Source organism: Grampus griseus (assembly GCF_964374135.1).
Source record: "Grampus griseus genome assembly, chromosome: 4".
Taxonomy (NCBI): domain Eukaryota; kingdom Metazoa; phylum Chordata; class Mammalia; order Artiodactyla; family Delphinidae; genus Grampus; species Grampus griseus.
The window spans coordinates 57,321,857-57,466,035 of NC_138997.1; positions in this window are offsets into that span (position 1 = coordinate 57,321,857).

A 144,179-nucleotide genomic window follows, 5' to 3' on the forward strand; every position below is an offset into this window, starting at 1 on the left:
TCAGTTTTCGTCCCCTGGTACTCGGGTCCAACATTCCAGACGCTTTACTAACACTCTCCCCACTTGGAGAGTCAGTGCCTTTAACCTCCTGTTTGGCCCAGTTTGCAATTTCTGCGGAAGATGAACAGGAATAGGGAGAACCAATGAGAGACTAGCTGGAGGTGTCTGGACGGGCAAATTTAACTCTCATTTCCCACCAGGATGAGGAATTAACCAAAGGCTCAGCGTGCTGTGCCGGAACGACACTAGGGCCTGAAGCAAGGCTGCGGTGTTGCGGCCAGCTCACAAGAAAGCGAGTTGAAGAAAGCAGCTCAGGGACACTGTCATTCACAGACCTGCAGAGTTATAAATGACAGCTATCGTCCAAAAATATATTGAAGTAAGGCTGCCAAGAGGACTTGAAAGCGGGGCAGAATTGCAGGCAACCGATTTCAGGAGGTAGACTGGAATTGCATGTAAAGAATAGGAAAAGAGGCAGAACGTCCACAATGATGCACTTGGCCAAAAAGGGCGTATGCGTTTTTTCCTGAATATATTCAGGAAAAAACGCATACGCCCTTTTTGGCCAACCAAGTAAGCTTGCAAAGGAAATCTGCACTACAATGTAGTCACACTGCCCCCCGGTCAAAAGGGCCATCTGAAAAAAGTGTAAAATCCAGAAAGGCAGGACAGGCCATGGAGAACTGGGAGCCTTGTTATGCTGATGGGCGGGATGTAAATTGCCAACAGCCACTCTGGAGAAGTGTATGGTGTTTCATGAAACATCTAAAAAACAAAGCAACAGAGCCTAGGGCACTTCCACTTATGGTCCTATAGCTTAGGGAAATTAAAATCAAAAAGACACAGCCACCCCAAAGTTTGGGATGGCTCTGTTTACAAGAACCTCGTTTACGGTACAAATTCAATATCACAGAAAGTGAAAAATGGATAAAGAAGTTGTGGTACTTACATACAATGCAATATCACTCAGCAATGAAATCTATGTCATCAGGCCCGTAGCAGCATAATGAGTGGATTCAGGTACGATGATTCTAAGTGAAATAAGTCACACAGAAAAAGAAACATCATAAGATATCACTACTACACGGAACGTAAACTTGGCTACACAGGAACTGAATTACAAAACAGAACAGGGTCTCAAATGTAGAAAACCAACTTATGCTTGCTTAAGGGGAAAGGTGAGTTGGGGTGCTGCATAAAACCAGAGATTGAAATTAGCACAGATACCGTTCCATAAGCCAAATATGTTATAGACATGAGCTACTCCTTGCTCAACGAAGTGGACTCAACGCCCCATATTAAACGCCTAGGAATATACCTGACAAGTAAGAATCTAAAAACCTATGGATTTATATGTCTCTGAAAGAGAATCAAGCGTGTGTACAGCGGCATGAACGTAGCAGTGATAGGATTGGTGAGGTTCGGTGAGCAAATGCAGACCCTTTGAAGTCATATTGCATGGTACCCATTCCATGGGTCTCAACTCTCCAGGTTTAAGGGATTCTTCCTTCAGCTAAAACATGCATGTGGAACCCAGAGTATGATCCACCGTGTGATCGGGAAACGTGTTCAAATGTGTCTCAATTTCGTCCCCCGGTACTCGGGTGCAACATTCCAGACGCTTTACTAACACTCTCCCCACTTGGAGAGTCAGTGCCTTTAACCTCCTGTTTGGCCCAGTTTGCAAATTCTGCGGAAGATGAACAGGAATAGGGAGAACCAATGAGAGACTAGCTGGAGGTGTCTGGACGGACAAATTTAACTCTCATTTCCCACCAGGAAGAGGAATTAACCGAAGGCTCAGCGTGCCATGCCGGAACCACACTAGGGCCTGAAGCAATCCTGCGGTGTTGCGGCCAGCTCACAAGAAAGTGAGTTGAAGAAAGGAGCTCAGGGGCACTGTCATTCACAGACCTGCAGAGTTATAAATGACAGCTATCGTCCAAAAATATATTGAAGTAAGGCTGCCAAGAGGACTTGAAAGCGGGGCAGAATTGCAGGAAACCGATTTCAGGAGGTAGACTGGAATTGCATGTAAAGCATAGGAAAAGAGGCAGAACGTCCACAATGATGCACTTGGCCAAAAAGGGCGTATGCGTTTTTTCCTGAATATATTCAGGAAAAAACGCATATGCCCTTTTGGCCAACCAAGCAAGCTTGCAAAGGAAATCTGCACTACAATGAAGTCTCACTGCCCCCCGGTCAAAAGGGCCATCTGAAAAAACTGTAAAATCCAGAAAGGCAGGACAGGCCATGGAGAACTGGGAGCCTTGTTATGCTGATGGGCGGGATGTAAATTGCCAACAGCCACTCTGGAGAAGTGTATGGTGTTTCCTGAAACATCTAAAAAACAAAGCAACAGAGCCTAGGGCACTTCCACTTATGATCCTATAGCTTAGGGAAATTAAAATCAAAAGACACAGCCACGCCAATGTTTGGGACGGCTCTGTTTACAAGAACCTCGTTTATGGTACAAATTCAATATCACAGAAAGTGAAAAATGGATAAAGAAATTTTGGTACTTACATACAATGCAATATCACTCAGCAATGAAATCTATGTCATCAGGCCCGTAACAGCATAATGAGTGGATTCAGGTACGATGATTCTAAGTGAAATAAGTCACACAGAAAAAGAAACATCATAAGATATCACTACTACACGGAATGTAAACTTGGCTACACAGGAACTGAATTACAAAACAGAACAGGGTCTCAAATGTAGAAAACCAACTTATGCTTGCTTAAGGGGAAAGGTGAGTTGGGGTGTTGCATAAAACCAGAGATTGAAATTAGCACAGATACCGTTCCATAAGCCAAATATGTAATAGACAAGAGCTACTCCTTGCTCAACGAAGTGGACTCAACGCCCCATATTAAACGCCTAAGAATATACCTGACAAGTAAGAATCTTAAAACCTATGGATTTATATGTCTCCGAAAGAGAATCAAGCGTGTGTACAGCGGCATAAACGCAGCAGTCATAGGATTGGTGAGGTTCGGTGAGCAAATGCAGACCCTTTGAAGTCATATTGCATGGTACCCATTCCATGGGTCTCAACTCTCCAGGTTTAAGGGATTCTTCCTTCAGCTAAAACATGCATGTGAAACCCAGAGTATGATCCACCGTGTGATCGGGAAACGTGTTCAAATGTGTCAGTTTTCGGCCCCTGGTACTCGGGTGCAACATTCCAGACGCTTTACTAACACTCTCCCCACTTGGAGAGTCAGTGCCTTTAACCTCCTGTTTGGCCCAGTTTGCAATTTCTGCGGAAAATGAACAGGAATAGGGAGAACCAATGAGAGACTAGCTGGAGGTGTCTGGACGGGCCAATTTAACTCTCATTTCCCACCAGGAAGAGGAATTAACCAAAGGCTCAGCGTGCCGTGCCGGAACGATACTTGGGCCTGAAGCAATCCTGCGGTGTTGCGGCCAGCTCACAAGAAAGCGAGTTGAAGAAAGGAGCTCAGGGGCACTGTCATTCACAGACCTGCAGAGTTATAAATGACAGCTATCGTCCAAAAATATATTGAAGTAAGGCTGCCAAGAGGACTTGAAAGCGGGGCAGAATTGCAGGAAACTGATTTCAGGAGGTAGACTGGAATTGCATGTAAAGCATAGGAAAAGAGGCAGAACGTCCACAATGATGCACTTGGCTAAAAAGGGCGTATGCGTTTTTTCTTGAATATATTCAGGAAAAAACGCATACGCACTTTTTGGCCAACCAAGCAAGCTTGCAAAGGAAATCTGCACTACAATGAAGTCTCACTGACCCCCGGTCAAAAGGGCCATCTGAAAAAAGTGTAAAATCCAGAAAGGCAGGACAGGCCATGGAGAACTGGGAGCCTTGTTATGCTGATGGGCGGGATGTAAATTGCCAACAGCCACTCTGGAGAAGTGTATGATGTTTCCTGAAACATCTAAAAAACAAAGCAACAGAGCCTAGGGCACTTCCACTTATGGTCCTATAGCTTAGGGAAATTAAAATCAAAAAGACACAGCCACCCCAAAGTTTGGGACGGCTCTGTTTACAAGAACCTCGTTTACAGTACAAATTCAATATCACAGAAAGTGAAAAATGGATAAAGAAGTTGTGGTACTTACGTACAATGCAATATCACTCAGCAATGAAATCTATGTCATCAGGCCCATAGCAGCATAATGAGTGGATTCAGGTACGATGATTCTAAGTGAAATAAGTCACACAGAAAAAGAAACATCATAAGATATCACTACTACACGGAATGTAAACTTGGCTACACAGGAACTGAATTACAAAACAGAACAGGGTCTCAAATGTAGAAAACCAACTTATGCTTGCTTAAGGGGAAAGGTGAGTTGGGGTGCTGCATAAAACCAGAGATTGAAATTAGCACAGATACCATTCCATAAGCCAAATATATTATAGACATGAGCTACTCCTTGCTCAACGAGGTGGACTCAACGCCCCATATTAAACGCCTAAGAATATACCTGACAAGTAAGAATCTTAAAACCTATGGATTTATATGTCTCTGAAAGAGAATCAAGCGTGTGTACAGCGGCATAAACACAGCAGTGATAGGATTGGTGAGGTTCGGTGAGCAAATGCAGACCCTTTGAAGTCATATTGCATGGTACCCATTCCATGGGTCTCAACTCTCCAGGTTTAAGGGATTCTTCCTTCAGCTAAAACATGCATGTGGAACCCAGAGTATGATCCACTGTGTGATCGGGAAACGTGTTCAAATGTGTCTCAATTTTGTCCCCCGGTACTCGGGTGCAACATTCCAGACGCTTTACTAACACTCTCCCCACTTGGAGAGTCAGTGCCTTTAACCTCCTGTTTGGCCCAGTTTGCAATTTCTGCGGAAGATGAACAGGAATAGGGAGAACCAATGAGAGACTAGCTGGAGGTGTCTGGACGGGCAAATTTAACTCTCATTTCCCACCAGGAAGAGGAATTAACCAAAGGTTCAGCGTGCCATGCCAGAACCACACTAGGGCCTGAAGCAATCCTGCGATGTTGCGGCCAGCTCACAAGAAAGTGAGTTGAAGAAAGGAGCTCAGGGGCACTGTCATTCACAGACCTGCAGAGTTATAAATGACAGCTATCGTCCAAAAATATATTGAAGTAAGGCTGCCAAGAGGACTTGAAATCGGGGCAGAATTGCAGGCAACCGATTTCAGGAGGTAGACTGGAATTGCATGTAAAGCATAGGAAAAGAGGCAGAACGTCCACAATGATGCACTTGGCCAAAAAGGGCGTATGCGTTTTTTCCTGAATATATTCAGGAAAAAACGCATACGCCCTTCTTGGCCAACCAAGCAAGCTTGCAAAGGAAATCTGCACTACAATGAAGTCTCACTGCCCCCCGGTCAACAGGGCCATCTAAAATAACTGTAAAATTCAGAAAGGCAGGACAGGCCATGGAGAACTGGGAGCCTTGTTATGCTGATGGGCGGGATGTAAATTGCCAACAGCCACTCTGGAGAAGTGTATGGTGTTTCCTGAAACATCTAAAAAACAAAGCAACAGAGCCTAGGGCACTTCCACTTATGGTCCTATAGCTTAGGGAAATTAAAATCAAAAAGACACAGCCACCCCAAAGTTTGGGACGGCTCTGTTTACAAGAACCTCGTTTACAGTACAAATTCAATATCACAGAAAGTGAAAAATGGATAAAGAAGTTGTGGTACTTACATACAATGCAATATCACTCAGCAATGAAATCTATGTCATCAGGCCCGTAGCAGCATAATGAGTGGATTCAGGTACGATGATTCTAAGTGAAATAAGTCACACAGAAAAAGAAACATCATAAGATATCACTACTACACGGAACGTAAACTTGGCTACACAGGAACTGAATTACAAAACAGAACAGGGTCTCAAATGTAGAAAACCAACTTATGCTTGCTTAAGGGGAAAGTTGAGTTGAGGTGCTGCATAAAACCAGAGATTGAAATTAGCACAGATACCGTTCCATAAGCCAAATATGTTATAGACATGAGCTACTCCTTGCTCAACGAAGTGGACTCAACGCCCCATATTAAACGCCTAGGAATATACCTGACAAGTAAGAATCTTAAAACCTATGGATTTATATGTCTCTGAAAGAGAATCAAGCGTGTGTACAGCGGCATAAACGCAGCAGTGATAGGATTGGTGAGGTTCGGTGAGCAAATGCAGACCCTTTGAAGTCATATTGCATTGTACCCATTCCATGGGTCTCAACTCTCCAGGTTTAAGGGATTCTTCCTTCAGCTAAAACATGCATGTGGAACCCAGAGTATGATCCACCGTGTGATCGGGAAACGTGTTCAAATGTGTCTCAATTTCGTCCCCCGGTACTCGGGTGCAACATTCCAGACGCTTTACTAACACTCTCCCCACTTGGAGAGTCAGTGCCTTTAACCTCCTGTTTGGCCCAGTTTGCAATTTCTGCGGAAGATGAACAGGAATAGGGAGAACCAATGAGAGACTAGCTGGAGGTGTCTGGACGGGCAAATTTAACTCTCATTTCCCACCAGGAAGAGGAATTAACCGAAGGCTCAGCGTGCCATGCCGGAACCACACTAGGGCCTGAAGCAATCCTGCGGTGTTGCGGCCAGCTCACAAGAAAGCGAGTTGAAGAAAGAAGCTCAGGGGCACTGTCATTCACAGACCTGCAGAGTTATAAATGACAGCTATCGTCCAAAAATATATTGAAGTAAGGCTGCCAAGAGGACTTGAAAGTGGGGCAGAATTGCAGGAAACCGATTTCAGGAGGTAGACTGGAATTGCATGTAAAGCATAGGAAAAGAGGCAGAACGTCCACAATGATGCACTTGGCCAAAAAGGGCATATGCGTTTTTTCCTGAATATATTCAGGAAAAAACGCATATGCCCTTTTGGCCAACCAAGCAAGCTTGAAAAGGAAATCTGCACTACAATGAAGTCTCACTGCCCCCCGGTCAAAAGGGCCATCTGAAAAATGTGTAAAATCCAGAAAGGCAGGACAGGCCATGGAGAACTGGGAGCCTTGTTATGCTGATGGGTGGGATGTAAATTGCCAACAGCCACTCTGGAGAAGTGTATGGTGTTTCCTGAAACATCTAAAAAACAAAGCAACAGAGCCTAGGGCACTTCCACTTATGGTCCTATAGCTTAGGGAAATAAAAATCAAAAAGACACAGCCACGCCAATGTTTGGGATGGCTCTGTTTACGAGAACCTCGTTTACGGTACAAATTCAATATCACAGAAAGTGAAAAATGGATAAAGAAGTTTTGGTACTTACATACAATGCAATATCACTCAGCAATGAAATCTATGTCATCAGGCCCGTAACAGCATAATGAGTGCATTCAGGTACGATGATTCTAAGTGAAATAAGTCACACAGAAAAAGAAACATCATAAGATATCACTACTACACGGAATGTAAACTTGGCTACACAGGAACTGAATTACAAAACAGAACAGGGTCTCAAATGTAGAAAACCAACTTATGCTTGCGTAAGGGGAAAGTTGAGTTGGGGTGCTGCATAAAACCAGAGATTGAAATTAGCACAGATACCGTTCCATAAGCCAAATATGTTATAGACATGAGCTACTCCTTGCTCAACGAAGTGGACTCAACGCCCCATATTAAACGCCTAGGAATATACCTGACAAGTAAGAATCTTAAAACCTATGGATTTATATGTCTCTGAAAGAGAATCAAGTGTGTGTACAGAGGCATAAACGCAGCAGTGATAGGCTTGGTGAGGTTCGGTGATCAAATGCAGACCCTTTGAAGTCATATTGCATGGTACCCATTCCATGGGTCTCAACTCTCCAGGTTTAAGGGATTCTTCCTTCAGCTAAAACATGCATGTGGAACCCAGAGTATGATCCACCGTGTGATCGGGAAACGTGTTCAAATGTGTCTCAATTTCGTCCCCCGGTACTCGGGTGCAACATTCCAGACGCTTTACTAACACTCTCCCCACTTGGAGAGTCAGTGCCTTTAACCTCCTGTTTGGCCCAGTTTGCAATTTCTGCGGAAGATGAACAGGAATAGGGAGAACCAATGAGAGACTAGCTGGAGGTGTCTGGATGGGCAAATTTAACTCTCATTTTCCACCAGGAAGAGGAATTAACCGAAGGCTCAGCGTGCCATGCCGGAACCACACTAGGGCCTGAAGCAATCCTGAGGTGTTGCGGCCAGCTCACAAGAAAGTGAGTTGAAGAAAGGAGCTCAGGGGCACTGTCATTCACAGACCTGCAGAGTTATAAATGACAGCTATCGTCAAAAAATATGTTGAAGTAAGGCTGCCAAGAGGACTTGAAAGTGGGGCAGAATTGCAGGAAACCGATTTCAGGAGGTAGACTGGAATTGCATGTAAAGCATAGGAAAAGAGGCAGAACGTCCACAATGATGCACTTGGCCAAAAAGGGCTTATGCGTTTTTTCCTGAATATATTCAGGAAAAAACGCATATGCCCTTTTGGCCAACCAAGCAAGCTTGAAAAGGAAATCTGCACTACAATGAAGTCTCACTGCCCCCCGGTCAAAAGGGCCATCTGAAAAATGTGTAAAATCCAGAAAGGCAGGACAGGCCATGGAGAACTGGGAGCCTTGTTATGCTGATGGGCGGGATGTAAATTGCCAACAGCCACTCTGGAGAAGTGTATGGTGTTTCCTGAAACATCTAAAAAACAAAGCAACAGAGCCTAGGGCACTTCCACTTATGGTCCTATAGCTTAGGGAAATAAAAATCAAAAAGACACAGCCACGCCAATGTTTGGGATGGCTCTGTTTACAAGAACCTCGTTTACGGTACAAATTCAATATCACAGAAAGTGAAAAATGGATAAAGAAGTTTTGGTACTTACATACAATGCAATATCACTCAGCAATGAAATCTATGTCATCAGGCCCGTAACAGCATAATGAGTGGATTCAGGTACGATGATTCTAAGTGAAATAAGTCACACAGAAAAAGAAACATCATAAGATATCACTACTACACGGAATGTAAACTTGGCTACACAGGAACTGAATTACAAAACAGAACAGGGTCTCAAATGTAGAAAACCAACTTATGCTTGCTTAAGGGGAAAGGTGAGTTGGGGTGTTGCATAAAACCAGAGATTGAAATTAGCACAGATACCGTTCCATAAGCCAAATATGTAATAGACAAGAGCTACTCCTTGCTCAACGAAGTGGACTCAACGCCCCATATTAAACGCCTAAGAATATACCTGACAAGTAAGAATCTTAAAACCTATGGATTTATATGTCTCCGAAAGAGAATCAAGTGTGTGTACAGCAGCATAAACGCAGCAGTCATAGGATTGGTGAGGTTCGGTGAGCAAATGCAGACCCTTTGAAGTCATATTGCATGGTACCCATTCCATGGGTCTCAACTCTCCAGGTTTAAGGGATTCTTCCTTCAGCTAAAACATGCATGTGGAATCCAGAGTATGATCCACTGTGTGATCGGGAAACGTGTTCAAATGTGTCAGTTTTCGTCCCCTGGTACTCGGGTCCAACATTCCAGACGCTTTACTAACACTCTCCCCACTTGGAGAGTCAGTGCCTTTAACCTCCTGTTTGGCCCAGTTTGCAATTTCTGCGGAAAATGAACAGGAATAGGGAGAACCAATGAGAGACTAGCTGGACGTGTCTGGACGGGCAAATTTAACTCTCATTTCCCACCAGGATGAGGAATTAACCAAAGGCTCAGCGTGCTGTGCCGGAACCACACTAGGGCCTGAAGCAAGGCTGCGGTGTTGCGGCCAGCTCACAAGAAAGCGAGTTGAAGAAAGCAGCTCAGGGACACTGTCATTCACAGACCTGCAGAGTTATAAATGACAGCTATCGTCCAAAAATATATTGAAGTAAGGCTGCCAAGAGGACTTGAAAGCGGGGCAGAATTGCAGGAAACCGATTTCAGAAGGTAGACTGGAATTGCATGTAAAGCATAGGAAAAGAGGCAGAACGTCCACAATGATGCACTTGGCCAAAAAGGGCGTATGAGTTTTTTCCTGAATATATTCAGGAAAAAACGCATACGCCCTTTTGGCCAACAAAGCAAGCTTGCAAAGGAAATCTGCACTACAATGAAGTCTCACTGCCCCCCGGTCAAAAGGGCCATCTGAAAAAACTGTAAAATCCAGAAAGGCAGGACAGGCCATGGAGAACTGGGAGCCTTGTTATGCTGATGGGCGGGATGTAAATTGCCAACAGCCACTCTGGAGAAGTGTACGGTGTTTCCTGAAACATCTAAAAAACAAAGCAACAGAGCCTAGGGCACTTCCACTTATGGTCCTATAGCTTAGGGAAATTAAAATCAAAAGACACAGCCACGCCAATGTTTGGGACGGCTCTGTTTACAAGAACCTCGTTTATGGTACAAATTCAATATCACAGAAAGTGAAAAATGGATAAAGAAGTTTTGGTACTTACATACAATGCAATATCACTCAGCAATGAAATCTATGTCATCAGGCCCGTAACAGCATAATGAGTGGATTCAGGTACGATGATTCTAAGTGAAATAAGTCACACAGAAAAAGAAACATCATAAGATATCACTACTACACGGAATGTAAACTTGGCTACACAGGAACTGAATTACAAAACAGAACAGGGTCTCAAATGTAGAAAACCAACTTATGCTTGCTTAAGGGGAAAGGTGAGTTGGGGTGTTGCATAAAACCAGAGATTGAAATTAGCACAGATACCGTTCCATAAGCCAAATATGTAATAGACAAGAGCTACTCCTTGCTCAACGAAGTGGACTCAACGCCCCATATTAAACGCCTAAGAATATACTTGACAAGTAAGAATCTTAAAACCTATGGATTTATATGTCTCCGAAAGAGAATCAAGCGTGTGTACAGCGGCATAAACGCAGCAGTCATAGGATTGGTGAGGTTCAGTGAGCAAATGCAGACCCTTTGAAGTCATATTGCATGGTACCCATTCCACGGGTCTCAACTCTCCAGGTTTAAGGGATTCTTCCTTCAGCTAAAACATGCATGTGGAACCCAGAGTATGATCCACCGTGTGATCGGGAAACGTGTTCAAATGTGTCTCAATTTCGTCCCCCGGTACTCGGGTGCAACATTCCAGACGCTTTACTAACACTCTCCCCACTTGGAGAGTCAGTGCCTTTAACCTCCTGTTTGGCCCAGTTTGCAATTTCTGCGGAAGATGAACAGGAATAGGGAGAACCAATGAGAGACTAGCTGGAGGTGTCTGGACGGGCAAATTTAACTCTCATTTCCCACCAGGAAGAGGAATTAACCGAAGGCTCAGCGTGCCATGCCGGAACCACACTAGGGCCTGAAGCAATCCTGCGGTGTTGCGGCCAGCTCACAAGAAAGCGAGTTGAAGAAAGAAGCTCAGGGGCACTGTCATTCACAGACCTGCAGAGTTATAAATGACAGCTATCGTCCAAAAATATATTGAAGTAAGGCTGCCAAGAGGACTTGAAAGTGGGGCAGAATTGCAGGAAACCGATTTCAGGAGGTAGACTGGAATTGCATGTAAAGCATAGGAAAAGAGGCACAACGTCCACAATGATGCACTTGACCAAAAAGGGCATATGCGTTTTTTCCTGAATATATTCAGGAAAAAACGCATATGCCCTTTTGGCCAACCAAGCAAGCTTGAAAAGGAAATCTGCACTACAATGAAGTCTCACTGCCCCCCGGTCAAAAGGGCCATCTGAAAAATGTGTAAAATCCAGAAAGGCAGGACAGGCCATGGAGAACTGGGAGCCTTGTTATGCTGATGGGCGGGATGTAAATTGCCAACAGCCACTCTGGAGAAGTGTATGGTGTTTCCTGAAACATCTAAAAAACAAAGCAACAGAGCCTAGGGCACTTCCACTTATGGTCCTATAGCTTAGGGAAATAAAAATCAAAAAGACACAGCCACGCCAATGTTTGGGATGGCTCTGTTTACAAGAACCTCGTTTACGGTACAAATTCAATATCACAGAAAGTGAAAAATGGATAAAGAAGTTTTGGTACTTACATACAATGCAATATCACTCAGCAATGAAATCTATGTCATCAGGCCCATAACAGCATAATGAGTGCATTCAGGTACGATGATTCTAAGTGAAATAAGTCACACAGAAAAAGAAACATCATAAGATATCACTACTACACGGAATGTAAACTTGGCTACACAGGAACTGAATTACAAAACAGAACAGGGTCTCAAATGTAGAAAACCAACTTATGCTTGCGTAAGGGGAAAGTTGAGTTGGGGTGCTGCATAAAACCAGAGATTGAAATTAGCACAGATACCGTTCCATAAGCCAAATATCTTATAGACATGAGCTACTCCTTGCTCAACGAAGTGGACTCAACGCCCCATATTAAACGCCTAGGAATATACCTGACAAGTAAGAATCTTAAAACCTATGGATTTATATGTCTCTGAAAGAGAATCAAGCGTGTGTATAGCGGCATAAACGCAGCAGTGATAGGATTGGTGAGGTTCGGTGAGCAAATGCAGACCCTTTGAAGTCATATTGCATGGTACCCATTCCATGGGTCTCAACTCTCCAGGTTTAAGGGATTCTTCCTTCAGCTAAAACATGCATGTGGAACCCAGAGTATGATCCACCGTGTGATCGGGAAACGTGTTCAAATGTGTCTCAATTTCGTCCCCCGGTACTCGGGTGCAACATTCCAGACGCTTTACTAACACTCTCCCCACTTGGAGAGTCAGTGCCTTTAACCTCCTGTTTGGCCCAGTTTGCAATTTCTGCGGAAGATGAACAGGAATAGGGAGAACCAATGAGAGACTAGCTGGAGGTGTCTGGACGGGCAAATTTAACTCTCATTTCCCACCAGGAAGAGGAATTAACCGAAGGCTCAGCGTGCCATGCCGGAACCACACTAGGGCCTGAAGCAATCCTGCGGTGTTGCGGCTAGCTCACAAGAAAGTGAGTTGAAGAAAGGAGCTCAGGGGCACTGTCATTCACAGACCTGCAGAGTTATAAATGACAGCTATCGTCCAAAAATATATTGAAGTAAGGCTGCCAAGAGGACTTGAAAGTGGGGCAGAATTGCAGGAAACCGATTTCAGGAGGTAGACTGGAATTGCATGTAAAGCATAGGAAAAGAGGCAGAACGTCCACAATGATGCACTTGGCCAAAAAGGGCGTATGAGTTTTTTCCTGAATATATTCAGGAAAAAACGCATACGCCCTTTTGGCCAACAAAGCAAGCTTGCAAAGGAAATCTGCACTACAATGAAGTCTCACTGCCCCCCGGTCAAAAGGGCCATCTGAAAAAACTGTAAAATCCAGAAAGGCAGGACAGGCCATGGAGAACTGGGAGCCTTCTTATGCTGATGGGCGGGATGTAAATTGCCAACAGCCACTCTGGAGAAGTGTATGGTGTTTCCTGAAACATCTAAAAAACAAAGCAACAGAGCCTAGGGCACTTCCACTTATGGTCCTATAGCTTAGGGAAATAAAAATCAAAAAGACACAGCCACGCCAATGTTTGGGATGGCTCTGTTTACAAGAACCTCGTTTACGGTACAAATTCAATATCACAGAAAGTGAAAAATGGATAAAGAAGTTTTGGTACTTACATACAATGCAATATCACTCAGCAATGAAATCTATGTCATCAGGCCCGTAACAGCATAATGAGTGGATTCAGGTACGATGATTCTAAGTGAAATAAGTCACACAGAAAAAGAAACATCATAAGATATCACTACTACACGGAATGTAAACTTGGCTACACAGGAACTGAATTACAAAACAGAACAGGGTCTCAAATGTAGAAAACCAACTTATGCTTGCTTAAGGGGAAAGGTGAGTTGGGGTGTTGCATAAAACCAGAGATTGAAATTAGCACAGATACCGTTCCATAAGCCAAATATGTAATAGACAAGAGCTACTCCTTGCTCAACGAAGTGGACTCAACGCCCCATATTAAACGCCTAAGAATATACCTGACAAGTAAGAATCTTAAAACCTATGGATTTATATGTCTCCGAAAGAGAATCAAGCGTGTGTACAGCAGCATAAACGCAGCAGTCATAGGATTGGTGAGGTTCGGTGAGCAAATGCAGACCCTTTGAAGTCATATTGCATGGTACCCATTCCATGGGTCTCAACTCTCCAGGTTTAAGGGATTCTTCCTTCAGCTAAAACATGCATGTGGAATCCAGAGTATGATCCACTGTGTGATCGGGAAACGTGTTCAAATGTGTCAGTTTTCGTCCCCTGGTACTCGGGTCCAACATTCCAGACGCTTTACTAACACTCTCCCCACTTGGAGAGTCAGTGCCTTTAACCTCCTGTTTGGCCCAGTTTGCAATTTCTGCGGAAAATGAACAGGAATAGGGAGAACCAATGAGAGACTAGCTGGAGGTGTCTGGACGGGCAAATTTAACTCTCATTTCCCACCAGGATGAGGAATTAACCAAAGGCTCAGCGTGCTGTGCCGGAACGACACTAGGGCCTGAAGCAAGGCTGCGGTGTTGCGGCCAGCTCACAAGAAAGCGAGTTGAAGAAAGCAGCTCAGGGACACTGTCATTCACAGACCTGCAGAGTTATAAATGACAGCTATCGTCCAAAAATATATTGAAGTAAGGCTGCCAAGAGGACTTGAAAGCGGGGCAGAATTGCAGGCAACCGATTTCAGGAGGTAGACTGGAATTGCATGTAAAGAATAGGAAAAGAGGCAGAACGTCCACAATGATGCACTTGGCCAAAAAGGGCGTATGCGTTTTTTCCTGAATATATTCAGGAAAAAACGCATACGCCCTTTTTGGCCAACCAAGTAAGCTTGCAAAGGAAATCTGCACTACAATGTAGTCACACTGCCCCCCGGTCAAAAGGGCCATCTGAAAAAAGTGTAAAATCCAGAAAGGCAGGACAGGCCATGGAGAACTGGGAGCCTTGTTATGCTGATGGGCGGGATGTAAATTGCCAACAGCCACTCTGGAGAAGTGTATGGTGTTTCCTGAAACATCTAAAAAACAAAGCAACAGAGCCTAGGGCACTTCCACTTATGGTCCTATAGCTTAGGGAAATTAAAATCAAAAAGACACAGCCACCCCAAAGTTTGGGATGGCTCTGTTTACAAGAACCTCGTTTACGGTACAAATTCAATATCACAGAAAGTGAAAAATGGATAAAGAAGTTGTGGTACTTACATACAATGCAATATCACTCAGCAATGAAATCTATGTCATCAGGCCCGTAGCAGCATAATGAGTGTATTCAGGTACGATGATTCTAAGTGAAATAAGTCACACAGAAAAAGAAACATCATAAGATATCACTACTACACGGAACATAAACTTGGCTACACAGGAACTGAATTACAAAACAGAACAGGGTCTCAAATGTAGAAAACCAACTTATGCTTGCTTAAGGGGAAAGGTGAGTTGGGGTGCTGCATAAAACCAGAGATTGAAATTAGCACAGATACCGTTCCATAAGCCAAATATGTTATAGACATGAGCTACTCCTTGCTCAACGAAGTGGACTCAACGCCCCATATTAAACGCCTAGGAATATACCTGACAAGTAAGAATCTAAAAACCTATGGATTTATATGTCTCTGAAAGAGAATCAAGCGTGTGTACAGCGGCATGAACGTAGCAGTGATAGGATTGGTGAGGTTCGGTGAGCAAATGCAGACCCTTTGAAGTCATATTGCATGGTACCCATTCCATGGGTCTCAACTCTCCAGGTTTAAGGGATTCTTCCTTCAGCTAAAACATGCATGTGGAACCCAGAGTATGATCCACCGTGTGATCGGGAAACGTGTTCAAATGTGTCAGTTTTCGGCCCCCGGTACTCGGGTGCAACATTCCAGACGCTTTACTAACACTCTCCCCACTTGGAGAGTCAGTGCCTTTAACCTCCTGTTTGGCCCAGTTTGCAATTTCTGCGGAAAATGAACAGGAATAGGGAGAACCAATGAGAGACTAGCTGGAGGTGTCTGGACGGGCCAATTTAACTCTCATTTCCCACCAGGAAGAGGAATTAACCAAAGGCTCAGCGTGCCGTGCCGGAACGATACTTGGGCCTGAAGCAATCCTGCGGTGTTGCGGCCAGCTCACAAGAAAGCGAGTTGAAGAAAGGAGCTCAGGGGCACTGTCATTCACAGACCTGCAGAGTTATAAATGACAGCTATCGTCCAAAAATATATTGAAGTAAGGCTGCCAAGAGGACTTGAAAGCGGGGCAGAATTGCAGGAAACTGATTTCAGGAGGTAGACTGGAATTGCATGTAAAGCATAGGAAAAGAGGCAGAACGTCCACAATGATGCACTTGGCTAAAAAGGGCGTATGCGTTTTTTCTTGAATATATTCAGGAAAAAACGCATACGCACTTTTTGGCCAACCAAGCAAGCTTGCAAAGGAAATCTGCACTACAATGAAGTCTCACTGACCCCCGGTCAAAAGGGCCATCTGAAAAAAGTGTAAAATCCAGAAAGGCAGGACAGGCCATGGAGAACTGGGAGCCTTGTTATGCTGATGGGCGGGATGTAAATTGCCAACAGCCACTCTGGAGAAGTGTATGATGTTTCCTGAAACATCTAAAAAACAAAGCAACAGAGCCTAGGGCACTTCCACTTATGGTCCTATAGCTTAGGGAAATTAAAATCAAAAAGACACAGCCACCCCAAAGTTTGGGACGGCTCTGTTTACAAGAACCTCGTTTACAGTACAAATTCAATATCACAGAAAGTGAAAAATGGATAAAGAAGTTGTGGTACTTACGTACAATGCAATATCACTCAGCAATGAAATCTATGTCATCAGGCCCATAGCAGCATAATGAGTGGATTCAGGTACGATGATTCTAAGTGAAATAAGTCACACAGAAAAAGAAACATCATAAGATATCACTACTACACGGAATGTAAACTTGGCTACACAGGAACTGAATTACAAAACAGAACAGGGTCTCAAATGTAGAAAACCAACTTATGCTTGCTTAAGGGGAAAGGTGAGTTGGGGTGCTGCATAAAACCAGAGATTGAAATTAGCACAGATACCATTCCATAAGCCAAATATATTATAGACATGAGCTACTCCTTGCTCAACGAGGTGGACTCAACGCCCCATATTAAACGCCTAAGAATATACCTGACAAGTAAGAATCTTAAAACCTATGGATTTATATGTCTCCGAAAGAGAATCAAGCGTGTGTACAGCGGCATAAACACAGCAGTGATAGGATTGGTGAGGTTCGGTGAGCAAATGCAGACCCTTTGAAGTCATATTGCATGGTACCCATTCCATGGGTCTCAACTCTCCAGGTTTAAGGGATTCTTCCTTCAGCTAAAACATGCATGTGGAACCCAGAGTATGATCCACTGTGTGATCGGGAAACGTGTTCAAATGTGTCTCAATTTTGTCCCCCGGTACTCGGGTGCAACATTCCAGACGCTTTACTAACACTCTCCCCACTTGGAGAGTCAGTGCCTTTAACCTCCTGTTTGGCCCAGTTTGCAATTTCTGCGGAAGATGAACAGGAATAGGGAGAACCAATGAGAGACTAGCTGGAGGTGTCTGGACGGGCAAATTTAACTCTCATTTCCCACCAGGAAGAGGAATTAACCAAAGGTTCAGCGTGCCATGCCAGAACCACACTAGGGCCTGAAGCAATCCTGCGATGTTGCGGCCAGCTCACAAGAAAGTGAGTTGAAGAAAGGAGCTCAGGGGCACTGTCATTCACAGACCTGCAGAGTTATAAATGACAGCTATCGTCCAAAAATATATTGAAGTAAGGCTGCCAAGAGGACTTGAAATCGGGGCAGAATTGCAGGCAACCGATTTCAGGAGGTAGACTGGAATTGCATGTAAAGCATAGGAAAAGAGGCAGAACGTCCACAATGATGCACTTGGCCAAAAAGGGCGTATGCGTTTTTTCCTGAATATATTCAGGAAAAAACGCATACGCCCTTCTTGGCCAACCAAGCAAGCTTGCAAAGGAAATCTGCACTACAATGAAGTCTCACTGCCCCCCGGTCAACAGGGCCATCTAAAATAACTGTAAAATTCAGAAAGGCAGGACAGGCCATGGAGAACTGGGAGCCTTGTTATGCTGATGGGCGGGATGTAAATTGCCAACAGCCACTCTGGAGAAGTGTATGGTGTTTCCTGAAACATCTAAAAAACAAAGCAACAGAGCCTAGGGCACTTCCACTTATGGTCCTATAGCTTAGGGAAATTAAAATCAAAAAGACACAGCCACCCCAAAGTTTGGGACGGCTCTGTTTACAAGAACCTCGTTTACAGTACAAATTCAATATCACAGAAAGTGAAAAATGGATAAAGAAGTTGTGGTACTTACATACAATGCAATATCACTCAGCAATGAAATCTATGTCATCAGGCCCGTAGCAGCATAATGAGTGGATTCAGGTACGATGATTCTAAGTGAAATAAGTCACACAGAAAAAGAAACATCATAAGATATCACTACTACACGGAACGTAAACTTGGCTACACAGGAACTGAATTACAAAACAGAACAGGGTCTCAAATGTAGAAAACCAACTTATGCTTGCTTAAGGGGAAAGGTGAGTTGGGGTGCTGCATAAAACCAGAGATTGAAATTAGCACAGATACCGTTCCATAAGCCAAATATGTTATAGACATGAGCTACTCCTTGCTCAACGAAGTGGACTCAACGCCCCATATTAAACGCCTAGGAATATACCTGACAAGTAAGAATCTAAAAACCTATGGATTTATATGTCTCTGAAAGAGAATCAAGCGTGTGTACAGAGGCATGAACGTAGCAGTCATAGGATTGGTGAGGTTCGGTGAGCAAATGCAGACCCTTTGAAGTCATATTGCATGGTACCCATTCCATGGGTCTCAACTCTCCAGGTTTAAGGGATTCTTCCTTCAGCTAAAACATGCATGTGGAACCCAGAGTATGATGCACCGTGTGATCGGGAAACGTGTTCAAATGTGTCTCAATTTTGTCCCCCGGTACTCGGGTGCAACATTCCAGACGCTTTACTAACACTCTGCCCACTTGGAGAGTCAGTGCCTTTAACCTCCTGTTTGGCCCAGTTTGCAATTTCTGCGGAAGATGAACAGGAATAGGGAGAACCAATGAGAGACTAGCTGGAGGTGTCTGGACGGGCAAATTTAACTCTCATTTCCCACCAGGAAGAGGAATTAACCGAAGGTTCAGCGTGCCATGCCGGAACCACACTAGGGCCTGAAGCAATCCTGCGGTGTTGCGGCCAGCTCACAAGAAAGTGAGTTGAAGAAAGGAGCTCAGGGGCACTGTCATTCACAGACCTGCAGAGTTATAAATGACAGCTATCGTCCAAAAATATATTGAAGTAAGGCTGCCAAGAGGACTTGAAATCGGGGCAGAATTGCAGGCAACCGATTTCAGGAGGTAGACAGGAATTGCATGTAAAGCATAGGAAAAGAGGCAGAACGTCCACAATGATGCACTTGGCCAAAAAGGGCGTATGCGTTTTTTCCTGAATATATTCAGGAAAAAACGCATACGCCCTTCTTGGCCAACCAAGCAAGCTTGCAAAGGAAATCTGCACTACAATGAAGTCTCACTGCCCCCCGGTCAACAGGGCCATCTAAAAAAACTGTAAAATTCAGAAAGGCAGGACAGGCCATGGAGAACTGGGAGCCTTGTTATGCTGATGGGCGGGATGTAAATTGCCAACAGCCACTCTGGAGAAGTGTATGGTGTTTCCTGAAACATCTAAAAAACAAAGCAACAGAGCCTAGGGCACTTCCACTTATGGTCCTATAGCTTAGGGAAATAAAAATCAAAAAGACACAGCCACGCCAATGTTTGGGATGGCTCTGTTTACAACAACCTCGTTTACGGTACAAATTCAATATCACAGAAAGTGAAAAATGGATAAAGAAGTTTTGGTACTTACATACAATGCAATATCACTCAGCAATGAAATCTATGTCATCAGGCCCGTAACAGCATAATGAGTGCATTCAGGTACGATGATTCTAAGTGAAATAAGTCACACAGAAAAAGAAACATCATAAGATATCACTACTACACGGAATGTAAACTTGGCTACACAGGAACTGAATTACAAAACAGAACAGGGTCTCAAATGTAGAAAACCAACTTATGCTTGCGTAAGGGGAAAGTTGAGTTGGGGTGCTGCATAAAACCAGAGATTGAAATTAGCACAGATACCGTTCCATAAGCCAAATATGTTATAGACATGAGCTACTCCTTGCTCAACGAAGTGGACTCAACGCCCCATATTAAACGCCTAGGAATATACCTGACAAGTAAGAATCTTAAAACCTATGGATTTATATGTCTCTGAAAGAGAATCAAGCGTGTGTACAGCGGCATAAACGCAGCAGTGATAGGATTGGTGAGGTTCGGTGAGCAAATGCAGACCCTTTGAAGTCATATTGCATGGTACCCATTCCATGGGTCTCAACTCTCCAGGTTTAAGGGATTCTTCCTTCAGCTAAAACATGCATGTGGAACCCAGAGTATGATCCACCGTGTGATCGGGAAACGTGTTCAAATGTGTCTCAATTTCGTCCCCCGGTACTCGGGTGCAACATTCCAGACGCTTTACTAACACTCTCCCCACTTGGAGAGTCAGTGCCTTTAACCTCCTGTTTGGCCCAGTTTGCAATTTCTGCGGAAGATGAACAGGAATAGGGAGAACCAATGAGAGACTAGCTGGAGGTGTCTGGACGGGCAAATTTAACTCTCATTTCCCACCAGGAAGAGGAATTAACCGAAGGCTCAGCGTGCCATGCCGGAACCACACTAGGGCCTGAAGCAATCCTGAGGTGTTGCGGCCAGCTCACAAGAAAGTGAGTTGAAGAAAGGAGCTCAGGTGCACTGTCATTCACAGACCTGCAGAGTTATAAATGACAGCTATTGTCCAAAAATATGTTGAAGTAAGGCTGCCAAGAGGACTTGAAAGTGGGGCAGAATTGCAGGAAACCGATTTCAGGAGGTAGACTGGAATTGCATGTAAAGCATAGGAAAAGAGGCAGAACGTCCACAATGATGCACTTGGCCAAAAAGGGCATATGCGTTTTTTCCTGAATATATTCAGGAAAAAACGCATACGCCCTTCTTGGCCAACCAAGCAAGCTTGCAAAGGAAATCTGCACTACAATGAAGTCTCACTGCCCCCCGGTCAACAGGGCCATCTGAAAAAACTGTAAAATTCAGAAAGCCAGGACAGGCCATGGAGAACTGGGAGCCTTGTTATGCTGATGGGCGGGATGTAAATTGCCAACAGCCACTCTGGAGAAGTGTATGGTGTTTCCTGAAACATCTAAAAAACAAAGCAACAGAGCCTAGGGCACTTCCACTTATGGTCCTATAGCTTAGGGAAATTAAAATCAAAAAGACACAGCCACCCCAAAGTTTGGGACGGCTCTGTTTACAAGAACCACGTTTACAGTACAAATTCAATATCACAGAAAGTGAAAAATGGATGAAGAAGTTGTGGTACTTACATACAATGCAATATCACTCAGCAATGAAATCTATGTCATCAGGCCCGTAGCACCATAATGAGTGGATTCAGGTACGATGATTCTAAGTGAAATAAGTCACACAGAAAAAGAAACATCATAAGATATCACTACTACACGGAACGTAAACTTGGCTACACAGGAACTGAATTACAAAACAGAACAGGGTCTCAAATGTAGAAAACCAACTTATGCTTGCTTAAGGGGAAAGTTGAGTTGGGGTGCTGCATAAAACCAGAGATTGAAATTAGCACAGATACCGTTCCATAAGCCAAATATGTTATAGACATGAGCTACTCCTTGCTCAACGAAGTGGACTCAACGCCCCATATTAAACGCCTAGGAATATACCTGACAAGTAAGAATCTTAAAACCTATGGATTTATATGTCTCCGAAAGAGAATCAAGCGTGTGTACAGCAGCATAAACGCAGCAGTGATAGGATTGGTGAGGTTCGGTGAGCAAATGCAGACCCTTTGAAGTCATATTGCATGGTACCCATTCCATGGGTCTCAACTCTCCAGGTTTAAGGGATTCTTCCTTCAGCTAAAACATGCATGTGGAACCCAGAGTATGATCCACCGTGTGATCGGGAAACGTGTTCAAATGTGTCTCAATTTCGTCCCCCGGTACTCGGGTGCAACATTCCAGACGCTTTACTAACACTCTCCCCACTTGGAGAGTCAGTGCCTTTAACCTCCTGTTTGGCCCAGTTTGCAATTTCTGCGGAAGATGAACAGGAATAGGGAGAACCAATGAGAGACTAGCTGGAGGTGTCTGGACGGGCAAATTTAACTCTCATTTCCCACCAGGAAGAGGAATTAACCTAAGGTTCTGCGTGCCATGCCAGAACCACACTAGGGCCTGAAGCAATCCTGCGGTGTTGCGGCCAGCTCACAAGAAAGCGAGTTGAAGAAAGGAACTCAGGGGCACTGTCATTCACAGACCTGCAGAGTTGTAAATGACAGCTATCGTAAAAAAATATATTGAAGTAAGGCTGCCAAGAGGACTTGAAAGTGGGGCAGAATTGCAGGAAACCGATTTCAGGAGGTAGACTGGAATTGCATGTAAAGCATAGTAAAAGAGGCAGAACGTCAACAATGATGCACTTGGCCAAAAAGTGCGTATGCGTTTTTTCCTGAATATATTCAGGAAAGAACACATACGCACTTTTTAGCCAACCAAGCAAGCTTGCAAAGGAAATCTGCACTACAATGAAATCTCACTGCCCCCCGGTCAAAAGAGCCATCTGAAAAGAGTGTAAAATCCAGAAAGGCAGGACAGGCCATGGAGAACTGGGAGCCTTGTTATGCTGATGGGCGGGATGTAAATTGCCAACAGCCACTCTGGAGAAGTGTATGGTGTTTCCTGAAACATCTAAAAAACAAAGCAACAGAGCCTAGGGCACTTCCACTTATGGTCCTATAGCTTAGGGAAATTAAAATCAAAAAGACACAGCCACCCCAAAGTTTGGGACGGCTCTGTTTACAAGAACCTCTTTTACGGTACAAATTCAATATCACAGAAAGTGAAAAATGGATAAAGAAGTTGTGGTACTTACGTACAATGCAATATCACTCAGCAATGAAATCTATGTCATCAGGCCCGTAGCAGCATAATGAGTGGATTCAGGTACGATGATTCTAAGTGAAATAAGTCACACAGAAAAAGAAACATCATAAGATATCACTACTACACGGAATGTAAACTTGGCTACACAGGAACTGAATTACAAAACAGAACAGGGTCTCAAATGTAGAAAACCAACTTATGCTTGCTTAAGGGGAAAGGTGAGTTGGGGTGCTGCATATAACCAGAGATTGAAATTAGCACAGATACCGTTCCATAAGCCAAATATGTTATAGACATGAGCTACTCCTTGCTCAACGAAGTGGACTCAACACCCCATATTAAACGCCTAAGAATATACCTGACAAGTAAGAATCATAAAACCTATGGATGTATATGTCTCCAAAAGTGAATCAAGCGTGTGTACAGTGGCATAAACGCAGCAGTGATAGGATTGGTGAGGTTCGGTGAGCAAATGCAGACCCTTTGAAGTCATATTGCATGGTACCCATTCCATGGGTCTCAACTCTCCAGGTTTAAGGGATTCTTCCTTCAGCTAAAACATGCATGTGGAACCCAGAGTATGATCCACCGTGTGATCAGGAAACGTGTTCAAATGTGTCAGTTTTCGTCCCCTGGTACTCGGGTGCAACATTCCAGACGCTTTACTAACACTCTCCCCACTTGGAGAGTCAGTGCCTTTAACCTCCTGTTTGGCCCAGTTTGCAATTTCTGCGGAAGATGAACAGGAATAGGGAGAACCAATGAGAGACTAGCTGGAGGTGTCTGGACGGGCAAATTTAACTCTCATTTCCCACCAGGATGAGGAATTAACCAAAGGCTCAGCATGCCGTGCCGGAACGACACTAGGGCCTGAAGCAATCCTGCGGTGTTGCGGCCAGCTCACAAGAAAGCGAGTTGAAGAAAGGAGCTCAGGGGCACTGTCATTCACAGACCTGCAGAGTTATAAATGACAGCTATCGTCCAAAAATATATTGAAGTAAGGCTGCCAAGAGGACTTGAAAGCGGGGCAGAATTGCAGGAAACCGATTTCAGGAGGTAGACTGGAATTGCATGTAAAGCATAGGAAAAGAGGCAGAACGTCCACAATGATGCACTTGGCCAAAAAGGGCGTATGCGTTTTTTCCTGAATATATTCAGGAAAAAACGCATACGACCTTTTTGGCCAACCAAGCAAGCTTGCAAAGGAAATCTGCACTACAATGAAGTCTCACTGCCCCCCGGTCAAAAGGGCCATCTGAAAAAAGTGTAAAATCCAGAAAGGCAGGACAGGCCATGGAGAACTGGGAGCCTTGTTTTGCTGATGGGCGGGATGTAAATTGCCAACAGCCATTCTGGAGAAGTGTATGGTGTTTCCTGAAACATCTAAAAAACAAAGCAACAGAGCCTAGGGCACTTCCACTTATGGTCCTATAGGTTAGGGAAATTAAAATCAAAAAGACACAGCCACCCCAAAGTTTGGGACAGCTCTGTTTACAAGAACCTCGTTTACGGTACAAGTTCAATATCACAGAAAGCGAAAAATGGATAAAGAAGTTGTGGTACTTACATACAATGCAATATCACTCAGCAATGAAATCTATGTCATCAGGCCCGTAGCAGCATAATGAGTGGATTCAGGTACGATGATTCTAAGTGAAATAAGTCAGACAGAAAAAGAAACATCATACGATATCACTACTACACGGAATGTAAACTTGGCTACACAGGAACTGAATTACAAAACAGAACAGGGTCTCAAATGTAGAAAACCAACTTATGCTTGCTTAAGGGGAAAGGTGAGTTGGGGTGCTGCATAAAACCAGAGATTGAAATTAGCACACATACCGTTCCATAAGCCAAATATGTAATAGACAAGAGCTACTCCTTGCTCAACCAAGTGGACTCTACACCCCATATTAAACGCCTAAGAATATAGCTGACTAGTAAGTATCTTAAAACCTATGGATTTATATGTCTCCGAAAGAGAACCAAGCGTGTGTACAGCGGCATAAACGCAGCAGTGATAGGATTGGTGAGGTTCGGTGAGCAAATGCAGACCCTTTGAAGTCATATTGCATGGTACCCATTCCATGGGTCTCAACTCTCCAGGTTTAAGGGATTCTTCCTTCAGCTAAACATGCATGTGGAACCCAGAGTATGATACACCGTGTGATCGGGAAACGAGTTCAAATGTGTCAGTTTTCGTCCCCTGGTACTCGGGTGCAACATTCCAGACGCTTTACTAACACTCTCCCCACTTGGAGAGTCAGTGCCTTTAACCTCCTGTTTGGCCCAGTTTGCAATTTCTGCGGAAAATGAACAGGAATAGGGAGAACCAATGAGAGACTAGCTGGAGCTGTCTGGACGGGCAAATTTAACTCTCATTTCCCACCAGGATGAGGAATTAACCAAAGGCTCAGCGTGCCATGCCGGAACCACACTAGGGCCTGAAGCAATCCTGCGGTGTTGCGGCCAGCTCACAAGAAAGCGAGTTGAAGAAAGGAGCTCAGGGGCACTGTCATTCACAGACCTGCAGAGTTATAAATGACAGCTACCGTCCAAAAATATATTGAAGTTAAGCTGCCAAGAGGACTTGAAAGCGGGGCAGAATTGCAGGAAACCGATTTCAGGAGGTAGACTGGAATTGCATGTAAAGCATAGGAAAAGAGGCAGAACGTCCACAATGATGCACTTGGCCAAAACGGGCATATGCGTTTTTTCCTCAGGAAAAAAAGCATACGCCCTTTTTGGCCAACCAAGCAAGCTTGCAAAGGAAATCTGCACTACAATGAAGTCTCACTGCCCCCCGGTCAAAAGGGCCATCTGAAAAAAGTGTAAAATCCAGAAAGGCAGGACAGGCCATGGAGAACTGGGAGCCTTGTTATGCTCATGGGCGGGATGTAAATTGCCAACAGCCACTCTGGAGAAGTGTATGGTGTTTCCTGAAACATCTAAAAAACAAAGCAACAGAGCCTAGGGCACTTCCACTTATGGTCCTATAGCTTAGGGAAATTAAAATCAAAAAGACACAGCCACCCCAAAGTTTGGGACAGCTCTGTTTACAAGAACCTCGTTTACGGTACAAATTCAATATCACAGAAAGTGAAAAATGGATAAAGAAGTTGTGGTACTTACATACAATGCAATATCACTCAGCAATGAAATCTATGTCATCAGGCCCGTAGCAGCATAATGAGTAGATTCAGGTATGATGATTCTAAGTGAAATAAGTCACACAGAAAAAGAAACATCATAAGATATCACTACTACACGGAATGTAAACTTGGCTACACAGGAACTGAATTACAAAACAGAACAGGGTCTCAGATGTAGAAAACCAATTTATGCTTGCTTAAGGGGAAAGTTGAGTTGCGGTGCTGCATAAAACCAGAGATTGAAATTAGCACAGATACCGTTCCATAAGCCAAATATGTAATAGACAAGAGCTACTCCTTGCTCAACCAAGTGGACTCTACACCCCATATTAAAGGCTTAAGAATAAAGCGGACTAGTAAGTATCTTAAAACCTATGGATTTATATGTCTCCGAAAGAGAATCAAGCGTGTGTACAGCGGCATAAACGCAGCAGTGATAGGATTGGTGAGGTTCGGTGAGCAAATGCAGACCCTTTGAAGTCATATTGCATGGTACCCATTCCATGGGTCTCAACTCTCCAGGTTTAAGGGATTCTTCCTTCAGCTAAAACATGCATGTGAAACCCAGAGTATGATCCACCGTGTGATCGGGAAACGTGTTCAAATGTGTCTCAGGTTTCGTCCCCTGGTACTCGGGTGCAACATTCCAGACGCTTTACTAACAGTCTCCCCACTTGGAGAGTCAGTGCCTTTAACCTCCTGTTTGACCCAGCTTGCAATTTCTGCGGAAGATGAACAGGAATGGGGAGAACCAATGAGAGACTAGCTGGAGGTGTCTGGACGGGCAAATTTAACTCTCATTTCCCACCAGAAAGAGGAATTAACCAAAGGCTCAGCGTGCCGTGCTGGAACCACACTAGGGCCTGAAGCAATCCTGCGGTGTTGCGGCCAGCTCACAAGAAAGCGAGTTGAAGAAAGGAACTCAGGGGCACTGTCATTCACAGACCTGCAGAGTTATAAATGACAGCTATCGTAAAAAAATATATTGAAGTAAGGCTGCCAAGAGGACTTGAAAGTGGGGCAGAATTGCAGGAAACCGATTTCAGGAGGTAGACTGGAATTGCATGTAAAGCATAGTAAAAGAGGCAGAACGTCAACAATGATGCACTTGGCCAGAAAGTGCGTATGCGTTTTTTCCTGAATATATTGAGGAAAGAACACATACGCACTTTTTAGCCTACCAAGCAAGCTTGCAAAGGAAATCTGCACTACAATGAAATCTCACTGCCCCCCGGTCAAAAGAGCCATCTGAAAAGAGTGTAAAATCCAGAAAGGCAGGACAGGCCATGGAGAACTGGGAGCCTTGTTATGCTGATGGGCGGGATGTAAATTGCCAACAGCCACTCTGGAGAAGTGTATGGTGTTTCCTGAAACATCTAAAAAACAAAGCAACAGAGCCTAGGGCACTTCCACTTATGGTCCTATAGCTTAGGGAAATTAAAATCAAAAAGACACAGCCACCCCAAAGTTTGGGACGGCTCTGTTTACAAGAACCTCTTTTACGGTACAAATTCAATATCACAGAAAGTGAAAAATGGATAAAGATGTTTTGGTACTTACGTACAATGCAATATCACTCAGCAATGAAATCTATGTCATCAGGCCCGTAGCAGCATAATGAGTGGATTCAGGTACGATGATTCTAAGTGAAATAAGTCACACAGAAAAAGAAACATAATAAGATATCACTACTACATGGAATGTAAACTTGGCTACACAGGAACTGAATTACAAAACAGAACAGGGTCTCAAATGTAGAAAACCAACTTATGCTTGCTTAAGGGGAAAGGTGAGTTGGGGTGCTGCATAAATCCAGAGATTGAAATTAGCACAGATACCGTTCCATAAGCCAAATATGTAATAGACAAGAGCTACTCCTTGCTCAACGAAGTGGACTCAACACCCCATATTAAACGCCTACGAATATACCTGACTAGTAAAAATCTTAAAACCTATGGATTTATATGTCTCCGAAAGAGAATCAAGCGTGTGTACAGCGGCATAAACGCAGCAGTGATAGGATTGGTGAGGATCGGTGAGCAAATGCAGACCCTTTGAAGTCATATTGCATGGTACCCATTCCATGGGTCTCAACTCTCCAGGTTTAAGGGATTCTTCCTTCAGCTAAAACATGCATGTGGAACCCACAGTATGATACACCGTGTGATTGGGAAACGTGTTCAAAGGTGTCTCAGTTTTCATCCCCTGGTACCCGGGTGCAACATTCCAGACGCTTTACTAACACTCTCCCCACTTGGAGAGTCAGTGCCTTTAACCTCCTGTTTGGCCCAGTTTGCAATTTCTGCGGAAAATGAACAGGAATAGAGAGAACCAATGAGAGACTAGCTGGAGGTGTCTGGACGGGCAAATTTAACTCTCATTTCCCACCAGGAAGAGGAATTAACCAAAGGCTCAGCATGCCGTGCCGGAACCACACTAGGGCCTGAAGCAATCCTGCGGTGTTGCGGCCAGCTCACAAGAAAGCGAGTTGAAGAAAGGAGCTCAGGGACACTGTCATTCACAGACCTGCAGAGTTATAAATGACAGCTATCGTCCAAAAACATATTGAAGTAAGGCTGCCAAGAGGACTTGAAAGGGGGGCAGAATTGCAGGAAACCGATTTCAGGAGGTAGACTGGAATTGCATGTAAAGCATAGGAAAAGAGGCAGAACGTCCACAATGATGCACTTGGCCAAAAAGGGCGTATGCGTTTTTTCCTGAATATATTCAGGAAAAAACGCATACGCCCTTTTTGGCCAACCAAGCAAGCTTGCAAAGGAAATCTGCACTACAATGAAGTCTCACTGCCCCCCGGTCAAAAGGGCCATCTGAAAAAAGTGTAAAATCCAGAAAGGCAGGACAGGCCATGGAGAACTGGGAGCCTTGTTACGCTGACGGGCGGGATGTAAATTGCCAACAGCCACTCTGGAGAAGTGTATGGTGTTTCCTGAAACATCTAAAAAACAAAGCAACAGAGCCTAGGGCACTTCCACTTATGGTCCTATAGCTTAGGGAAATTAAAATCAAAAAGACACAGCCACCCCAAAGTTTGGGACAGCTCTGTTTACAAGAACCTCGTTTACGGTACAAGTTCAATATCGCAGAAAGCGAAAAATGGATAACGAAGTTGTGGTACTTACGTACAATGCAATATCACTCAGCAATGAAATCTATGTCATCAGGCCCGTAGCAGCATAATGAGTGGATTCAGGTACGATGATTCTAAGTGAAATAAGTCACACAGAAAAAGAAACATCATAAGATATCACTACTACACGGAATGTAAACTTGGCTACACAGGAACTGAATTACAAAACAGAACAGGGTCTCAAATGTAGAAAACCAACTTATGCTTCCTTAAGGGGAAAGGTGAGTTGGGGTGCTGCATAAAACCAGAGATTGATATTAGCACAGATACCATTCCATAATCCAAATATGTAATAGACATGAGCTACTCCTTGCTCAACGAGGTGGACTCAACAGCCCATATTAAACGGCTAAGAATATAGCTGTCTAGTAAGAATCTTAAAACCTATGGATTTATATGTCTCCGAAAGAGAATCAAGCGTGTGTACAGCGGCATAAACGCAGCAGTGATAGGATTGGTGAGGATCGGTGAGCAAATGCAGACCCTTTGAAGTCATATTGCATGGTACCCATTCCATGGGTCTCAACTCTCCAGGTTTAAGGGATTCTTCCTTCAGCTAAAACATGCATGTGGAACCCAGAGTATGATCCACCGTGTGATCGGGAAACGTGTTCAAATGTGTCAGATTTCGTCCCCTGGTACTCGGGTGCAACATTCCAGACGCTTTACTAACACTCTCCCCACTTGGAGAGTCAGTGCCTTTAACCTCCTGTTTGGCCCAGTTTGCAATTTCTGCGGAAAATGAACAGGAATAGGGAGAACCAATGAGAGACTAGCTGGAGGTGTCTGGACGGGCAAATTTAACTCTCATTTCCCACCAGGAAGAGGAATTAACCGAAGGCTCAGCGTGCCATGCCGGAACCACACTAGGGCCTGAAGCAATCCTGCGGTGTTGCGGCCAGCTCACAAGAAAGTGAGTTGAAGAAAGGAGCTCAGGGGCACTGTCATTCACAGACCTGCAGAGTTATAAATGACAGCTATCGTCCAAAAATATATTGAAGTAAGTCTGCCAAGAGGACTTGAAAGTGGGGCAGAATTGCAGGAAACCGATTTCAGGAGGTAGACTGGAATTGCATGTAAAGCATAGGAAAAGAGGCAGAACGTCCACAATGATGCACTTGGCCAAAAAGGGCATATGCGTTTTTTCCTGAATATATTCAGGAAAAAACGCATATGACCTTTTGGCCAACCAAGCAAGCTTGCAAAGGAAATCTGCACTACAATGAAGTCTCACTGCCCCCCGGTCAAAAGGGCCATCTGAAAAAACTGTAAAATCCAGAAAGGCAGGACAGGCCATGGAGAACTGGGAGCCTTGTTATGCTGATGGGCGGGATGTAAATTGCCAACAGCCACTCTGGAGAAGTGTATGGTGTTTCCTGAAACATCTAAAAAACAAAGCAACAGAGCCTAGGGCACTTCCACTTATGGTCCTATAGCTTAGGGAAATTAAAATCAAAAGACACAGCCACGCCAATGTTTGGGACGTCTCTGTTTACAAGAACCTCGTTTATGGTACAAATTCAATATCACAGAAAGTGAAAAATGGATAAAGAAGTTTTGGTACTTACATACAATGCAATATCACTCAGCAATGAAATCTATGTCATCAGACCCGTAACAGCATAATGAGTGGATTCAGGTACGATGATTCTAAGTGAAATAAGTCACACAGAAAAAGAAACATCATAAGATATCACTACTACACGGAATGTAAACTTGGCTACACAGGAACTGAATTACAAAACAGAACAGGGTCTCAAATGTAGAAAACCAACTTATGCTTGCTTAAGGGGAAAGGTGAGTTGGGGTGTTGCATAAAACCAGAGATTGAAATTAGCACAGATACCGTTCCATAAGCCAAATATGTAATAGACAAGAGCTACTCCTTGGTCAACGAAGTGGACTCAACGCCACATATTAAACGCCTAAGAATATACCTGACAAGTAAGAATCTTAAAACCTATGGATTTATATGTCTCCGAAAGAGAATCAAGCGTGTGTACAGCGGCATAAACGCAGCAGTGATAGGATTGGTGAGGTTCGGTGAGCAAATGCAGACCCTTTGAAGTCATATTGCATGGTACCCATTCCATGGGTCTCAACTCTCCAGGTTTAAGGGATTCTTCCTTCAGCTAAAACATGCATGTGGAACCCAGAGTATGATCCACAGTGTGATCGGGAAACGTGTTCAAATGTGTCTCAATTTTGTCCCCCGGTACTCGGGTGCAACATTCCAGACGCTTTACTAACAATCTCCCCACTTGGAGAGTCAGTGCCTTTAACCTCCTGTTTGGCCCAGTTTGCAATTTCTGCGGAAGATGAACAGGAATAGGGAGAACCAATGAGAGACTAGCTGGAGGTGTCTGGACGGGCAAATTTAACTCTCATTTCCCACCAGGAAGAGGAATTAACCAAAGGTTCAGCGTGCCATGCCGGAACCACACTAGGGCCTGAAGCAATCCTGCGGTGTTGCGGCCAGCTCACAAGAAAGTGAGTTGAAGTAAGGAGCTCAGGGGCACTGTCATTCACAGACCTGCAGAGTTATAAATGACAGCTATCGTCCAAAAATATATTGAAGTAAGGCTGCCAAGAGGACTTGAAAGTGGGGCAGAATTGCAGGAAACCGATTTCAGGAGGTAGACTGGAATTGCATGTAAAGCATAGGAAAAGAGGCAGAACGTCCACAATGATGCACTTGGCAAAAAGGGCGTATGCGTTTTTTCCTGAATATATTCAGGAAAAAACGCATATGCCCTTTTGGCCAACCAAGCAAGCTTGCAAAGGAAATCTGCACTACAATGAAGTCTCACTGCCCCCCGGTCAAAAGGGCCATCTGAAAAAACTGTAAAATCCAGAAAGGCAGGACAGGCCATGGAGAACTGGGAGCCTTGTTATGCTGATGGGCGGGATGTAAATTGCAAACAGCCACTCTGGAGAAGTGTATGGTGTTTCCTGAAACATCTAAAAAACAAAGCAACAGAGCCTAGGGCACTTCCACTTATGGTCCTATAGCTTAGGGAAATTAAAATCAAAAAGACACAGCCACCCCAAAGTTTGGGACGGCTCTGTTTACAAGAACCTCGTTTACGGTACAGATTCAATATCACAGAAAGTGAAAAATGGATAAAGAAGTTTTGGTACTTACGTACAATGCAATATCACTCAGCAATGAAATCTACGTCATCAGGACCGTAACAGCATAATGAGTGGATTCAGGTACGATGATTCTAAGTGAAATAAGTCACACAGAAAAAGAAACATCATAAGATATCACTACTACACGGAATGTAAACTTGGCTACACAGGAACTGAATTACAAAACAGAACAGGGTCTCAAATGTAGAAAACCAACTTATGCTTGCTTAAGGGGAAAGGTGAGTTGGGGTGCTGCATAAAAACAGAGATTGAAATTAGCACAGATACCGTTCCATAAGCCAAATATGTAATAGACAAGAGCTACTCCTTGCTCAACCAAGTGGACTCTACACCCCATATTAAACGCCTAAGAATATAGCTGACTAGGAAGTATCTTAAAACCTATGGATTTATATGTGTCCGAAAGAGAATCAAGCATGTGTACAGCGGCATAAACGCAGCAGTGATAGGATTGGTGAGGTTCGGTGAGCAAACGCAGACCCTTTGAAGTCATATTGCATCGTACCCATTCCATGGGTCTCAACTCTCCAGGTTTAAGGGATTCTTCCTTCAGCTAAAACATGCATGTGGAACCCAGAGTATGATCCACCGTGTGATCGGGAAACGTGTTCAAATGTGTCAGTTTTCGTCCCCTGGTACTCGGGTGCAACATTCCAGACGCTTTACTAACACTCTCCCCACTTGGAGAGTCAGTGCCTTTAACCTCCTGTTTGGCCCAGTTTGCAATTTCTGCGGAAAATGAACAGGAATAGGGAGAACCAATGAGAGACTAGCTGGAGCTGTCTGGACGGGCAAATTTAACTCTCATTTCCCACCAGGATGAGGAATTAACCAAAGGCTCAGCGTGCCGTGCCGGAACCACACTAGGGCCTGAAGCAATCCTGCGGTGTTGCGGCCAGCTCACAAGAAAGCGAGTTGAAGAAAGGAGCTCAGGGGCACCGTCATTCACAGACCTGCAGAGTTATAAATGACAGCTATCGTCGAAAAATATATTGAAGTAAGGCTGCCAAGAGGACTTGGAAGTGGGGCAGAATTGCAGGAAACTGATTTCAGGAGGTAGACTGGAATTGCATGTAAAGCATAGGAAAAGAGGCAGAACGTCCACAATGATGCACTTGGCCAAAACGGGCATATGCGTTTTTTCCTCAGGAAAAAAAGCATACGCCCTTTTTGGCCAACCAAGCAAGCTTGCAAAGGAAATCTGCACTACAATGAAGTCTCACTGCCCCCCGGTCAAAAGGGCCATCTGAAAAAACTGTAAAATCCAGAAAGGCAGGACAGGCCATGGAGAACTGGGAGCCTTGTTATGCTGATGGGCGGGATGTAAATTGCCAACAGCCACTCTGGAGAAGTGTATGGTGTTTCCTGAAACATCTAAAAAACAAAGCAACAGAGCCTAGGGCACTTCCACTTATAGTCCTATAGCTTAGGGAAATTAAAATAAAAAAGACACAGCCACCCCAAAGTTTGGGACGGCTCTGTTTACAAGAACCTCGTTTACTGTACAAATTCAATATCACAGAAAATGAAAAATGGATAAAGAAGTTTTGGTACTTACATACAATGCAATATCACTCAGCAATGAAATCTATGTCATCAGGCCCGTAACAGCATAATGAGTGGATTCAGGTACGATGATTCTAAGTGAAATAAGTCACACAGAAAAAGAAACATCATAAGATATCACTACTACACGGAATGTAAACTTGGCTACACAGGAACTGAATTACAAAACAGAACAGGGTCTCAAATGTAGAAAACCAACTTATGCTTGCTTAAGGGGAAAGGTGAGTTGGGGTGTTGCATAAAACCAGAGATTGAAATTAGCACAGATACCGTTCCATAAGCCAAATATGTAATAGACAAGAGCTACTCCTTGCTCAACGAAGTGGACTCAACGCCCCATATTAAACGCCTAGGAATATACCTGACAAGTAAGAATCTTAAAACCAATGGATTTATATGTCTCCGAAAGAGAATCAAGCGTGTGTACAGTGGCATAAACGCAGCAGTGATAGGATTGGTGAGGTTCGGTGAGCAAATGCAGACCCTTTGAAGTCATATTGCATGGTACCCATTCCATGGGTCTCAACTCTCCAGGTTTAAGGGATTCTTCCTTCAGCTAAAACATGCATGTGGAACCCAGAGTATGATCCACCGTGTGATCGGGAAACGTGTTCAAATGTGTCTCAATTTTGTCCCCCGGTACTCGGGTGCAACATTCCAGACGCTTTACTAACATTCTCCCCACTTGGAGAGTCAGTGCCTTTAACCTCCTGTTTGGCCCAGTTTGCAATTTCTGCGGAAAATGAACAGGAATAGGGAGAACCAATGAGAGACTAGCTGGAGGTGTCTGGACGGGCAAATTTAACTCTCATTTCCCACCAGGAAGAGGAATTAACCAAAGGTTCAGCGTGCCATGCCGGAACCACACTAGGGCCTGAAGCAATCCTGCGGTGTTGTGGCCAGCTCACAAGAAAGTGAGTTGAAGAAAGGAGCTCAGGGGCACTGTCATTCACAGACCTGCAGAGTTATAAATGACAGCTATCGTCCAAAAATATATTGAAGTAAGGCTGCCAAGAGGACTTGAAAGCGGGGCAGAATTGCAGGAAACCGATTTCAGGAGGTAGACTGGAATTGCATGTAAAGCATAGGAAAAGAGGCAGAACGTCCACAATGATGCACTTGGCCAAAAAGGGCGTATGCGTTTTTTCCTGAATATATTCAGGAAAAAACGCATATGCCCTTTTGGCCAACCAAGCAACCTTGCAAAGGAAATCTGCACTACAATGAAGTCTCACTGCCCCCCGGTCAAAAGGGCCATCTGAAAAAACTGTAAAATCCAGAAAGGCAGGACAGGCCATGGAGAACTGGGAGCCTTGTTATGCTGATGGGCGGGATGTAAATTGCCAACAGCCACTCTGGAGAAGTGTATGGTGTTTCCTGAAACATCTAAAAAACAAAGCAACAGAGCCTAGGGCACTTCCACTTACGGTCCTATAACTTAGGGAAATTAAAATCAAAAAGACACAGCCACCCCAAAGTTTGGGACGGCTCTGTTTACAAGAACCTCGTTTATAGTACAAATTCAATATCACAGAAAGTGAAAAATGGATAAAGAAGTTGTGGTACTTACATACAATGCAATATCACTCAGCAATGAAATCTATGTCATCAGGCCCGTAGCAGCATAATGAGTGGATTCAGGTACGATGATTCTAAGTGAAATAAGTCACACAGAAAAAGAAACATCATAAGATATCACTACTACACGGAACGTAAACTTGTCTACACAGGAACTGAATTACAAAACAGAACAGGGTCTCAAATGGAGAAAACCAACTTATGCTTGCTTAAGGGGAAAGGTGAGTTGGGGTGCTGCATAAAACAAGAGATTGAAATTAGCACAGATATCTTTCAATAAGCCAAATATGTAATAGACAAGAGCTACACCTTGCTCAACCAAGTGGACTCTACACACCATATTAAACGCCTAAGAATATAGGTGACTAGTAAGTATCTTAAAACCTATGGATTTATATGTCTCCGAAAGAGAATCAAGCGTGTGTACAGCGGCATAAACGCAACAGTGATAGGATTGGTGAGGTTCGGTGAGCAAATGCAGACCCTTTGAAGTCATATTGCATGGTACCCATTCCATGGGTCTCAACTCTCCAGGTTTAAGGGATTCTTCCTTCAGCTAAAACATGCATGTGGAACCCAGAGTATGATCCACCGTGTGATCGGGAAACGTTTTCAAATGTGTCAGTTTTCGTCCCCTGGTACTCGGGTGCAACATTCCAGACGCTTTACTAACACTCTCCCCACTTGGAGAGTCAGTTCCTTTAACCTCCTGTTTGGCCCAGTTTGCAATTTCTGCGGAAAATGAACAGGAATAGGGAGAACCAATGAGAGACTAGCTGGAGGTGTCTGGACGGGCAAATTTAACTCTCATTTCCCACCAGGAAGAGGAATTAACCAAAGGCTCAGTGTGCCGTGCCGGAATCACACTAGGTCCTGAAGCAATCCTGCGGTGTTGCGGCCAGCTCACAAGAAAGCGAGTTGAAGAAAGGAGCTCAGGGGCACTGTCATTCACAAACCTGCAGAGTTATAAATGACAGCTATCGTCCAAAAATATATTGAAGTAAGGCTGCCAAGAGGACTTGAAAGTGGGGCAGAATTGCAGGAAACCGATTTCAGGAGGTAGATTGGAATTGCATGTAAAGCATAGGAACAGAGGCAGAACGTCCACAATGATTCACTTGGCCAAAATGGGCATATGCGTTTTTTCCTCAGGAAAAAAAGCATACGCCCTTTTTGGCCAACCAAGCAAGCTTGCAAAGGAAATCTGCACTACAATGAAGTCTCACTGCCCCCCGGTCAAAAGGGCCATCTGAAAATAGTGTAAAATCCAGAAAGGCAGGACAGGCCATGGAGAACTGGGAGCCTTGTTATGCTGATGGGCGGGATGTAAATTGCCAACAGTCACTCTGGAGAAGTGTAAGGTGTTTCCTGAAACATCTAAAAAACAAAGCAACAGAGCCTAGGGCACTTCCACTTATGGTCCTATAGCTTTGGGAAATAAAAATCAAAAAGACACAGCAACCCCAAAGTTTGGGATGGCTCTGTTTACAAGAACCTCGTTTACGGTACAAATTCAATATCACAGAAAGTGAAAAATGGATAAAGAAGTTATGGTACTTACATACAATGCAATATCAGTCAGCAATGAAATCTATGTCATCAGGCCCGTAGCAGCATAATGAGTGGATTCAGGTACGATGATTCTAAGTGAAATAAGTCACACAGAAAAAGAAACTTCATTAGATATCACTACTACACGGAATGTAAACTTGGCTACCCAGGAACTGAATTACAAAACAGAACAGGATCTCAAATGTAGAAAACCAACTTATGCTTGCTTAAGGGTAAAGGTGAGTTGGGGTGCTGCATAAAACCAGAGATTGAAATTAGCACAGATACCGCTCCATAAGCCAAATATGTAATAGACAAGAGCTACTCCTTGCTCAACCAAGTGGACTCTACACCCCATATTAAACGCCTAAGAATATTATTGACTAGTAAGTATCTTAAAACCTATGCATTTATATGTCTCCGAAAGAGAATCAAGCGTGTGTACAGCGGCATAAACGCAGCAGTGATAGGATTGGTGAGGTTCGGTGAGCAAATGCAGACCCTTTGAATTCATATTGCATGGTACCCATTCCATGGGTCTCAACTCTCCAGGTTTAAGGGATTCTTCCTTCAGCTAAAACATGCATGTGGAACCCAGAGTATGATCCACCGTGTGAACGGGAAACGTGTTCAAATGTGTCTCAATTTCGTCACCCGGTACTCGGGTGCAACATTCCAGACGCTTTACTAACACTCTCCCCACTTGGAGAGTCAGTGCCTTTAACCTCCTGTTTGGCCCAGTTTGCAATTTCTGCGGAAAATGAACAGGAATAGGGAGAACCAATGAGAGACTAGCTGGAGGTGTCTGGACGGGCAAATTTAACTCTCATTTCCCACCAGGAAGAGGAATTAACCAAAGGCTCAGCGTGCCGTGCCGGAACGAAACTAGGGCCTGAAGCAATCCTGCGGTGTTGCGACCAGCTCACAAGAAAGCGAGTTGAAGAAAGGAGCTCAGGGGCACTGTCATTCACAGACCTGCAGAGTTATAAATGACAGCTATCATCCAAAAATATATTGAAGTAAGGCTGCCAAGAGGACTTGAAAGTGGGGCAGAATTGCAGGAAACCGATTTCAAGAGGTAGACTGGAATTGCATGTAAAGCATAGGAAAAGAGGCAGAACGTCCACAATGATGCACTTGGCCAAAAAGGGCGTATGCGTTTTTTCCTGAATATAGTCAGGAAAAAACGCATACGCCCTTTTTGTCCAAACAAGCAAGCTTGCAAAGGAAATCTGCACTACAATGAAGTCTCACTGCCCCACGGTCAAAAGGGCCATCTGAAAAAAGTGTAAAATCCAGAAAGGCAGGACAGGCCATGGAGAACTGGGAGCCTTGTTATGCTGATGGGCGGGATGTAAATTGCCAACAGCCACTCTGGAGAAGTGTATGGTGTTTCCTGAAACATCTAAAAAACAAAGCAACAGAGCCTAGGGCACTTCCACTTATGGTCCTATAGCTTAGGGAAATTTAAATCAAAAAGACACAGCCACCCCAAAGTTTTGGACGGCTCTGTTTACAAGAACTTCGTTTACGGTACATGTTCAATATCACAGAAAGTGAAAAATGGATAAAGAAGTTGTGGTACTTACGTACAATGCAATATCACTCAACAATGAAATCTATGTCATCAGGCCCATAGCAGCATAATGAGTGGATTCAGGTATGATGATTCTAAGTGAAATAAGTCACACAGAAAATGAAACATCATAAGATATCACTACTACACGGAATGTAAACTTGGCTACACAGGAACTGAATTACAAAACAGAACAGGGTCTCAAATGTAGAAAACCAAATTATGCTTGCTTAAGGGGAAAGGTGAGTTGGGGTGCGGCATAAAACCAGAGATTGAAATTAGCACAGATACCGTTCCATAAGCCAAATATGTAATAGACATGAGCTACTCCTTGCTCAAGGAAGTGGCCTCAATGCCCCATATTAAACGCCAAAGATTATACCTGACAAGTAAGAATCTTAAAACCTATGGAATTATATGTCTCCGAAAGAGAATCAAGCATGTGTACAGCGGCAAAAACGCAGCAGTGATAGGATTGGTGAGGTTCGGTGAGCAAATGCAGACCCTTTGAAGTCATATTGCATGGTACCCATTCCATGGGTCTCAACTCTCCAGGTTTAAGGGATTCTTCCTTCAGCTAAAACATGCATGTGGAACCCAGAGTATGATCCACCGTGTGATCGGGAAACGTGTTCAAATGTGTCTCAATTTCATCCCCCGGTACTCGGGTGCAACATTCCAGACGCTTTACTAACACTCTCCCCACTTGGAGAGTCAGTGCCTTTAACCTCCTGTTTGGCCCAGTTTGCAATTTCTGCGGAAAATGAACAGGAATAGGGAGAACCAATGAGAGACTAGCTGGAGGTGTCTGGACGGGCAAATTTAACTCTCATTTCCCACCAGGAAGAGGAATTAACCAAAGGCTCAGCGTGCCATACCGGAACGACACTAGGGCCTGAAGCAATGCTGTGGTGTTGCGGCCAGCTCACAAGAAAGCGAGTTGAAGAAAGGAGCTCAGGGGCACTGTAATTCACAAACCTGCAGAGTTATAAATGACAGCTATCGTCCAAAAATATATCGAAGTAAGGCTGCCAAGAGGACTTGAATGCGGGGCAGAATTGCAGGAAACCGATTTCAGGAGGTAGACTGGAATTGCATGTAAAGCATAGGAAAAGAGGCAGAACGTCCACAATGATGCATTTGGCCAAAAAGGGCGTATGCGTCTTTTCCTGAATATATTCAGGAAAAAACGCATACGCCCTTTTTGGCCAACCAAGCAAGCTTGCAAAGGAAATCTGCACTACAATGAAGTCTCACTGCCCCCCGGTCAAAAGGGCCATCTGAAAAAAGTGTAAAATCCAGAAAGGCAGGACAGGCCATGGAGAACTGGGAGCCTTGTTATGCTGATGGGCGGGATGTAAATTGCCAACAGCCACTCTGGAGAAGTGTATGGTGTTTCCTGAAACATCTAAAAAACAAAGCAACAGAGCCTAGGGCACTTCCACTTATGGTCTTATAGCTTAGGGAAATTTAAATCAAAAAGACACAGCCACCCCAAAGTTTGGGACGGCTCTGTTTACAAGAACTTCGTTTACGGTACAAGTTCAATATCACAGAAAGTGAAAAATGGATAAAGAAGTTGTGGTACTTACGTACAATGCAATATCACTCAGCAATGAAATCTATGTCATCAGGCCCATAGCAGCATAATGAGACGATTCAGGTATGATGATTCTAAGTGAAATAAGTCACACAGAAAAAGAAACATCATAATTTATCATTACTACACGGAATGTAAACTTGGCTACCCAGGAACTGAATTACAAAACAGAACAGGGTCTCAAATGTAGAAAACCAACTTATGCTTGCTTAAGGGGAAAGGTGAGTTGGGGTGCTGCATAAAACCAGAGATTGAAATTAGCACAGATACCGCTCCATAAGCCAAATATGTAATAGACATGAGCTACTCCTTGCTCAACGAAGTGGACTCAACGCCCCATATTAAACGCCTAAGAATATACCTGACAAGTAAGAATCTTAAAACCTATGGATTTATATGTCTCCGAAAGAGAATCAAGCGTGTGTACAGCGGCATAAACGCAGCAGTGATAGGATTGTTGAGGTTCGGTGAGCAAATGCAGACCCTTTGAAGTCATATTGCATGGTACCCATTCCATGGGTCTCAACTCTCCAGGTTTAAGGGATTCTTCCTTCAGCTAAAACATGCATGTGGAACCCAGAGTATGATCCACCGTGTGATCGGGAAACGTGTTCAAATGTGTCTCAATTTCGTCCCCCGGTACTTGGGTGCAACATTCCAGACGCTTTACTAACACTCTCCCCAGTTGGAGAGTCAGTGCCTTTAACCTCCTGTTTGGCCCAGTTTGCAATTTCTGCGGAAGATGAACAGGAATAGGGAGAACCAATGAGAGACTAGCTGGAGGTGTCTGGACGGGCAAATTTAACTCTCATTTCCCACCAGGAAGAGGAATTAACCAAAGGCTCAGCGTGCCATGCCGGAACCACACTAGGGCATGAAGCAATCCTGCGGTGTTGCGGCCAGCTCACAAGAAAGCGAGTTGAAGAAAGGAGCCCAGGGGCACTGTCGTTCACAGACCTGCAGAGTTATAAATGACAGCTATCGTCCAAAAATATATTGAAGTAAGGCTGCCAAGAGGACTTGAAAGGGGGGCAGAATTGCAGGAAACCGATTTCAGGAGGTAGACTGGAATTGCATGTAAAGCATAGGAAAAGAGGCAGAACGTCCACAATGATGCACTTGGCCAAAAAGGGCGTATGCGTTTTTTCCTGAATATATTCAGGAAAAAATGCATACGCCCTTTTTGGCCAACCAAGCAAGCTTGGAAAGGAAATCTGCACTACAATGAAGTCTCACTGCCCCCCGGTCAAAAGGGCCATCTGAAAAAAGTGTAAAATCCAGAAAGGCAGGACAGGCCATGGAGAACTGGGAGCCTTGTTATGCTGATGGGCGGGATGTAAATTGCCAACAGCCACTCTGGAGAAGTGTATGGTGTTTCCTGAAACATCTAAAAAACAAAGCAACAGAGCCTAGGGCACTTCCACTTATGGTCCTATAGCTTAGGGAAATTAAAATCAAAAAGACACAGCCACCCCAATGTTTGGGACGGCTCTGTTTACAAGAACCTCGTTTACAGTACAAATTCAATATCACAGAAAGTGAAAAATGGATAAAGAAGTTGTGGTACTTACATACAATGCAATATCACTCAGCAATGAAATCTATGTCATCAGGCCCGTAGCAGCATAATGAGTGGATTCAGGTACGATGATTCTAAGTGAAATAAGTCACACAGAAAAAGAAACATCATAAGATATTACTACTACACGGAACGTAAACTTGGCTACACAGGAACTGAATTACAAAACAGAACAGGGTCTCAAATGTAGAAAACCAACTTATGCTTGCTTAAGGGGAAAGGTGAGTTGGGGTGCTGCATAAAACCAGAGATTGAAATTAGCACAGATACCGTTCCATAAGCCAAATATGTTATATACATGAGCTACTCCTTGCTCAACGAAGTGGACTCAACGCCCCATATTAAACGCCTAGGAATATACCTGACAAGTAAGAATCTTAAAACCAATGGATTTATATGTCTCCGAAAGAGAATCAAGCGTGTGTACAGCGGCATAAACGCAGCAGTGATAGGATTGGTGAGGTTCGGTGAGCAAATGCAGACCCTTTGAATTCATATTGCATGGTACCCATTCCATGGGTCTAAACTCTCCAGGTTTAAGGGATTCTTCCTTCAGCTAAAACATGCATGTGGAACCCAGAGTATGATCCACCGTGTGAACGGGAAACGTGTTCAAATGTGTCTCATTTTCGTCACCCGGTACTCGGGTGCAACATTCCAGACGCTTTACTAACACTCTCCCCACTTGGAGAGTCAGTGCCTTTAACCTCCTGTTTGGCCCAGTTTGCAATTTCTGCGGAAAATGAACAGGAATAGGGAGAACCAATGAGAGACTAGCTGGAGGTGTCTGGACGGGCAAATTTAACTCTCATTTCCCACCAGGAAGAGGAATTAACCAAAGGCTCAGCGTGCCGTGCCGGAACGACACTAGGGCCTGAAGCAATCCTGCGGTGTTGCGGCCAGCTCACAAGAAAGCGAGTTGAAGAAAGGAGCTCAGGGGCACTGTCATTCACAGACTTGCAGAGTTATAAATGACAGCTATCGTCCAAAAATATATTGAAGTAAGGCTGCCAAGAGGACTTGAAAGCGGGGCAGAATTGCAGGAAACCGATTGCAGGAGGTAGACTGGAATTGCATGTAAAGCATAGGAAAAGAGGCAGAACGTCCACAATGATGCACTTGGCCAAAAAGGGCGTATGCGTTTTTTCCTCAGGAAAAAAAGCATACGCCCTTTTTGGCCATCCAAGCAAGCTTGCAAAGGAAATCTGCACTACAATGAAGTCTCACTGCCCCCCGGTCAAAAGGGCCATCTGAAAAAAGTGTAAAATCCAGAAAGGCAGGACAGGCCATGGAGAACTGGGAGCCTTGTTATGCTGATGGGCGGGATGTAAATTGCCAACAGCCACTCTGGAGAAATGTATGGTGTTTCCTGAAACATCTAAAAAACAAAGCAACAGAGCCTAGGGCACTTCCACTTATGGTCTTATAGCTTAGGGAAATTAAAATCAAAAAGACACAGCCACCCCAAAGTTTGGGATGGCTCTGTTTACAAGAAATTCGTTTATGGTACAAGTTCAGTATCACAGAAAGTGAAAAATGGATAAAGAAGTTGTGGTACTTACGTACAATGCAATATCACTCAGGAATGAAATCTATGTTATCAGGCCCATAGCAGCATAATGAATGGATTCAGGTATGATGATTCTAAGTGAAATAAGTCACACAGAAAAAGAAACATCATAAGATATCACTACTACACGGAATGTAAACTTGGCTACACAGGAACTGAATTACAAAACAGAACAGGGTCTCAAATGTAGAAAACCAACTTATGCTTGCTTAAGGGGAAAGGTGAGTTGGGGTGCTGCATAAAACCAGAGATTGAAATTAGCACAGATACCGTTCCATAAGCCAAATATGTAATAGACATGAGCTACGCCTTGCTCAAGGAAGTGGACTCAATGCCCCATATTAAAGGCCTAAGAATATACCTGAAAAGTAAGAATCTTAAAACCTATGGATTTATATGTCTCCGAAAGAAAATCAAGCATGTGTACAGCGGCAAAAACGCAGCAGTGATAGATTTGTTGAGGTTCGGTGAGCAAATGCAGACACTTTGAAGTCATATTGCATGGTACCCATTCCATGGGTCTCAACTCTCCAGGTTTAAGGGATTCTTCCTTCAGCTAAAACATGCATGTGGAACCCAGAGTATGATCCACCGTGTGATCAGGAAACGTGTTCAAATGTGTCAGTTTTCGTCCCATGGTACTCGGGTGCAACATTCCAGACGCTTTACTAACACTCTCCCCACTTGGAGAGTCAGTGCCTTTAACCTCCTGTTTGGCCCAGTTTGCAATTTCTGCGGAAAATGAACAGGAATAGGGAGAACCAATGAGAGACTAGCTGGAGGTGTCTGGACGGGCAAATTTAACTCTCATTTCCCACCAGGAAGAGGAATTAACCAAAGGCTCAGCGTGCCGTGCCGGAACCACACTAGGGCCTGAAGCTATCCTGCGGTGTTGCGGCCAGCTCAGAAGAAAGCGAGTTGAAGAAAGGAGCTCAGGGTCACTGTAGTTCACAGACCTGCAGAGTTATAAATGACAGCTATCGTCCAAAAATATATTGAAGTAAGGCTGCCAAGAGGAATTGAAAGGGGGGCAGAATTGCCGGAAACCGATTTCAGGAGGTAGACTGGAATTGCATGTAAAGCATAGGAAAAGAGGCAGAACGTCCACAATGATGCACTTGGCCAAAAAGGGCGTATGCGTTTTTTCCTGAATATATTCAGGAAAAAACGCATACGCCCTTTTTGGCCAACCAAGCAAGCTTGCAAAGGAAATCTGCACTACAATGAAGTCTCACTGCCCCCCGGTCAAAAGGGCCATCTGAAAAAAGTGTAAAATCCAGAAAGGCAGGACAGGCCATGGAGAACTGGGAGCCTTGTTATGCTGATGGGCGGGATGTAAATTGCCAACAGCCACTCTGGAGAAGTGTATGGTGTTTCCTGAAACATCTAAAAAACAAAGCAACAGAGCCTAGGGCACTTCCACTTATGGTCCTATAGCTTAGGGAAATTAAAATCAAAAAGACACAGCCACCCCAAAGTTTGGGACGGCTCTGTTTACAAGAACCTCGTTTACAGTACAAATTCAATATCACAGAAAGTGAAAAATGGATAAAGAAGTTGTGGTACTAACATACAATGCAATATCACTCAGCAATGAAATCTATGTCATCAGGCCCGTAGCAGCATAATAAGTGGATTCAGGTACGATGATTCTAAGTGAAATAAGTCACACAGAAAAAGAAACATCATAAGATATCACTACTACACAGAACGTAAACTTGGCTACACAGGAACTGAATTACAAAACAGAACAGGGTCTCAAATGTAGAAAACCAACTTATGCTTCCTTAAGGGGAAAGGTGAGTTGGGGTGCTGCATAAAACCAGAGATTGAAATTAGCACAGATACCGTTCCATAAGCCAAATATGTTATATACATGAGCTACTCCTTGCTCAACGAAGTGGACTCAACGCCCCATATTAAACGCCTAGGAATATACCTGACAAGTAAGAATCTTAAAACCAATGGATTTATATGTCTCCGAAAGAGAATCAAGCGTGTGTACAGCGGCAAAAACGCAGCAGTAATAGGATTGGTGAGGTTCGGTGAGCAAATGCAGACCCTTTGAAGTCATATTGCATGGTACCCATTCCATGGGTCTCAACTCTCCAGGTTTAAGGGATTCTTCCTTCAGCTAAAACATGCATGTGGAACCCAGAGTATGATCCACCGTGTGATCGGGAAACGTGTTCAAATGTGTCTCAGTTTTCGTCCCTGGTACTCGGGTGCAACATTACAGACGCTTTACTAACACTCTCCCCACTTGGAGAGTCAGTGCCTTTAAACTCCTGTTTGGCCCAGTTTGCAATTTCTGCGGAAGATGAACAGGAATAGGGAGAACCAATGAGAGACTAGCTGGAGGAGTCTGGACGGGCAAATTTAACTCTCATTTCCCACCAGGATGAGGAATTAACCAAAGGCTCAGCGTGCCGTGCCGGAACCACACTAGGGCCTGAAGCAAGGCTGCGGTGTTGCGACCAGCTCACAAGAAAGCGAGTTGAAGAAAGGAGCTCAGGGGCACTGTCATTCACAAACCTGCAGAGTTATAAATGACAGCTATCGTCTAAAAATATATTGAAGTAAGGCTGCCAAGAGGACTTGAAAACGGGGCAAAATTGCAGGAAACCGATTTCAGGAGGTAGACTGGAATTGCATGTAAAGCATAGGAAAAGAGGCAGAACGTCCACAATGATGCACTTGGCCAAAACGGGCATATGCGTTTTTTCCTCAGGAAAAAAAGCATACGCCCTTTTTGGCCAACCAAGCAAGCTTGCAAAGGAAATCTGCACTACAATGAAGTCTCACTGCCCCCCGGTCAAAAGGGCCATCTGAAAAAAGTGTAAAATCCAGAAAGGCAGGACAGGCCATGGAGAACTGGGAGCCTTGTTATGCTGATGGGCGGGATGTAAATTGCCAACAGCCACTCTGGAGAAATGTATGGTGTTTCCTGAAACATCTAAAAAACAAAGCAACAGAGCCTAGGGCACTTCCACTTATGGTCTTATAGCTTAGGGAAATTAAAATCAAAAAGACACAGCCACCCCAAAGTTTGGGATGGCTCTGTTTACAAGAAATTCGTTTATGGTACAAGTTCAGTATCACAGAAAGTGAAAAATGGATAAAGAAGTTGTGGTACTTACGTACAATGCAATATCACTCAGGAATGAAATCTATGTTATCAGGCCCATAGCAGCATAATGAATGGATTCAGGTATGATGATTCTAAGTGAAATAAGTCACACAGAAAAAGAAACATCATAAGATATCACTACTACACGGAATGTAAACTTGGCTACACAGGAACTGAATTACAAAACAGAACAGGGTCTCAAATGTAGAAAACCAACTTATGCTTGCTTAAGGGGAAAGGTGAGTTGGGGTGCTGCATAAAACCAGAGATTGAAATTAGCACAGATACCGTTCCATAAGCCAAATATGTAATAGACATGAGCTACGCCTTGCTCAAGGAAGTGGACTCAATGCCCCATATTAAAGGCCTAAGAATATACCTGAAAAGTAAGAATCTTAAAACCTATGGATTTATATGTCTCCGAAAGAAAATCAAGCATGTGTACAGCGGCAAAAACGCAGCAGTGATAGATTTGTTGAGGTTCGGTGAGCAAATGCAGACACTTTGAAGTCATATTGCATGGTACCCATTCCATGGGTCTCAACTCTCCAGGTTTAAGGGATTCTTCCTTCAGCTAAAACATGCATGTGGAACCCAGAGTATGATCCACCGTGTGATCAGGAAACGTGTTCAAATGTGTCAGTTTTCGTCCCATGGTACTCGGGTGCAACATTCCAGACGCTTTACTAACACTCTCCCCACTTGGAGAGTCAGTGCCTTTAACCTCCTGTTTGGCCCAGTTTGCAATTTCTGCGGAAAATGAACAGGAATAGGGAGAACCAATGAGAGACTAGCTGGAGGTGTCTGGACGGGCAAATTTAACTCTCATTTCCCACCAGGAAGAGGAATTAACCAAAGGCTCAGCGTGCCGTGCCGGAACCACACTAGGGCCTGAAGCTATCCTGCGGTGTTGCGGCCAGCTCAGAAGAAAGCGAGTTGAAGAAAGGAGCTCAGGGTCACTGTCGTTCACAGACCTGCAGAGTTATAAATGACAGCTATCGTCCAAAAATATATTGAAGTAAGGCTGCCAAGAGGAATTGAAAGGGGGGCAGAATTGCCGGAAACCGATTTCAGGAGGTAGACTGGAATTGCATGTAAAGCATAGGAAAAGAGGCAGAACGTCCACAATGATGCACTTGGCCAAAAAGGGCGTATGCGTTTTTTCCTGAATATATTCAGGAAAAAACGCATACGCCCTTTTTGGCCAACCAAGCAAGCTTGCAAAGGAAATCTGCACTACAATGAAGTCTCACTGCCCCCCGGTCAAAAGGGCCATCTGAAAAAAGTGTAAAATCCAGAAAGGCAGGACAGGCCATGGAGAACTGGGAGCCTTGTTATGCTGATGGGCGGGATGTAAATTGCCAACAGCCACTCTGGAGAAGTGTATGGTGTTTCCTGAAACATCTAAAAAACAAAGCAACAGAGCCTAGGGCACTTCCACTTATGGTCCTATAGCTTAGGGAAATTAAAATCAAAAAGACACAGCCACCCCAAAGTTTGGGACGGCTCTGTTTACAAGAACCTCGTTTACAGTACAAATTCAATATCACAGAAAGTGAAAAATGGATAAAGAAGTTGTGGTACTAACATACAATGCAATATCACTCAGCAATGAAATCTATGTCATCAGGCCCGTAGCAGCATAATAAGTGGATTCAGGTACGATGATTCTAAGTGAAATAAGTCACACAGAAAAAGAAACATCATAAGATATCACTACTACACAGAACGTAAACTTGGCTACACAGGAACTGAATTACAAAACAGAACAGGGTCTCAAATGTAGAAAACCAACTTATGCTTCCTTAAGGGGAAAGGTGAGTTGGGGTGCTGCATAAAACCAGAGATTGAAATTAGCACAGATACCGTTCCATAAGCCAAATATGTTATATACATGAGCTACTCCTTGCTCAACGAAGTGGACTCAACGCCCCATATTAAACGCCTAGGAATATACCTGACAAGTAAGAATCTTAAAACCAATGGATTTATATGTCTCCGAAAGAGAATCAAGCGTGTGTACAGCGGCAAAAACGCAGCAGTAATAGGATTGGTGAGGTTCGGTGAGCAAATGCAGACCCTTTGAAGTCATATTGCATGGTACCCATTCCATGGGTCTCAACTCTCCAGGTTTAAGGGATTCTTCCTTCAGCTAAAACATGCATGTGGAACCCAGAGTATGATCCACCGTGTGATCGGGAAACGTGTTCAAATGTGTCTCAGTTTTCGTCCCTGGTACTCGGGTGCAACATTACAGACGCTTTACTAACACTCTCCCCACTTGGAGAGTCAGTGCCTTTAAACTCCTGTTTGGCCCAGTTTGCAATTTCTGCGGAAGATGAACAGGAATAGGGAGAACCAATGAGAGACTAGCTGGAGGAGTCTGGACGGGCAAATTTAACTCTCATTTCCCACCAGGATGAGGAATTAACCAAAGGCTCAGCGTGCCGTGCCGGAACCACACTAGGGCCTGAAGCAAGGCTGCGGTGTTGCGACCAGCTCACAAGAAAGCGAGTTGAAGAAAGGAGCTCAGGGGCACTGTCATTCACAAACCTGCAGAGTTATAAATGACAGCTATCGTCTAAAAATATATTGAAGTAAGGCTGCCAAGAGGACTTGAAAACGGGGCAAAATTGCAGGAAACCGATTTCAGGAGGTAGACTGGAATTGCATGTAAAGCATAGGAAAAGAGGCAGAACGTCCACAATGATGCACTTGGCCAAAACGGGCATATGCGTTTTTTCCTCAGGAAAAAAAGCATACGCCCTTTTTGGCCAACCAAGCAAGCTTGCAAAGGAAATCTGCACTACAATGAAGTCTCACTGCCCCCCGGTCAAAAGGGCCATCTGAAAAAAGTGTAAAATCCAGAAAGGCAGGACAGGCCATGGAGAACTGGGAGCCTTGTTATGCTCATGGGCGGGATGTAAATTGACAACAGCCACTCTGGAGAAGTGTATGGTGTTTCCTGAAACATCTAAAAAACAAAGCAACAGAGCCTAGGGCACTTCCACTTATGGTCCTATAGCTTAGGGAAATTAAAATCAAAAAGACACAGCCACCCCAAAGTTTGGGACAGCTCTGTTTACAAGAACCTCGTTTACGGTACAAATTCAATATCACAGAAAGTGAAAAATGGATAAAGAAGTTGGGGTACTTACATACAATGCAATATCACTCAGCAATGAAATCTATGTCATCAGGCCCGTAGCAGCATAATGAGTAGATTCAGGTATGATGATTCTAAGTGAAATAAGTCACACAGAAAAAGAAACATCATAAGATATCACTACTACACGGAATGTAAACTTGGCTACACAGGAACTGAATTACAAAACAGAACAGGGTCTCAGATGTAGAAAACCAATTTATGCTTGCTTAAGGGGAAAGTTGAGTTGCGGTGCTGCATAAAACCAGAGATTGAAATTAGCACAGATACCGTTCCATAAGCCAAATATGTAATAGACAAGAGCTACTCCTTGCTCAACCAAGTGGACTCTACACCCCATATTAAACGCTTAAGAATAAAGCGGACTAGTAAGTATCTTAAAACCTATGGATTTATATGTCTCCAAAAGAGAATCAAGCGTGTGTACAGCGGCATAAACGCAGCAGTGATAGGATTGGTGAGGTTCGGTGAGCAAATGCAGACCCTTTGAAGTCATATTGCATGGTACCCATTCCATGGGTCTCAACTCTCCAGGTTTAAGGGATTCTTCCTTCAGCTAAAACATGCATGTGAAACCCAGAGTATGATCCACCGTGTGATCGGGAAACGTGTTCAAATGTGTCTCAGGTTTCGTCCCCTGGTACTCGGGTGCAACATTCCAGACGCTTTACTAACAGTCTCCCCACTTGGAGAGTCAGTGCCTTTAACCTCCTGTTTGGCCCAGTTTGCAATTTCTGCGGAAGATGAACAGGAATAGGGAGAACCAATGAGAGACTAGCTGGAGGTGTCTGGACGGGCAAATTTAACTCTCATTTCCCACCAGGAAGAGGAATTAACCAAAGGCTCAGCGTGCCGTGCCGGAACCACACTAGGGCCTGAAGCAATCCTGCGGTGTTGCGGCCAGCTCACAAGAAAGCGAGTTGAAGAAAGGAACTCAGGGGCACTGTCATTCACAGACCTGCAGAGTTATAAATGACAGCTATCGTAAAAAAATATATTGAAGTAAGGCTGCCAAGAGGACTTGAAAGTGGGGCAGAATTGCAGGAAACCGATTTCAGGAGGTAGACTGGAATTGCATGTAAAGCATAGTAAAAGAGGCAGAACGTCAACAATGATGCACTTGGCCAAAAAGTGCGTATGCGTTTTTTCCTGAATATATTCAGGAAAGAACACATACGCACTTTTTAGCCAACCAAGCAAGCTTGCAAAGGAAATTTGCACTACAATGAAATCTCACTGCCCCCCGGTCAAAAGAGCCATCTGAAAAGAGTGTAAAATCCAGAAAGGCAGGACAGGCCATGGAGAACTGGGAGCCTTGTTATGCTGATGGGCGGGATGTAAATTGCCAACAGCCACTCTGGAGAAGTGTATGGTGTTTCCTGAAACATCTAAAAAACAAAGCAACAGAGCCTAGGGCACTTCCACTTATGGTCCTATAGCTTAGGGAAATTAAAATCAAAAAGACACAGCCACCCCAAAGTTTGGGACGGCTCTGTTTACAAGAACCTCTTTTACGGTACAAATTCAATATCACAGAAAGTGAAAAATGGATAAAGAAGTTGTGGTACTTACGTACAATGCAATATCACTCAGCAATGAAATCTATGTCATCAGGCCCGTAGCAGCATAATGAGTGGATTCAGGTACGATGATTCTAAGTGAAATAAGTCACACAGAAAAAGAAACATCATAAGATATCACTACTACACGGAATGTAAACTTGGCTACACAGGAACTGAATTACAAAACAGAACAGGGTCTCAAATGTAGAAAACCAACTTATGCTTGCTTAAGGGGAAAGGTGAGTTGGGGTGCTGCATATAACCAGAGATTGAAATTAGCACAGATACCGTTCCATAAGCCAAATATGTTACAGACATGAGCTACTCCTTGCTCAACGAAGTGGACTCAACACCCCATATTAAACGCCTAAGAATATACCTGACAAGTAAGAATCTTAAAACCTATGGATATATATGTCTCCAAAAGTGAATCAAGCGTGTGTACAGTGGCATAAACGCAGCAGTGATAGGATTGGTGAGGTTCGGTGAGCAAATGCAGACCCTTTGAAGTCATATTGCATGGTACCCATTCCATGGGTCTCAACTCTCCAGGTTTAAGGGATTCTTCCTTCAGCTAAAACATGCATGTGGAACCCAGAGTATGATCCACCGTGTGATCGGGAAACGTGTTCAAATGTGTCAGTTTTCGTCCCCTGGTACTCGGGTGCAACATTCCAGACGCTTTACTAACACTCTCCCCACTTGGAGAGTCAGTGCCTTTAACCTCCTGTTTGGCCCAGTTTGCAATTTCTGCGGAAGATGAACAGGAATAGGGAGAACCAATGAGAGACTAGCTGGAGGTGTCTGGACGGGCAAATTTAACTCTCATTTCCCACCAGGATGAGGAATTAACCAAAGGCTCAGCATGCCGTGCCGGAACGACACTAGGGCCTGAAGCAATCCTGCGGTGTTGCGGCCAGCTCACAAGAAAGCGAGTTGAAGAAAGGAGCTCAGGGGCACTGTCATTCACAGACCTGCAGAGTTATAAATGACAGCTATCGTCCAAAAATATATTGAAGTAAGGCTGCCAAGAGGACTTGAAAGCGGGGCAGAATTGCAGGAAACCGATTTCAGGAGGTAGACTGGAATTGCATGTAAAGCATAGGAAAAGAGGCAGAACGTCCACAATGATGCACTTGGCCAAAAAGGGCGTATGCGTTTTTTCCTGAATATATTCAGGAAAAAACGCATACGCCCTTTTTGGCCAACCAAGCAAGCTTGCAAAGGAAATCTGCACTAAAATAAAGTCTTACTGCCCCCCGGTCAAAAGGGCCATCTGAAAAAAGTGTAAAATCCAGAAAGGCAGGACAGGCCATGGAGAACTGGGAGCCTTGTTTTGCTGATGGGCGGGATGTAAATTGCCAACAGCCATTCTGGAGAAGTGTATGGTGTTTCCTGAAACATCTAAAAAACAAAGCAACAGAGCCTAGGGCACTTCCACTTATGGTCCTATAGGTTAGGGAAATTAAAATCAAAAAGACACAGCCACCCCAAAGTTTGGGACAGCTCTGTTTACAAGAACCTCGTTTACGGTACAAGTTCAATATCACAGAAAGCGAAAAATGGATAAAGAAGTTGTGGTACTTACGTACAATGCAATATCACTCAGCAATGAATTCTATGTCATCAGGCCCGTAGCAGCATAATGAGTGGATTCAGGTACGATGATTCTAAGTGAAATAAGTCAGACAGAAAAAGAAACATCATACGATATCACTACTACACGGAATGTAAACTTGGCTACACAGGAACTGAATTACAAAACAGAACAGGGTCTCAAATGTAGAAAACCAACTTATGCTTGCTTAAGGGGAAAGGTGAGTTGGGGTGCTGCATAAAACCAGAGATTGAAATTAGCACAGATACCGTTCCATAAGCCAAATATGTAATAGACAAGAGCTACTCCTTGCTCAACCAAGTGGACTCTACACCCCATATTAAACGCCTAAGAATATAGCTGACTAGTAAGTATCTTAAAACCTATGGATTTATATGTCTCCGAAAGAGAACCAAGCGTGTGTACAGCGGCATAAACGCAGCAGTGATAGGATTGGTGAGGTTCGGTGAGCAAATGCAGACCCTTTGAAGTCATATTGCATGGTACCCATTCCATGGGTCTCAACTCTCCAGGTTTAAGGGATTCTTCCTTCAGCTAAACATACATGTGGAACCCAGAGTATGATACACCGTGTGATCGGGAAACGAGTTCAAATGTGTCAGTTTTCGTCCCCTGGTACTCGGGTGCAACATTCCAGACGCTTTACTAACACTCTCCCCACTTGGAGAGTCAGTGCCTTTAACCTCCTGTTTGGCCCAGTTTGCAATTTCTGCGGAAAATGAACAGGAATAGGGAGAACCAATGAGAGACTAGCTGGAGCTGTCTGGACGGGCAAATTTAACTCTCATTTCCCACCAGGATGAGGAATTAACCAAAGGCTCAGCGTGCCGTGCCGGAACCACACTAGGGCCTGAAGCAATCCTGCGGTGTTGCGGCCAGCTCACAAGAAAGCGAGTTGAAGAAAGGAGCTCAGGGGCACTGTCATTCACAGACCTGCAGAGTTATAAATGACAGCTACCGCCCAAAAATATATTGAAGTTAAGCTGCCAAGAGGACTTGAAAGCGGGGCAGAATTGCAGGAAACCGATTTCAGGAAGTAGACTGGAATTGCATGTAAAGCATAGGAAAAGAGGCAGAACGTCCACAATGATGCACTTGGCCAAAACGGGCATATGCGTTTTTTCCTCAGGAAAAAAAGCATACGCCCTTTTTGGCCAACCAAGCAAGCTTGCAAAGGAAATCTGCACTACAATGAAGTCTCACTGCCCCCCGGTCAAAAGGGCCACCTGAAAAAAGTGTAAAATCCAGAAAGGCAGGACAGGCCATGGAGAACTGGGGGCCTTGTTATGCTGATGGGCGGGATGTAAATTGCCAACAGCCACTCTGGAGAAGTGTATGGTGTTTCCTGAAACATCTAAAAAACAAAGCAACAGAGCCTAGGGCACTTCCACTTATGGTCCTATAGCTTAGGGAAATTAAAATCAAAAAGACACAGCCACCCCAAAGTTTGGGACAGCTCTGTTTACAAGAACCTCGTTTACGGTACAAATTCAATATCACAGAAAGTGAAAAATGGATAAAGAAGTTGTGGTACTTACATACAATGCAATATCACTCAGCAATGAAATCTATGTCATCAGGCCCGTAGCAGCATAATGAGTAGATTCAGGTATGATGATTCTAAGTGAAATAAGTCACACAGAAAAAGAAACATCATAAGATATCACTACTACACGGAATGTAAACTTGGCTACACAGGAACTGAATTACAAAACAGAACAGGGTCTCAGATGTAGAAAACCAATTTATGCTTGCTTAAGGGGAAAGTTGAGTTGCGGTGCTGCATAAAACCAGAGATTGAAATTAGCACAGATACCGTTCCATAAGCCAAATATGTAATAGACAAGAGCTACTCCTTGCTCAACCAAGTGGACTCTACACCCCATATTAAACGCTTAAGAATAAAGCGGACTAGTAAGTATCTTAAAACCTATGGATTTATATGTCTCCGAAAGAGAATCAAGCGTGTGTACAGCGGCATAAACGCAGCAGTGATAGGATTGGTGAGGTTCGGTGAGCAAATGCAGACCCTTTGAAGTCATATTGCATGGTACCCATTCCATGGGTCTCAACTCTCCAGGTTTAAGGGATTCTTCCTTCAGCTAAAACATGCATGTGAAACCCAGAGTATGATCCACCGTGTGATCGGGAAACGTGTTCAAATGTGTCTCATGTTTCGTCCCCTGGTACTCGGGTGCAACATTCCAGACGCTTTACTAACAGTCTCCCCACTTGGAGAGTCAGTGCCTTTAACCTCCTGTTTGACCCAGCTTGCAATTTCTGCGGAAGATGAACAGGAATAGGGAGAACCAATGAGAGACTAGCTGGAGGTGTCTGGACGGGCAAATTTAACTCTCATTTCCCACTAGGAAGAGGAATTAACCAAAGGCTCAGCGTGCCGTGCCGGAACCACACTAGGGCCTGAAGCAATCCTGCGGTGTTGCGGCCAGCTCACAAGAAAGCGAGTTGAAGAAAGGAACTCAGGGACACTGTCATTCACAGACCTGCAGAGTTATAAATGACAGCTATCGTAAAAAAATATATTGAAGTAAGGCTGCCAAGAGGAGTTGAAAGTGGGGCAGAATTGCAGGAAACCGATTTCAGGAGGTAGACTGGAATTGCATGTAAAGCATAGTAAAAGAGGCAGAACGTCAACAATGATGCACTTGGCCAAAAAGTGCGTATGCGTTTTTTCCTGAATATATTCAGGAAAGAACACATACGCACTTTTTAGGCAACCAAGCAAGCTTGCAAAGGAAATCTGCACTACAATGAAATCTCACTGCCCCCCGGTCAAAAGAGCCATCTGAAAAGAGTGTAAAATCCAGAAAGGCAGGACAGGCCATGGAGAACTGGGAGCCTTGTTATGCTGATGGGCGGGATGTAAATTGCCAACAGCCACTCTGGAGAAGTGTATGGTGTTTCCTGAAACATCTAAAAAACAAAGCAACAGAGCCTAGGGCACTTCCACTTATGGTCCTATAGCTTAGGGAAATTAAAATCAAAAAGACACAGCCACCCCAAAGTTTGGGACGGCTCTGTTTACAAGAACCTCTTTTACGGTACAAATTCAATATCACAGAAAGTGAAAAATGGATAAAGAAGTTTTGGTACTTACGTACAATGCAATATCACTCAGCAATGAAATCTATGTCATCAGGCCCGTAGCAGCATAATGAGTGGATTCAGGTACGATGATTCTAAGTGAAATAAGTCACACAGAAAAAGAAACATCATAAGATATCACTACTACATGGAATGTAAACTTGGCTACACAGGAACTGAATTACAAAACAGAACAGGGTCTCAAATGTAGAAAAACAACTTATGCTTGCTTAAGGGGAAAGGTGAGTTGGGGTGCTGCATAAAACCAGAGATTGAAATTAGCACAGATACCGTTCCATAAGCCAAATACGTAACAGAAAAGAGCTACTCCTTGCTCAACGAAGTGGACTCAACACCCCATATTAAACGCCTACGAATATACCTGACTAGTAAAAATCTTAAAACCTATGGATTTATATGTCTCCGAAAGAGAATCAAGCGTGTGTACAGCGGCATAAACGCAGCAGTGATAGGATTGGTGAGGATCGGTGAGCAAATGCAGACCCTTTGAAGTCATATTGCATGGTACCCATTCCATGGGTCTCAACTCTCCAGGTTTAAGGGATTCTTCCTTCAGCTAAAACATGCATGTGGAACCCACAGTATGATACACCGTGTGATTGGGAAACGTGTTCAAAGGTATCTCAGTTTTCATCCCCTGGTACCCGTGTGCAACATTCCAGACGCTGTACTAACACTCTCCCCACTTGGAGAGTCAGTGCCTTTAACCTCCTGTTTGGCCCAGTTTGCAATTTCTGCGGAAAATGAACAGGAATAGGGAGAACCAATGAGAGACTAGCTGGAGGTGTCTGGACGGGCAAATTTAACTCTCATTTCCCACCAGGAAGAGGAATTAACCAAAGGCTCAGCGTGCCATGCCGGAACAACACTAGGGCCTGAAGCAATCCTGCGGTGTTGCGGCCAGCTCACAAGAAAGCGAGTTGAAGAAAGGAGCTCAGGGGCACTGTCATTCACAGACCTGCAGAGTTATAAATGACAGCTATCGTCCAAAAATATATTGAAGTAAGGCTGCCAAGAGGACTTGAAAGCGGGGCAGAATTGCAGGCAACCGATTTCAGAAGGTAGACTTGAATTGCATGTAAAGCATAGGAAAAGAGGCAGAACGTCCACAATGATGCACTTGGCCAAAAAGGGCGTATGCGTTTTTTCCTGAATATATTCAGGAAAAAACGCATACGCCCTTTTTGGCCAACCAAGCAAGCTTGCAAAGGAAATCTGCACTACAATGAAGTCTCACTGCCCCCCGGTCAAAAGGGCCATCTGAAAAAAGTGTAAAATCCAGAAAGGCAGGACAGGCCATGGAGAACTGGGAGCCTTGTTACGCTGACGGGCGGGATGTAAATTGCCAACAGCCACTCTGGAGAAGTGTATGGTGTTTCCTGAAACATCTACAAAACAAAGCAACAGAGCCTAGGGCACTTCCACTTATGGTCCTATAGCTTAGGGAAATTAAAATCAAAAAGACACAGCCACCCCAAAGTTTGGGACAGCTCTGTTTACAAGAACCTCGTTTACGGTACAAGTTCAATATCGCAGAAAGCGAAAAATGGATAAAGAAGTTGTGGTACTTACGTACAATGCAATATCACTCAGCAATGAAATCTATGTCATCAGGCCCGTAGCAGCATAATGAGTGGATTCAGGTACGATGATTCTAAGTGAAATAAGTCACACAGAAAAAGAAACATCATAAGATATCACTACTACACGGAATGTAAACTTGGCTACACAGGAACTGAATTACAAAACAGAACAGGGTCTCAAATGTAGAAAACCAACTTATGCTTCCTTAAGGGGAAAGGTGAGTTGGGGTGCTGCATAAAACCAGAGATTGATATTAGCACAGATACCATTCCATAATCCAAATATGTAATAGACATGAGCTACTCCTAGCTCAACGAGGTGGACTGAACAGCCCATATTAAACGCCTAAGAATATAGCTGTCTAGTAAGAATCTTAAAACCTATGGATTTATATGTCTCTGAAAGAGAATCAAGCGTGTGTACAGCGGCATAAACGCAGCAGTGATAGGATTGGTGAGGATCGGTGAGCAAATGCAGACCCTTTGAAGTCATATTGCATTGTACCCATTCCATGGGTCTCAACTCTCCAGGTTTAAGGGATTCTTCCTTCAGCTAAAACATGCATGTGGAACCCACAGTATGATACACCGTGTGATTGGGAAACGTGTTCAAAGGTGTCTCAGTTTTCATCCCCTGGTACTCGGGTGCAACATTCCAGACGCTTTACTAACACTCTCCCCACTTGGAGAGTCAGTGCCTTTAACCTCCTGTTTGGCCCAGTTTGCAATTTCTGCGGAAAATGAACAGGAATAGGGAGAACCAATGAGAGACTAGCTGGAGGTGTCTGGACGGGCAAATTTAACTCTCATTTCCCACCAGGAAGAGGAATTGATCAAAGGCTTAGCGTGCCATGCCGGAACCACACTAGGGCCTGAAGCAATCCTGAGGTGTTGCGGCCAGCTCACAAGAAAGCGAGTTGAAGAAAGGAGCTCAGCGGCACTGTCATTCACAAACCTGCAGAGTTATAAATGACAGTTATCGTCCAAAAATATATTGAAGTAAGGCTGCCAAGAGGACTTGAAAGCGGGGCAGAATTGCAGGAAACTGATTTCAGAAGGTAGACTGGAATTGCATGTAAAGCATAGGAAAAGAGGCAGAACGTCCACAATGATGCACTTGGCCAAAAAGTGCGTATGCGTTTTTTCCTGAATATATTCAGGAAAAAACGCATACGCCCTTTTTGGCCAACCAAGCAAGCTTGCAAAGGAAATCTGCACTACAATGAAGTCTCACTGCCCCCCGGTCAAAAGGGCCATCTGAAAAAAGTGTAAAATCCAGAAAGGCAGGACAGGCCATGGAGAACTGGGAGCCTTGTTACGCTGACGGGCGGGATGTAAATTGCCAACAGCCACTCTGGAGAAGTGTATGGTGTTTCCTGAAACATCTACAAAACAAAGCAACAGAGCCTAGGGCACTTCCACTTATGGTCCTATAGCTTAGGGAAATTAAAATCAAAAAGACACAGCCACCCCAAAGTTTGGGACAGCTCTGTTTACAAGAACCTCGTTTACGGTACAAGTTCAATATCGCAGAAAGCGAAAAATGGATAAAGAAGTTGTGGTACTTACGTACAATGCAATATCACTCAGCAATGAAATCTATGTCATCAGGCCCGTAGCAGCATAATGAGTAGATTCAGGTACGATGATTCTAAGTGAAATAAGTCACACAGAAAAAGAAACATCATAAGATATCACTACTACACAGAATGTAAACTTGGCTACACAGGAACTGAATTACAAAACAGAACAGGGTCTCAAATGTAGAAAACCAACTTATGCTTGCGTAAGGGGAAAGTTGAGTTGGGGTGCTGCATAAAACCAGAGATTGAAATTTACACAGATACCATTCCATAAGCCAAATATGTAATAGAAAAGAGCTACTCCTTGCTCAACGAAGTGGACTCAACACCCCATATTAAACGCCTAAGAATATACCTGACTAGTAAGAATCTTAAAACCTATGGATGTATATGTCTCCGAAAGAGAATCAAGCGTGTGTACAGCGGCATAAACGCAGCAGTGCTAGGATTGGTGAGGATCGGTGAGCAAATGCAGACCCTTTGAAGTCATATTGCATGGTACCCATTCCATGGGTCTCAACTCTCCAGGTTTAAGGGATTCTTCCTTCAGCTAAAACATGCATGTGGAACCCACAGTATGATACACCGTGTGATTGGGAAACGTGTTCAAAGGTGTCTCAGTTTTCATCCCCTGGTACCCGGGTGCAACATTCCAGACGCTTTACTAACACTCTCCCCACTTGGAGAGTCAGTGCCTTTAACCTCCTGTTTGGCCCAGTTTGCAATTTCTGCGGAAAATGAACAGGAATAGGGAGAACCAATGAGAGACTAGCTGGAGGTGTCTGGACGGGCAAATTTAACTCTCATTTCCCACCAGGAAGAGGAATTAACCAAAGGCTCAGCATGCCGTGCCGGAACCACACTAGGGCCTGAAGCAATCCTGCGGTGTTGCGGCCAGCTCACAAGAAAGCGAGTTGAAGAAAGGAGCTCAGGGACACTGTCATTCACAGACCTGCAGAGTTATAAATGACAGCTATCGTCCAAAAATATATTGAAGTAAGGCTGCCAAGAGGACTTGAAAGGGGGGCAGAATTGCAGGAAACCGATTTCAGGAGGTAGACTGGAATTGCATGTAAAGCATAGGAAAAGAGGCAGAACGTCCACAATGATGCACTTGGCCAAAAAGGGCGTATGCGTTTTTTCCTGAATATATTCAGGAAAAAACGCATACGCCCTTTTTGGCCAACCAAGCAAGCTTGCAAAGGAAATCTGCACTACAATGAAGTCTCACTGCCCCCCGGTCAAAAGGGCCATCTGAAAAAAGTGTAAAATCCAGAAAGGCAGGACAGGCCATGGAGAACTGGGAGCCTTGTTACGCTGACGGGCGGGATGTAAATTGCCAACAGCCACTCTGGAGAAGTGTATGGTGTTTCCTGAAACATCTACAAAACAAAGCAACAGAGCCTAGGGCACTTCCACTTATGGTCCTATAGCTTAGGGAAATTAAAATCAAAAAGACACAGCCACCCCAAAGTTTGGGACAGCTCTGTTTACAAGAACCTCGTTTACGGTACAAGTTCAATATCGCAGAAAGCGAAAAATGGATAAAGAAGTTGTGGTACTTACGTACAATGCAATATCACTCAGCAATGAAATCTATGTCATCAGGCCCGTAGCAGCATAATGAGTGGATTCAGGTACGATGATTCTAAGTGAAATAAGTCACACAGAAAAAGAAACATCATAAGATATCACTACTACACGGAATGTAAACTTGGCTACACAGGAACTGAATTACAAAACAGAACAGGGTCTCAAATGTAGAAAACCAACTTATGCTTGCTTAAGGGGAAAGGTGAGTTGGGGTGCTGCATAAAACCAGAGATTGATATTAGCACAGATACCATTCCATAATCCAAATATGTAATAGACATGAGCTACTCCTTGCTCAACGAGGTGGACTCAACAGCCCATATTAAACGCCTAAGAATATAGCTGTCTAGTAAGAATCTTAAAACCTATGGATTTATATGTCTCCGAAAGAGAATCAAGCGTGTGTACAGCGGCATAAACGCAGCAGTGCTAGGATTGGTGAGGATCGGTGAGCAAATGCAGACCCTTTGAAGTCATATTGCATGGTACCCATTCCATGGGTCTCAACTCTCCAGGTTTAAGGGATTCTTCCTTCAGCTAAATCATGCATGTGGAACCCACAGTATGATACACCGTGTGATTGGGAAACGTGTTCAAAGGTGTCTCAGTTTTCATCCCCTGGTACCCGGGTGCAACATTCCAGACGCTTTACTAACACTCTCCCCACTTGTCGAGTCAGTGCCTTTAACCTCCTGTTTGGCCCAGTTTGCAATTTCTGCGGAAAATGAACAGGAATAGGGAGAACCAATGAGATACTAGCTGGAGGTGTCTGGACGGGCAAATTTAACTCTCATTTCCCACCAGGAAGAGGAATTAACCAAAGGCTCAGCATGCCGTGCCGGAACCACACTAGGGCCTGAAGCAATCCTGCGGTGTTGCGGCCAGCTCACAAGAAAGCGAGTTGAAGAAAGGAGCTCAGGGGCACTGTCATTCACAGACCTGCAGAGTTATAAATGACAGCTATCGTCCAAAAACATATTGAAGTAAGGCTGCCAAGAGGACTTGAAAGGGGGGCAGAATTGCAGGAAACCGATTTCAGGAGGTAGACTGGAATTGCATGTAAAGCATAGGAAAAGAGGCAGAACGTCCACAATGATGCACTTGGCCAAAAAGGGCGTATGCGTTTTTTCCTGAATATATTCAGGAAAAAACGCATACGCCCTTTTGGCCAACCAAGCAAGCTTGCAAAGGAAATCTGCACTACAATGAAGTCTCACTGCCCCCCGGTCAAAAGGGCCATCTGAAAAAACTGTAAAATCCAGAAAGGCAGGACAGGCCATGTAGAACTGGGAGCCTTGTTATGCTGATGGGCGGGATGTAAATTGCCAACAGCCACTCTGGAGAAGTGTATGGTGTTTCCTGAAACATCTAAAAAACAAAGCAACAGAGCCTAGGGCACTTCCACTTATGGTCCTATAGCTTAGGGAAATTAAAATCAAAAGACACAGCCACGCCAATGTTTGGGACGGCTCTGTTTACAAGAACCTCGTTTATGGTACAAATTCAATATCACAGAAAGTGAAAAATGGATAAAGAAGTTTTGGTACTTACATACAATGCAATATCACTCAGCAATGAAATCTATGTCATCAGGCCCGTAACAGCATAATGAGTGGATTCAGGTACGATGATTCTAAGTGAAATAAGTCACACAGAAAAAGAAACATCATAAGATATCACTACTACACGGAATGTAAACTTGGCTACACAGGAACTGAATTACAAAACAGAACAGGGTCTCAAATGTAGAAAACCAACTTATGCTTGCTTAAGGGGAAAGGTGAGTTGGGGTGTTGCATAAAACCAGAGATTGAAATTAGCACAGATACCGTTCCATAAGCCAAATATGTAATAGACAAGAGCTACTCCTTGCTCAACGAAGTGGACTCAACGCCCCATATTAAACGCCTAAGAATATACCTGACAAGTAAGAATCTTAAAACCTATGGATTTATATGTCTCCGAAAGAGAATCAAGCGTGTGTACAGCGACATAAACGCAGCAATCATAGGATTGGTGAGGTTCGGTGAGCAAATGCAGACCCTTTGAAGTCATATTGCATGGTACCCATTCCATGGGTCTCAACTCTCCAGGTTTAAGGGATTCTTCCTTCAGCTAAAACATGCATGTGGAACCCAGAGTATGATCCACCGTGTGATCGGGAAACGTGTTCAAATGTGTCAGATTTCGTCCCCTGGTACTCGGGTGCAACATTCCAGACGCTTTACTAACACTCTCCCCACTTGGAGAGTCAGTGCCTTTAACCTCCTGTTTGGCCCAGTTTGCAATTTCTGCGGAAAATGAACAGGAATAGGGAGAACCAATGAGAGACTAGCTGGAGGTGTCTGGACGGGCAAATTTAACTCTCATTTCCCACCAGGAAGAGGAATTAACCGAAGGCTCAGCGTGCCATGCCGGAACCACACTAGGGCCTGAAGCAATCCTGCGGTGTTGCGGCCAGCTCACAAGAAAGTGAGTTGAAGAAAGGAGCTCAGGGGCACTGTCATTCACAGACCTGCAGAGTTATAAATGACAGCTATCGTCCAAAAATATATTGAAGTAAGTCTGCCAAGAGGATTTGAAAGTGGGGCAGAATTGCAGGAAACCGATTTCAGGAGGTAGACTGGAATTGCATGTAAAGCATAGGAAAAGAGGCAGAACGTCCACAATGATGCACTTGGCCAAAAAGGGCGTATGCGTTTTTTCCTGAATATATTCAGGAAAAAATGCATACGCCCTTTTGGCCAACCAAGCAAGCTTGCAAAGGAAATCTGCACTACAATGAAGTCTCACTGCCCCCCGGTCAAAAGGGCCATCTGAAAAAACTGTAAAATCCAGAAAGGCAGGACAGGCCATGGAGAACTGGGAGCCTTGTTATGCTGATGGGCGGGATGTAAATTGCCAACAGCCACTCTGGAGAAGTGTATGGTGTTTCCTGAAACATCTAAAAAACAAAGCAACAGAGCCTAGGGCACTTCCACTTATGGTCCTATAGCTTAGGGAAATTAAAATCAAAAGACACAGCCACGCCAATGTTTGGGACGGCTCTGTTTACAAGAACCTCGTTTATGGTACAAATTCAATATCACAGAAAGTGAAAAATGGATAAAGAAGTTTTGGTACTTACATACAATGCAATATCACTCAGCAATGAAATCTATGTCATCAGGCCCATAACAGCATAATGAGTGGATTCAGGTACGATGATTCTAAGTGAAATAAGTCACACAGAAAAAGAAACATGATAAGATATCACTACTACACGGAATGTAAACTTGGCTACACAGGAACTGAATTACAAAACAGAACAGGGTCTCAAATGTAGAAAACCAACTTATGCTTGCTTAAGGGGAAAGGTGAGTTGGGGTGTTGCATAAAACCAGAGATTGAAATTAGCACAGATACCGTTCCATAAGCCAAATATGTAATAGACAAGAGCTACTCCTTGCTCAACGAAGTGGACTCAACGCCCCATATTAAACGCCTAAGAATATACCTGACAAGTAAGAATCTTAAAACCTATGGATTTATATGTCTCCGAAAGAGAATCAAGCGTGTGTACAGTGGCATAAACGCAGCAGTGATAGGATTGGTGAGGTTCGGTGAGCAAATGCAGACCCTTTGAAGTCATATTGCATGGTACCCATTCCATGGGTCTCAACTCTCCAGGTTTAAGGGATTCTTCCTTCAGCTAAAACATGCATGTGGAACCCAGAGTATGATCCACCGTGTGATCGGGAAACGTGTTCAAATGTGTCAGTTTTCGTCCCCTGGTACTCGGGTGCAACATTCCAGACGCTTTACTAACACTCTCCCCACTTGGAGAGTCAGTGCCTTTAACCTCCTGTTTGGCCCAGTTTGCAAATTCTGCGGAAAATGAACAGGAATAGGGAGAACCAATGAGAGACTAGCTGGAGGTGTCTGGACGGGCAAATTTAACTCTCATTTCCCACCACGAAGAGGAGTTAACCAAAGGCTCAGCGTGCCGTGCCGGAACGAAACTAGGGCCTGAAGCAATCCTGCGGTGTTGCGGCCAGCTCACAAGAAAGTGAGTTGAAGAAAGGAGCTCAGGGGCACTGTCATTCACAGACCTGCAGAGTTATAAATGACAGCTATCGTCCAAAAATATATTGAAGGAAGGCTGCCAAGAGGACTTGAAAGTGGGGCAGAATTGCAGGAAACCGATTTCAGGAGGTAGACTGGAATTGCAAGTAAAACATAGGAAAAGAGGCAGAACGTCCAAAATGATGCACTTGGCCAAAAAGGGCATATGCGTTTTTTCCTGAATATATTCAGGAAAAAACGCATATGACCTTTTGGCCAACCAAGCAAGCTTGCAAAGGAAATCTGCACTGCAATGAAGTCTCACTGCCCCCCGGTCAAAAGGGCCATCTGAAAAAACTGTAAAATCCAGAAAGGCAGGACAGGCCATGGAGAACTGGGAGCCTTGTTATGCTGATGGGCGGGATGTAAATTGCCAACAGCCACTCTGGAGAAGTGTATGGTGTTTCCTGAAACATCTAAAAAACAAAGCAACAGAGCCTAGGGCACTTCCACTTATGGTCCTATAGCTTAGGGAAATTAAAATCAAAAGACACAGCCACGCCAATGTTTGGGACGGCTCTGTTTACAAGAACCTCGTTTATGGTACAAATTCAATATCACAGAAAGTGAAAAATGGATAAAGAAGTTTTGGTACTTACATACATTGCAATATCACTCAGCAATGAAATCTATGTCATCAGACCCGTAACAGCATAATGAGTGGATTCAGGTACGATGATTCTAAGTGAAATAAGTCACACAGAAAAAGAAACATCATAAGATATCACTACTACACGGAATGTAAACTTGGCTACACAGGAACTGAATTACAAAACAGAACAGGGTCTCAAATGTAGAAAACCAACTTATGCTTGCTTAAGGGGAAAGGTGAGTTGGGGTGTTGCATAAAACCAGAGATTGAAATTAGCACAGATACCATTCCATAAGCCAAATATGTAATAGACAAGAGCTACTCCTTGGTCAACGAAGTGGACTCAACGCCACATATTAAACGCCTAAGAATATACCTGACAAGTAAGAATCTTAAAACCTATGGATTTATATGTCTCCGAAAGAGAATCAAGCGTGTGTACAGCGGCATAAACGCAGCAGTCATAGGATTGGTGAGGTTCGGTGAGCAAATGCAGACCCTTTGAAGTCATATTGCATGGTACCCATTCCATGGGTCTCAACTCTCCAGGTTTAAGGGATTCTTCCTTCAGCTAAAACATGCATGTGGAACCCAGAGTATGATCCACCGTGTGATCGGGAAACGTGTTCAAATGTGTCTCAATTTTGTCCCCCGGTACTCGGGTGCAACATTCCAGACGCTTTACTAACACTCTCCCCACTTGGAGAGTCAGTGCCTTTAACCTCCTGTTTGGCCCAGTTTGCAATTTCTGCGGAAGATGAACAGGAATAGGGAGAACCAATGAGAGACTAGCTGGAGGTGTCTGGACGGGCAAATTTAACTCTCATTTCCCACCAGGAAGAGGAATTAACCAAAGGTTCAGCGTGCCATGCCGGAACCACACTAGGGCCTGAAGCAATCCTGCGGTGTTGCGGCCAGCTCACAAGAAAGTGAGTTGAAGAAAGGAGCTCAGGGGCACTGTCATTCACAGACCTGCAGAGTTATAAATGACAGCTATCGTCCGAAAATATATTGAAGTAAGGCTGCCAAGAGGACTTGAAAGTGGGGCAGAATTGCAGGAAACCGATTTCAGGAGGTAGACTGGAATTGCATGTAAAGCATAGGAAAAGAGGCAGAACGTCCACAATGATGCACTTGGCCAAAAAGGGCATATGCGTTTTTTCCTGAATATATTCAGGAAAAAACGCATATGCCCTTTTGGCCAACCAAGCAAGCTTGCAAAGGAAATCTGCACTACAATGAAGTCTCACTGCCCCCCGGTAAAAAGGGCCATCTGAAAAAACTGTAAAATCCAGAAAGGCAGGACAGGCCATGGAGAACTGGGGGCCTTGTTATGCTGATGGGCGGGATGTAAATTGCCAACAGCCACTCTGGAGAAGTGTATGGTGTTTCCTGAAACATCTAAAAAACAAAGCAACAGAGCCTAGGGCACTTCCACTTATGGTCCTATAGCTTAGGGAAATTAAAATCAAAAAGACACAGCCACCCCAAAGTTTGGGACAGCTCTGTTTACAAGAACTTCGTTTACGGTACAAGTTCAATATCACAGAAAGTGAAAAATGGATAAAGAAGTTGTGGTACTTACATACAATGCAATATCACTCAGCAATGAAATCTATGTCATCAGGCCCGTAGTAGCATAATGAGTGGATTCAGGTACGATGATTCTAAGTGAAATAAGTCACACAGAAAAAGAAACATCATAAGATGTCACTACTACACGGAACGTAAACTTGGCTACACAGGAACTGAATTACAAAACAGAACAGGGTCTCAAATGTAGAAAACCAACTTATGCTTGCTTAAGGGGAAAGGTGAGTTGGGGTGCTGCATAAAACCAGAGATTGAAATTAGCACAGATACCGTTCCATAAGCCAAATATGTTATAGACATGAGCTACACCTTGCTCAACGAAGTGGACTCAACGCCCCATATTAAACGCCTAGGAATATACCTGACAAGTAAGAATCTTAAAACCTATGGATTTATATGTCTCCGAAAGAGAATCAAGCGTGTGTACAGCGGCATAAACGCAGCAGTGATAAGATTGGTGAGGTTCGGTGAGCAAATGCAGACCCTTTGAAGTCATATTGCATGGTACCCATTCCATGGGTCTCAACTCTCCAGGTTTAAGGGATTCTTCCTTCAGCTAAAACATGCATGTGGAACCCAGAGTATGATCCACCGTGTGATCGGGAAACGTGTTCAAATGTGTCAGTTTTCGTCCCCTGGTACTCGGGTGCAACATTCCAGACGCTTTACTAACACTCTCCCCACTTGGAGAGTCAGTGCCTTTAACCTCCTGTTTGGCCCAGTTTGCAATTTCTGCGGAAGATGAACAGGAATAGGGAGAACCAATGAGAGACTAGCTGGAGGTGTCTGGACGGGCAAATTTAACTCTCATTTCCCACCTGGAAGAGGAATTAACCAAAGGTTCAGCGTGCCATGCCAGAACCACACTAGGGCCTGAAGCAATCCTGCGGTGTTGCCGCCAGCTCACAAGAAAGTGAGTTGAAGAAAGGAGCTCAGGGGCACTGTCATTCACAGACCTGCAGAGTTATAAATGACAGCTATCGTCCAAAAATATATTGAAGTAAGGCTGCCAAGAGGACTTGAAAGCGGGGCAGAATTGCAGGCAACCGATTTCAGGAGGTAGACTGGAATTGCATGTAAAGCATAGGAAAAGAGGCAGAACGTCCACAATGATGCACTTGGCCAAAAAGGGCGTATGCGATTTTTCCTGAATATATTCAGGAAACAATGCATACGCCCTTTTTGGCCAACCAAGCAAGCTTGCAAAGGAAATCTGCACTACAATGAAGTCTCACTGCCCCCCGGTCAAAAGGGCCATCTGAAAAAACTGTAAAATCCAGAAAGGCAGGACAGGCCATGGAGAACTGGGAGCCTTGTTATGCTGATGGGCGGGATGTAAATTGCCAACAGCCACTCTGGAGAAGTGTATGGTGTTTCCTGAAACATCTAAAAAACAAAGCAACAGAGCCTAGGGCACTTCCACTTATGGTCCTATAGCTTAGGGAAATTAAAATCTAAAAGACACAGCCACCCCAAAGTTTGGGACGGCTCTGTTTAAAAGAACCTCGTTTACAGTACAAATTCAATATCACAGAAAGTGAAAAATGGATAAAGAAGTTGTGGTACTTACATACAATGCAATATCACTCAGCAATGAAATCTATGTCATCAGGCCCATAGCAGGATAATGAGTGGATTCAGGTACGATGATTCTAAGTGAAATAAGTCACACAGAAAAAGAAACATCATAAGATATCACTACTACACGGAACGTAAACTTGGCTACACAGAAACTGAATTACAAAACAGAACAGGGTCTCAAATGTAGAAAACCAACTTATGCTTGCTTAAGGGGAAAGGTGAGTTGGGGTGCTGCATAAAACCAGAGATTAAAATTAGCACAGATACCGTTCCATAAGCCAAATATGTTATATACATGAGTTACTCCTTGCTCAACGAAGTGGACTCAACGCCCCATATTAAACGCCTAGGAATATACCTGACAAGTAAGAATCTTAAAACCAATGGATTTATATGTCTCCGAAAGAGAATCAAGCGTGTGTACAGCGGCATAAATGCAGCAGTGATAGGATTGGTGAGGTTCGGTGAGCAAATGCAGACCCTTTGAAGTCATATTGCACGGTACCCATTCCATGGGTCTCAACTCTCCAGGTTTAAGGGATTCTTCCTTCAGCTAAAACATGCATGTGGAACCCAGAGTATGATCCACCGTGTGATCGGGAAACGTGTTCAAGTGTGTCTCAATTTCGTCCCCCGGTACTCGGGTGCAACATTCCAGACGCTTTACTAACACTCTCCCCACTTGGAGAGTCAGTGCCTTTAACCTCCTGTTTGGCCCAGTTTGCAATTTCTGCGGAAGATGAACAGGAATAGGGAGAACCAATGAGAGACTAGCTGGAGGTGTCTGGACGGGCAAATTTAACTCTCATTTCCCACCAGGAAGAGGAATTAACTGAAGGCTCAGCGTGCCATGCCGGAACCACACTAGGGCCTGAAGCAATCCTGCGGTGTTGCGGCCAGCTCACAAGAAAGTGAGTTGAAGAAAGGAGCTCAGGGGCACTGTCATTCACAGACCTGCAGAGTTATAAATGACAGCTATCGTCCAAAAATATATTGAAGTAAGGCTGCCAAGAGGACTTGAAAGTGGGGCAGAATTGCAGGAAACCGATTTCAGGAGGTAGACTGGAATTGCATGTAAAGCATAGGAAAAGAGGCAGAACGTCCACAATGATGCACTTGGCCAAAAAGGGCATATGCGTTTTTTCCTGAATATATTCAGGAAAAAACGCATATGCCCTTTTGGCCAACCAAGCAAGCTTGCAAAGGAAATCTGCACTACAATGAAGTCTCACTGCCCCCCGGTCAAAAGGGCCATCTGAAAAAACTGTAAAATCCAGAAAGGCAGGACAGGCCATGGAGAACTGGGAGCCTTGTTATGCTGATGGGCGGGATGTAAATTGCCAACAGCCACTCTGGAGAAGTGTATGGTGTTTCCTGAAACATCTAAAAAACAAAGCAACAGAGCCTAGGGCACTTCCACTTATGGTCCTATAGCTTAGGGAAATTAAAATCAAAAGACACAGCCACGCCAATGTTTGGGACGGCTCTGTTTACAAGAACCTCGTTTATGGTACAAATTCAATATCACAGAAAGTGAAAAATGGATAAAGAAGTTTTGGTACTTACATACAATGCAATATCACTCAGCAATGAAATCTATGTCATCAGGCCCGTAACAGCATAATGAGTGGATTCAGGTACGATGATTCTAAGTGAAATAAGTCACACAGAAAAAGAAACATCATAAGATATCACTACTACACGGAATGTAAACTTGGCTACACAGGAACTGAATTACAAAACAGAACAGGGTCTCAAATGTAGAAAACCAACTTATGCTTGCTTAAGGGGAAAGGTGAGTTGGGGTGTTGCATAAAACCAGAGATTGAAATTAGCACAGATACCGTTCCATAAGCCAAATATGTAATAGACAAGAGCTACTCCTTGCTCAACGAAGTGGACTCAACGCCCCATATTAAACGCCTAAGAATATACCTGACAAGTAAGAATCTTAAAACCTATGGATTTGTATGTCTCCGAAAGAGAATCAGGCGTGTGTACAGCGGCATAAACGCAGCAGTCATAGGATTGGTGAGGTTCGGTGAGCAAATGCAGACCCTTTGAAGTCATATTGCATGGTACCATTCCATGGGTCTCAACTCTACAAGTTTAAGGGATTCTTCCTTCAGCTAAAACATGCATGTGGAACCCAGAGTATGATCCACCGTGTGATCGGGAAACGTGTTCAAATGTGTCAGTTTTCGGCCCCTGGTACTCGGGTGCAACATTCCAGACGCTTTACTAACACTCTCCCCACTTGGAGAGTCAGTGCCTTTAACCTCCTGTTTGGCCCAGTTTGCAATTTCTGCGGAAAATGAACAGGAATAGGGAGAACCAATGAGAGACTAGCTGGAGGTGTCTGGACGGGCAAATTTAACTCTCATTTCCCACCAGGAAGAGGAATTAACCAAAGGCTCAGCGTGCCATGTCGGAACCACACTAGGGCCTGAAGCAATCCTGCGGTGTTGCGGCCAGCTCACAAGAAAGTGAGTTGAAGAAAGGAGCTCAGGGGCACTGTCATTCACAGACCTGCAGAGTTATAAATGACAGCTATCGTCCAAAAATATATTGAAGTAAGGCTGCCAAGAGGACTTGAAAGTGGGGCAGAATTGCAGGAAACCGATTTCAGGAGGTAGACTGGAATTGCATGTAAAGCATAGGAAAAGAGGCAGAACGTCCACAATGATGCACTTGGCCAAAAAGGGCGTATGCGTTTTTTCCTGAATATATTCAGGAAAAAACGCAAACGCCCTTTTTGGCCAACCAAGCAAGCTTGCAAAGGAAATCTGCACTACAATGAAGTCTCACTGCCCCCCGGTCAAAAGGGCCATCTGAAAAAACTGTAAAATCCAGAAAGGCAGGACAGGCCATGGAGAACTGGGAGCCTTGTTATGCTGATGGGCGGGATGTAAATTGCCAACAGCCACTCTGGAGAAGTGTATGGTGTTTCCTGAAACATCCAAAAAACAAAGCAACAGAGCCTAGGGCACTTCCACTTATGGTCCTATAGCTTAGGGAAATTAAAATAAAAAAGACACAGCCACCCCAATGTTTGGGACGGCTCTGTTTACAAGAACCTTGTTTACGGTACAAATTCAATATCACAGAAAGTGAAAAATGGATAAAGAAGTTGTGGTACTTACATACAATGCAATATCACTCAGCAATGAAATCTATGTCATCAGGCCCGTAGCAGCATAATGAGTGGATTCAGGTACGATGATTCTAAGTGAAATAAGTCACACAGAAAAAGAAACATCATAAAATATCACTACTACACGGAATGTAAACTTGGCTACACAGGAACTGAATTACAAAACAGAACAGGGTCTCAAATGTAGAAAACCAACTTATGCTTGCTTAAGGGGAAAGGTGAGTTGGGGTGCTGCATAAAACCAGAGATTGAAATTAGCACAGATACCGATCCATAAGTCAAACATGTAATAGACAAGAGCTACTCCTTGCTCAACCAAGTGGACTCTACACCCCATATTAAACGCCTAAGAATATAGCTGACTAGCAAGTTTCTTAAAACCTATGGATTTATATGTCTCCAAAAGAGAATCAAGCGTGTGTACAGTGGCATAATCGCAGCAGTGATAGGATTGGTGAGGTTCGGTGAGCAAATGCAGACCCTTTGAAGTCATATTGCATGGTACCCATTCCATGGGTCTCAACTCTCCAGGTTTAAGGGATTCTTCCTTCAGCTAAAACATGCATGTGGAACCCAGAGTATGATCCACCGTGTGATCGGGAAACGTGTTCAAATGTGTCTCAATTTTGTCCCCCGGTACTCGGGTGCAACATTCCAGACGCTTTACTAACACTCTCCCCACTTGGAGAGTCAGTGCCTTTAACCTCCTGTTTGGCCCAGTTTGCAATTTCTGCGGAAGATGAACAGGAATAGGGAGAACCAATGAGAGACTAGCTGGAGGTGTCTGGACGGGCAAATTTAACTCTCATTTCCCACCAGGAAGAGGAATTAACCAAAGGTTCAGCGTGCCATGCCGGAACCACACTAGGGCCTGAAGCAATCCTGCGGTGTTGCGGCCAGCTCACAAGAAAGTGAGTTGAAGAAAGGAGCTCAGGGGCACTGTCATTCACAGACCTGCAGAGTTATAAATGACAGCTATCGTCCAAAAATATATTGAAGTAAGGCTGCCAAGAGGACTTGAAAGCGGGGCAGAATTGCAGGCAACCGATTTCAGGAGGTAGACTGGAATTGCATGTAAAGCATAGGGAAAGAGGCAGAACGTCCACAATGATGCACTTGGCCAAAAAGGGCGTATGCGATTTTTCCTGAATATATTCAGGAAACAACGCATACGCCCTTTTTGGCCAACCAAGCAAGCTTGCAAAGGAAATCTGCACTACAATGAAGTCTCACTGCCCCCCGGTCAAAAGGGCCATCTGAAAAAACTGTAAAATCCAGAAAGGCAGGACAGGCCATGGAGAACTGGGAGCCTTGTTATGCTGATGGGCGGGATGTAAATTGCCAACAGCCACTCTGGAGAAGTGTATGGTGTTTCCTGAAACATCTAAAAAACAAAGCAACAGAGCCTAGGGCACTTCCACTTATGGTCCTATAGCTTAGGGAAATTAAAATCAAAAAGACACAGCCACCCCAAAGTTTGGGACGGCTCTGTTTACAAGAACCTCGTTTACAGTACAAATTCAATATCACAGAAAGTGAAAAATGGATAAAGAAGTTGTGGTACTTACATACAATGCAATATCACTCAGCAATGAAATCTATGTCATCAGGCCCGTAGCAGCATAATGAGTGGATTCAGGTACGATGATTCTAAGTGAAATAAGTCACACAGAAAAAGAAACATCATAAGATATCACTACTACACGGAACGTAAACTTGGCTACACAGGAACTGAATTACAAAACAGAACAGGGTCTCAAATGTAGAAAACCAACTTATGCTTGCTTAAGGGGAAAGGTGAGTTGGGGTGCTGCATAAAACCAGAGATTGAAATTAGCACAGATACCGTTCCATAAGCCAAATATGTTATAGACATGAGCTACTCCTTGCTCAACGAAGTGGACTCAACGCCACATATTAAACGCCTAGGAATATACCTGACAAGTAAGAATCTTAAAACCAATGGATTTATATGTCTCCGAAAGAGAATCAAGCGTGTGTACAGCGGCATAAATGCAGCAGTCATAGGATTGGTGAGGTTCGGTGAGCAAATGCAGACCCTTTGAAGTCATATTGCATGGTACCCATTCCATGGGTCTCAACTCTCCAGGTTTAAGGGATTCTTCCTTCAGCTAAAACATGCATGTGGAACCCAGAGTATGATCCACCGTGTGATCGGGAAACGTGTTCAAATGTGTCACAATTTCGTCCCCCGGTACTCGGGTGCAACATTCCAGACGCTTTACTAACACTCTCCCCACTTGGAGAGTCAGTGCCTTTAACCTCCTGTTTGGCCCAGTTTGCAAATTCTGCGGAAGATGAACAGGAATAGGGAGAACCAATGAGAGACTAGCTGGAGGTGTCTGGACGGGCAAATTTAACTCTCATTTCCCACCAGGAAGAGGAATTAACCGAAGGCTCAGCGTGCCATGCCGGAACCACACTAGGGCCTGAAGCAATCCTGCGGTGTTGCAGACAGCTCACAAGAAAGTGAGTTGAAGAAAGGAGCTCAGGGGCACTGTCATTCACAGACCTGCAGAGTTATAAATGACAGCTATCGTCCAAAAATATATTGAAGTAAGGCTGCCAAGAGGACTTGAAAGCGGGGCAGAATTGCAGGCAACCGATTTCAGGAGGTAGACTGGAATTGCATGTAAAGCATAGGAAAAGAGGCAGAACGTCCACAATGATGCACTTGGCCAAAAAGGGCGTATGCGATTTTTCCTGAATATATTCAGGAAACAACGCATACGCCCTTTTTGGCCAACCAAGCAAGCTTGCAAAGGAAATCTGCACTACAATGAAGTCTCACTGCCCCCCGGTCAAAAGGGCCATCTGAAAAAACTGTAAAATCCAGAAAGGCAGGACAGGCCATGGAGAACTGGGAGCCTTGTTATGCTGATGGGCGGGATGTAAATTGCCAACAGCCACTCTGGAGAAGTGTATGGTGTTTCCTGAAACATCTAAAAAACAAAGCAACAGAGCCTAGGGCACTTCCACTTATGGTCCTATAGCTTAGGGAAATTAAAATCAAAAGACACAGCCACGCCAATGTTTGGGACGGCTCTGTTTACAAGAACCTCGTTTATGGTACAAATTCAATATCACAGAAAGTGAAAAATGGATAAAGAAGTTTTGGTACTTACATACAATGCAATATCACTCAGCAATGAAATCTATGTCATCAGGCCCGTAACAGCATAATGAGTGGATTCAGGTACGATGATTCTAAGTGAAATAAGTCACACAGAAAAAGAAACATCATAAGATATCACTACTACACGGAATGTAAACTTGGCTACACAGGAACTGAATTACAAAACAGAACAGGGTCTCAAATGTAGAAAACCAACTTATGCTTGCTTAAGGGGAAAGGTGAGTTGGGGTGTTGCATAAAACCAGAGATTGAAATTAGCACAGATACCGTTCCATAAGCCAAATATGTAATAGACAAGAGCTACTCCTTGCTCAACGAAGTGGACTCAACGCCCCATATTAAACGCCTAAGAATATACCTGACAAGTAAGAATCTTAAAACCTATGGATTTATATGTCTCCGAAAGAGAATCAAGCGTGTGTACAGCGGCATAAACGCAGCAGTCATAGGATTGGTGAGGTTCGGTGAGCAAATGCAGACCCTTTGAAGTCATGTTGCATGGTACCCATTCCATGGGTCTCAACTCTCCAGGTTTAAGGGATTCTTCCTTCAGCTAAAACATGCATGTGGAACCCAGAGTATGATCCACCATGTGATCGGGAAACGTGTTCAAATGTGTCAGTTTTCGGCCCCTGGTACTCGGGTGCAACATTCCAGACGCTTTACTAACACTCTCCCCACTTGGAGAGTCAGTGCCTTTAACCTCCTGTTTGGCCCAGTTTGCAATTTCTGCGGAAAATGAACAGGAATAGGGAGAACCAATGAGAGACTAGCTGGAGGTGTCTGGACGGGCAAATTTAACTCTCATTTCCCACCAGGAAGAGGAATTAACCAAAGGCTCAGCGTGCCGTGCCGGAACGATACTTGGGCCTGAAGCAATCCTGCGGTGTTGCGGCCAGCTCACAAGAAAGCGAGTTGAAGAAAGGAGCTCAGGGGCACTGTCATTCACAGACCTGCAGAGTTATAAATGACAGCTATCGTCCAAAAATATATTGAAGTAAGGCTGCCAAGAGGACTTGAAAGCGGGGCAGAATTGCAGGAAACTCATTTCAGGAGGTAGACTGGAATTGCATGTAAAGCATAGGAAAAGAGGCAGAACGTCCACAATGATGCACTTGGCCAAAAAGGGCGTATGCGTTTTTTCCTGAATATATTCAGGAAAAAACGCATACGCCCTTTTTGCCCAACCAAGTAAGCTTGCAAAGGAAATCTGCACTACAATGTAGTCTCACTGCTCCCTGGTCAAAAGGGCCACCTGAAAAAAGTGTAAAATCCAGAAAGGCAGGACAGGCCATGGAGAACTGGGAGCCTTGTTATGCTGATGGGCGGGATGTAAATTGCCAACAGCCACTCTGGAGAAGTGTATGGTGTTTCCTGAAACATCTAAAAAACAAAGCAACAGAGCCTAGGGCACTTCCACTTATGGTCCTATAGCTTAGGGAAATTAAAATCAAAAAGACACAGCCACCCCAAAGTTTGGGACGGCTCTGTTTACAAGAACCTCGTTTACGGTACAAATTCAATATCACAGAAAGTGAAAAATGGATAAAGAAGTTGTGGTACTTACATACAATGCAATATTACTCAGCAATGAAATCTATGTCATCAGGCCCGTAGCAGCATAATGAGTGGATTCAGGTACGATGATTCTAAGTGAAATAAGTCACACAGAAAAAGAAACATCATAAAATATCACTACTACACGGAATGTAAACTTGGCTACACAGGAACTGAATTACAAAACAGAACAGGGTCTCAAATGTAGAAAACCAACTTATGCTTGCTTAAGGGGAAAGGTGAGTTGGGGTGCTGCATAAAACCAGAGATTGAAATTAGCACAGATACCGTTCCATAAGTCAAACATGTAATAGACAAGAGCTACTCCTTGCTCAACCAAGTGGACTCTACACCCCATATTAAACACCTAGGAATATACCTGACAAGTAAGAATCTTAAAACCTATGGATTTATATGTCTCTGAAAGAGAATCAAGCGTGTGTACAGCGGCATAAATGCAGCAGTGATAGGATTGGTGAGGTTCGGTGAGCAAATGCAGACCCTATGAAGTCATATTGCAAGGTACCCATTCCATGGGTCTCAACTCTCCAGGTTTAAGGGATTCTTCCTTCAGCTAAAACATGCATGTGGAACCCAGAGTATGATCCACCGTGTGATCGGGAAACGTGTTCAAATGTATCTCAATTTCGTCCCCCGGTACTCGGGTGCAACATTCCAGACGCTTTACTAACACTCTCCCCACTTGGAGAGTCAGTGCCTTTAACCTCCTGTTTGGCCCAGTTTGCAATTTCTGCGGAAGATGAACAGGAATAGGGAGAACCAATGAGAGACTAGCTGGAGGTGTCTGGACGGGCAAATTTAACTCTCATTTCCCACCAGGAAGAGGAATTAACCGAAGGCTCAGCGTGCCATGCCGGAACCACACTAGGGCCTGAAGCAATCCTGCGGTGTTACGGCCAGCTCACAAGAAAGTGAGTTGAAGAAAGGAGCTCAGGGGCACTGTCATTCACAGACCTGCAGAGTTATAAATGACAGCTATTGTCCAAAAATATATTGAAGTAAGGCTGCCAAGAGGACTTGAAAGTGGGGCAGAATTGCAGGAAACCGATTTCAGGAGGTAGACTGGAATTGCATGTAAAGCATAGGAAAATAGGCAGAACGTCCACAATGATGCACTTGGCCAAAAAGGCATATGCGTTTTTTCCTGAATATATTCAGGAAAAAACGCATATGCCCTTTTGGCCAACCAAGCAACCTTGCAAAGGAAATCTGCACTACAATGAAGTCTCACTGCCCCCCGGTCAAAAGGGCCATCTGAAAAAACTGTAAAATCCAGAAAGGCAGGACAGGCCATGGAGAACTGGGAGCCTTGTTATGCTGATGGGCGGGATGTAAATTGCCAACAGCCACTCTGGAGAAGTGTATGGTGTTTCCTGAAACATCTAAAAAACAAAGCAACAGAGCCTAGGGCACTTCCACTTATGGTCCTATAGCTTAGGGAAATTAAAATCAAAAGACACAGCCACGCCAATGTTTGGGACGGCTCTGTTTACAAGAACCTCGTTTATGGTACAAATTCAATATCACAGAAAGTGAAAAAATGGATAAAGAAGTTTTGGTACTTACATACAATGCAATATCACTCAGCAATGAAATCTATGTCATCAGGCCCGTAACAGCATAATGAGTGGATTCAGGTACGATGATTCTAAGTGAAATAAGTCACACAGAAAAAGAAACATCATAAGATATCACTACTACACGGAATGTAAACTTGGCTACACAGGAACTGAATTACAAAACAGAACAGGGTCTCAAATGTAGAAAACCAACTTATGCTTGCTTAAGGGGAAAGGTGAGTTGGGGTGTTGCATAAAACCAGAGATTGAAATTAGCACAGATACCGTTCCATAAGCCAAATATGTAATAGACAAGAGCTACTCCTTGCTAAACGAAGTGGACTCAACGCCCCATATTAAACGCCTAAGAATATACCTGACAAGTAAGAATCTTAAAACCTATGGATTTATATGTCTCCGAAAGAGAATCAAGCGTGTGTACAGCGGCATAAACGCAGCAGTCATAGGATTGCTGAGGTTCGGTGAGCAAATGCAGACCCTTTGAAGTCATATTGCATGGTACCCATTCCATGGGTCTCAACTCTCCAGGTTTAAGGGATTCTTCCTTCAGCTAAAACATGCATGTGGAACCCAGAGTATGATCCACCGTGTGATCGGGAAACGTGTTAAAATGTGTCAGTTTTCGGCCCCTGGTACTCGGGTGCAACATTCCAGACGCTTTACTAACACTCTCCCCACTTGGAGAGTCAGTGCCTTTAACCTCCTGTATGGCCCAGTTTGCAATTTCTGCGGAAAATGAACAGGAATAGGGAGAACCAATGAGAGACTAGCTGGAGGTGTCTGGACGGGCAAATTTAACTCTCATTTCCCACCAGGATGAGGAATTAACCAAAGGCTCAGCGTGCCGTGCCGGAACGACACTAGGGCCTGAAGCAATCCTGCGGTGTTGCGGCCAGCTCACAAGAAAGCGAGTTGAAGAAAGGAGCTCAGGGGCACCGTCATTCAGAGACCTGCAGAGTTATAAATGACAGCTATCGTCCAAAAATATATTGAAGTAAGGCTGCCAAGAGGACTTGAAAGTGGGGCAGAATTGCAGGAAACCAATTTCAGGAGGTAGACTGGAATTGCATGTAAAGCATAGGAAAAGAGGCAGAACGTCCACAATGATGCACTTGGCCAAAAAGGGCGTATGCGTTTTTTCCTGAATATATTCAGGAAAAAACGCATATGCCCTTTTGGCCAACCAAGCAACCTTGCAAAGGAAATCTGCACTACAATGAAGTCTCACTGCCCCCCGGTCAAAAGGGCCATCTGAAAAAACTGTAAAATCCAGAAAGGCAGGACAGGCCATGGAGAACTGGGAGCCTTGTTATGCTGATGGGCGGGATGTAAATTGCCAACAGCCACTCTGGAGAAGTGTATGGTGTTTCCTGAAACATCTAAAAAACAAAGCAACAGAGCCTAGGGCACTTCCACTTATGGTCCTATAGCTTAGGGAAATTAAAATCAAAAGACACAGCCACGCCAATGTTTGGGACGGCTCTGTTTACAAGAACCTCGTTTATGGTACAAATTCAATATCACAGAAAGTGAAAAATGGATAAAGAAGTTTTGGTACTTACATACAATGCAATATCACTCAGCAATGAAATCTATGTCATCAGGCCCGTAACAGCATAATGAGTGGATTCAGGTACGATGATTCTAAGTGAAATAAGTCACACAGAAAAAGAAACATCATAAGATATCACTACTACACGGAATGTAAACTTGGCTACACAGGAACTGAATTACAAAACAGAACAGGGTCTCAAATGTAGAAAACCAACTTATGCTTGCTTAAGGGGAAAGGTGAGTTGGGGTGTTGCATAAAACCAGAGATTGAAATTAGCACAGATACCGTTCCATAAGCCAAATATGTAATAGACAAGAGCTACTCCTTGCTCAACGAAGTGGACTCAACGCCCCATATTAAACGCCTAAGAATATACCTGACAAGTAAGAATCTTAAAACCTATGGATTTATATGTCTCCGAAAGAGAATCAAGCGTGTGTACAGCGGCATAAACGCAGCAGTCATAGGATTGGTGAGGTTCGGTGAGCAAATGCAGACACTTTGAAGTCATATTGCATGGTACCCATTCCATGGGTCTCAACTCTCCAGGTTTAAGGGATTCTTCCTTCAGCTAAAACATGCATGTGGAACCCAGAGTATGATCCACCGTGTGATCGGGAAACGTGTTCAAATGTGTCAGTTTTCGGCCCCTGGTACTCGGGTGCAACATTCCAGACGCTTTACTAACACTCTCCCCACTTGGAGAGTCAGTGCCTTTAACCTCCTGTTTGGCCCAGTTTGCAATTTCTGCGGAAAATGAACAGGAATAGGGAGAACCAAGGAGAGACTAGCTGGAGGTGTCTGGACGGGCAAATTTAACTCTCATTTCCCACCAGGATGAGGAATTAACCAAAGGCTCAGCGTGCCGTGCCGGAACGACACTAGGGCCTGAAGCAATCCTGCGGTGTTGCGGCCAGCTCACAAGAATGCGAGTTGAAGAAAGGAGCTCAGGTGCACCGTCATTCACAGACCTGCAGAGTTATAAATGACAGCTATCGTCCAAAAATATATTGAAGTAAGGCTGCCAAGAGGACTTGAAAGCGGGGCAGAATTGCAGGAAACCGATTTCAGGAGGTAGACTGGAATTGCATGTAAAGAATAGGAAAAGAGGCAGAACGTCCACAATGATGCACTTGGCCAAAAAGGGCGTATGCGTTTTTTCCTGAATATATTCAGGAAATAACGCATACGCACTTTTTGGCCAACCAAGTAAGCTTGCAAAGGAAATCTGCACTACAATGTAGTCTCACTGCTCCCTGGACAAAAGGGCCACCTGAAAAAAGTGTAAAATCCAGAAAGGCAGGACAGGCCATGGAGAACTGGGGGCCTTGTTATGCTGATGGGCGGGATGTAAATTGCCAACAGCCACTCTGGAGAAGTGTATGGTGTTTCCTGAAACATCTAAAAAACAAAGCAACAGAGCCTAGGGCACTTCCACTTATGGTCCTATAGCTTAGGGAAATTAAAATCAAAAAGACACAGCCACCCCAAAGTTTGGGACAGCTCTGTTTACAAGAACCTCGTTTACGGTACAAATTCAATATCACAGAAAGTGAAAAATGGATAAAGAAGTTGTGGTACTTACATACAATGCAATATCACTCAGCAATGAAATCTATGTCATCAGGCCCGTAGCAGCATAATGAGTGGATTCAGGTACGATGATTCTAAGTGAAATAAGTCACACAGAAAAAGAAACATCATAAAATATCACTACTACACGGAATGTAAACTTGGCTACACAGGAACTGAATTACAAAACAGAACAGGGTCTCAAATGTAGAAAACCAACTTATGCTTGCTTAAGGGGAAAGGTGAGTTGGGGTGCTGCATAAAACCAGAGATTGAAATTAGCACAGATACCGTTCCATAAGTCAAACATGTAATAGACAAGAGCTACTCCTTGCTCAACCAAGTGGACTCTACACCCCATATTAAACGCCTAAGAATATAGCTGACTAGCAAGTATCTTAAAACCTATGGATTTATATGTCTCCGAAAGAGAATCAAGCGTGTGTACAGCGGCATAAATGCAGCAGTGATAGGATTGGTGAGGTTCGGTGAGCAAATGCAGACCCTTTGAAATCATATTGCATGGTACCCATTCCATGGGTCTCAACTCTCCAGGTTTAAGGGATTCTTCCTTCAGCTAAAACATGCATGTGGAACCCAGAGTATGATCCACCGTGTGATCGGGAAACGTGTTCAAATGTGTCTCAATTTTGTCCCCCGGTACTCGGGTGCAACATTCCAGACGCTTTACTAACACTCTCCCCACTTGGAGAGTCAGTGCCTTTAACCTCCTGTTTGGCCCAGTTTGCAATTTCTGCGGAAGATGAACAGGAATAGGGAGAACCAATGAGAGACTAGCTGGAGGTGTCTGGACGGGCAAATTTAACTCTCATTTCCCACCAGGAAGAGGAATTAACCAAAGGTTCAGCGTGCCATGCCGGAACCACACTAGGGCCTGAAGCAATCCTGCGGTGTTGCGGCCAGCTCACAAGAAAGTGAGTTGAAGAAAGGAGCTCAGGGGCACTGTCATTCACAGACCTGCAGAGTTATAAATGACAGCTATCGTCCAAAAATATATTGAAGTAAGGCTGCCAAGAGGACTTGAAAACGGGGCAGAATTGCAGGCAACCGATTTCAGGAGGTAGACTGGAATTGCATGTAAAGCATAGGAAAAGAGGCAGAACGTCCACAATGATGCACTTGGCCAAAAAGGGCGTATGCGATTTTTCCTGAATATATTCAGGAAACAACGCATACGCACTTTTTGGCCAACCAAGCAAGCTTGCAAAGGAAATCTGCACTACAATGAAGTCTCACTGCCCCCCGGTCAAAAGGGCCATCTGAAAAAACTGTAAAATCCAGAAAGGCAGGACAGGCCATGGAGAACTGGGAGCCTTGTTATGCTGATGGGCGGGATGTAAATTGCCAACAGCCACTCTGGAGAAGTGTATGGTGTTTCCTGAAACATCTAAAAAACAAAGCAACAGAGCCTAGGGCACTTCCACTTATGGTCCTATAGCTTAGGGAAATTAAAATCAAAAAGACACAGCCACCCCAAAGTTTGGGACGGCTCTGTTTACAAGAACCTCGTTTACAGTACAAATTCAATATCACAGAAAGTGAAAAATGGATAAAGAAGTTGTGGTACTTATATACAATGCAATATCACTCAGCAATGAAATCTATGTCATCAGGCCCGTAGCAGCATAATGAGTGGATTCAGGTACGATGATTCTAAGTGAAATAAGTCACACAGAAAAAGAAACATCATAAGATATCACTACTACACGGAACGTAAACTTGGCTACACAGGAACTGAATTACAAAACAGAACAGGGTCTCAAATGTAGAAAACCAACTTATGCTTGCTTAAGGGGAAAGGTGAGTTGGGGTGTTGCATAAAACCAGAGATTGAAATTAGCACAGATACCGTTCCATAAGCCAAATATGTAATAGACAAGAGCTACTCCTTGCTCAACGAAGTGGACTCAACGCCCCATATTAAACGCCTAAGAATATACCTGACAAGTAAGAATCTTAAAAATTATGGATTTATATGTCTCCGAAAGAGAATCAAGCGTGTGTACAGCGGCATAAACGCAGCAGTCATAGGATTGGTGAGGTTCGGTGAGCAAATGCAGACCCTTTGAAGTCATATTGCATGGTACCCATTCCATGGGTCTCAACTCTCCAGGTTTAAGGGATTCTTCCTTCAGCTAAAACATGCATGTGGAACCCAGAGTATGATCCACCGTGTGATCGGGAAACGTGTTCAAATGTGTCTCAATTTCGTCCCCCGGTACTCGGGTGCAACATTCCAGACGCTTTACTAACACTCTCCCCACTTGGAGAGTCAGTGCCTTTAACCTCCTGTTTGGCCCAGTTTGCAATTTCTGCGGAAGATGAACAGGAATAGGGAGAACCAATGAGAGACTAGCTGGAGGTGTCTGGACGGGCAAATTTAACTCTCATTTCCCACCAGGAAGAGGAATTAACCGAAGGCTCAGCGTGCCATGCCGGAACCACACTAGGGCCTGAAGCAATCCTGCGGTGTTGCGGCCAGCTCACAAGAAAGTGAGTTGAAGAAAGGAGCTCAGGGGCACTGTCATTCACAGACCTGCAGAGTTATAAATGACAGCTATCGTCCAAAAATATATTGAAGTAAGGCTGCCAAGAGGACTTGAAAACGGGGCAGAATTGCAGGCAACCGATTTCAGGAGGTAGACTGGAATTGCATGTAAAGCATAGGAAAAGAGGCAGAACGTCCACAATGATGCACTTGGCCAAAAAGGGCGTATGCGATTTTTCCTGAATATATTCAGGAAACAACGCATACGCACTTTTTGGCCAACCAAGCAAGCTTGCAAAGGAAATCTGCACTACAATGAAGTCTCACTGCCCCCCGGTCAAAAGGGCCATCTGAAAAAACTGTAAAATCCAGAAAGGCAGGACAGGCCATGGAGAACTGGGAGCCTTGTTATGCTGATGGGCGGGATGTAAATTGCCAACAGCCACTCTGGAGAAGTGTATGGTGTTTCCTGAAACATCTAAAAAACAAAGCAACAGAGCCTAGGGCACTTCCACTTATGGTCCTATAGCTTAGGGAAATTAAAATCAAAAAGACACAGCCACCCCAAAGTTTGGGACGGCTCTGTTTACAAGAACCTCGTTTACAGTACAAATTCAATATCACAGAAAGTGAAAAATGGATAAAGAAGTTGTGGTACTTACATACAATGCAATATCACTCAGCAATGAAATCTATGTCATCAGGCCCGTAGCAGCATAATGAGTGGATTCAGGTACGATGATTCTAAGTGAAATAAGTCACACAGAAAAAGAAACATCATAAGATATCACTACTACACGGAACGTAAACTTGGCTACACAGGAACTGAATTACAAAACAGAACAGGGTCTCAAATGTAGAAAACCAACTTATGCTTGCTTAAGGGGAAAGGTGAGTTGGGGTGTTGCATAAAACCAGAGATTGAAATTAGCACAGATACCGTTCCATAAGCCAAATATGTAATAGACAAGAGCTACTCCTTGCTCAACGAAGTGGACTCAACGCCCCATATTAAACGCCTAAGAATATACCTGACAAGTAAGAATCTTAAAAATTATGGATTTATATGTCTCCGAAAGAGAATCAAGCGTGTGTACAGCGGCATAAACGCAGCAGTCATAGGATTGGTGAGGTTCGGTGAGCAAATGCAGACCCTTTGAAGTCATATTGCATGGTACCCATTCCATGGGTCTCAACTCTCCAGGTTTAAGGGATTCTTCCTTCAGCTAAAACATGCATGTGGAACCCAGAGTATGATCCACCGTGTGATCGGGAAACGTGTTCAAATGTGTCTCAATTTCGTCCCCCGGTACTCGGGTGCAACATTCCAGACGCTTTACTAACACTCTCCCCACTTGGAGAGTCAGTGCCTTTAACCTCCTGTTTGGCCCAGTTTGCAATTTCTGCGGAAGATGAACAGGAATAGGGAGAACCAATGAGAGACTAGCTGGAGGTGTCTGGACGGGCAAATTTAACTCTCATTTCCCACCAGGAAGAGGAATTAACCGAAGGCTCAGCGTGCCATGCCGGAACCACACTAGGGCCTGAAGCAATCCTGCGGTGTTGCGGCCAGCTCACAAGAAAGTGAGTTGAAGAAAGGAGCTCAGGGGCACTGTCATTCACAGACCTGCAGAGTTATAAATGACAGCTATCGTCCAAAAATATATTGAAGTAAGGCTGCCAAGAGGACTTGAAAGTGGGGCAGAATTGCAGGAAACCGATTTCAGGAGGTAGACTGGAATTGCATGTAAAGCATAGGAAAAGAGGCAGAACGTCCACAATGATGCACTTGGCCAAAAAGGGCGTATGCGTTTTTTCCTGAATATATTCAGGAAAAAACGCATATGCCCTTTTGGCCAACCAAGCAACCTTGCAAAGGAAATCTGCACTACAATGAAGTCTCACTGCCCCCTGGTCAAAAGGGCCATCTGAAAAAACTGTAAAATCCAGAAAGGCAGGACAGGCCATGGAGAACTGGGAGCCTTGTTATGCTGATGGGCGGGATGTAAATTGCCAACAGCCACTCTGGAGAAGTGTATGGTGTTTCCTGAAACATCTAAAAAACAAAGCAACAGAGCCTAGGGCACTTCCACTTATGGTCCTATAGCTTAGGGAAATTAAAATCAAAAAGACACAGCCACCCCAAAGTTTGGGACGGCTCTGTTTACAAGAACCTCGTTTACAGTACAAATTCAATATCACAGAAAGTGAAAAATGGATAAAGAAGTTGTGGTACTTACGTACAATGCAATATCACTCAGCAATGAAATCTATGTCATCAGGCCCGTAACAGCATAATGAGTGGATTCAGGTACGAAGATTCTAAGTGAAATAAGTCACACAGAAAAAGAAACATCATAAGATATCACTACTACACGGAATGTAAACTTGGCTACACAGGAACTGAATTACAAAACAGAACAGGGTCTCAAATGTAGAAAACCAACTTATGCTTGCTTAAGGGGAAAGGTGAGTTGGGGTGCTGCATAAAACCAGAGATTGAAATTAGCACAGATACCGTTCCATAAGCCAAATATGTAATAGACAAGAGCTACTCCTTGCTCAACGAAGTGGACTCAACGCCCCATATTAAACGCCTAAGAATATACCTGACAAGTAAGAATCTTAAAACCTATGGATTTATATGTCTCCGAAAGAGAATCAAGCGTGTGTACAGCGGCATAAACGCAGCAGTCATAGGATTGGTGAGGTTCGGTGAGCAAATGCAGACCCTTTGAAGTCATATTGCATGGTACCCATTCCATGGGTCTCAACTCTCCAGGTTTAAGGGATTCTTCCTTCAGCTAAAACATGCATGTGGAACCCAGAGTATGATCCACCGTGTGATCGGGAAACGTGTTCAAATGTATCTCAATTTCGTCCCCCGGTACTCGGGTGCAACATTCCAGACGCTTTACTAACACTCTCCCCACTTGGAGAGTCAGTGCCTTTAACCTCCTGTTTGGCCCAGTTTGCAATTTCTGCGGAAGATGAACAGGAATAGGGAGAACCAATGAGAGACTAGCTGGAGGTGTCTGGACGGGCAAATTTAACTCTCATTTCCCACCAGGAAGAGGAATTAACCGAAGGCTCAGCGTGCCATGCCGGAACCACACTAGGGCCTGAAGCAATCCTGCGGTGTTGCGGCCAGCTCACAAGAAAGTGAGTTGAAGAAAGGAGCTCAGGGGCACTGTCATTCACAGACCTGCAGAGTTATAAATGACAGCTATCGTCCAAAAATATATTGAAGTAAGGCTGCCAAGAGGACTTGAAAGTGGGACAGAATTGCAGGAAACCGATTTCAGGAGGTAGACTGGAATTGCATGTAAAGCATAGGAAAATAGGCAGAACGTCCACAATGATGCACTTGGCCAAAAAGGCATATGCGTTTTTTCCTGAATATATTCAGGAAAAAACGCATATGCCCTTTTGGCCAACCAAGCAACCTTGCAAAGGAAATCTGCACTACAATGAAGTCTCACTGCCCCCCGGTCAAAAGGGCCATCTGAAAAAACTGTAAAATCCAGAAAGGCAGGACAGGCCATGGAGAACTGGGAGCCTTGTTATGCTGATGGGCGGGATGTAAATTGCCAACAGCCACTCTGGAGAAGTGTATGGTGTTTCCTGAAACATCTAAAAAACAAAGCAACAGAGCCTAGGGCACTTCCACTTATGGTCCTATAGCTTAGGGAAATTAAAATCAAAAGACACAGCCACGCCAATGTTTGGGACGGCTCTGTTTACAAGAACCTCGTTTATGGTACAAATTCAATATCACAGAAAGTGAAAAATGGATAAAGAAGTTTTGGTACTTACATACAATGCAATATCACTCAGCAATGAAATCTATGTCATCAGGCCCGTAACAGCATAATGAGTGGATTCAGGTACGATGATTCTAAGTGAAATAAGTCACACAGAAAAAGAAACATCATAAGATATAACTACTACACGGAATGTAAACTTGGCTACACAGGAACTGAATTACAAAACAGAACAGGGTCTCAAATGTAGAAAACCAACTTATGCTTGCTTAAGGGGAAAGGTGAGTTGGGGTGTTGCATAAAACCAGAGATTGAAATTAGCACAGATACCGTTCCATAAGCCAAATATGTAATAGACAAGAGCTACTCCTTGCTAAACGAAGTGGACTCAACGCCCCATATTAAACGCCTAAGAATATACCTGACAAGTAAGAATCTTAAAACCTATGGATTTATATGTCTCCGAAAGAGAATCAAGCGTGTGTACAACGGCATAAACGCAGCAGTCATAGGATTGCTGAGGTTCGGTGAGCAAATGCAGACCCTTTGAAGTCATATTGCATGGTACCCATTCCATGGGTCTCAACTCTCCAGGTTTAAGGGATTCTTCCTTCAGCTAAAACATGCATGTGGAACCCAGAGTATGATCCACCGTGTGATCGGGAAACGTGTTAAAATGTGTCAGTTTTCGGCCCCTGGTACTCGGGTGCAACATTCCAGACGCTTTACTAACACTCTCCCCACTTGGAGAGTCAGTGCCTTTAACCTCCTGTATGGCCCAGTTTGCAATTTCTGCGGAAAATGAACAGGAATAGGGAGAACCAATGAGAGACTAGCTGGAGGTGTCTGGACGGGCAAATTTAACTCTCATTTCCCACCAGGATGAGGAATTAACCAAAGGCTCAGCGTGCCGTGCCGGAACGACACTAGGGCCTGAAGCAATCCTGCGGTGTTGCGGCCAGCTCACAAGAAAGCGAGTTGAAGAAAGGAGCTCAGGGGCACCGTCATTCACAGACCTGCAGAGTTATAAATGACAGCTATCATCCAAAAATATATTGAAGTAAGGCTGCCAAGAGGACTTGAAAGTGGGGCAGAATTGCAGGAAACCGATTTCAGGAGGTAGACTGGAATTGCATGTAAAGAATAGGAAAAGAGGCAGAACGTCCACAATGATGCACTTGGCCAAAAAGGGCGTATGCGTTTTTTCCTGAATATATTCAGGAAATAACGCATACGCACTTTTTGGCTAACCAAGTAAGCTTGCAAAGAAATCTGCACTACAATGAAGTCTCACTGCCCCCCGGTCAAAAGGGCCATCTGAAAAACCTGTAAAATCCAGAAAGGCAGGACAGGCCATGGAGAACTGGGAGCCTTGTTATGCTGATGGGCGGGATGTAAATTGCCAACAGCCACTCTGGAGAAGTGTATGGTGTTTCCTGAAACATCTAAAAAACAAAGCAACAGAGCCTAGGGCACTTCCACTTATGGTCCTATAGCTTAGGGAAATTAAAATCAAAAAGACACAGCCACCCCAAAGTTTGGGACGGCTCTGTTTACAAGAACCTCGTTTACGGTACAAATTCAATATCACAGAAAGTGAAAAATGGATAAAGAAGTTTTGGTACTTACATACAATGCAATATCACTCAGCAATGAAATCTATGTCATCAGGCCCGTAACAGCATAATGAGTGGATTCAGGTACGATGATTCTAAGTGAAATAAGTCACACAGAAAAAGAAACATCATAAGATATCACTACTACACGGAACGTAAACTTGGCTACACAGGAACTGAATTACAAAACAGAACAGGGTCTCAAATGTAGAAAACCAACTTATGCTTGCTTAAGGGGAAAGGTGAGGTGGGGTGCTGCATAAAACCAGAGATTGAAATTAGCACAGATACCGTTCCATAAGCCAAATATGTTATAGACATAAGCTACTCCTTGCTCAACGAAGTGGACTCAACGCCCCATATTAAACACCTAGGAATATACCTGACAAGTAAGAATCTTAAAACCAATGGATTTATATGTCTCCGAAAGAGAATCAAGTGTGTGTACAGCGGCATAAATGCAGCAGTGATAGGATTGGTGAGGTTCGGTGAGCAAATGCAGACCCTTTGAAGTCATATTGCATGGTACCCATTCCATGGGTCTCAACTCTCCAGGTTTAAGGGATTCTTCCTTCAGCTAAAACATGCATGTTGAACCCAGAGTATGATCCACCGTGTGATCGGGAAACGTGTTCAAATGTGTCTCAATTTCGTCCCCCAGTACTCGGGTGCAACATTCCAGACACTTTACTAACACTCTCCCCACTTGGAGGGTCAGTGCCTTTAACCTCCTGTTTGGCCCAGTTTGCAATTTCTGCGGAAGATGAACAGGAATAGGGAGAACCAATGAGAGACTAGCTGGAGGTGTCTGGACGGGCAAATTTAACTCTCATTTCCCACCAGGAAGAGGAATTAACCGAAGGCTCAGCGTGCCATGCCGGAACCACACTAGGGCCTGAAGCAATCCTGCGGTGTTGCGGCCAGCTCACAAGAAAGTGAGTTGAAGAAAGGAGCTCAGGGGCACTGTCATTCACAGACCTGCAGAGTTATAAATGACAGCTATCGTCCAAAAATATATTGAAGTAAGGCTGCCAAGAGGACTTGAAAGTGGGGCAGAATTGCAGGAAACCAATTTCAGGAGGTAGACTGGAATTGCATGTAAAGCATAGGAAAAGAGGCAGAACGTCCACAATGATGCACTTGGCCAAAAAGGGCGTATGCGTTTTTTCCTGAATATATTCAGGAAAAAACGCATATGCCCTTTTGGCCAACCAAGCAACCTTGCAAAGGAAATCTGCACTACAATGAAGTCTCACTGCCCCCCGGTCAAAAGGGCCATCTGAAAAAACTGTAAAATCCAGAAAGGCAGGACAGGCCATGGAGAACTGGAAGCCTTGTTATGCTGATGGGCGGGATGTAAATTGCCAACAGCCACTCTGGAGAAGTGTATGGTGTTTCCTGAAACATCTAAAAAACAAAGCAACAGAGCCTAGGGCACTTCCACTTATGGTCCTATAGCTTAGGGAAATTAAAATCAAAAGACACAGCCACGCCAATGTTTGGGACGGCTCTGTTTACAAGAACCTCGTTTATGGTACAAATTCAATATCACAGAAAGTGAAAAATGGATAAAGAAGTTTTGGTACTTACATACAATGCAATATCACTCAGCAATGAAATCTATGTCATCAGGCCCGTAACAGCATAATGAGTGGATTCAGGTACGATGATTCTAAGTGAAATAAGTCACACAGAAAAAGAAACATCATAAGATATCACTACTACACGGAATGTAAACTTGGCTACACAGGAACTGAATTACAAAACAGAACAGGGTCTCAAATGTAGAAAACCAACTTATGCTTGCTTAAGGGGAAAGGTGAGTTGGGGTGTTGCATAAAACCAGAGATTGAAATTAGCACAGATACCGTTCCATAAGCCAAATATGTAATAGACAAGAGCTACTCCTTGCTCAACGAAGTGGACTCAACGCCCCATATTAAACGCCTAAGAATATACCTGACAAGTAAGAATCTTAAAACCTATGGATTTATATGTCTCCGAAAGAGAATCAAGCGTGTGTACAGCGGCATAAACGCAGCAGTCATAGGATTGGTGAGGTTCGGTGAGCAAATGCAGACACTTTGAAGTCATATTGCATGGTACCCATTCCATGGGTCTCAACTCTCCAGGTTTAAGGGATTCTTCCTTCAGCTAAAACATGCATGTGGAACCCAGAGTATGATCCACCGTGTGATCGGGAAACGTGTTCAAATGTGTCAGTTTTCGGCCCCTGGTACTCGGGTGCAACATTCCAGACGCTTTACTAACACTCTCCCCACTTGGAGAGTCAGTGCCTTTAACCTCCTGTTTGGCCCAGTTTGCAATTTCTGCGGAAAATGAACAGGAATAGGGAGAACCAATGAGAGACTAGCTGGAGGTGTCTGGACGGGCAAATTTAACTCTCATTTCCCACCAGGATGAGGAATTAACCAAAGGCTCAGCGTGCCGTGCCGGAACGACACTAGGGCCTGAAGCAATCCTGCGGTGTTGCGGCCAGCTCACAAGAATGCGAGTTGAAGAAAGGAGCTCAGGGGCACCGTCATTCACAGACCTGCAGAGTTATAAATGACAGCTATCGTCCAAAAATATATTGAAGTAAGGCTGCCAAGAGGACTTGAAAGCGGGGCAGAATTGCAGGAAACCGATTTCAGGAGGTAGACTGGAATTGCATGTAAAGAATAGGAAAAGAGGCAGAACGTCCACAATGATGCACTTGGCCAAAAAGGGCGTATGCGTTTTTTCCTGAATATATTCAGGAAATAACGCATACGCACTTTTTGGCCAACCAAGTAAGCTTGCAAAGGAAATCTGCACTACAATGTAGTCTCACTGCTCCCTGGACAAAAGGGCCACCTGAAAAAAGTGTAAAATCCAGAAAGGCAGGACAGGCCATGGAGAACTGGGGGCCTTGTTATGCTGATGGGCGGGATGTAAATTGCCAACAGCCACTCTGGAGAAGTGTATGGTGTTTCCTGAAACATCTAAAAAACAAAGCAACAGAGCCTAGGGCACTTCCACTTATGGTCCTATAGCTTAGGGAAATTAAAATCAAAAAGACACAGCCACCCCAAAGTTTGGGACAGCTCTGTTTACAAGAACCTCGTTTACGGTACAAGTTCAATATCACAGAAAGTGAAAAATGGATAAAGAAGTTGTGGTACTTACATACAATGCAATATCACTCAGCAATGAAATCTATGTCATCAGGCCCGTAGCAGCATAATGAGTGGATTCAGGTACGATGATTCTAAGTGAAATAAGTCACACAAAAAAAGAAACATCATAAAATATCACTACTACACGGAATGTAAACTTGGCTACACAGGAACTGAATTACAAAACAGAACAGGGTCTCAAATGTAGAAAACCAACTTATGCTTGCTTAAGGGGAAAGGTGAGTTGGGGTGCTGCATAAAACCAGAGATTGAAATTAGCACAGATACCGTTCCATAAGTCAAACATGTAATAGACAAGAGCTACTCCTTGCTCAACCAAGTGGACTCTACACCCCATATTAAACGCCTAAGAATATAGCTGACTAGCAAGTATCTTAAAACCTATGGATTTATATGTCTCCGAAAGAGAATCAAGCGTGTGTACAGCGGCATAAATGCAGCAGTGATAGGATTGGTGAGGTTCGGTGAGCAAATGCAGACCCTTTGAAATCATATTGCATGGTACCTATTCCATGGGTCTCAACTCTCCAGGTTTAAGGGATTCTTCCTTCAGCTAAAACATGCATGTGGAACCCAGAGTATGATCCACCGTGTGATCGGGAAACGTGTTCAAATGTGTCTCAATTTTGTCCCCCGGTACTCGGGTGCAACATTCCAGACGCTTTACTAACACTCTCCCCACTTGGAGAGTCAGTGCCTTTAACCTCCTGTTTGGCCCAGTTTGCAATTTCTGCGGAAGATGAACAGGAATAGGGAGAACCAATGAGAGACTAGCTGGAGGTGTCTGGACGGGCAAATTTAACTCTCATTTCCCACCAGGATGAGGAATTAACCAAAGGCTCAGCGTGCCGTGCCGGAACGACACTAGGGCCTGAAGCAATCCTGCGGTGTTGCGGCCAGCTCACAAGAATGCGAGTTGAAGAAAGGAGCTCAGGGGCACCGTCATTCACAGACCTGCAGAGTTATAAATGACAGCTATCGTCCAAAAATATATTGAAGTAAGGCTGCCAAGAGGACTTGAAAGCGGGGCAGAATTGCAGGAAACCGATTTCAGGAGGTAGACTGGAATTGCATGTAAAGAATAGGAAAAGAGGCAGAACGTCCACAATGATGCACTTGGCCAAAAAGGGCGTATGCGTTTTTTCCTGAATATATTCAGGAAATAACGCATACGCACTTTTTGGCCAACCAAGTAAGCTTGCAAAGGAAATCTGCACTACAATGTAGTCTCACTGCTCCCTGGACAAAAGGGCCACCTGAAAAAAGTGTAAAATCCAGAAAGGCAGGACAGGCCATGGAGAACTGGGGGCCTTGTTATGCTGATGGGCGGGATGTAAATTGCCAACAGCCACTCTGGAGAAGTGTATGGTGTTTCCTGAAACATCTAAAAAACAAAGCAACAGAGCCTAGGGCACTTCCACTTATGGTCCTATAGCTTAGGGAAATTAAAATCAAAAAGACACAGCCACCCCAAAGTTTGGGACAGCTCTGTTTACAAGAACCTCGTTTACGGTACAAATTCAATATCACAGAAAGTGAAAAATGGATAAAGAAGTTGTGGTACTTACATACAATGCAATATCACTCAGCAATGAAATCTATGTCATCAGGCCCGTAGCAGCATAATGAGTGGATTCAGGTACGATGATTCTAAGTGAAATAAGTCACACAGAAAAAGAAACATCATAAGATATCACTACTACACGGAATGTAAACTTGGCTACACAGGAACTGAATTACAAAACAGAACAGGGTCTCAAATGTAGAAAACCAACTTATGCTTGCTTAAGGGGAAAGGTGAGTTGGGGTGTTGCATAAAACCAGAGATTGAAATTAGCACAGATACCGTTCCATAAGCCAAATATGTAATAGACAAGAGCTACTCCTTGCTCAACGAAGTGGACTCAACGCCCCATATTAAACGCCTAAGAATATACCTGACAAGTAAGAATCTTAAAACCTATGGATTTATATGTCTCCGAAAGAGAATCAAGCGTGTGTACAGCGGCATAAACGCAGCAGTCATAGGATTGGTGAGGTTCGGTGAGCAAATGCAGACACTTTGAAGTCATATTGCATGGTACCCATTCCATGGGTCTCAACTCTCCAGGTTTAAGGGATTCTTCCTTCAGCTAAAACATGCATGTGGAACCCAGAGTATGATCCACCGTGTGATCGGGAAACGTGTTCAAATGTGTCAGTTTTCGGCCCCTGGTACTCGGGTGCAACATTCCAGACGCTTTACTAACACTCTCCCCACTTGGAGAGTCAGTGCCTTTAACCTCCTGTTTGGCCCAGTTTGCAATTTCTGCGGAAAATGAACAGGAATAGGGAGAACCAATGAGAGACTAGCTGGAGGTGTCTGGACGGGCAAATTTAACTCTCATTTCCCACCAGGATGAGGAATTAACCAAAGGCTCAGCGTGCTGTGCCGGAACGACACTAGGGCCTGAAGCAATCCTGCGGTGTTGCGGCCAGCTCACAATAATGCGAGTTGAAGAAAGGAGCTCAGGGGCACCGTCATTCACAGACCTGCAGAGTTATAAATGACAGCTATCGTCCAAAAATATATTGAAGTAAGGCTGCCAAGAGGACTTGAAAGCGGGGCAGAATTGCAGGAAACCGATTTCAGGAGGTAGACTGGAATTGCATGTAAAGAATAGGAAAAGAGGCAGAACGTCCACAATGATGCACTTGGCCAAAAAGGGCATATGCGTTTTTTCCTGAATATATTCAGGAAATAACGCATACGCACTTTTTGGCCAACCAAGTAAGCTTGCAAAGGAAATCTGCACTACAATGTAGTCTCACTGCTCCCTGGACAAAAGGGCCACCTGAAAAAAGTGTAAAATCCAGAAAGGCAGGACAGGCCATGGAGAACTGGGGGCCTTGTTATGCTGATGGGCGGGATGTAAATTGCCAACAGCCACTCTGGAGAAGTGTATGGTGTTTCCTGAAACATCTAAAAAACAAAGCAACAGAGCCTAGGGCACTTCCACTTATGGTCCTATAGCTTAGGGAAATTAAAATCAAAAAGACACAGCCACCCCAAAGTTTGGGACAGCTCTGTTTACAAGAACCTCGTTTACGGTACAAATTCAATATCACAGAAAGTGAAAAATGGATAAAGAAGTTGTGGTACTTACATACAATGCAATATCACTCAGCAATGAAATCTATGTCATCAGGCCCGTAGCAGCATAATGAGTGGATTCAGGTACGATGATTCTAAGTGAAATAAGTCACACAAAAAAAGAAACATCATAAAATATCACTACTACACGGAATGTAAACTTGGCTACACAGGAACTGAATTACAAAACAGAACAGGGTCTCAAATGTAGAAAACCAACTTATGCTTGCTTAAGGGGAAAGGTGAGTTGGGGTGCTGCATAAAACCAGAGATTGAAATTAGCACAGATACCGTTCCATAAGTCAAACATGTAATAGACAAGAGCTACTCCTTGCTCAACCAAGTGGACTCTACACCCCATATTAAACGCCTAAGAATATAGCTGACTAGCAAGTATCTTAAAACCTATGGATTTATATGTCTCCGAAAGAGAATCAAGCGTGTGTACAGCGGCATAAATGCAGCAGTGATAGGATTGGTGAGGTTCGGTGAGCAAATGCAGACCCTTTGAAATCATATTGCATGGTACCCATTCCATGGGTCTCAACTCTCCAGGTTTAAGGGATTCTTCCTTCAGCTAAAACATGCATGTGGAACCCAGAGTATGATCCACCGTGTGATCGGGAAACGTGTTCAAATGTGTCTCAATTTTGTCCCCCGGTACTCGGGTGCAACATTCCAGACGCTTTACTAACACTCTCCCCACTTGGAGAGTCAGTGCCTTTAACCTCCTGTTTGGCCCAGTTTGCAATTTCTGCGGAAGATGAACAGGAATAGGGAGAACCAATGAGAGACTAGCTGGAGGTGTCTGGACGGGCAAATTTAACTCTCATTTCCCACCAGGATGAGGAATTAACCAAAGGCTCAGCGTGCCGTGCCGGAACGACACTAGGGCCTGAAGCAATCCTGCGGTGTTGCGGCCAGCTCACAAGAATGCGAGTTGAAGAAAGGAGCTCAGGGGCACCGTCATTCACAGACCTGCAGAGTTATAAATGACAGCTATCGTCCAAAAATATATTGAAGTAAGGCTGCCAAGAGGACTTGAAAGCGGGGCAGAATTGCAGGAAACCGATTTCAGGAGGTAGACTGGAATTGCATGTAAAGAATAGGAAAAGAGGCAGAACGTCCACAATGATGCACTTGGCCAAAAAGGGCGTATGCGTTTTTTCCTGAATATATTCAGGAAATAACGCATACGCACTTTTTGGCCAACCAAGTAAGCTTGCAAAGGAAATCTGCACTACAATGTAGTCTCACTGCTCCCTGGACAAAAGGGCCACCTGAAAAAAGTGTAAAATCCAGAAAGGCAGGACAGGCCATGGAGAACTGGGGGCCTTGTTATGCTGATGGGCGGGATGTAAATTGCCAACAGCCACTCTGGAGAAGTGTATGGTGTTTCCTGAAACATCTAAAAAACAAAGCAACAGAGCCTAGGGCACTTCCACTTATGGTCCTATAGCTTAGGGAAATTAAAATCAAAAAGACACAGCCACCCCAAAGTTTGGGACAGCTCTGTTTACAAGAACCTCGTTTACGGTACAAATTCAATATCACAGAAAGTGAAAAATGGATAAAGAAGTTGTGGTACTTACATACAATGCAATATCACTCAGCAATGAAATCTATGTCATCAGGCCCGTAGCAGCATAATGAGTGGATTCAGGTACGATGATTCTAAGTGAAATAAGTCACACAAAAAAAGAAACATCATAAAATATCACTACTACACGGAATGTAAACTTGGCTACACAGGAACTGAATTACAAAACAGAACAGGGTCTCAAATGTAGAAAACCAACTTATGCTTGCTTAAGGGGAAAGGTGAGTTGGGGTGCTGCATAAAACCAGAGATTGAAATTAGCACAGATACCGTTCCATAAGTCAAACATGTAATAGACCAGAGCTACTCCTTGCTCAACCAAGTGGACTCTACACCCCATATTAAACGCCTAAGAATATAGCTGACTAGCAAGTATCTTAAAACCTATGGATTTATATGTCTCCGAAAGAGAATCAAGCGTGTGTACAGCGGCATAAATGCAGCAGTGATAGGATTGGTGAGGTTCGGTGAGCAAATGCAGACCCTTTGAAATCATATTGCATGGTACCCATTCCATGGGTCTCAACTCTCCAGGTTTAAGGGATTCTTCCTTCAGCTAAAACATGCATGTGGAACCCAGAGTATGATCCACCGTGTGATCGGGAAACGTGTTCAAATGTGTCTCAATTTTGTCCCCCGGTACTCAGGTGCAACATTCCAGACGCTTTACTAACACTCTCCCCACTTGGAGAGTCAGTGCCTTTAACCTCCTGTTTGGCCCAGTTTGCAATTTCTGCGGAAGATGAACAGGAATAGGGAGAACCAATGAGAGACTAGCTGGAGGTGTCTGGACGGGCAAATTTAACTCTCATTTCCCACCAGGAAGAGGAATTAACCAAAGGTTCAGCGTGCCATGCCGGAACCACACTAGGGCCTGAAGCAATCCTGCGGTGTTGCGGCCAGCTCACAAGAAAGTGAGTTGAAGAAAGGAGCTCAGGGGCACTGTCATTCACAGACCTGCAGAGTTATAAATGACAGCTATCGTCCAAAAATATATTGAAGTAAGGCTGCCAAGAGGACTTGAAAACGGGGCAGAATTGCAGGCAACCGATTTCAGGAGGTAGACTGGAATTGCATGTAAAGCATAGGAAAAGAGGCAGAACGTCCACAATGATGCACTTGGCCAAAAAGGGCGTATGCGATTTTTCCTGAATATATTCAGGAAACAACGCATACACCCTTTTTGGCCAACCAAGCAAGCTTGCAAAGGAAATCTGCACTACAATGAAGTCTCACTGCCCCCCGGTCAAAAGGGCCATCTGAAAAAACTGTAAAATCCAGAAAGGCAGGACAGGCCATGGAGAACTGGGAGCCTTGTTATGCTGATGGGCGGGATGTAAATTGCCAACAGCCACTCTGGAGAAGTGTATGGTGTTTCCTGAAACATCTAAAAAACAAAGCAACAGAGCCTAGGGCACTTCCACTTATGGTCCTATAGCTTAGGGAAATTAAAATCAAATGACACAGCCACGCCAATGTTTGGGACGGCTCTGTTTACAAGAACCTCGTTTATGGTACAAATTCAATATCACAGAAATTGAAAAATGGATAAAGAAGTTTTGGTACTTACATACAATGCAATATCACTCAGCAATGAAATCTATGTCATCAAGCCCGTAACAGCATAATGAGTGGATTCAGGTACGATGATTCTAAGTGAAATAAGTCACACAGAAAAAGAAACATCATAAGATATCACTACTACACGGAATGTAAACTTGGCTACACAGGAACTGAATTACAAAACAGAACAGGGTCTCAAATGTAGAAAACCAACTTATGCTTGCTTAAGGGGAAAGGTGAGTTGGGGTGTTGCATAAAACCAGAGATTGAAATTAGCACAGATACCGTTCCATAAGCCAAATATGTAATAGAGAAGAGCTACTCCTTGCTCAACGAAGTGGACTCAACGCCCCATATTAAACGCCTAAGAATATACCTGACAAGTAAGAATCTTAAAACCTATGGATTTATATGTCTCCAAAAGAGAATCAAGCGTGTGTACAGCGGCATAAACGCAGCAGTCATAGGATTGGTGAGGTTCGGTGAGCAAATGCAGACACTTTGAAGTCATATTGCATGGTACCCATTCCATGGGTCTCAACTCTCCAGGTTTAAGGGATTCTTCCTTCAGCTAAAACATGCATGTGGAACCCAGAGTATGATCCACCGTGTGATCGGGAAACGTGTTCAAATGTGTCAGTTTTCGGCCCCTGGTACTCGGGTGCAACATTCCAGACGCTTTACTAACACTCTCCCCACTTGGAGAGTCAGTGCCTTTAACCTCCTGTTTGGCCCAGTTTGCAATTTCTGCGGAAAATGAACAGGAATAGGGAGAACCAATGAGAGACTAGCTGGAGGTGTCTGGACGGGCAAATTTAACTCTCATTTCCCACCAGGATGAGGAATTAAACAAAGGCTCAGCGTGCCGTGCCGGAACCACACTAGGGCCTGAAGCAATCCTGCGGTGTTGCGGCCAGCTGACAAGAAAGCGAGTTGAAGAAAGGAGCTCAGGGGCACCGTCATTCACAGACCTGCAGAGTTATAAATGACAGCTATCGTCCAAAAATATATTGAAGTAAGGCTGCCAAGAGGACTTGAAAGCGGGGCAGAATTGCAGGAAACCGATTTCAGGAGGTAGACTGGAATTGCATGTAAAGAATAGGAAAAGAGGCAGAACGTCCACAATGATGCACTTGGCCAAAAAGGGTGTATGCGTTTTTTCCTGAATATATGCAGGAAAAAACGCATACGCCCTTTTTGGCCAACCAAGTAAGCTTGCAAAGGAAATCTGCACTACAATGTAGTCTCACTGCTCCCTGGACAAAAGGGCCACCTGAAAAAAGTGTAAAATCCAGAAAGGCAGGACAGGCCATGGAGAACTGGGAGCCTTGTTATGCTGATGGGCGGGATGTAAATTGCCAACAGCCACTCTGGAGAAGTGTATGGTGTTTCCTGAAACATCTAAACAACAAAGCAACAGAGCCTAGGGCACTTCCACTTATGGTCCTATAGCTTAGGGAAATTAAAATCAAAAAGACACAGCCACCCCAAACTTTGGGACAGCTCTGTTTACAAGAACCTCGTTTACGGTACAAATTTAATATCACAGAAAGTGAAAAATGGATAAAGAAGTTGTGGTACTAACATACAATGCAATATCACTCAGCAATGAAATCTATGTCATCAGGCCCGTAGCAGCATAATGAGTGGATTCAGGTACGATGATTCTAAGTGAAATAAGTCACACAGAAAAAGAAACATCATAAAATATCACTACTACACGGAATGTAAACTTGGCTACACAGGAACAGAATTACAAAACAGAACAGGGTCTCAAATGTAGAAAACCAACTTATGCTTGCTTAAGGGGAAAGGTGAGTTGGGGTGCTGCATAAAACCAGAGATTGAAATTAGCACAGATACCGTTCCATAAGTCAAAGATGTAATAGACAAGAGCTACTCCTTGCTCAACCAAGTGGACTCTGCACCCCATATTAAACGCCTAGGAATATACCTGACAAGTAAGAATCTTAAAACCAATGGATTTATATGTCTCCGAAAGAGAATCAAGCGTGTGTACAGCGGCATAAATGCAGCAGTGATAGGATTGGTGAGGTTCGGTGAGCAAATGCAGACCCTTTGAAGTCATATTGCATGGTACCCATTCCATGGGTCTCAACTCTCCAGGTTTAAGGGATTCTTCCTTCACCTAAAACATGCATGTGGAACCCAGAGTATGATCCACCGTGTGATCGGGAAACATGTTCAAATGTGTCTCAGTTATCGTCCCCTGGTACTCGGGTGCAACATTCCAGACGCTTTACTAACACTCTCCCCACTTGGAGAGTCAGTGCCTTTAACCTCCTGTTTGGCCCAGTTTGCAATTTCTGCGGAAAATGAACAGGAATAGGGAGAACCAATGAGAGACTAGATGGAGGTGTCTGGACGGGCAAATTTAACTCTCATTTCCCACCAGGAAGAGGAATTAACCAAAGGCTCAGCGTGCCGTGCCGGAACGATACTTGGGCCTGAAGCAATCCTGCGGTGTTGCGGGCAGCTCACAAGAAAGCGAGTTGAAGAAAGGAGCTCAGGGGCACTGTCATTCACAGACATGCAGAGTTATAAATGACAGCTATCGTCCAAAAATATATTGAAGTAAGGCTGCCAAGAGGACTTGAAAGCGGGGCAGAATTGCAGGCAACCGATTTCAGGAGGTAGACTGGAATTGCATGTAAAGCATAGGAAAAGAGGCAGAACGTCCACAATGATGCACTTGGCCAAAAAGGGCGTATGCGATTTTTCCTGAATATATTCAGGAAACAACGCATACGCCCTTTTTGGCCAACCAAGCAAGCTTGCAAAGGAAATCTGCACTACAATGAAGTCTCACTGCCCCCCGGTCAAAAGGGCCATCTGAAAAAACTGTAAAATCCAGAAAGGCAGGACAGGCCATGGAGAACTGGGAGCCTTGTTATGCTGATGGGCGGGATGTAAATTGCCAACAGCCACTCTGGAGAAGTGTATGGTGTTTCCTGAAACATCTAAAAAACAAAGCAACAGAGCCTAGGGCACTTCCACTTATGGTCCTATAGCTTAGGGAAATTAAAATCAAAAAGACACAGCCACCCCAAAGTTTGGGACGGCTCTGTTTACAAGAACCTCGTTTACAGTACAAATTCAATATCACAGAAAGTGAAAAATGGATAAAGAAGTTGTGGTACTTACGTACAATGCAATATCACTCAGCAATGAAATCTATGTCATCAGGCCCGTAGCAGCATAATGAGTGGATTCAGGTACGATGATTCTAAGTGAAATAAGTCACACAGAAAAAGAAACATCATAAGATATCACTACTACACGGAATGTAAACTTGGCTACACAGGAACTGAATTACAAAACAGAACAGGATCTCAAATGGAGAAAACCAACTTATGCTTGCTTAAGGGGAAAGGTGAGTTGGGGTGCTGTATAAAACAAGAGATTGAAATTAGCACAGATACCGTTCAATAAGCCAAATATGTAATAGACAAGAGCTACTCCTTGCTCAACCAAGTGGACTCTACACACCCTATTAAACGCCTAAGAATATAGCTGACTAGTAAGTATCTTAAAACCTATGGATTTATATGTCTCCGAAAGAGAATCAAGCGTGTGTACAGCGGCATAAACGCAACAGTGATAGGATTGGTGAGGTTCGGTGAGCAAATGCAGACCCTTTGAAGTCATATTTCATGGTACCCATTCCATGGGTCTCAACTCTCCAGGTTTAAGGGATTCTTCCTTCAGCTAAAACATGCATGTGGAACCCAGAGTATGATCCACCGTGTGATCGGGAAACGTGTTCAAATGTGTCAGTTTTCGTCCCCTGGTACTCGGGTGCAACATTCCAGACGCTTTACTAACACTCTCCCCACTTGGAGAGTCAGTGCCTTTAAACTCCTGTTTGGCCCAGTTTGCAATTTCTGCGGAAAATGAACAGGAATAGGGAGAACCAATGAGAGACTAGCTGGAGGTGTCTGGACGGGCAAATTTAACTCTCATTTCCCGACAGGAAGAGGAATTAACCAAAGGCTCAGTGTGCCGTGCCGGAACGACACTAGGGCCTGAAGCAATCCTGCGGTGTTGCAGCCAGCTCACAAGAAAGCGAGTTGAAGAAAGGAGCTCAGGGGCACTGTCATTCACAAACCTGCAGAGTTATAAATGACAGCTATCGTCCAAAAATATATTGAAGTAAGGCTGCCAAGAGGACTTGAAAGTGGGGCAGAATTGCAGGAAACCTATTTCAGGAGGTAGATTGGAATTGCATGTAAAGCATAGGAACAGAGGCAGAACGTCCACAATGATTCACTTGGCCAAAACGGGCATATGCGTTTTTTCCTCAGGAAAAAAAGCATACGCCCTTTTTGGCCAACCAAGCAAGCTTGCAAAGGAAATCTGCACTACAATGAAGTCTCACTGCCCCCCGGTCAAAAGGGCCATCTGAAAATAGTGTAAAATCCAGAAAGGCAGGACAGGCCATGGAGAACTGGGAGCCTTGTTATGCTGATGGGCGGGATGTAAATTGCCAACAGTCACTCTGGAGAAGTGTAAGGTGTTTCCTGAAACATCTAAAAAACAAAGCAACAGAGCCTAGGGCACATCCACTTATGGTCCTATAGCTTTGGGAAATTAAAATCAAAAAGACACAGCCACCCCAAAGTTTGGGATGGCTCTGTTTACAAGAACCTCGTTTACGGTACAAATTCAATATCACAGAAAGTGAAAAATGGATAAAGAAGTTATGGTACTTACATACAATGCAATATCAGTCAGCAATGAAATCTATGTCATCAGGCCCGTAGCAGCATAATGAGTGGATTCAGGTATGATGATTCTAAGTGAAATAAGTCACACAGAAAAAGAAACTTCATTAGATATCACTACTACACGGAATGTAAACTTGGCTACCCAGGAACTGAATTACAAAACAGAACAGGATCTCAAATGTAGAAAACCAACTTATGCTTGCTTAAGGGTAAAGGTGAGTTGGGGTGCTGCATAAAACCAGAGATTGAAATTAGCACAGATACCGCTCCATAAGCCAAATATGTAATAGACAAGAGCTACTCCTTGCTCAACCAAGTGGACTCTACACCCCATATTAAACTTCTAAGAATATTGTTGACTAGTAAGTATCTTAAAACCTATGGATTTATATGTCTCCGAAAGAGAATCAAGCCTGTGTACAGCGGCATAAACGCAGCAGTGATAGGATTGGTGAGGTTCGGTGAGCAAATGCAGACCCTTTGAATTCATATTGCATGGTACCCATTCCATGTGTCTCAACTCTCCAGGTTTAAGGGATTCTTCCTTCAGCTAAAACATGCATGTGGAACCCAGAGTATGATCCACCGTGTGAACGGGAAACGTGTTCAAATGTGTCTCAATTTCGTCCCCCGGTACTCGGGTGCAACATTCCAGACGCTTTACTAACACTCTCCCCACTTGGAGAGTCAGTGCCTTTAACCTCCTGTTTGGCCCAGTTTGCAATTTCTGCGGAAAATGAACAGGAATAGGGAGAACCAATGAGAGACTAGCTGGAGGTGTCTGGACGGGCAAATTTAACTCTCATTTCCCACCAGGAAGAGGAATTAACCAAAGGCTCAGCGTGCTGTGCCGGAATGAAACTAGGGCCCGAAGCAATCCTGCGGTGTTGCGGCCAGCTCACAAGAAAGCGAGTTGAAGAAAGGAGCTCAGGGGCACTGTCATTCACAGACCTGCAGAGTTATAAATGACAACTATCATCCAAAAATATATTGAAGTAAGGCTGCCAAGAGGACTTGAAAGTGGGGCAGAATTGCAGGAAACCGATTTCAGGAGGTAGACTGGAATTGCATGTAAAGCATAGGAAAAGAGGCAGAACGTCCACAATGATGCACTTGGCCAAAAAGGGCGTATGCGTTTTTTCCTGAATATATTCAGGAAAAAACGCATACGCCCTTTTTGTCCAAACAAGCAAGCTTGCAAAGGAAATCTGCACTACAATGAAGTCTCACTGCCCCACGGTCAAAAGGGCCATCTGAAAAAAGTGTAAAATCCAGAAAGGCAGGACAGGCCATGGAGAACTGGGAGCCTTGTTATGCTGATGGGCGGGATGTAAATTGCCAACAGCCACTCTGGAGAAGTGTATGGTGTTTCCTGAAACATCTAAAAAACAAAGCAACAGAGCCGAGGGCACTTCCACTTACGGTCTTATAGCTTAGGGAAATTAAAATCAAAAAGACACAGCCACCCCAAAGTTTGGGACGGCTCTGTTTACGAGAACTTCGTTTACGGTACAAGTTCAATATCACAGAAAGTGAAAAATGGATAAAGAAGTTGTGGTACTTACGTACAATGCAATATCACTCAGCAATGAAATCTATGTCATCAGGCCCATAGCAGCATAATGAGTGGATTCAGGTATGATGATTCTAAGTGAAATAAGTCACACAGAAAAAGAAACATCATAAGATATCACTACTACACGGAATGTAAACTTGGCTACACAGGAACTGAATTACAAAACAGAACAGGGTCTCAAATGTAGAAAACCAACTTATGCTTGCTTAAGGGGAAAGGTGAGTTGGGGTGCTGCATAAAACCAGAGATTGAAATTAGCACAGATACCGTTCCATAAGCCAAATATGTAATAGACATGAGCTACTCCTTGCTCAAGGAAGTGGACTCAATGCCCCATATTAAATGCCAAAGAATATACCTCACAAGTAAGAATCTTAAAACCTATGGAATTATATGTCTCCGAAAGAGAATCAAGCGTGTGTACAGCGGGAAAAACGCAGCAGTGATAGGATTGGTGAGGTTCAGTGAGCAAATGCAGACCCTTTGAAGTCATATTGCATGGTACCCATTCCATGGGTCTCAACTCTCCAGGTTTAAGGGATTCTTCCTTCAGCTAAAACATGCATGTGGAACCCAGAGTATGATCCACCGTGTGATCGGGAAACGTGTTCAAATGTGTCTCAATTTCATCCCCCGGTACTCGGGTGCAACATTCCAGACGCTTTACTAACACTCTCCCCACTTGGAGAGTCAGTGCCTTTAACCTCCTGTTTGGCCCAGTTTGCAATTTCTGCGGAAAATGAACAGGAATAGGGAGAACCAATGAGAGACTAGCTGGAGGTGTCTGGACGGGCAAATTTAACTCTCATTTCCCACCAGGAAGAGGAATTAACCAAAGGCTCAGCGTGCCATACCGGAACGACACTAGGGCCTGAAGCAATGCTGTGGTGTTGCGGCCAGCTCACAAGAAAGCGAGTTGAAGAAAGGAGCTCAGGGGCACTGTAATTCACAAACCTGCAGAGTTATAAATGACAGCTATCGTCCAAAAATATATCGAAGTAAGGCTGCCAAGAGGACTTGAATGCGGGGCAGAATTGCAGGAAACCGATTTCAGGAGGTAGACTGGAATTGCATGTAAAGCATAGGAAAAGAGGCAGAACGTCCACAATGATGCATTTGGACAAAAAGGGCATATGCGTCTTTTCCTGAATATATTCAGGAAAAAACGCATACGCCCTTTTTGGCCAACCAAGCAAGCTTGCAAAGGAAATCTGCACTACAATGAAGTCTCACTGCCCCCCGGTCAAAAGGGCCATCTGAAAAAACTGTAAAATCCAGAAAGGCAGGACAGGCCATGGAGAACTGGGAGCCTTGTTATGCTGATGGACGGGATGTAAATTGCCAACAGCCACTCTGGAGAAGTGTATGGTGTTTCCTGAAACATCTAAAAAACAAAGCAACAGAGCCTAGGGCACTTCCACTTATGGTCCTATAGCTTAGGGAAATTAAAATCAAAAGACACAGCCACGCCAATGTTTGGGACGGCTCTGTTTACAAGAACCTCGTTTATGGTACAAATTCAATATCACAGAAAGTGAAAAATGGATAAAGAAGTTTTGGTACTTACATACAATGCAATATCACTCAGCAATGAAATCTATGTCATCAGGCCCGTAACAGCATAATGAGTGGATTCAGGTACGATGATTCTAAGTTAAATAAGTCACGCAGAAAAAGAAACATCATAAGATATCACTACTACACGGAATGTAAACTTGGCTACACAGGAACTGAATTACAAAACAGAACAGGGTCTCAAATGTAGAAAACCAACTTATGCTTGCTTAAGGGGAAAGGTGAGTTGGGGTGTTGCATAAAACCAGAGATTGAAATTAGCACAGATACCGTTCCATAAGCCAAATATGTAATAGACAAGAGCTGCTCCTTGCTCAACCAAGTGGACTCAACACCCCATATTAAACGCCTAAGAATATACCTGACAAGTAAGAATCTTAAAATCTATGGATTTATATGTCTCCGAAAGAGAATCAAGCGTGTGTACAGCGGCATAAACGCAGCAGTGATAGGATTGGTGAGGTTCGGTGAGCAAATGCAGACCCTTTGAAGTCATATTGCATGGTACCCATTCCATGGGTCTCAACTCTCCAGGTTTAAGGGATTCTTCCTTCAGCTAAAACATGCATGTGGAACCCAGAGTATGATCCACCATGTGATCGGGAAACGTGTTCAAATGTGTCAGTTTTCGTCCCCTGGTACTCGGGTGCAACATTCCAGACGCTTTACTAACACTCTCCCCACTTGGAGACTCAGTGCCTTTAACCTCCTGTTTGGCCCAGTTTGCAATTTCTGCGGAAAATGAACAGGAATAGGGAGAACCAATGAGAGACTAGCTGGAGGTGTCTGGACGGGCAAATTTAACTCTCATTTCCCACCAGGATGAGGAATTAACCAAAGGCTCAGCGTGCCGTGCCGGAACGACACTAGGGCCTGAAGCAATCCTGCGGTGTTGTGGCCAGCTCACAAGAAAGTGAGTTGAAGAAAGGAGCTCAGGGGCACTGTCATTCACAGACCTGCAGAGTTATAAATGACAGCTATCGTCCAAAAATATATTGAAGTAAGGCTGCCAAGAGGACTTGAAAGTGGGGCAGAATTGCAGGAAACCGATTTCAGGAGGTAGACTGGAATTGCATGTAAAGCATAGGAAAAGAGGCAGAACGTCCACAATGATGCACTTGGCCAAAAAGGGCGTATGCGTTTTTTCCTGAATATATTCAGGAAACAACGCATACGCCCTTTTTGGCCAACCAAGCAAGCTTGCAAAGGAAATCTGCACTACAATGAAGTCTCACTGCCCCCCGGTCAAAAGGGCCATCTGAAAAAACTGTAAAATCCAGAAAGGCAGGACAGGCCATGGAGAACTGGGAGCCTTGTTATGCTGATGGGCGGGATGTAAATTGCCAACAGCCACTCTGGAGAAGTGTATGGTGTTTCCTGAAACATCTAAAAAACAAAGCAACAGAGCCTAGGGCACTTCCACTTATGGTCCTATAGCTTAGGGAAATTAAAATCAAAAAGACACAGCCACCCCAAAGTTTGGGACGGCTCTGTTTACAAGAACTTCGTTTACGGTACAAGTTCAATATCACAGAAAGTGAAAAATGGATAAAGAAGTTGTGGTACTTACGTACAATGCAATATCACTCAGCAATGAAATCTATGTCATCAGGCCCATAGCAGTATAATGAGTGGATTCAGGTACGATGATTCTAAGTGAAATAAGTCACACAGAAAAAGAAACATCATAAGTTATCACTACTACACGGAATGTAAACTTGGCTACCCAGGAACTGAATTGCAAAACAGAACAGGGTCTCAAATGTAGAAAACCAACTTATGCTTGCTTAAGGGGAAAGGTGAGTTGGGGTGCTGCATAAAACCAGAGATTGAAATTAGCACAGATACCGCTCCATAAGACAAATATGTAATAGACAAGAGCTACTCCTTGCTCAACCAAGTGGACTCTACACCCCATATTAAACGCCTAAGAATATAGCTGACTAGTAAGTATCTTAAAACCTATGGATTTATATGTCTCCGAAAGAGAATCAAGCGTGTGTACAGCGGCATAAACGCAGCAGTGATAGGATTGGTGAGGTTCGGTGAGCAAATGCAGACCCTTTGAAGTCATATTGCATGGTACCCATTCCATGGGTCTCAACTCTCCAGGTTTAAGGGATTCTTCCTTCAACTAAACATGCATGTGGAACCCAGAGTATGATACACCGTGTGATCGGGAAACGGGTTCAAATGTGTCAGTTTTCGTCCCCTGGTACTCGGGTGCAACATTCCAGACGCTTTACTAACACTCTCCCCACTTGGAGAGTCAGTGCCTTTAACCTCCTGTTTGGCCCAGTTTGCAATTTCTGCGGAAAATGAACAGGAATAGGGAGAACCAATGAGAGACTAGCTGGAGCTGTCTGGACGGGCAAATTTAACTCTCATTTCCCACCAGGATGAGGAATTAACCAAAGGCTCAGCGTGCCGTGCCGGAACCACACTAGGGCCTGAAGCAATCCTGCGGTGTTGCGGCCAGCTCACAAGAAAGCGAGTTGAAGAAAGGAGCTCAGGGGCACTGTCATTCACAGACCTGCAGAGTTATAAATGACAGCTACCGTCCAAAAATATATTGAAGTAAGGCTGCCAAGAGGACTTGAAAGTGGGGCAGAATTGCAGGAAACCGATTTCAGGAGGTAGACTGGAATTGCATGTAAAGCATAGGAAAAGAGGCAGAACGTCCACAATGATGCACTTGGCCAAAAAGGGCGTATGCGTTTTTTCCTGAATATATTCAGGAAAAAACGCATACGCACTTTTTGGCCAACCAAGTAAGCTTGCAAAGGAAATCTGCACTACAATGTAGTCTCACTGCTCCCTGGTCAAAAGGGCCACCTGAAAAAAGTGTAAAATCCAGAAAGGCAGGACAGGCCATGGAGAACTGGGAGCCTTGTTATGCTGATGGGCGGGATGTTAATTGCCAACAGCCACTCTGGAGAAGTGTATGGTGTTTCCTGAAACATCTAAAAAACAAAGCAACAGAGCCTAGGGCACTTCCACTTATGGTCCTATAGCTTAGGGAAATTAAAATCAAAAAGACACAGCCACCCCAAAGTTTGGGACAGCTCTGTTTACAAGAACCTCGTTTACGGTACAAATTCAATATCACAGAAAGTGAAAAATGGATAAAGAAGTTGTGGTACTTACATACAATGCAATATCACTCAGCAATGAAATCTATGTCATCAGGCCCGTAGCAGCATAATGAGTGGATTCAGGTACGATGATTCTAAGTGAAATAAGTCACACAGAAAAAGAAACATCATAAGATATCACTACTACACGGAATGTAAACTTGGCTACACAGGAACTGAATTACAAAACAGAACAGGGTCTCAAATGTAGAAAACCAACTTATGCTTGCTTAAGGAGAAAGGTGAGTTGGGGTGCTGCATAAAACCAGAGATTGAAATTAGCACAGATACCGTTCCATAAGCCAAATATATTATAGACATGAGCTACTCCTTGCTCAACGAGGTGGACTCAACGCCCCATATTAAACGCCTAAGAATATACCTGACAAGTAAGAATCTTAAAACCTATGGATTTATATGTCTCTGAAAGAGAATCAAGCGTGTGTACAGCGGCATAAACGCAGCAGTGATAGGATTGGTGAGGTTCAGTGAGCAAATGCAGACCCTTTGAAGTCATATTGCATGGTACCCATTCCATGGGTCTCAAGTCTCCAGGTTTAAGGGATTCTTCCTTCAGCTAAAACATGCATGTGGAACCCAGAGTATGATCCACCGTGTGATCGGGAAACGTGTTCAAATGTGTCTCAGTTTTCGTCCCCTGGTACTCGGGTTCAACATTCCAGACGCTTTACTAACACTCTCCCCACTTGGAGAGTCAGTGCCTTTAACCTCCTGTTTGGCCCAGTTTGCAATTTCTGCGGAAGATGAACAGGAATAGGGAGAACCAATGAGAGACTAGCTGCAGGTGTCTGGACGGGCAAATTTAACTCTCATTTCCCACCAGGAAGAGGAATTAACCGAAGGCTCAGCGTGCCGTGCCGGAACGACACTAGGGCCTGAAGCAATCCTGCGGTGTTGTGGCCAGCTCACAAGAAAGTGAGTTGAAGAAAGGAGCTCAGGGGCACTGTCATTCACAGACCTGCAGAGTTATAAATGACAGCTATCGTCCAAAAATATATTGAAGTAAGGCTGCCAAGAGGACTTGAAAGTGGGGCAGAATTGCAGGAAACCGATTTCAGGAGGTAGACTGGAATTGCATGTAAAGCATAGGAAAAGAGGCAGAACGTCCACAATGATGCACTTGGCCAAAAAGGGCGTATGCGTTTTTTCCTGAATATATTCAGGAAAAAACGCATACGCTCTTTTTGGCCAACCAAGAAAGCTTGCAAAGGAAATCTGCACTACAATGAAGTCTCACTGCCCCCCGGTCAAAAGGGCCATCTGAAAAAAGTGTAAAATCCAGAAAGGCAGGACAGGCCATGGAGAACTGGGAGCCTTGTTATGCTCATGGGCGGGATGTAAATTGCCAACAGCCACTCTGGAGAAGTGTATGGTGTTTCCTGAAACATCTAAAAAACAAAGCAACAGAGCCTAGGGCACTTCCACTTATGGTCCTATAGCTTAGGGAAATTAAAATCAAAAAGACACAGCCACCCCAAAGTTTGGGACGGCTCTGTTTACAAGAACCTCGTTTACGGTACAAATTCAATATCACAGAAAGTGAAAAATGGATAAAGAAGTTGTGGTACTTACATACAATGCAATATCACTCAGCAATGAAATCTATGTCATCAGGCCCGTAGCAGCATAATGAGTAGATTCAGGTATGATAATTCTAAGTGAAATAAGTCACACAGAAAAAGAAACATCATAAGATATCACTACTACACGGAATGTAAACTTGGCTACCCAGGAACTGAATTACAAAACAGAACAGGGTCTCAAATGTAGAAAACCAACTTATGCTTGCTTAAGGGGAAAGGTGAGTTGGGGTGCTGCATAAAACCAGAGATTGAAATTAGCACAGATACCGCTCCATAAGCCAAATATGTAATAGACAAGAGCTACTCCTTGCTCAACCAAGTGGACTCTACACCCCATATTAAACGCCTAAGAATATAGCTTACTAGTAAGTATCTTAAAACCTATGGATTTATATGTCTCCGAAAGAGAATCAAGCGTGTGTACAGCGGCATAAACGCAGCAGTCATAGGATTGGTGAGGTTCGGTGAGCAAATGCAGACCCTTTGAAGTCATATTGCATGGTACCCATTCCATGGGTCTCAACTCTCCAGGTTTAAGGGATTCTTCCTTCAGCTAAACATGCATGTGGAACCCAGAGTATGATACACCGTGTGATCGGGAAACGAGTTCAAATGTGTCAGTTTTCGTCCCCTGGTACTCGGGTGCAACATTCCAGACGCTTTACTAACACTCTCCCCACTTGGAGAGTCAGTGCCTTTAACCTCCTGTTTGGCCCAGTTTGCAATTTCTGCGGAAAATGAACAGGAATAGGGAGAACCAATGAGAGACTAGCTGGAGCTGTCTGGACGGGCAAATTTAACTCTCATTTCCCACCAGGATGAGGAATTAACCAAAGGCTCAGCGTGCCGTGCCGGAACCACACTAGGGCCTGAAGCAATCCTGCGGTGTTGCGGCCAGCTCACAAGAAAGCGAGTTGAAGAAAGGAGCTCAGGGGCACTGTCATTCACAGACCTGCAGAGTTATAAATGACAGCTACCGTCCAAAAATATATTGAAGTAAGGCTGCCAAGAGGACTTGAAAGCGGGGCAGAATTGCAGGAAACCGATATCAGGAGGTAGACTGGAATTGCATGTAAAGCATAGGAAAAGAGGCAGAACGTCCACAATGATGCACTTGGCCAAAACGGGCATATGCGTTTTTTCCTCAGGAAAAAAAGCATACGCCCTTTTTGGCCAACCAAGCAAGCTTGCAAAGGAAATCTGCACTACAATGAAGTCTCACTGCCCCCCGGTCAAAAGGGCCATCTGAAAAAAGTGTAAAATCCAGAAAGGCAGGACAGGCCATGGAGAACTGGGAGCCTTGTTATGCTCATGGGCGGGATGTAAATTGCCAACAGCCACTCTGGAGAAGTGTATGGTGTTTCCTGAAACATCTAAAAAACAAAGCAACAGAGCCTAGGGCACTTCCGCTTATGGTCCTATAGCTTAGGGAAATTAAAATCAAAAAGACACAGCCACCCCAAAGTTTGGGACGGCTCTGTTTACAAGAACCTCGTTTACGGTACAAATTCAATATCACAGAAAGTGAAAAATGGATAAAGAAGTTGTGGTACTTACATACAATGCAATATCACTCAGCAATGAAATCTATGTCATCAGGCCCGTAGCAGCATAATGAGTAGATTCAGGTATGATAATTCTAAGTGAAATAAGTCACACAGAAAAAGAAACATCATAAGATATCACTACTACACGGAATGTAAACTTGGCTACACAGGAACTGAATTACAAAACAGAAGAGGGTCTCAAATGTAGAAAACCAATTTATGCTTGCTTAAGGGGAAAGTTGAGTTGCGGTGCTGCATAAAACCAGAGATTGAAATTAGCACAGATACCGTTCCATAAGCCAAATATGTAATAGACAAGAGCTACTCCTTGCTCAACCAAGTGGACTCTACACCCCATATTAAACGCTTAAGAATAAAGCGGACTAGTAAGTATCTTAAAACCTATGGATTTATATGTCTCCGAAAGAGAATCAAGCGTGTGTACAGCGGCATAAACGCAGCAGTGATAGGATTGGTGAGGTTCGGTGAGCAAATGCAGACCCTTTGAAGTCATATTGCATGGTACCCATTCCATGGGTCTCAACTCTCCAGGTTTAAGGGATTCTTCCTTCAGCTAAAACATGCATGTGAAACCCAGAGTATGATCCACCGTGTGTTCGGGAAACGTGTTCAAATGTGTCTCAGGTTTCGTCCCCTGGTACTCGGGTGCAACATTCCAGACGCTTTACTAACAGTCTCCCCACTTGGAGAGTCAGTGCCTTTAACCTCCTGTTTGACCCAGCTTGCTAATTCTGCGGAAAATGAACAGGAATAGGGAGAACCAATGAGAGACTAGCTGGAGGTGTCTGGACGGGCAAATTTAACTCTCATTTCCCACCAGGAAGAGGAATTAACCAAAGGCTCAGCGTGCCGTGCCGGAACCACACTAGGGCCTGAAGCAATCCTGCGGTGTTGCGGCCAGCTCACAAGAAAGCGAGTTGAAGAAAGGAACTCAGGGGCACTGTCATTCACAGACCTGCAGAGTTATAAATGACAGCTATCGTCCAAAAATATATTGAAGTAAGGCTGCCAAGAGGACTTGAAAGTGGGGCAGAATTGCAGGAAACCGATTTCAGGAGGTAGACTGGAATTGCATGTAAAGCATAGTAAAAGAGGCAGAACGTCAACAATGATGCACTTGGCCAAAAAGGGCGTATGCGTTTTTTCCTGAATATATTCAGGAAAGAACACACACGCACTTTTTAGCCAACCAAGCAAGCTTGCAAAGGAAATCTGCACTACAATGAAATCTCACTGCCCCCCGGTCAAAAGAGCCATCTGAAAAGAGTGTAAAATCCAGAAAGGCAGGACAGGCCATGGAGAACTGGGAGCCTTGTTATGCTGATGGGCGGGATGTAAATTGCCAACAGCCACTCTGGAGAAGTGTATGGTGTTTCCTGAAACATCTAAAAAACAAAGCAACAGAGCCTAGGGCACTTCCACTTATGGTCCTATAGCTTAGGGAAATTAAAATCAAAAAGACACAGCCACCCCAAAGTTTGGGACGGCTCTGTTTACAAGAACCTCTTTTACGGTACAAATTCAATATCACAGAAAGTGAAAAATGGATAAAGAAGTTTTGGTACTTACGTACAATGCAATATCACTCAGCAATGAAATCTATGTCATCAGGCCCGTAGCAGCATAATGAGTGGATTCAGGTACGATGATTCTAAGTGAAATAAGTCACACAGAAAAAGAAACATCATAAGATATCACTACTACACGGAATGTAAACTTGGCTACACAGGAACTGAATTACAAAACAGAACAGGGTCTCAAATGTAGAAAACCAACTTATGCTTGCTTAAGGGGAAAGGTGAGTTGGGGTGCTGCATATAACCAGAGATTGAAATTAGCACAGATACCGTTCCATAAGCCAAATATGTTATAGACATGAGCTACTCCTTGCTCAACGAAGTGGACTCAACGCCCCATATTAAACGCCTAAGAATATACCTGACAAGTAAGAATCTTAAAACCTATGGATGTATATGTCTCCAAAAGAGAATCAAGCGTGTGTACAGCGGCATAAACGCAGCAGTGATAGGATTGGTGAGGTTCGGTGAGCAAATGCAGACCCTTTGAAGTCATATTGCATGGTACCCATTCCATGGGTCTCAACTCTCCAGGTTTAAGGGATTCTTCCTTCAGCTAAAACATGCATGTGGAACCCAGAGTATGATCCACCGTGTGATCGGGAAACGTGTTCAAATGTGTCAGTTTTCGTCCCCTGGTACTCGGGTGCAACATTCCAGACGCTTTACTAACACTCTCCCCACTTGGAGAGTCAGTGCCTTTAACCTCCTGTTTGGCCCAGTTTGCAATTTCTGCGGAAGATGAACAGGAATAGGGAGAACCAATGAGAGACTAGCTGGAGGTGTCTGGACGGGCAAATTTAACTCTCATTTCCCACCAGGATGAGGAATTAACCAAAGGCTCAGCGTGCCGTGCCGGAACGACACTAGGGCCTGAAGCAATCCTGCGGTGTTGCGGCCAGCTCACAAGAAAGCGAGTTGAAGAAAGGAGCTCAGGGGCACTGTCATTCACAGACCTGCAGAGTTATAAATGACAGCTATCGTCCAAAAATATATTGAAGTAAGGCTGCCAAGAGGACATGAAAGTGAGGCAGAATTGCAGGAAACCGATTTCAGGAGGTAGACTGGAATTGCATGTAAAGCATAGGAAAAGAGGCAGAACGTCCACAATGATGCACTTGGCCAAAAAGGGCGTATGCGTTTTTTCCTGAATATATTCAGGAAAAAACGCATATGCCCTTTTGGCCAACCAAGCAAGCTTGCAAAGGAAATCTGCACTACAATGAAGTCTCACTGCCCCCCGGTCAAAAGGGCCATCTGAAAAAACTGTAAAATCCAGAAAGGCAGGACAGGCCATGGAGAACTGGGAGCCTTGTTATGCTGATGGGCGGGATGTAAATTGCCAACAGCCACTCTGGAGAAGTGTATGGTGTTTCCTGAAACATCTAAAAAACAAAGCAACAGAGCCTAGGGCACTTCCACTTATGGTCCTATAGCTTAGGGAAATTAAAATCAAAAGACACAGCCACGCCAATGTTTGGGACGTCTCTGTTTACAAGAACCTCGTTTATGGTACAAATTCAATATCACAGAAAGAGAAAAATGGATAAAGAAGTTTTGGTACTTACATACAATGCAATATCACTCAGCAATGAAATCTATGTCATCAGGCCCGTAACAGCATAATGAGTGGATTCAGGTACGATGATTCTAAGTGAAATAAGTCACACAGAAAAAGAAACATCATAAGATATCACTACTACACGGAATGTAAACTTGGCTACACAGGAACTGAATTACAAAACAGAACAGGGTCTCAAATGTAGAAAACCAACTTATGCTTGCTTAAGGGGAAAGGTGAGTTGGGGTGTTGCATAAAACCAGAGATTGAAATTAGCACAGATACCGTTCCATAAGCCAAATATGTAATAGACAAGAGCTGCTCCTTGCTCAACGAAGTGGACTCAACACCCCATATTAAACGCCTAAGAATATACCTGACAAGTAAGAATCTTAAAACCTATGGATTTATATGTCTCCGAAAGAGAATCAAGCGTGTGTACAGCGGCATAAACGCAGCAGTCATAGGATTGGTGAGGTTCGGTGAGCAAATGCAGACCCTTTGAAGTCATACTGCATGGTAGCCATTCCATGGGTCTCAACTCTCCAGGTTTAAGGGATTCTTCCTTCAGCTAAAACATGCATGTGGAACCCAGAGTATGATCCACCGTGTGATCGGGAAACGTGTTCAAATGTGTCAGTTTTCGGCCCCTGGTACTCGGGTGCAACATTCCAGACGCTTTACTAACACTCTCCCCACTTGGAGAGTCAGTGCCTTTAACCTCCTGTTTGGCCCAGTTTGCAATTTCTGCGGAAGATGAACAGGAATAGGGAGAACCAATGAGAGACTAGCTGGAGGTGTCTGGACGGGCAAATTTAACTCTCATTTCCCACCAGGAAGAGGAATTAACCGAAGGCTCAGCGTGCCATGCCGGAACCACACTAGGGCCTGAAGCAATCCTGCGGTGTTGCGGCCAGCTCACAAGAAAGTGAGTTGAAGAAAGGAGCTCAGGGGCACTGTCATTCACAGACCTGCAGAGTTATAAATGACAGCTATCGTCCAAAAATATATTGAAGTAAGGCTGCCAAGAGGACTTGAAAGTGGGGCAGAATTGCAGGAAACCGATTTCAGGAGGTAGACTGGAATTGCATGTAAAGCATAGGAAAAGAGGCAGAACGTCCACAATGATGCACTTGGCCAAAAAGGGCGTATGCGTTTTTTCCTGAATATATTCAGGAAAAAACGCATATGCCCTTTTGGCCAACCAAGCAACCTTGCAAAGGAAATCTGCACTACAATGAAGTCTCACTGCCCCCCGGTCAAAAGGGCCATCTGAGAAAACTGTAAAATCCAGAAAGGCAGGACAGGCCATGGAGAACTGGGAGCCTTGTTATGCTGATGGGCGGGATGTAAATTGCCAACAGCCACTCTGGAGAAGTGTATGGTGTTTCCTGAAACATCTAAAAAACAAAGCAACAGAGCCTAGGGCACTTCCACTTATGGTCCTATAGCTTAGGGAAATTAAAATCAAAAGACACAGCCACGCCAATGTTTGGGACGGCTCTGTTTACAAGAACCTCGTTTATGGTACAAATTCAATATCACAGAAAGTGAAAAATGGATAAAGAAGTTTTGGTACTTACATACAATGCAATATCACTCAGCAATGAAATCTATGTCATCAGGCCCGTAACAGCATAATGAGTGGATTCAGGTACGATGATTCTAAGTGAAATAAGTCACACAGAAAAAGAAACATCATAAGATATCACTACTACACGGAATGTAAACTTGGCTACACAGGAACTGAATTACAAAACAGAACAGGGTCTCAAATGTAGAAAACCAACTTATGCTTGCTTAAGGGGAAAGGTGAGTTGGGGTGTTGCATAAAACCAGAGATTGAAATTAGCACAGATACCGTTCCATAAGCCAAATATGTAATAGACAAGAGCTGCTCCTTGCTCAACGAAGTGGACTCAACACCCCATATTAAACGCCTAAGAATATACCTGACAAGTAAGAATCTTAAAACCTATGGATTTATATGTCTCCGAAAGAGAATCAAGCGTGTGTACAGCGGCATAAACGCAGCAGTCATAGGATTGGTGAGGTTCGGTGAGCAAATGCAGACCCTTTGAAGTCATACTGCATGGTAGCCATTCCATGGGTCTCAACTCTCCAGGTTTAAGGGATTCTTCCTTCAGCTAAAACATGCATGTGGAACCCAGAGTATGATCCACCGTGTGATCGGGAAACGTGTTCAAATGTGTCAGTTTTCGGCCCCTGGTACTCGGGTGCAACATTCCAGACGCTTTACTAACACTCTCCCCACTTGGAGAGTCAGTGCCTTTAACCTCCTGTTTGGCCCAGTTTGCAATTTCTGCGGAAGATGAACAGGAATAGGGAGAACCAATGAGAGACTAGCTGGAGGTGTCTGGACGGGCAAATTTAACTCTCATTTCCCACCAGGAAGAGGAATTAACCGAAGGCTCAGCGTGCCATGCCGGAACCACACTAGGGCCTGAAGCAATCCTGCGGTGTTGCGGCCAGCTCACAAGAAAGTGAGTTGAAGAAAGGAGCTCAGGGGCACTGTCATTCACAGACCTGCAGAGTTATAAATGACAGCTATCGTCCAAAAATATATTGAAGTAAGGCTGCCAAGAGGACTTGAAAGTGGGGCAGAATTGCAGGAAACCGATTTCAGGAGGTAGACTGGAATTGCATGTAAAGCATAGGAAAAGAGGCAGAACGTCCACAATGATGCACTTGGCCAAAAAGGGCGTATGCGTTTTTTCCTGAATATATTCAGGAAAAAACGCATATGCCCTTTTGGCCAACCAAGCAACCTTGCAAAGGAAATCTGCACTACAATGAAGTCTCACTGCCCCCCGGTCAAAAGGGCCATCTGAGAAAACTGTAAAATCCAGAAAGGCAGGACAGGCCATGGAGAACTGGGAGCCTTGTTATGCTGATGGGCGGGATGTAAATTGCCAACAGCCACTCTGGAGAAGTGTATGGTGTTTCCTGAAACATCTAAAAAACAAAGCAACAGAGCCTAGGGCACTTCCACTTATGGTCCTATAGCTTAGGGAAATTAAAATCAAAAGACACAGCCACGCCAATGTTTGGGACGGCTCTGTTTACAAGAACCTCGTTTATGGTACAAATTCAATATCACAGAAAGTGAAAAATGGATAAAGAAGTTTTGGTACTTACATACAATGCAATATCACTCAGCAATGAAATCTATGTCATCAGGCCCGTAACAGCATAATGAGTGGATTCAGGTACGATGATTCTAAGTGAAATAAGTCACACAGAAAAAGAAACATCATAAGATATCACTACTACACGGAATGTAAACTTGGCTACACAGGAACTGAATTACAAAACAGAACAGGGTCTCAAATGTAGAAAACCAACTTATGCTTGCTTAAGAGGAAAGGTGAGTTGGGGTGTTGCATAAAACCAGAGATTGAAATTAGCACAGATACCGTTCCATAAGCCAAATATATAATAGACAAGAGCTACTCCTTGCTCAACGAAGTGGACTCAACGCCCCATATTAAACGCCTAAGAATATACCTGACAAGTAAGAATCTTAAAACCTATGGATTTATATGTCTCTGAAAGAGAATCAAGCGTGTGTACAGCGGCATAAATGCAGCAGTGATAGGATTGGTGAGGTTCGGTGAGCAAATGCAGACCCTTTGAAGTCATATTGCATGGTACCCATTCCATGGGTCTCAACTCTCCAGGTTTAAGGGATTCTTCCTTCAGCTAAAACATGCATGTGGAACCCAGAGTATGATCCACCGTGTGATCGGGAAACGTGTTCAAATGTGTCAGTTTTCGGCCCCTGGTACTCGGGTGCAACATTCCAGACGCTTTACTAACACTCTCCCCACTTGGAGAGTCAGTGCCTTTAACCTCCTGTTTGGCCCAGTTTGCAATTTCTGCGGAAAATGAACAGGAATAGGGAGAACCAATGAGAGACTAGCTGGAGGTGTCTGGACGGGCAAATTTAACTCTCATTTCCCACCAGGAAGAGGAATTAACCAAAGGCTCAGCGTGCCATGCCGGAACGACACTAGGGCCTGAAGCAATCCTGCGGTGTTGCGGCCAGCTCACAAGAAAGCGAGTTGAAGAAAGGAGCTCAGGGGCACCGTCATTCACAGACCTGCAGAGTTATAAATGACAGCTATCGTCCAAAAATATATTGAAGTAAGGCTGCCAAGAGGACTTGAAAGCGGGGCAGAATTGCAGGAAACCGATTTCAGGAGGTAGACTGGAATTGCATGTAAAGAATAGGAAAAGAGGCAGAACGTCCACAATGATGCACTTGGCCAAAAAGGGCGTATGCGTTTTTTCCTGAATATATTCAGGAAAAAACGCATACGCCCTTTTTGGCCAACCAAGTAAGCTTGCAAAGGAAATCTGCACTACAATGTAGTCTCACTGCTCCCTGGACAAAAGGGCCACCTGAAAAAAGTGTAAAATCCAGAAAGGCAGGACAGGCCATGGAGAACTGGGAGCCTTGTTATGCTGATGGGCGGGATGTAAATTGCCAACAGCCACTCTGGAGAAGTGTATGGTGTTTCCTGAAACATCTAAAAAACAAAGCAACAGAGCCTAGGGCACTTCCACTTATGGTCCTATAGCTTAGGGAAATTAAAATCAAAAAGACACAGCCACCCCAAAGTTTGGGACGGCTCTGTTTACAAGAACCTCGTTTACAGTACAAATTCAATATCACAGAAAGTGAAAAATGGATAAAGAAGTTGTGGTACTTACATACAATGCAATATCACTCAGCAATGAAATCTATGTCATCAGGCCCGTAGCAGCATAATGAGTGGATTCAGGTACGATGATTCTAAGTGAAATAAGTCACACAGAAAAAGAAACATCATAAGATATCACTACTACACGGAACGTAAACTTGTCTACACAGGAACTGAATTACAAAACAGAACAGGGTCTCAAATGTAGAAAACCAACTTACGCTTGCTTAAGGGGAAAGGTGAGTTGGGGTGCTGCATAAAACCAGAGATTGAAATTAGCACAGATACCGTTCCATAAGCCAAATATGTTATATACATGAGCTACTCCTTGCTCAACGAAGTGGACTCAACGCCCCATATTAAACGCCTAGGAATATACCTGACAAGTAAGAATCTTAAAACCAATGGATTTATATGTCTCCGAAAGAGAATCAAGCGTGTGTACAGCGGCATAAATGCAGCAGTGATAGGATTGGTGAGGTTCGGTGAGCAAATGCAGACCCTTTGAAGTCATATTGCATGGTACCCATTCCATGGGTCTCAACTCTCCAGGTTTAAGGGATTCTTCCTTCAGCTAAAACATGCATGTGGAACCCAGAGTATGATCCACCGTGTGATCGGGAAACGTGTTCAAATGTGTCTCAATTTCGTCCCCCGGTACTCGGGTGCAACATTCCAGACGCTTTACTAACACTCTCCCCACTTGGAGAGTCAGTGCCTTTAACCTCCTGTTTGGCCCAGTTTGCACTTTCTGCGGAAGATGAACAGGAATAGGGAGAACCAATGAGAGACTAGCTGGAGGTGTCTGGACGGGCAAATTTAACTCTCATTTCCCACCAGGAAGAGGAATTAACCGAAGGCTCAGCGTGCCATGCCGGAACCACACTAGGGCCTGAAGCAATCCTGCGGTGTTGCGGCCAGCTCACAAGAAAGTGAGTTGAAGAAAGGAGCTCAGGGGCACTGTCATTCACAGACCTGCAGAGTTATAAATGACAGCTATCGTCCAAAAATATATTGAAGTAAGGCTGCCAAGAGGACTTGAAAGTGGGGCAGAATTGCAGGCAACCGATTTCAGGAGGTAGACTGGAATTGCATGTAAAGCATAGGAAAAGAGGCAGAACGTCCACAATGATGCACTTGGCCAAAAAGGGCGTATGCGTTTTTTCCTGAATATATTCAGGAAAAAACGCATATGCCCTTTTGGCCAACCAAGCAACCTTGCAAAGGAAATCTGCACTACAATGTAGTCTCACTGCCCCCCGGTCAAAAGGGCCATCTGAAAAAACTGTAAAATCCAGAAAGGCAGGACAGGCCATGGAGAACTGGGAGCCTTGTTATGCTGATGGGCGGGATGTAAATTGCCAACAGCCACTCTGGAGAAGTGTATGGTGTTTCCTGAAACATCTAAAAAACAAAGCAACAGAGCCTAGGGCACTTCCACTTATGGTCCTATAGCTTAGGGAAATTAAAATCAAAAGACACAGCCACGCCAATGTTTGGGACGGCTCTGTTTACAAGAACCTCGTTTATGGTACAAATGCAATATCACAGAAAGTGAAAAATGGATAAAGAAGTTTTGGTACTTACATACAATGCAATATCACTCAGCAATGAAATCTATGTCATCAGGCCCGTAACAGCATAATGAGTGGATTCAGGTACGATGATTCTAAGTGAAATAAGTCACACAGAAAAAGAAACATCATAAGATATCACTACTACACGGAATGTAAACTTGGCTACACAGGAACTGAATTACAAAACAGAACAGGGTCTCAAATGTAGAAAACCAACTTATGCTTGCTTAAGGGGAAAGGTGAGTTGGGGTGTTGCATAAAACCAGAGATTGAAATTAGCACAGATACCGTTCCATAAGCCAAATATGTAATAGACAAGAGCTACTCCTTGCTCAACGAAGTGGACTCAACGCCCCATATTACACGCCTAAGAATATACCTGACAAGTAAGAATCTTAAAACCTATGGATTTATATGTCTCCGAAAGAGAATCAAGCGTGTGTACAGCGGCATAAACGCAGCAGTCATAGGATTGGTGAGGTTCGGTGAGCAAATGCAGACACTTTGAAGTCATATTGCATGGTACCCATTCCATGGGTCTCAACTCTCCGGGTTTAAGGGATTCTTCCTTCAGCTAAAACATGCATGTGGAACCCAGAGTATGATCCACCGTGTGATCGGGAAACGTGTTCAAATGTGTCAGTTTTCGGCCCCTGGTACTCGGGTGCAACATTCCAGACGCTTTACTTACACTCTCCCCACTTGGAGAGTCAGTGCCTTTAACCTCCTGTTTGGCCCAGTTTGCAATTTCTGCGGAAAATGAACAGGAATAGGGAGAACCAATGAGAGACTAGCTGGAGGTGTCTGGACGGGCAAATTTAACTCTCATTTCCCACCAGGATGAGGAATTAACCAAAGGCTCAGCGTGCCGTGCCGGAACGACACTAGGGCCTGAAGCAATCTTGCGGTCTTGCGGCCAGCTCACAAGAAAGCGAGTTGAAGAAAGGAGCTCAGGGGCACCGTCATTCACAGACCTGCAGAGTTATAAATGACAGCTATCGTCCAAAAATATATTGAAGTAAGGCTGCCAAGAGGACTTGAAAGCGGGGCAGAATTGCAGGCAACCGATTTCAGGAGGTAGACTGGAATTGCATGTAAAGCATAGGAAAAGAGGCAGAACGTCCACAATGATGCACTTGGCCAAAAAGGGCGTATGCGTTTTTTCCTGAATATATTCAGGAAAAAACGCATATGCCCTTTTTGGCCAACCAAGTAAGCTTGCAAAGGAAATCTGCACTACAATGTAGTCTCACTGCTCCCTGGACAAAAGGGCCACCTGAAAAAAGTGTAAAATCCAGAAAGGCAGGACAGGCCATGGAGAACTGGGAGCCTTGTTATGCTGATGGGCGGGATGTAAATTGCCAACAGTCACTCTGGAGAAGTGTAAGGTGTTTCCTGAAACATCTAAAAAACAAAGCAACAGAGCCTAGGGCACTTCCACTTATGGTCCTATAGCTTTGGGAAATTAAAATCAAAAAGACACAGCCACCCCAAAGTTTGGGATGGCTCTGTTTACAAGAACCTCGTTTACGGTACAAATTCAATATCACAGAAAGTGAAAAATGGATAAAGAAGTTATGGTACTTACATACAATGCAATATCAGTCAGCAATGAAATCTATGTCATCAGGCCCATAGCAGCATAATGAGTGGATTCAGGTACGATGATTCTAAGTGAAATAAGTCACACAGAAAAAGAAACTTCATTAGATATCACTACTACACGGAATGTAAACTTGGCTACCCAGGAACTGAATTACAAAACAGAACAGGATCTCAAATGTAGAAAACCAACTTATGCTTGCTTAAGGGTAAAGGTGAGTTGGGGTGCTGCATAAAACCAGAGATTGAAATTAGCACAGATACCGCTCCATAAGCGAAATATGTAATAGACAAGAGCTACTCCTTGCTCAACCAAGTGGACTCTACACCCCATATTAAACGCCTAAGAATATTGTTGACAAGTAAGTATCTTAAAACCTATGCATTTATATGTCTCCGAAAGAGAATCAAGCGTGTGTACAGTGGCATAAACGCAGCAGTGATAGGATTGGTGAGGTTCGGTGAGCAAATGCAGACCCTTTGAATTCATATTGCATGGTACCCATTCCATGGGTCTCAACTCTCCAGGTTTAAGGGATTCTTCCTTCAGCTAAAACATGCATGTGGAACCCAGAGTATGATCCACCGTGTGAACGGGAAACGTGTTCAAATGTGTCTCAATTTCGTCCCCCGGTACTCGAGTGCAACATTCCAGACGCTTTACTAACACTCTCCCCACTTGGAGAGTCAGTGCCTTTAACCTCCTGTTTGGCCCAGTTTGCAATTTCTGCGGAAAATGAACAGGAATAGGGAGAACCAATGAGAGACTAGCTGGAGGTGTCTGGACGGGCAAATTTAACTCTCATTTCCCACCAGGAAGAGGAATTAACCAAAGGCTCAGCGTGCCGTGCCGGAACGAAACTAGGGCCTGAAGCAATCCTGCGGTGTTGCGGCCAGCTCACAAGAAAGCGAGTTGAAGAAAGGAGCTCAGGGGCACTGTCATTCACAGACCTGCAGAGTTATAAATGACAGCTATCATCCAAAAATATATTGAAGTAAGGCTGCCAAGAGGACTTGAAAGTGGGGCAGAATTGCAGGAAACCGATTTCAGGAGGTAGACTGGAATTGCATGTAAAGCATAGGAAAAGAGGCAGAACGTCCACAATGATGCACTTGGCCAAAAAGGGCGTATGCGTTTTTTCCTGAATATATTCAAGAAAAAACGCATATGCCCTTTTTCTCCAAACAAGCAAGCTTGCAAAGGAAATCTGCACTACAATGAAGTCTCACTGCCCCCCGGTCAAAAGGGCCATCTGAAAAAAGTGTAAAATCCAGAAAGGCAGGACAGGCCATGGAGAACTGGGAGCCTTGTTATGCTGATGGGCGGGATGTAAATTGCCAACAGCCACTCTGGAGAAGTGTATGGTGTTTCCTGAAACATCTAAAAAACAAAGCAACAGAGCCTAGGGCACTTCCACTTATGGTATTATAGCTTAGGGAAATTTAAATCAAAAAGACACAGCCACCCCAAAGTTTGGGACGGCTCTGTTTACAAGAACTTCGTTTACGGTACAAGTTCAATATCACAGAATGTGAAAAATGGATAAAGAAGTTGTGGTACTTACGTACAATGCAATATCACTCAGCAATGAAATCTATGTCATCAGGCCCATAGAAGCATAATGAGTGGATTCAGGTATGATGATTCTAAGTGAAATAAGTCACACAGAAAAAGAAACATCATAAGATATCACTACTACACGGAATGTAAACTTGGCTACACAGGAACTGAATTACAAAACAGAACAGGGTCTCAAATGTAGAAAACCAACTTATGCTTGCTTAAGGGGAAAGGTGAGTTGGGGTGCTGCATAAAACCAGAGATTGAAATTAGCACAGATACCGTTCCATAAGCCAAATATGTTATATACATGAGCTACTCCTTGCTCAACGAAGTGGACTCAACGCCCCATATTAAACGCCTAGGAATATACCTGACAAGTAAGAATCTTAAAACCAATGGATTTATATGTCTCCGAAAGAGAATCAAGCGTGTGTACAGCGGCATAAATGCAGCAGTGATAGGATTGGTGAGGTTTGGTGAGCAAATGCAGACCCTTTGAAGTCATATTGCATGGTACCCATTCCATGGGTCTCAACTCTCCAGGTTTAAGGGATTCTTCCTTCAGCTAAAACATGCATGTGGAACCCAGAGTATGATCCACCGTGTGATCGGGAAACGTGTTCAAATGTGTCTCAATTTCGTCCCCCGGTACTCGGGTGCAACATTCCAGACGCTTTACTAACACTCTCCCCACTTGGAGAGTCAGTGCCTTTAACCTCCTGTTTGGCCCAGTTTGCAATTTCTGCGGAAAATGAACAGGAATAGGGAGAACCAATGAGAGACTAGCTGGAGGTGTCTGGACGGGCAAATTTAACTCTCATTTCCCAGCAGGAAGAGGAATTAACCAAAGGTTCAGCGTGCCGTGCCGGAACGACACTAGGGCCTGAAGCAATCCTGCGGTGTTGCGGCCGGCTCACAAGAAAGCGAGTTGAAGAAAGGAGCTCAGGGGCACTGTCATTCACAGTCTTGCAGAGTTATAAATGACAGCTATCGTCCAAAAATATATTGAAGTAAGGCTGCCAAGAGGACTTGAATGCGGGGCAGAATTGCAGGAAACCGATTTCAGGAGGTAGACTGGAATTGCATGTAAAGCATAGGAAAAGAGGCAGAACGTCCACAATGATGCATTTGGCCACAAAGGGCGTATGCGTCTTTTCCTGAATATATTCAGGAAAAAACGCATACGCCCTTTTTGGCCAACCAAGCAAGCTTGCAAAGGAAATCTGCACTACAATGAAGTCTCACTGCCCCCCGGTCAAAAGGGCCATCTGAAAAAAGTGTAAAATCCAGAAAGGCAGGACAGGCCATGGAGAACTGGGAGCCTTGTTATGCTAATGGGCGGGATGTAAATTGCCAACAGCCACTCTGGAGAAGTGTATGGTGTTTCCTGAAACATCTAAAAAACAAAGCAACAGAGCCTAGGGCACTTCCACTTATGGTCTTATAGCTTAGGGAAATTTAAATCAAAAAGACACAGCCACCCCAAAGTTTGGGACGGCTCTGTTTACAAGAACTTCGTTTACGGTACAAGTTCAATATCACAGAATGTGAAAAATGGATAAAGAAGTTGTGGTACTTACGTACAATGCAATATCACTCAGGAATGAAATCTATGTCATCAGGTCCATAGCAGCATAATGAATGGATTCAGGTATGATGATTCTAAGTGAAATAAGTCACACAGAAAAAGAAACATCATAAGATATCACTACTACACGGAATGTAAACTTGGCTACACAGGAACTGAATTACAAAACAGAACAGGGTCTCAAATGTAGAAAACCAACTTATGCTTGCTTAAGGGGAAAGGTGAGTTGGGGTGCTGCATAAAACCAGAGATTGAAATTAGCACAGATACCGTTCCATAAGCCAAATATGTAATAGACATGAGCTACGCCTTGCTCAAGGAAGTGGACTCAATGCCCCATATTAAACGCCTAAGAATATACCTGAAAAGTAAGAATCTTAAAACCTATGGATTTATATGTCTCCGAAAGAAAATCAAGCATGTGTACAGCGGCATAAACGCCGCAGTGATAGGATTGGTGAGGTTCGGTGAGCAAATGCAGACCCTTTGAAGTCATATTGCATGGTACCCATTCCATGGGTCTCAACTCTCCAGGTTTAAGGGATTCTTCCTTCAGCTAAAACATGCATGTGAAACCCAGAGTATGATCCACCGTGTGATCGGGAAACGTGTTCAAATGTGTCTCAGGTTTCGTCCCCTGGTACTCGGGTGCAACATTCCAGACGCTTTACTAACAGTCTCCCCACTTGGAGAGTCAGTGCCTTTAACCTCCTGTTTGACCCAGCTTGCAATTTCTGCGGAAAATGAACAGGAATAGGGAGAACCAATGAGAGACTAGCTGGAGGTGTCTGGACGGGCAAATTTAACTCTCATTTCCCACCAGGATGAGGAATTAACCAAAGGCTCAGCGTGCCGTGCCGGAACCACACTAGGGCCTGAAGCAATCCTGCGGTGTTGCGGCCAGCTCACAAGAAAGTGAGTTGAAGAAAGGAGCTCAGGGGCACTGTCATTCACAGACCTGCAGAGTTATAAATGACAGCTATCGTCCAAAAATATATTGAAGTAAGGCTGCCAAGAGGACTTGAAAGCGGGGCAGAATTGCAGGAAACCGATTTCAGGAGGTAGACTGGAATTGCATGTAAAGCATAGGAAAAGAGGCAGAACGTCCACAATGATGCACTTGGCCAAAAAGGGCGTATGCGTTTTTTCCTGAATATATTCAGGAAAAAACGCATACGCCCTTTTTGGCCAACCAAGCAAGCTTGCAAAGGAAATCTGCACTACAATGAAGTCTCACTGCCCCCCAGTCAAAAGGGCCATCTGAAAAAAGTGTAAAATCCAGAAAGGCAGGACAGGCCATGGAGAACTGGGAGCCTTGTTTTGGTGATGGGCGGGATGTAAATTGCCAACAGCCACTCTGGAGAAGTGTATGGTGTTTCCTGAAACATCTAAAAAACAAAGCAACAGAGCCTAGGGCACTTCCACTTATGGTCCTATAGGTTAGGGAAATTAAAATCAAAAAGACACAGCCACCCCAAAGTTTGGGACAGCTCTGTTTACAAGAACCTCGATAACGGTACAAGTTCAATATCACAGAAAGCGAAAAATGGATAAAGAAGTTGTGGTACTTACGTACAATGCAATATCACTCAGCAATGAAATCTATGTCATCAGGCCCGTAGCAGCATAATGAGTGGATTCAGGTACGATGATTCTAAGTGAAATAAGTCACACAGAAAAAGAAACATCATAAGATATCACTACTACACGGAATGTAAACTTGTCTACACAGGAACTGAATTACAAAACAGAACAGGGTCTCAAATGGAGAAAACCAACTTATGCTTGCTTAAGGGGAAAGGTGAGTTGGGGTGCTGCATAAAACAAGAGATTGAAATTAGCACAGATACCGTTCCATAAGCCAAATATGTAATAGACAAGAGCTACTCCTTGCTCAACCAAGTGGACTCTACACACCATATTAAACGCCTAAGAATATAGCTGACTAGTAAGTATCTTAAAACCTATGGATTTATATGTCTCCGAAAGAGAATCAAGCGTGTGTACAGTGGCATAAACGCAGCAGTGATAGGATTGGTGAGGTTCGGTGAGCAAATGCAGACCCTTTGAAGTCATATTGCATGGTACCCATTCCATGGGTCTCAACTCTCCAGGTTTAAGGGATTCTTCCTTCAGCTAAAACATGCATGTGGAACCCAGAGTATGATACACCGTGTGATCGGGAAACGTGTTCAAATGTGTCAGTTTTCTTCCCCTGGTACTCGGGTGCAACATTCCAGACGCTTTACTAACACTCTCCTCACTTGGAGAGTCAGTGCCTTTAACCTCCTGTTTGGCCCAGTTTGCAATTTCTGCGGAAAATGAACAGGAATAGGGAGAACCAATGAGAGACTAGCTGGAGGTGTCTGGACGGGCAAATTTAACTCTCATTTCCCACCAGGAAGAGGAATTAACCAAAGGCTCAGTGTGCCGTGCCGGAACCACACTAGGGCCTGAAGCAATCCTGCGGTGTTGCGGCCAGCTCACAAGAAAGCGAGTTGAAGAAAGGAGCTCAGGGGCACTGTAATTCACAAACCTGCAGAGTTATAAATGACAGCTATCGTCCAAAAATATATTGAAGTAAGGCTGCCAAGAGGACTTGAAAGCGGGGCAGAATTGCAGGAAACCGATTTCAGGAGGTAGATTGGAATTGCATGTAAAGCATAGGAACAGAGGCAGAACGTCCACAATGATTCACTTGGCCAAAACGGGCATATGCGGTTTTTCCTCAGGAAAAAAAGCATACGCCCTTTTTGGCCAACCAAGCAAGCTTGCAAAGGAAATCTGCACTACAATGAAGTCTCACTGCCCCCCGGTCAAAAGGGCCATCTGAAAAAAGTGTAAAATCCAGAAAGGCAGGACAGGCCATGGAGAACTGGGAGCCTTATTATGTTGATGGGCGGGATGTAAATTGCAAACAGCCACTCTGGAGAAGTGTATGGTGTTTCCTGAAACATCTAAAAAACAAAGCAACAGAGCCTAGGGCACTTCCACTTATGGTCCTATAGCTTAGGGAAATTAAAATCAAAAAGACACAGCCACCCCAATGTTTGGGACGGCTCTGTTTACAAGAACCTCGTTTACGGTACAAATTCAATATCACAGAAAGTGAAAAATGGAATAAGAAGTTGTGGTACTTACGTACAATGCAACATAACTCAGCAATGAAATCTATGTCATCAGGCCCATAGCAGCATAATGAGTGGATTCAGGTACGATGATTCTCAGTGAAATAAGTCACAAAGAAAAAGAAACATCATAAGATATCACTACTACACGGAATGTAAACTTGGTTACACAGGAACTGAATTACAAAACAGAACAGGGACTCAAATGTAGAAAACCAACTTATGCTTCCTTAAGGGGAAAGGTGAGTTGGGGTGCTGAATAAAACCAGAGATTGAAATTTGCACAGATACCGTTCCATAAGCCAAAGATGTAATAGACAAGAGCTACTCCTTGCTCAACCAAGTGGACTCTACACCCCATATTAAACGCCTAAGAATATAGCTGACTAGTAAGTATCTTAAAACCTATGGATTTATATGTCTCCGAAAGAGAATAAAGCGTGTGTACAGCGGCATAAACGCAGCAGAGATAGGATTGGTGAGGTTCGGTGAGCAAATGCAGACCCTTTGAATTCATATTGCATGGTACCCATTCCATGGGTCTCAACTCTCCAGGTTTAAGGGATTCTTCTTTCAGCTAAAACATGCATGTGGAACCCAGAGTATAATCCACCGTGTGATCGGGAAACGTGTTCAAATATGTCTCAATTTCGTCCCCCGGTACTCGGGTGCAACATTCCAGATGCTTTACTAACACTCTCCCCACTTGGAGAGTCAGTGCCTTTAACCTCCTGTTTGGCCCAGTTTACAATTTCTGCGGAAAATGAACAGAAATAGGGAGAACCAATGTGAGACTAGCTGGAGGTGTCTGGACAGGCAAATTTAACTCTCATTTCCCACCAGGAAGAGGAATTAACCAAAGGCTCAGCGTGCCGTGCCGGAACCACACTAGGGCCTGAAGCAATCCTGCGGTGTTGCGGCCAGCTCACAAGAAAGCGAGTTGAAGAAAGGAGCTCAGGGGCACTGTCATTCACAGACCTGCAGAGTTATAAATGACAGCTATCGTCCAAAAATATATTGAAGTAAGGCTGCAAAGAGGACTTGAAAGTGGGGCAGAATTGCAGGAAACCGATTTCAGGAGGTAGACTGGAATTGCATGTAAAGCATAGGAAAAGAGGCAGAACGTCCACAATGATGCACTTGGCCAAAAAGGGCGTATGCGTTTTTTCCTGAATATATTCAGGAAAAAACGCATACGCCCTTTTTGGCCAACCAAGCAAGCTTGCAAAGGAAACCTGCACGACAATGAAGTCTCACTGCCCCCCGGTCAAAAGGGCCATCTGAAAAAAGTGTAAAATCCAGAAAGGCAGGACAGGCCATGGAGAACTGGGAGCCTTGTTATGCTGATGGGCGGGATGTAAATTGCCAACAGCCACTCTGGAGAAGTGTATGGTGTTTCTGAAACATCTAAAAAACAAAGCAACAGAGCCTAGGGCACTTCCACTTATGGTCTTATAGATTAGGGAAATTAAAATCAAAAAGACACAGCCACCCCAAAGTTTGGGACGGCTCTGTTTACAAGAACTTCGTTTACGGTACAAGTTCAATATCACAGAAAGTGAAAAATGGATAAAGAAGTTGTGGTACTTACATACAATGCAATATCACTCAGCAATGAAATCTATGTCATCAGGCCCATAGCAGCATAATGAGTGGATTCAGGTATGATGATTCTAAGTGAAATAAGTCACACAGAAAAAGAAACATCATAAGTTATCACTACTACACGGAATGTAAACTTGGCTACCCAGGAACTGAATTACAAAACAGAACAGGGTCTCAAATGGAGAAAACCAACTTATGCTTGCTTAAGGGGAAAGGTGAGTTGGGGTGCTGCATAAAACCAGAGATTGAAATTAGCACAGATACCGCTCCATAAGCCAAATATGTAATAGACAAGAGCTACTCCTTGCTCAACCAAGTGGACTCTACACCCCATATTAAACGCCTAAGAATATAGCTGACTAGTAAGTATCTTAAAACCTATGGATTTATATGTCTCCGAAAGAGAATCAAGCGTGTGTACAGCCGCATAAACGCAGCAGTGATAGGATTGGTGAGGTTCGGTGAGCAAATGCAGACCCTTTGAAGTCATATTGCATGGTACCCATTCCATGGATCTCAACTCTCCAGGTTTAAGGGATTCTTCCTTCAGCTAAAACATGCATGTGGAACCCAGAATATGATCCACCGTGTGATCAGGAAACGTGTTCAAATGTGTCAGTTTTCGTCCCCTGGTACTCGGATGCAACATTCCAGACGCTTTACTAACACTCTCCCCACTTGGAGAGTCAGTGCCTTTAAACTCCTGTTTGGCCCAGTTTGCAATTTCTGCGGAAAATGAACAGGAATAGGGAGAACAAATGAGAGACTAGGTGGAGGTGTCTGGACGGGCAAATTTAACTCTCATTTCCCACCAGGAAGAGGAATTAACCAAAGGCTCAGCGTGCGGTGCCGGAACGACACTAGGGCCTGAAGCAATCCTGCGGTGTTGCGGCCAGCTCACAAGAAAGCGAGTTGAAGAAAGGAGCTCAGGGGCACTGTCATTCACAGACCTGCAGAGTTTTAAATGACAGCTATCGTCCAAAAATATATTGAAGTAAGGCTGCCAAGAGGACTTGAAAGCGGGGCAGAATTGCAGGAAACCGATTTCAGGAGGTAGACTGGAATTGCATGTAAAGCATAGGAAAAAAGGCACAACGTCCACAATGATGCACTTGGCCAAAAAGGGCGTATGCGTTGTTTCCTGAATATATTCAGGAAACAACGCATACGCACTTTTTGGCCAACCAAGCAAGCTTGCAAAGGAAATCTGCACTACAATGAGGTATCACTGCCCCCCAGTCAAAAGGGCCATCTGAAAAAAGTGTAATATCCAGAAAGGCAACAAAGGCCATTTAGAACTGGGAGCCTTGTTATGCTGATGGGCGGGATGTAAATTGCCAACAGCCACTCTGGAGAAGTGTATGGTGTTTCCTGAAACATCTAAAAAACAAAGCAACAGAGCCTAGGGCACTTCCACTTATGGTCCTATAGCTTAGGGAAATTAAAATCAAAAAGACACAGCCACCCCAAAGTTTGGGACGGCTCTGTTTACAAGAACCTCGTTTACGGTACAAATTCAATATCACAGAAAGCGAAAAATGTATAAAGAAGTTGGGGTACTTACATACAATGCAATATCACTCAGCAATGAAATCTATGTCATTAGGCCCATAGCAGCATAATGAGTGGATTCAGGTACGATGATTCTAAGTGAAATAAGTCACACAGAAAAAGAAACATCATAAGATATCACTACTACACGGAATGTAAACTTGGCTACACAGGAACTGAATTACAAAACAGAACAGGGTCTCAAATGTAGAAAACCAACTTATGCTTGCTTAAGGGGAAAGGTGAGTTGGGGTGCTGCATAAAACCAGAGATTGAAATTAGCACAGATACCGTTCCATAAGTGAAAGATGTAATAGACAAGAGCTACTCCTTGCTCAACCAAGTGGACTCAACGCCCCATATTCAACGCCTAAAAATATACCTGACTAGTAAGAATCTTAAAACCTATGGATTTATATGTTTGCCAAAGTGAATCAAACGTGTGTACAGCAGCATAAACGCAGCAGTGATAGGATTGGTGAGGTTCGGTGAGCAAATGCAGACCCTTTGAAGTCATATTGCATGGTACCCATTCCATGGGTCTCAACTCTCCAGGTTTAAGGGATTATTCCTTCAGCTAAAACATGCATGTGGAACCCAGAGTATGATCCACCGTGTGATCGGGAAACGTGTTCAAATGTGTCTCAATTTTGTCCCCCGGTACTCGGGTGCAACATTCCAGACGCTTTACTAACACTCTCCCCACTTGGAGAGTCAGTGCCTTTAACCTCCTGTTTGGCCCAGTTTGCAATTTCTGCGGAAGATGAACAGGAATAGGGAGAACGAATGAGAGACTAGATGGAGGTGTCTGGACGGGCAAATTTAACTCTAAATTCCCACCAGGAAGAGGAATTAACCAAAGGTTCAGCGTGCCATGCCGGAACCACACTAGGGCCTGAAGCAATCCTGCGGTGTTGCGGCCAGCTCACAAGAAAGTGAGTTGAAGAAAGGAGCTCAGGGGCACTGTCATTCACAGACCTGCAGAGTTATAAATGACAGCTATCGTCCAAAAATATATTGAAGTAAGGCTGCCAAGAGGACTTGAAAGTGGGGCAGAATTGCAGGCAACCGATTTCAGGAGGTAGACTGGAATTGCATGTAAAGCATAGGAAAAGAGGCAGAACGTCCACAATGATGCACTTGGCCAAAAAGGGCGTATGCGTTTTTTCCTGAATATATTCAGGAAAAGACGCATATGCCCTTTTGGCCAACCAAGCAAGCTTGCAAAGGAAATCTGCACTACAATGAAGTCTCACTGCCCCCCGGTCAAAAGGGCCATCTGAAAAAAGTGTAAAATCCAGAAAGGCAGGACAGGCCATGGAGAACTGGGAGCCTTGTTATGCTGATGGGCGGGATGTAAATTGCAAACAGCCACTCTGGAGAAGTGTATGGTGTTTCCTGAAACATCTAAAAAACAAAGCAACAGAGCCTAGGGCACTTCCACTTATGGTCCTATAGCTTAGGGAAATTAAAATCAAAAAGACACAGCCACCCCAATGTTTGGGACGGCTCTGTTTACAAGAACCTCGTTTACGGTACAAATTCAATATCACAGAAAGTGAAAAATGGAATAAGAAGTTGTGGTACTTACATACAATGCAATATAACTCAGCAATGAAATCTATATCATCAGGCCCATAGCAGCATAATGAGTGGATTCAGGTACGATGATTCTCAGTGAAATAAGTCACAAAGAAAAAGAAACATCATAAGATATCACTACTACACGGAATGTAAACCTGGTTACACAGGAACTGAATTACAAAACAGAACAGGGACTCAAATGTAGAAAACCAACTTATGCTTGCTTAAGGGGAAAGGTGAGTTGGGGTGCTGCATAAATCCAGAGATTGAAATTAGCACAGATACCGTTCCATAAGTCAAAGATGTAATAGACAAGAGCTACTCCTTGCTCAACCAAGTGGACTCTACACCCCATATTAAACGCCTAAGAATATAGCTGACTAGTAAGTATCTTAAAACCTATGGATTTATATGTCTCCGAAAGAGAATGAAGCGTGTGTACAGCGGCATAAACGCAGCAGTGATAGGATTGGTGAGGTTCGGTGAGCAAATGCAGACCCTTTGAAGTCATATTGCATGGTACCCATTCCATGGGTCTCAACTCTCCAGGTTTAAGGGATTCTTCCTTCAGCTAAAAAATGCATGTGGAACCCAGAGTATGATCCACCGTGTGATCGGGAAACGTGTTCAAATGTGTCTCAATTTCGTTCCCCGGTACTCGGGTGCAACATTCCAGACGCTTTACTAACACTCTCCCCACTTGGAGAGTCAGTGCCTTTAACCTCCTGTTTGGGCCAGTTTGCAATTTCTGCGGAAAATGAACAGGAATAGGGAGAACCAATGAGAGACTAGCTGGAGGTGTCTGGACGGGCAAATTTAACTCTCATTTCCCACCAGGAAGAGGAATTAACCGAAGGTTCAGCGTGCCGTGCCGGAACCACACTAGGGCCTGAAGCAATCCTGCGGTGTTGCGGCCAGCTCACAAGAAAGTGAGTTGAAGAAAGGAGCTCAGGGGCACTGTCATTCACAGACCTGCAGAGTTATAAATGACAGCTATCGTCCAAAAATATATTGAAGTAAGGCTGCCAAGAGCACTTGAAAGTGGGGCAGAATTGCAGGAAACCGATTTCAGGAGGTAGACTGGAATTGCATGTAAAGCATAGGAAAAGAGGCAGAACGTCCACAATTATGCACTTGGCCAAAAAGGGCGTATGCGTTTTTTCCTGAATATATTCAGGAAAAAACGCATATGCCCTTTTGCCCAACCAAGCAAGCTTGCAAAGGAAATCTGCACTACAATGAAGTCTCACTGCCCCCCGGTCAAAAGGGCCATCTGAAAAAACTGTAAAATCCAGAAAGGCAGGACAGGCCATGGAGAACTGGGAGCCTTGTTATGCTGATGGGCGGGATGTAAATTACCAACAGCCACTCTGGAGAAGTGTATGGTGTTTCCTGAAACATCTAAAAAACAAAGCAACAGAGCCTAGGGCACTTCCACTTATGGTCCTATAGCTTAGGGAAATTAAAATCAAAAGACACAGCCACGCCAATGTTTGGGACGGCTCTGTTTACAAGAACCTCGTTTATGGTACAAATTCAATATCACAGAAAGTGAAAAATGGATAAAGAAGTTTTGGTACTTACGTACAATGCAATATCACTCAGCAATGAAATCTATGTCATCAGGCCCGTAACAGCATAATGAGTGGATTCAGGTACGATGATTCTAAGTGAAATAAGTCACACAGAAAAAGAAACATCATAAGATATCACTACTACACGGAATGTAAACTTGGCTACCCAGGAACTGAATTACAAAACAGAACAGGGTCTCAAATGTAGAAAACCAACTTATGCTTGCTTAAGGGGAAAGGTGAGTTGGGGTGTTGCATAAAACCAGAGATTGAAATTAGCACAGATACCGTTCCATAAGCCAAATATGTAATAGACAAGAGCTACTCCTTGCTCAACGAAGTGGACTCAACGCCCCATATTAAACGCCTAGGAATATACCTGACAAGTAAGAATCTTAAAACCAATGGATTTATATGTCTCCGAAAGAGAATCAAGCGTGTGTACAGCGGCATAAACGCAGCAGTGATAGGATTGGTGAGGTTCGGTGAGCAAATGCAGACCCTTTGAAGTCATATTGCATGGTACCCATTCCATGGGTCTCAACTCTCCAGGTTTAAGGGATTCTTCCTTCAGCTAAAACATGCATGTGGAACCCAGAGTATGATCCACCGTGTGATCGGGAAACGTGTTCAAATGTGTCAGTTTTCGTCCCCTGGTACTCGGGTGCAACATTCCAGACGCTTTACTAACACTCTCCCCACTTGGAGAGTCAGTGCCTTTAACCTCCTGTTTGGCCCAGTTTGCAATTTCTGCGGAAAATGAACAGGAATAGGGAGAACCAATGAGAGACTAGCTGGAGGTGTCTGGACGGGCAAATTTAACTCTCATTTCCCACCAGGATGAGGAATTAACCAAAGGCTCAGCGTGCCGTGCCGGAACGACACTAGGGCCTGAAGCAATCCTGCGGTGTTGCGGCCAGCTCACAAGAAAGCGAGTTGAAGAAAGGAGCTCAGGGGCACCGTCATTCACAGACCTGCAGAGTTATAAATGACAGCTATCGTCCAAAAATATATTGAAGTAAGGCTGCCAAGAGGACTTGAATGCGGGGCAGAATTGCAGGAAACCGATTTCAGGAGGTAGACTGGAATTGCATGTAAAGAATAGGAAAAGAGGCAGAACGTCCACAATGATGCACTTGGCCAAAAAGGGCGTATGCGTTTTTTCCTGAATATATTCAGGAAAAAACGCATACGCCCTTTTTGGCCAACCAAGTAACCTTGCAAAGGAAATCTGCACTACAATGTAGTCTCACTGCTCCTTGGTCAAAAGGGCCACCTGAAAAAAGTGTAAAATCCAGAAAGGCAGGACAGGCCATGGAGAACTGGGAGCCTTGTTATGCTGATGGGCGGGATGTAAATTGCCAACAGCCACTCTGGAGAAGTGTATGGTGTTTCCTGAAACATCTAAAAAACAAAGCAACAGAGCCTAGGGCACTTCCACTTATGGTCCTATAGCTTAGGGAAATTAAAATCAAAAAGACACAGCCACCCCAAAGTTTGGGACGGCTCTGTTTACAAGAACCTCGTTTACGGTACAAATTCAATATCACAGAAAGTGAAAAATGGATAAAGAAGTTGTGGTACTTACATACAATGCAATATCACTCAGCAATGAAATCTATGTCATCAGGCCCGTAGCAGCATAATGAGTGGATTCAGGTACGATGATTCTAGGTGAAATAAGTCACACAGAAAAAGAAACATCATAAAATATCACTACTACACGGAATGTAAACTTGGCTACACAGGAACTGAATTACAAAACAGAACAGGGTCTCAAATGTAGAAAACCAACTTATGCTTGCTTAAGGGGAAAGGTGAGTTGGGGTGCTGCATAAAACCAGAGATTGAAATTAGCACAGATACCGTTCCATAAGTCAAACATGTAATAGACAAGAGCTACTCCTTGCTCAACCAAGTGGACTCTACACCCCATATTAAACGCCTAACAATATAGCTGACTAGCAAGTATCTTAAATCCTATGGATATTTATGTCTCTGAAAGAGAATCAAGCGTGTGTACAGCAGCATAAACGCAGCAGTGATAGGATTGGTGAGGTTCGGTGAGCAAATGCAGACCCTTTGAAGTCATATTGCATGGTACCCATTCCATGGGTCTCAACTCTCCAGGTTTAAGGGATTCTTCCTTCAGCTAAAACATGCATGTGGAACCCAGAGTATGATCCACCGTGTGATCGGGAAACGTGTTCAAATGTGTCAGTTTTCGGCCCCTGGTACTCGGGTGCAACATTCCAGACGCTTTACTAACACTCTCCCCACTTGGAGAGTCAGTGCCTTTAACCTCCTGTTTGGCCCAGTTTGCAATTTCTGCGGAAAATGAACAGGAATAGGGAGAACCAATGAGAGACTAGCTGGAGGTGTCTGGACGGGCAAATTTAACTCTCATTTCCCACCAAGAAGAGGAATTAACCAAAGGTTCAGTGTGCCATGCCGGAAACACACTAGGGCCTGAAGCAATCCTGCGGTGTTGCGGCCAGCTCACAAGAAAGCGAGTTGAAGAAAGGAGCTCAGGGGCACTATCATTCACAAACCTGCAGAGTTATAAATGACAGCTATCGTCCAAAAATATATTGAAGTATGGCTGCCAAGAGGACTTGAAAGTGGGGCAGAATTGCAGGAAACCGATTTCAGGAGGTAGACTGGAATTGCATGTAAAGCATAGGAAAAGAGGCAGAACGTCCACAATGATGCACTTGGCCAAAAAGGGCATATGCGTTTTTTCCTGAATATATTCAGGAAAAAACGCATATGCCCTTTTGGCCAACCAAGCAAGCTTGCAAAGGAAATCTGCACTACAATGAAGTCTCACTGCCCCCCGGTCAAAAGGGCCATCTGAAAAAACTGTAAAATCCAGAAAGGCAGGACAGGCCATGGAGAACTGGGAGCCTTGTTATGCTGATGGGCGGGATGTAAATTACCAACAGCCACTCTGGAGAAGTGTATGGTGTTTCCTGAAACATCTAAAAAACAAAGCAACAGAGCCTAGGGCACTTCCACTTATGGTCCTATAGCTTAGGGAAATTAAAATCAAAAGACACAGCCACGCCAATGTTTGGGACGGCTCTGTTTACAAGAACCTCGTTTACGGTACAAATTCAATATCACAGAAAGTGAAAAATGGATAAAGAAGTTTTGGTACTTACATACAATGCAATATCACTCAGCAATGAAATCTATGTCATCAGGCCCGTAGCAGCATAATGAGTGGATTCAGGTACAATGATTCTAAGTGAAATAAGTCACACAGAAAAAGAAACATCATAAGATATCACTACTACACGGAATGTAAACTTGGCTACACAGGAACTGAATTACAAAACAGAACAGGGTCTCAAATGTAGAAAACCAACTTATGCTTCCTTAAGGGGAAAGGTGAGTTGGGGTGGTGCATAAAACCAGAGATTGAAATTAGCACAGATACCGTTCCATAAGCCAAATATGTTATATACATGAGCTACTCCTTGCTCAACGAAGTGGACTCAACGCCCCATATTAAACGCCTAGGAATATACCTGACAAGTAAGAATCTTAAAACCAATGGATTTATATGTCTCCGAAAGAGAATCAAGCGTGTGTACAGCGGCATAAACGCAGCAGTGATAGGATTGGTGTGGTTCGGTGAGCAAATGCAGACCCTATGAAGTCATATTGCATGGTACCCATTCCATGGGTCTCAACTCTCCAGGTTTAAGGGATTCTTCCTTCAGCTAAAACATGCATGTGGAACCCAGAGTATGATCCACCGTGTGATCGGGAAACGTGTTCAAATGTGTCAGTTTTCGTCCCCTGGTACTCGGGTGCAACATTCCAGACGCTTTACTAACACTCTCCCCACTTGGAGAGTCAGTGCCTTTAACCTCCTGTTTGGCCCAGTTTGCAATTTCTGCGGAAAATGAACAGGAATAGGGAGAACCAATGAGAGACTAGCTGGAGGTGTCTGGACGGGCAAATTTAACTCTCATTTCCCACCAGGATGAGGAATTAAACAAAGGCTCAGCGTGCCGTGCCGGAACGACACTAGGGCCTGAAACAATCCTGCGGTGTTGCGGCCAGCTCACAAGAAAGCGAGTTGAAGAAAGGAGCTCAGGGGCACCGTCATTCACAGACCTGCAGAGTTATAAATGACAGCTATCGTCCAAAAATATATTGAAGTAAGGCTGCCAAGAGGACTTGAAAGCGGGGCAGAATTGCAGGAAACCGATTTCAGGAGGTAGACTGGAATTGCATGTAAAGCATAGGAAAAGAGGCAGAACGTCCACAATGATGCACTTGGCCAAAAATGGCATATGCGTTTTTTCCTGAATATATTCAGGAAAAAACGCATATGCCCTTTTGGCCAACCAAGCAAGCTTGCAAAGGAAATCTGCACTACAATGAAGTCTCACTGCCCCCCGGTCAAAAGGGCCATCTGAAAAAACTGTAAAATCCAGAAAAGCAGGACAGGCCATGGAGAACTGGGAGCCTTGTTATGCTGGTGGGCGGGATGTAAATTACCAACAGCCACTCTGGAGAAGTGTATGGTGTTTCCTGAAACATCTAAAAAACAAAGCAACAGAGCCTAGGGCACTTCCACTTATGGTCCTATAGCTTAGGGAAATTAAAATCAAAAGACACAGCCACGCCAATGTTTGGGACGGCTCTGTTTACAAGAACCTCGTTTATGGTACAAATTCAATATCACAGAAAGTGAAAAATGGATAAAGAAGTTGTGGTACTTACGTACAATGCAATATCACTCAGCAATGAAATCTATGTCATCAGGCCCGTAACAGCATAATGAGTGGATTCAGGTACGATGATTCTAAGTGAAATAAGTCACACAGAAAAAGAAACATCATAAGATATCACTACTACACGGAATGTAAACTTGGCTACACAGGAACTGAATTACAAAACAGAACAGGGTCTCAAATGTAGAAAACCAACTTATGCTTGCTTAAGGGGAAAGTTGAGTTGGGGTGTTGCATAAAACCAGAGATTGAAATTAGCACAGATACCGTTCCATAAGCCAAATATGTAATAGACAAGAGCTACTCCTTGCTCAACGAAGTGGACTCAACGCCCCATATTAAACGCCTAGGAATATACCTGACAAGTAAGAATCTTAAAACCAATGGATTTATATGTCTCCGAAAGAGAATCAAGCGTGTGTACAGCGGCATAAACGCAGCAGTGATAGGATTGGTGAGGTTCGGTGAGCAAATGCAGACCCTTTGAAGTCATATTGCATGGTACCCATTCCATGGGTCTCAACTCTCCAGGTTTAAGGGATTCTTCCTTCAGCTAAAACATGCATGTGGAACCCAGAGTATGATCCACCGTGTGATCGGGAAACGTGTTCAAATGTGTCAGTTTTCGGCCCCTGGTACTCGGGTGCAACATTCCAGACGCTTTACTAACACTCTCCCCACTTGGAGAGTCAGTGCCTTTAACCTCCTGTTTGGCCCAGTTTGCAATTTCTGCGGAAAATGAACAGGAATAGGGAGAACCAATGAGAGACTAGCTGGAGGTGTCTGGACGGGCAAATTTAACTCTCATTTCCCACCAGGATGAGGAATTAACCAAAGGCTCAGCGTGCCGTGCCGGAACGACACTAGGGCCTGAAGCAATCCTGCGGTGTTGCGGCCAGCTCACAAGAAAGCGAGTTGAAGAAAGGAGCTCAGGGGCACCGTCATTCACAGACCTGCAGAGTTATAAATGACAGCTATCGTTCAAAAATATATTGAAGTAAGGCTGCCAAGAGGACTTGAAAGCGGGGCAGAATTGCAGGAAACCGATTTCAGGAGGTAGACTGGAATTGCATGTAAAGAATAGGAAAAGAGGCAGAACGTCCACAATGATGCACTTGGCCAAAAAGGGCGTATGCGTTTTTTCCTGAATATATTCAGGAAAACACGCATACGCCCTTTTTGGCCAACCAAGTAACCTTGCAAAGGAAATCTGCACTACAATGTAGTCTCACTGCTCCTTGGTCAAAAGGGCCACCTGAAAAAAGTGTAAAATCCAGAAAGGCAGGACAGGCCATGGAGAACTGGGAGCCTTGTTATGCTGATGGGCGGGATGTAAATTGCCAACAGCCACTCTGGAGAAGTGTATGGTGTTTCCTGAAACATCTAAAAAACAAAGCAACAGAGCCTAGGGCACTTCCACTTATGGTCCTATAGCTTAGGGAAATTAAAATCAAAAAGACACAGCCACCCCAAAGTTTGGGACGGCTCTGTTTACAAGAACCTCGTTTACGGTACAAATTCAATATCACAGAAAGTGAAAAATGGATAAAGAAGTTGTGGTACTTACATACAATGCAATATCACTCAGCAATGAAATCTATGTCATCAGGCCCGTAGCAGCATAATGAGTGGATTCAGGTACGATGATTCTAGGTGAAATAAGTCACACAGAAAAAGAAACATCATAAAATATCACTACTACACGGAATGTAAACTTGGCTACACAGGAACTGAATTACAAAACAGAACAGGGTCTCAAATGTAGAAAACCAATTTATGCTTGCTTAAGGGGAAAGGTGAGTTGGGGTGCTGCATAAAACCAGAGATTGAAATTAGCACAGATACCGTTCCATAAGTCAAACATGTAATAGACAAGAGCTACTCCTTGCTCAACCAAGTGGACTCTACACCCCATATTAAACGCCTAAGAATATAGCTGACTAGTAAGTATCTTAAAACCTATGGATTTATATGTCTCCGAAAGGGAATCAAGCGTGTGTACAGCGGCATAAACGCAGCAGTGATAGGATTGGTGAGGTTCGGTGAGCAAATGCAGACCCTTTGATGTCATATTGCATGGTACCCATTCCATGGGTCTCAACTCTCCAGGTTTAAGGGATTCTTCCTTCAGCTAAAACATGCATGTGGAACCCAGAGTATGATCCACCGTGTGATTGGGAAACGTGTTCAAATGTGTCTCAATTTCGTCCCCCGGTACTCGGGTGCAACATTCCAGACGCTTTACTAACAGTCTCCCCACTTGGAGAGTCAGTGCCTTTAACCTCCTGTTTGACCCAGCTTGCAATTTCTGCGGTAAATGAACAGGAATAGGGAGAACCAATGAGAGACTAGCTGGAGGTGTCTGGACGGGCAAATTTAACTCTCATTTCCCACCAGGAAGAGGAATTAACCAAAGGCTCAGCGTGCCATGCCGGAACAACACTAGGGCCTGAAGCAATCCTGCGGTGTTGCGGCCAGCTCACAAGAAAGCGAGTTGAAGAAAGGAGCTCAGGGGCACTGTCATTCACAGACCTGCAGAGTTATAAATGACAGCTATCGTCCAAAAATATATCGAAGTAAGGCTGCCAAGAGGACTTGAGTGCGGGGCAGAATTGCAGGAAACCGATTTCAGGAGGTAGACTGGAATTGCATGTAAAGCATAGGAAAAGAGGCAGAACGTCCACAATGATGCATTTGGCCAAAAAGGGCGTATGCGTTTTTTCCTGAATATATTCAGGAAAAAACGCATACGCCCTTTTTGGCCAACCAAGCAAGCTTGCAAAGGAAATCTGCACTACAATGAAGTCTCACTGCCCCCCGGTCAAAAGGGCCATCTGAAAAAAGTGTAAAATCCAGAAAGG